This window comes from Trachypithecus francoisi, unplaced genomic scaffold (assembly GCF_009764315.1).
Source record: "Trachypithecus francoisi isolate TF-2019V2 unplaced genomic scaffold, Tfra_2.0 Contig01603, whole genome shotgun sequence".
NCBI classification, from domain to species: domain Eukaryota; kingdom Metazoa; phylum Chordata; class Mammalia; order Primates; family Cercopithecidae; genus Trachypithecus; species Trachypithecus francoisi.
Window position 1 is genome coordinate 2238468 of NW_022681445.1, and position 144179 is coordinate 2382646.

The window sequence follows — 144179 nt, forward strand, 5'->3', positions numbered from 1 at the left end:
CAGGTTTTGGGGATTAGGACATGGATATCTTTCCGGGGTCATTCTTCAGTCTAGAACAGGACTGAAAACAGATCAGTGGTTGCCAGGGGTAGGGGAGAAGGAAGAGTTGAGTACATGAGGGTGGTGGTGGATATACGATTCTACAGTTGTCAAAACCTATGGAATGGTACAACACCAAGAGTGAACATTACTGTATGCAAATTGAAAAAAGAATCAACCTGGTTTTCAGTGATTCCAGGATGAAATGCAGAGGATGACAAAAGAAATTAATTGTACCTGGAGAAAATTGTTAAGTGAAATAAACCAGGCACAGAAAGACAAATACTGCATGATCTCACTTCTATGTGGAATCTAAAAAAGTTGAAAAAATTGGCTGGGCGTGGTGGCTCACACCTGTAATCCCAGCACTTTGGGAGGCCAAGGTGGGCGGACCACCTGAGATTGGGAGATCGAGACCAGCCTGACCAACTTGGAGAAACCACATCTCTACTAAAAATACAAAATTAGCAGGCGTGGTGGCACATGCCTATAATCCTAGCTACTTGGGAGGCTGAGGCAGGAGAATCGCTTGAATCCGGGAGGTGGAGGTTGCTGTGAGCTGAGATGGCGCCATTGCACTCCAGCCTGGGCAACAAGAGCGAAACTCCATCTCAAGAAAAAAAAAAAAGGTTGAAAACATAAGAAATAAAGAAGCAGAGAGTAGAAAGGTGGTTACCAGAGGCTGGGGAAGGGGAGGGGTGCTGGTGTTGGGGAGATATTGATCAAAGGATAGAAAATTTCAGTTAGACAGGAGGAGTAAGTGCAAGAGAGCTATTGTACATCGTGCTGCATGTAGTTAATAACAATATATTGCATACTTGAAAGTTGCTAAGAGTATATTTTAGGTGTTCTCACCATGAAACATAATAAGTGTGAGAAGAAATGCATATGTTAATTAGCTTTAGTCATTTCACATAATGTATACATATTTCAAAACAACATTTTGTACAGGGTTAACGTACAATTTTTATTTGTCAATTAAAAAATAATAAAAATGTAATTTTATGAAAAATGTATGACATTACTGAAGATGGTGGGGAAGAAGTTGCTGATTAAGCAACGTTTGCAAAAAAGTGTTTTGACTAGATAGTGTAAGGCTAAAGACAAAAAAGACTGTACGTAGGCTGGGCAAGGTGGCTCACGCCTGTAATCCCAGCACTTTGGGAGGCTGAGGTGGGCGGATCACCTGAGGTCAGGAGTTCAAGACCAGCCTGGCCAACATGGTAAAACCCCATCTCTACTAAAAATATAAAAATTAGCCAGGTTTGGTGGCGAGCGCCTGTAATCCCAGCTACTAGAGAGACTCAGGGAGGAGAATCACTTGAACCTGGGAGATGGAGGTTGTGGTGAACTGAGACCCAGGCACTGTACTCCAGCCTAGATGACAGAGTGAAACTGTGTCAAAACAACAACAACAACAAAAAATAATAAAAACAACTGTATATAAACACTGTACTTTAGTTGGGAGCATCAAAGAGCAAAATCACAACAATGTAGTTTTAAGATCTTAGTTTGCTTTTTTGTGTGTGATTCTAGAATTGGGTAACATTTTATTCTGTAAAATAGAGTAAGTGTTCCAACGGACTGCACAGAGGAGGTTGATTTTATAGACAGAAAGGGCTAAAGAAAGCAGAAACAAAGAGCAAAAAGTGGACTGGTCATTTCAAAGTTACTTTCCTTGTAAAGTGGAAACAGGGAAAGAGAACAATAGACAAATAATTGATTGGTTAACATGAGGTTACTTCAGATTACTTTTTGTTATAAGGACTAAAGGCAAAGGGAACTTCATTATCATGCCGATGGAAACTGGCCTGCTTGGGAAATTGGGCTTTGTCTGTCTCCTGATTTCTCAGACGGCCAGCTAACAACTCAGTTTTAGTCTGATGATGTAGATTTTTTTTTTTTGAGACAGAGTCTCGCTCTGTCGCCCAGGCTGGAGTGCAGTGGCACGATCTTGGCTCACTGCAACCTCTGCCTCCAGGGTTCAAGCAATTCTCCTGCCTCAGCCTCTCTAGTAACTGGGATTACAGGCACGCACCACCACCACACCCAGCTAATTTTTGTAGTTTTAGTAGAGATGGGGTTTCACCATGTTGGCCAGGTTGGTCTTGAACTCCTGACCTCAGGTGATCCGCCTGCCTTGGCCTCCCAAAGTGCTGTGATTACAGGCGTGAGCCACCGCGCCCAGCCATGATGTAGATCTTTAGTATGAATGACTCCATTCTGGTGTATAGTCTGCTCTGTTGGGGCCTAGTGTAGGAGCTTAGTCCAAAACAATGGCCTGATATAATTTTTATGTAACAGGAGATGGATACAGAAATATAGATGTATACATATATATAGGTTAGTATACATAAATATATTTCCTAGCTTTGACTGTTGAGATGGGCTAGAAGCAGTGAGATCCCAGCAGCACTGAGCACACTTAGCACCCAGATCTTCGTTTCCAAATACCAGTCTCCAATAAAGGAAACCAGAGCTCCTTGAAGAAATGGCTGCCTCTAGGTCTAGGGCAGGAAAAATACAAGATGCGCATGGAACACGTGGTAGTACCAGGAAGAAAAGACAGGAATAGCCTGCACCTGGCCTCTCCAGGCCCTTTGTGGAGTCCCCTGCTTGGTGGATAGCCTGACTTTCATGCTCTTGCTATAGTGGGTCCCTTCCTTGTAATACAGTGTAGACTTGTAAGCTTTGTCATTTGGGGTCCTGTGAGTCTTCTTTAGCAAGTGAACTCTATTTAAGTGCCACTGTTAGTCCAGCTATACTGTATATTCAGTTTTCTTAAACATTGCACAGATACTAGGAAAAATAGGTATATTGTCTGCTGTATGTGTTTCTTTCCAGGAAGCTGTTGAGACTTATTATTAAGTGATTCTCTATCCTTAATATATTCACTTCATCCATTTCAATGCCATTTATTTATTTATGGAGTGTCAAATTCTATTAATGTAAGTATTTTCATCTTTGATTTCTCCTAATTTGCATTTGTTTTATATATGTCCCCTTCTCTTATTTTAATCTTTTTGTTGCATTTTGTGCTTATTTTAAATAACATAAAATTGAAATCTGAATTCAGTTTGGGGGTCTTAATTTTTAATAGAGGAGTAGAGTCCATTTATATTTATCATTGCTAATATATCACCTAGGCTGGAGTGCAGTGGCAGGATATCGGCTCCCTGCGAGTTCCGCCTCCCGGGTTCACGCCATTCTGAGTAGCTGGGACTTAGCCTCCTGAGTAGCTGGGACTACAGGCGCCCCCCACCATGCCTGGTTAATTTTTGTATTTTTAGTAGAGACAGGTTTCACCATGTTAGCCAGGATGGTCTCGATCTCCTGACCTCATGATCCACCCGCCTGAGCCTCCCAAAGTGGTGGGATTACAGGCGTGAGCCACCGCGCCTGGCCTCATCTGTTTTATTATACAGGCCATATTTTTCTTCTCTTGTTTTTATTTTTAAGACAGGGTCCTTTTCCGTAGCTGGAGTGCAGTGGGGTGATCTCGGATCACTGCAATTTCCATTTCCTGGACTCAAGTGATCCTCCCACCTCAGCCTCCTAAGCAGTTGGGACTACAGGCACACCTCACCACAGCCAGCTAATGTTTAAAATTTTTTGTAAAGACAGTGTCTCACTATATTGCCCAGGCTTGTCTCAAATTCCTGGGCTCAAGCAATCCTGCCTCGGCCTTTCAAAGTACTGGGATTACAGGTGTGAGCCACTGCACCTGCCATATTTTCCTATGCTATTTTTAATGTTTCCTTGTCATTGTTTTCTTTTGTGATTTTTCTTTTTTAAAAATTTTTTTATTGCGATGGAGTCTTGCTCTGTTGCCCCAGGTTGGAGTGCAGTGGCGCGATCTCAGCTCACTGCCAACGTCTGCTGCCTGGGTTGAAGCAATTCTTGTGCCTCAGACTCCTGAGCTGGGACTACAGGCGCGTGCCACTACACTGAACTAATTTTTTTTTGTATTTTTAGTAGATGTGGGGGTTTTTGCCATGTTGACCAGGCTGGTCTCGAACTCCTGACCTCAAGTGATTTGTCCTCTTCGGCCTCCCAAAGTGCTGGGACTACAGGCGTGAGCCACCGCGCCCAGCCTTATGGTTTTTCTATTGTTTTTTTTCTTCTCCCTTTTGAGTGTTTGCTTTTATCTTCTTCAGTTCCTTGGAAGGCATATACACTCCTTTTGATACTGGCAAATGCAACCTTTCAGTTTTCCAAAAGCATTCTGTGGGTATTGGGAAAGTAATGTATAAGGTGTTTTTTGTTTGTTTGTTTTTTGTTTTTTTGTGAGATGGAGTTCCACTCTTGTCACCCAGGCTGGAGTGCAATGGCACCATCTCAGCTCACTGCAGCCTCCACCTCCTGGGTTCAAGTGATTCTCCTGCCTCAGCCTCCCGAGTAGCTGGGATTACAGGCCAGCATGCTCGGTTAATTTTTGTATATTTAGTTGAGATGGGGTGTCTCCATGTTGGTCAGGCTGGTCTCGAACTCCCGATCTCAGGTGATCCTCCTGCCTTGGCCTCCCAAAGTGCTGCGATTATAGGCGTGAGCCACCGCGCCTGGCCTGTATAAGCTATTTTAATAGCAGGAAAGTTATCAATAATTGCTAGGTTCCCATCAAAAGGACTAAGGAGCCAACTTAAAGAAGTTCCTACTAGCCAAAATTAAAATAATTTGAGTATCAATAGAAATAATTGCAGTTGATTGAAACACATCAAATAAGTTTGAGCCCATGAATTTATAATATTACCAAACAAACTTATTTTTACCTTTAAAAAAACCTGATTGAGGTAGAGGACTTTCAAAATACTGGGATGAGGAGATCAGTAGATTATACTCCCAAATGGAACAAACTTTAATTGGTGAAAATTATTATTGTTTTTGTCTTTCTGTCTTCATATTTTTGGGGGGGAATAGGATCTTGCTCTGTTGCCCAGGACAGAGTACAGTGGCATGATCATGGTTCACTGCAGCCTCAACCTCCCAGGCTGGTCTTGAACTGCTCAAGTGGAGAAACTTATTCAAGAAAATCTACCTACTAAACCTGGGGAAGAACAATGGGAGTCTGTGGCATTTGAACCCCAAAATGCTTCCTGTCCTCCCACCTCAAGCTCAGTGTGTTAGAAGCTCTACTCTGGGAAAACACAGCCAAGAAGATGGGGCACCCTTTCTTCCCAGATCCCAGAGTAGGGCTATGGTTTTACTCCAGGAAGGGCAGGCCATCAGCATCTTTCATCACCACCAGTTCTGTGTCACAGAAGTTGTATTCCAGGCAACTGCAGGGCAGAGGATTGGAGCTCCCTCCTCCTTCCAGCCTCCACCTTAGAGCAGAAGTTCTACTGCATGGAGGCAGGCTGCAGTACTGTGCCCTGCTTACTCACAGGGTAGAGTTTCCACGCCAGGAGGAGGGAGATGAGAAGACCAGGGGCTACTGTCTTTGTCCAGTGCCCCTCTTGAAGAGCAAGTGTGTCACTCTGGGAAAAGCAGGCCACCATCTTCCTCCCCTCTTCCAGCTCAGGAGTAGTGGTACAGAGGTTCTGTCCAGCAGGAGAGGCAAACCAAAAGAACAGATTGCTGGCCGGGTGTGGTGGCTCACGCCAGTAATTCCAGCACTTCGGGAGGCCGAGGCGGGCAGATCATTTGAGGTCAGGAGTTCGAGACCAGCCTGGCCAACATGGGGAAACTCTGTCTCTACTAAAAATACAAAAATTAGCCAAGCATGTTGGTGGACGCCTGTAATCCCAGCTAGTCAGGAAGCTGAGGCAGGAGAATCACTTGAACTGGGAAGGTGGAGGTTGCAGTGAGCCAGGATCACGCCATTACACTCCAACCCGGGCAACAGAAGGAGATTCTGTCAAAAAAAAAAAAATCCATAAAACAGTCACCTAGAAATTAGAAGAGGCTAACAAGTGAGTATGAAGTAGACCAGCCAAAAGCTTAACAAGTTGATCAGGGAAATAGAGAGCCTAGAGTCAGTCATCCCTGGTGGTCATGGAGACTGTGTGCCCAAGGCTGTGGCCTCTGAGGAAAACACTAGCAGCTCCACATTGCACGGGAACCTAGACTTCACCAAACTAGTCCAATCAAGTCACTAAACAAATAACAAGCAAATACAATAGGTCCTGTAGGTAGGTAAGGGGGAATCAGTATCCAGAGTTGCTACCATAGTCTCTAAAATGTCGTTTTCGACAACAAAAAAAATTACAAGACATGCAAGAAAAAAGAAAGTGTGACCAATACATAAGGAAAAAGCAGGCAATAGAAATTGCTTTTGAGGGGTCAATGGGTTGAACTTAGCAAAACCTCAAAGCAGCTATTACAAATATATTCAAAAAACCAGGGGAAACCATGTTTAAAGGGTTAAAGGAGGCCAGGCAAAGTGGCTCATGCCTGTAATCCCAGCACTTTGGGAGGCCGAGGTGGGCAGATCACCTGAGGTCAGGAGTACAAGACCAGCCTGGCCAACATGGCGAAACCCCGTCTCTACTAAAAATATAAAAATTAGCCGGGTTTGGTGGTGCGGACCTGTAGTCCCAGCTACTCGGGAGGTTGAGGTAGGAGGATCACTTAAGCCTGGGAAGCAGACGTTGCAGTGAACCGAGATTGTGTGCTACTGCACTCCAGCCTGGGTGACAGAGTGAGACCCTGTCAAAAAAAAAAAAAAGTTAAAGGAGGCCAGACATAGTGGCTCACACCTGTAATCCCAGCACTTTGGTAGGCCGAGGCAGGCAGATCGCTTGAGCCCAGGAGTTTGAGACCAGCCTGGGCAAAACCCATAGTGAAACCCTGCCTCTACAAAAAAAAAAAAAAAAAAAAAGCAGCAAATTAGCAGGGTGTGGTGGCATGCACCTGCAGTCACAGTTAATCAGGGGGCTGAGGTGGGAGGACTGCTTGAGCCCAGGAGGTTGAGACTGCAGTGAGCTGTGACTGTGCCACTGCACTCCAGCCTGGGTGATAGAGTGAGACCCTGTCATAAATAAATAAATAAATAAATAATAATAATAATAATAATGCACTAAAGAAAAAAGCATCAAAATTAATTGGTGTTACCCTCTAGGACAGCTGTCCCTTAAAAAAAAGAAAAAAAGAATCAGTTGCACCTAAACCTGAAGAATCACTGTTTCTTGAAGTGATGGTTTAAACAGAGCTGCAAACAGCAAGCGAATCTCATTATCTTTGGTGGCTGTGGCCATGCTCCTTAAAGTGAACTTAGAGGCTTACCTCCCTGGTGGCCAGTGCCTGCTGGGACCAGAGGCTGTGGCCATCTGGTCCCCCAGTCAGCCCCAAGTCACGGCCTCCAGGCAATGGCTGTGCCTGACAGAATGTACCAGGTCACTGGACAGGTACTCAATAGGAGGTTTGCCAAATGCCTAGAGCCCAGGAAATGCGGTTACCCTGCCCCCTCCTCCTTTTTATAGACCTCGACATGGGTGCCCAGCACCACACCCTGGCCCACTGGAGGAGATTACAGCCAGCAAGTGCAGTTCCACGACTCCAATATCAAGTTCCTGCTGCTCCGCCGCATCCTGCGCCATCAGCACAAGCCATGCTTCACTACCAAGAGGCCCAACACCTTCTGCTAGTTGCAGGGCCCTCTCACCCCAGTGTGCCCCAAATACACTCGGGTATGCCAAGAAAGAAAAAAAGAAAGGAAGGAAGAAAGAGAGAGAGAAAGAGAGAGAGAGAGAAAGAGGCAGAGAAAGAAGAAAGGAAGAAAGGAAGGAAGGAAGGAAGAAAGAAAGAAAGAAAAAGAAAAAATTTGAAGATCTATAGAGATTATGCAATCTTAAGAACAGAGTAAGAAAAAGAATGAAGAAAAATTAACAGCTTCACAGAAATCTGGGACACCATTAACCACATACCAATATACATGTAATGGGAATACTAGAAAAAGAAAAGGAGAAAGGAGAAGAGAAAATATTTGAAGAAAGAATGAAAACCACAAAACATTGCTGAAATAAATTAAAGAAGGTTTAATAAAAGGAGACATCCCATATTCTGAGATCAGAGAAGTTTACAGCATAGCTCAGAAGATCAGACTGCCTAGATGCAATCCTAACTCTTAGGTAAGTTACCTAACTTCTGTGGGCTTTGGTTTTCTCATTTGTGAAATAAGGATAAGAAGTCCTGTATTATAGAGTTGTTCATGGAGTGAATGGCTCAATATACATATAAAGCACTTAGAACAGTGCCTGTCACATGGTGTGTGTTTAATGCTTTTTAGCGATCCTGAAATTGTGAAAGACAATTTGGCAGAGTGTATGAATCTTCAGTTACAATCTTTTTCTCCAGAAAGTCCAGCTGTTGCTCTGTTTTCTTCTGAAAGCTAATGTTGCAGAGAATTCTGAAACCAAACAGGCTTTGTTTCCTTAGAGCAGGGTGGGTAAGAGTCTGGGGTTGGACTGCCTTGGTTTGAGTCCTGGCTTTCCCATTTACTGGATGTGTGACCTTGGACAAGTTGATCTCTCCTGTAATGTGTGGCAACTCATAGACCCTCCCTTTCGTGGACCCTTTGCATTTGTTGGCCAAACCATCCTTCCTCCCTTTTAGTTGTTTGGGTTTTTTTCACTCCCACCTTTTGATTCAGGTGGGACTTGCAATCATAGTAGCTTCACCCCCTGACCAATGTCTCACTGAACTCTGTTGGCCACTGTGCTGGATCTAAGTGTTGAGCGTGTACCCTGAAGACAACAGGAGTCCTGCTATGGGCAAACCAGGAGGGAGACTCTTGCTCCCTTCTGCGGTTCCTGAGCTAGGATTACGTGAACCTGGAGCTGCCCGGGCCTCACCTGGAAGCCTGTCTGCAGTAGGAGAGGCTCAGGCTACCACACAGAACCAACCGGAGCTGAGCAGCTGGAGAGCAGAGGGACCCCGACAACATCGGTTGAGTTCCTGCATCCAGTCAACTTCCGGGCCAGCGCCGCCCCTTTATTGGGACGCTGTGTGGTTTAAATAAGAGAATTCGTGTAAAGCACCAAGTATGTGTCAGACACAAGGCAAGTCCTCAAGAAAAGATGATCTGTTTCCTCCTGTCATCATGATTGCAGGAGTTTTTTTTCCTTGTAGTTAAAAATTGTCGGACCAGGAGCAGTGGCTCATGCCTGTAATCCCAGCACTTTGGGAGGCCAAGGTAGGAGGATTACTTGAGGCCAGGACTGGCCAATATGGTGAAACCCCGTCTCTTACTAAAACTACAAAAATTAGCCAGCCGTGGTGGCATGTGCCTGTAGTCCCAGCTACTTGGGAGGCTGAGGCAGGAGAATTGCTTGAACCTGGGAGGCGGAGGTTGCAGGGAGCCGAGATGGCGCCAATGCACTCCAGCCTGGGCCACAGAGAAAGACTCTGCTCAAAAATAAAAAAGTAAAAAAAAATTGTTGCCAAATGTATGTACGTGTAGATAGCTGATTCTCCTGAAATGTGGTAAATTCCTTCAGTCTGCAGATACTGATCTTTCTTAAGTTTAGGAAAATTGTTTCCAAAGCTCTTTCATGATTGCATCTCTTGGCCAGGAACGGTAACTATCTGTGTGTTGGTGCCGCATTCTCTGTTCTCCATATCTGTCATCTCTCTCATAATTTTCTCTCTCCTCCCCTCCGAATGTGGGAAATCCTCAGGGCTTGGCCTTGGTGAAAGTATTAATTATGAGAGCCGTTGACTCCTTGTTCCACCCCAACCTTCCATCCAAGGGCCATCCAAGGGACAGGGGAGGAATCTGAAGCCACCACCTGCCTCAGCCCCTTCCCACAGGCCACCCGAGGGAATGGGTTTCTGCCTCATCCGGTCCCCCATTGTCTTTCTAGCAGTGGTGCTGGCAGGTGTGTGCGATATAGGACTTGGTGACACAGACTTTCTGCAAAGCCAGCGGGAAACGCAACAGCTCTGCAGGATCCCAGAGACCCCTGCTGTGCAGCCCAGCAGCTCCAAAGGCCGCACCTGAGATCCTGTTGGAAACGCAGACTCTCAGGCCCTGGCCTGGACCCCTGAACCAGAACGAGCATTCCACAACATCCGCGGGTGATTTGTGTGCACATCAAAGTTTCAGAAGCTCTGCTCCAGGGTGCAGGCTCAGTTTAACCTTTTTCATAAACCATTTTTGTCTACCCACAGTCATTCTTTACAGTGAAAATCCCCAACTCCTCACCAGACCAGGTCATGTAATACTGACTCTCTTTACTATTAATACCTACTTCATTTTTATGTGATATTTTCCCTCAATATAATGATTTTATTTTATTATTTTTTATTTTTTCAAACTCAGAAATTCTTAAGAACAATGTAATGTTATTACCATAAAGTGGGAGCTCTGTTGCCAGGGCCCTTTGAAGTTTTGTATGCACAATTCAGACTTCATTGAAACTTTACTTTTACTGTGTCCTTGGCTTGCCTCACCTTTTCAAGAATTACAAAACTTTCCACAGTTCTACCAGCTGCTTCTTCCTGTTTTGTTCTCAATTTGGGATGTTTATTTCTTTTGCTTGATGTCTGTATGCTAAAAGAAATAAATAAGCAGAACACATTGCGGTTCATTCAAGTACAGGGCACGATCCAAATTCGTTCCATATGATAGTCTCTGACTAGGAATTCTTACGTCCTATAATTGGTGAGTGTATTTTTGCATTAAGCTGTAATGTTGAATTATCACTTCTTTTAGCATATTTATTTAAATGTATGTTGGGGGTGAAAAGTCATTATGTCATTAAAAAAAGGAGTCTGTTCAAAAGGTGATATAATTTTCAAGAGCTGCTTTGGCAAATGTTGTTAACTAAAGGGTCATTATGTAAGGTAGTTGTATATTATATGTTATATATATTGTATAAACCCCAGTGCCATTACGAATATAGTTTGTAGAGTGGTGCCAGTCAGTGAACTCTGTTACCCATCTGTAATGAGATAAATACAGAAATTGAGAGTGTTTAGAAACTTTTATAACATATTTTTATGTCTGCTGCCTTTAACAGTAAAAATTTGGCTTTGTATTTTATACATCATTTTAAAATTCTATTTTTCTAGTGATTTATTCTTTTTTTTTGTTTGTTTTTTGAGATGGAGTCTTGCTCTGTCACCCAGGCTGGAGTGCAGGGGCCAGATCTCAGCTCACTGCAAGCTCCGCCTCCCGGGCCCACGCCATTCTCCTGCCTCAGCCTCCTGAGTTGCTGGGACCACAGGCGCCCGCCATCACGCCTGGCTAATTTTTTGTATTTTTAGTAGAGACGGGGTTTCACTGTGTTAGCCAGGATGGTCTCGATTTCCTGACCTTGTGATCCACCCGCCTCAGCCTCCCAAAGTGCTGGGATTACAGGCGTGAGCCACCGTGCCTGGCCGATTTATTCGTATTATATCTTACAGAAATATCAGTGTGCAACAGATTGGAAAATTTTTTTAAGTTGGTTTTTCACTGCAGATGGTTTGAACAGCGCTGATATAGAGCATACTCTCTGGCTTCAAGAAATCAAATTATAAGTAATAGAATGAAAGTATAACCTTCCCCTGCCCCTAGTAGGGGCATTTAAAAACATTTCTAAATAATGACTGGTTTAAAAAAAAGAAACTGAAAAGAAAATTACAAAATATTTAGAGCTGAATAGCAACAGAACAGAATCCATGAAAGGTTGTGTGGGCTGGGTGTGGTAGCTCATGCCTGTAATCCCAGCAGTTTGGAGGCCGAGGTGAGAGGATGACTTGAGCCGAGGAGGAGACTGCAGTGAGCCATGTCTGCGCCACTGCACTGTAGCCTGGACATCAGAGTTAGACCCGGTCTTAAAAAAAAAAAAAAAAAAAAACTTGGGTGATGAAAGGTGGTATTTAGACAGAAATTAATTAAATTAAATTAATATATGCATTAAGTTTTTAATGCATATATTACACACAAAAATTTACACTTAATGATCAGAATGTTCAGAAAAGGTAGAGAATCAGTACTCAGTACTTTTTTTTTTTTTTTGAGATGAGGTATCGCTCTGTTGCCCAGGCTGCAGTGCAGTGGCAGAATCTCAGCTCACTGCAGCCTCTGCCTCCCGGTTCAAGCAATTCTCCCACCTCAGCCTCCTGAGTAGCTGGAATTACAGGGGCGTGCCATCATGCCTGGCTGATTTTTGTATTTTTAGTAGAGATGGAATTTCACTGTGTTGGCCTGGCTGGTCTCGAACTCCCGACCTCAGGTGATCCACCCACCTCAGCCTCCCAAAGTGCTGGGATTACAGGCGTGAGCCACCACACCTGGCCAGGCTCAGTACTTTTATCAATGAGTCCCCAAAATATAGAAACTTAAATAAGATAGACCACTATTTTCTTCTCATAAGATAGTCTTGTGGTAGGTGGCAGGTCCAGGATTGGCAGGCATTTATGTCAAACTCAACATAAGCCTTTCATTTACATGTCAAAAGTAGCACTATCTGGTTGTCATCACCTTTCAGTAATCAGACAGTGGAAATGAGCTTAAGAGCGTGCACATACTTTTTTTTTTTTTTTAATGCAAGACCTGGGCTGGGTGAGATGGCTCCTGCCTGTAAACTCAGCACTTTGGGAGGCCGATGTGGAGTTCAAGAGGCCCAAGAGTTCAAGAGCAGCCTGGGCAACATAGTGAGACCCCGTCTCTACAAAAAAATAAAAAAATTAGCTGGGTATGGCAGCAAACCTGTGGTTCCAGCTACCTGGGAGGCTGAGGTGGGAAGATCACTTGAGCCCAGGAGGTACAGGCTGCAATGAGTCATGATTCATGGTGCCAATGCACTCCAGCCTGGATGACAAGAGGGAGACACTGTCTCAAAAAAAAAAAAAAAAAAGAAAGAAGAAAGAAAAGAAGGGGTCCTCCATTCCATTGGTCAGAAGTTGGTCATATGATGACAGGTAGTGGCAAAGGGGATTAAGAACTATAGAGTTTAGATAAGAAGTCCTGAGTCCAATTACAATTCCGTATCTCTGAAGGAAAAGGAAAAAGATATTGGGGGATGATGACCAAACTGCCATAAGCAACCATATTAGTAAACTCAAAGACAATTGAAGGAAGAAAACAGTAAGTATAAAAGCAGAATGTTATAAACAAGGAAAACAAGGTGATGAACAAAACTGAAAGTCAATTAATTTAAGAGAATTTAAAACAGGTTAATCACTTGGAAAACTGAGAAAAATAAGAGGCATAATAGACAATAGTACAAAGGAAAAAGGGCACACTATGATAGAAACAGTAAAGTTTCCAGAACTCATAGATTATTACGATCTCCTCTATAGAAATGCATTAGAAAACTCACAATGAAATAGACACTTTTCTTTTTTTTTTTTTTTTGTTGAGACGGAGTCTCGCTCTGTCGCCCAGGCTGGATGGAGTGCAGTGGCCGGATCTCAGCTCACTGCAAGCTCCGCCTCCAGGGTTTACGCCATTCTCCTGCCTCAGCCTCCCGAGAAGCTGGGACTACAGGCGCCCGCCACCTCGCCCGGCTAGTTTTTTGTATTTTTAGTAGAGACGGGGTTTCACTGTGTTCGCCAGGATGGTCTCGATCTCCTGACCTCGTGATCCGCCCGTCTCGGCCTCCCAAAGTGCTGGGATTACAGGCTTGAGCCACCGCGCCCGGCCGAAATAGACACTTTTCTAGAAAAATATACATTTTCTAAATGAATTCAAGAGGTAATAGAATTCAGACAGAGACCATTGATGAACTGATACAATAGTGAAGATACCTAGTCACCTAAAATAGTCACACACATAAAGAAAATACAACCAGGCCCAGAGAGTTTTATAGGAGAGTGTTGCTCAACCCACAAGAAAACAGAGAACTCTTAATTATTTAAATAACAATAATTAAAGAGAATGCTATCCAACTCATTTAAGAAGCTACATTCACCTTAATATGAAAACTGGAAAAAGGCCAGGTCCAGAGGCTCATACCTGTAATCCCAGCACTTTGGGAGTCCGAGGTGGGCGGATCGTTTGAGTCCACTGGTTCAAGACCAGCCTGGGCAACATGGCAAAACACATCGCTACAAAAAATACAAAAATGTGCCAGGTGTGGTGGTGCACTCCTGTAGTCCCAGCTACTCTGGAGGCTGAGGTGGGAGGATTGCTTGAGCCTGGGAAGCTCTGGGCTGCAGTGAACTGAGATTGTGCCACTACACTCCAGCCTGGGCTACAGAGCAAGACTCTGTCTCAAAAAACAACAACAAAAACCAAAAACCAAAAAACTGGAAAAAGATCTCACACGGAAAGAAAATTATAAGCTAATATTGAAATCAACCTAACAGTCCCATAGACAGTTTTTTTTTTTTTTTTGAGACGGAGTCTCACTTTGTTGCCTAGGCTGGAGTGCAGTGGTGCGATCTCGGCTCACTGCAAGCTCCGCCTCCTGGGTTCACGCCATTCTCCTGCCTCAGCCTCCCATGTAGCTGGGACTACAGGTGCCCGCCACCACGCCCGGCTAATTTTTTGTGTTTTTAGTAGAGACGGGGTTTCACCGTGTTAGCCAGGATGGTCTCGATCTCCTGAACTCTTGATCGCCCGTCTCGGCCTCCCAAAGTGCTGGGATTACAGGCATGAGCCACGGCGCCCAGCCCCCATAGACAGTGTTTTTGGTTGTTTGTTCTTTTGGGTTGGAGTCTCCCTCTGTCACTCAGCCTGGAGTGCAGTGGCACCATCTTGGCTCACTGCAACCTCTACCTCCTAGCTTCAAGCAATTCTCCTGCCTCATTCTCCCACGTAGTTGGGAATACAGGTGCCTGCCACCACGCCCTGCTAATTTTTGTATTTTTGGTAGAGACCGGGTTTCGACATGTTGGCCAGGCTGGTCTCCAACGTCTGATCTCAGGTGATCCGCCTGCCTTGGCCTCCCAAAGTGCTGGGATTACAGGCATGAGCCACTGCATCTGGCCAAAACAGGTTTTTTTTTTTTTTTTTTTTTTGATAAACATAGAAATTGACCCTTCTGGTCTTAAAACTTGAAACTCACCAGATCCAGACAAGGAGATACCAGGCCTCTCAAAAGGTATCAAATAACTGAACTCACCAGATCATTGCATCCAGACATTAAGACACCAGACCCCTCATTCATCATGATTGCTTCCTCTGTTTTCCCATACATAGTTACATTTCTTTCCTGCTATATAAACCCCTAATTTTAGTTGGTCAGGGAGATGGATTTGAGACTGATCTTCCATCTCCTTGGCTGCTGCATCTGATTAAAACCTTCTTCCCTGGCAATCATTGTTGTCTCAGTGATTTGTCTTTCTGTGCTGCGAGCAGCAGAACCTAGATGGAGCCCCTTGTGTTTTAGTAACAGATTTTGGTTCTCTGACCCAATATGCTTTGCTTGTGGCTTGGCTGTGATGGGCTGCCGGGAGGCTCAGAAGCCCTCCTAAGCAGCTGCCCACGCAATTTTGGCTGGAGATGAGTTTCCTTCTCTCTGGCCCCTCTGCAGCCAGCCTCAACAGTGTTCCTGATTGCCTCGGAAGAACAGCCTTTGAAATTTGACAACTGCATCCAGATAGTGCACTTTGTGGACCCAGAGCAGACAGCAGGATCTGCTCCTTTCAGTTTGGGAAATTTGTAAAGGAATTCCCATTTGTAGGTTGAACAAGCCTAACTGAGGCTGGACACGGTGGGTCATACCTGTAATCCCAGCACTTTGGGAGGCCGAGGCGGGCAGATCATTGGAGGTCAGGAGTTCGAGACCAGCCTGGCCAACATGGTGAAACCCTGTCTCTACTAAAAATGCAAAAATTAGCCAGGCGTGGTGGTGGGTGCCTGTAGTCCCAGCTGCTCGGGAGGCTGAGGCAGGAGAATCGCTTGAACCCAGGAGGTGGAGGTTGCAGTGAGCCGAGATGGCGCCATTGTACTCCAGCCTGGGTAACAGATGGAGACTCTGTCTCAAAAAAACAAACAAATAAAATTATTGGTAAAATAAAAATAGAAATGTCTTCAGAGTTGTCAGTATACACTTTTGTTTGGGTTTTATATTTGTCTCTGCTAGATATCTTGAGGTATCAGGGTTTGGCACAGAAGGTTATAAAACTGTAAACCCAGCCAAAACAAAATGATCTTTATGCACATTTTTAAATAAGTAAGACTAATTTAATATTATTGGTTTAATGAAAAAAACAGCAGAATATTCTGAGTTATTGGTGAAAATGCCCATGTAGTTACCTTTAAGGTTCTTAAAAGGTGAACACTTGATATTCACAGTTTGTAAAATAGATAACAAGGAAATGATTTATAAATAATCTAGATAAACTGCTAAAAACAAAATATCAATGAGTAAGTGCTATAGGTGAACTTTTTGTGTAACTTAAAATCTTAAAGTTATTTTTGCTGGTCATTGGATGTCTGGGTCATTTCCAGTTAAGAAAAGATTATGATGTGGGGAAACATGTTTCTAAAAATCATGGAATGGTTCTCATTTATAAAAAGCTAATATGTGATAGGTAGCTCAGGATTTCTTGCTTCCTAGGTTTTCGACATTTCAAGTTACTAAGGAAAAGAATTCTAGTTAAGATATAATTCTGTATGTAATATGTACCCAAGAAGATATGTTTTTATTGAGAGAAAGAATAATTTTATCTAATTCAGAAGTTATCTGAAGATTAATTCAAATTACAGACTTTAAAATGTTATTCAGGAAACAAGGTAGAAAGGAACCAGGAAGTAGAGAAGAGATGTGAAGAAAGTTATGAAGATGTATTTTTGGTAAGGAAGGTTTTAAAGAAAAGAAAATTTAGGACAAAAACAGAAAGTCGGCAGTGCGCAGTGGCTCACACATGTAATCCCAGCACTTTGGGAGGCTGAGGCAGGTGGATCAGGAGGTCAGGCTGAGGATCATCTGAGGTCAGGAGTTTGAGACCAACGTGGCCAATATGGAGAAACCCCATCTTTACTAAAAATACAAAAATTACCTGGGCGTGGTGGTGCGCACCTGTAATCCCAGCTACTCGGGAGGCTGACACATGAGGATCGCTTGAACCTGGGAACCAGAGGTTGCAGTGAGGTGTGATCCTGCCACTTCACTCCAGCCTGGGCAAAAGGTTGAAACTCCATCTCAAACTGACTAACTAAATAAATATAAAGACATTAATTTGGCTGGATGTTGTGGCTCATGCCTGTAATCCCAGCACTTTGGGAGGCCGAGGTGGGTGGATCTCTTTTGAGGCCAGGAGTTTGAGACCAGCCTGGGCAACATAGTGAGACCCTGTTTCATTTAAAAGAAGAAGTTCCCCAGGATTTTAATTGACTTTAAAATGTGCAACTAGAAAAACTACCTTAGGCCGGGCGTGGTGGCTCACGCCTATAACCCCAGCACTTTGAGAGGCCGAGGCGTGTGGATCACGAGGTCAGGAGATCGAGACCATCCTGGCTAACACGGTGAAACCCTGTCTCTACTAAAAATACAAAAAATTAGCCGGGCGTGGTGGCGGGTGCCTGTAGTCCCAGCTACTCGGGAGGCTGAGGCAGGAGAATGGCGTGAACCCGGGAGGCGGAGTTTGCAGTGAGCCGAGATCGTGCCACTGCATTCCAGCCTAGGCGACAGAGCAAGACTCCATCTCAAAAAAAAAAAAAAAAAAAAGAAAAACTACCTTAGACAAAGTAAGTTAAAAGACAAGCAGCAGACAAGGAAATGATATTTGTAACATACGTAATTAGCAAATAATTATATTCAGAATGTAGAAAGTATTTCTATAAATGAATAAGAACAATAGAAAAGCAGACAAAGGTTATTCCAAGGCAATTTTCAGATGAGGAAAACTATAGCTAATAAAGAGTCAGATACCTTGAACTTACTTGTTATCAAGGAAATGTCAATTAAATGATTTTACCATTTCTTACTTATTAGATTGTCAAAAAGGATGAGCACATCAAGAGTTATGAAGGAACAGGGAGTTTGGAATTCTCATATTCTGCTGGAGGGAATGTATATTAGGATAGTCATTTTGGAGAGTAATATTGAAAATGTGCCATATTCTGAAAATTTTACTTATTTATACTCCAAGAAAAACTTTTTTTTTTTTTTTTTTTTTGAGGCAGAGTCTCGCTCTGTCGCCTGGACTGGAGTACAGTGGCCGGATCTCAGCTCACTGCAACCTCCGCCTCTCGGGTTCCCGCCATTCTCCTGCCTCAGCCTCCTGAGTAGCTGGGACTACAGGCGCCCGCCACCTCGCCCGGCTAGTTTTTGTATTTTTAGTAGAGACGGGGTTTCACCGTGTTAGCCAGGATGGTCTCCATCTCCTGACCTCGTGATCCGCCCGTCTCGGCCTCCCAAAGTGCTGGGATTACAGGCTTGAGCCACCGCGCCCGGCCGAAAAACTCTTATACATGTGGGCAAAGAGCCATTTACGAGGATGTACTAACATTTCTTAAAGTACATCTCAAGGATGTACTAACATTTCTTTTTTTTTTTTTTTTGAGACGGAGTCTCGCTCTGCCACCCAGGCTGGAGTGCAGTGGCCGGATCTCAGCTCACTGCAAGCTCCGCCTCCCGGGTTCACGCCATTCTCCTGCCTCAGCCTCCCGAGTAGCTGGGACTACAGGCGCCCGCCTCGTCGCCCGGCTAGTTTTTTTTTGTATTTTTAAGTAGAGACAGGGTTTCACCGTATTAGCCAGGATGGTCTCGATCTCATGACCTCGTGATCCGCCCGTCTCGGCCTCCCAAAGTGCTGGGATTACAGGCTTGAGCCACCGCGCCCGGCCACTAACATTTCTTAAACTAACATTGGTGTGTGGATGACTTGTCTGTGTATCACCAGGACTCCTGGTTAAATTGGACCTATCCCATACCTACTGTATCAGTCAGGGTTCTCCAGAGAGAAACAGAGCCAATAAGATATGTACATAGATATATAAGAGGAGATTTATTATGAAAATTGTCTTATGTGATTATGGAGGCCAAGCAGTCTTATGATCTGCCTAATGCAAACTGGAGAACAAGGCAAACTGGTGGTGTAATTTGATCTGAGTCCAAAACCCTGAAAACCAGGAAATCCAATGTCCCAGGGCAGCTCAAGAACAGAATACATCTTTCCTCTGAATTTTTGTTCTATTTAGGGCCTCAACAGATTGGACGATGTTCACCTGCGTTGGTAACGGCAGATCTTTTTTTTTTTTTTTGAGATGGAGTCTCACTCTGTCACCCAGACTGGAGTACAGTGGTGCAATCTCAGCTCACTGCAACCTCTGCCTCCTGGGCTCAAGTGACCCTCCTGCCTCAGCCTCCCGAGTAGCTGGGGTTACAGGCACTCACCACCACGCCTAGCTAACTTTTTGTATTTTTAGAAGAGATAGGGTTTCACCATGTTGGCCAGGCTGGTCTTGAACCCCTGGCCTCAAGTGATCTGCTCTCCTCGGCCTCCCAAATTGCTGGGATTACAGGCGTGAGCCACTGCACCCGGCCTGACCTTCTTTACTTAGGCTACCGATTCAAATGTGAATCTTTTCTGGAAACACACTCGCAGACACACTTAGAAATAATGTTTTACCAGCTATCTGGGCATCCTGTAGCCCATTCAAGTGGACACATTAAAATTAACCATCACGTCGACTAGATCAGAATTTCCAGGAGTTGGGGCCTGGGAATCTGCATCTTTACCAAGGTGTTCCCTTGTAAATTTGAAAACTATTGCTGTTTTCTTAATCATAAGTGGTCTAGTTTTTGTATATTTCATTGCTTAATTCTGCTAAGTGTTTTGCAAATGAGTAGTGTTATATGGTTCACAGAAAAGCGTAAGAAAGGAGGCCACTAATATCTGTAATGCTTGCCCTACTCCAAAGATTCTTTGAAATTTGAAGGTAATTTTTTCTATGTGTATATATATTATGGGTATATATTATACATATTTTAAACTTGTTATGGAACATTTCAAATACATATACAAAGAGAATAATGCAACAAACCCCCATATGTCCATCATCCAACTATGTCCATCATCCAACTTCAATCTTGTTTCATGTATATTCCCTCACACACTTCACCCTGAACCCCCCATGTTATTTTCAGTGCTGTTTCTGATATCATATCGTATCATTTTATCTGTAAATATTTTGTTCATGTATCTCTAAGAGATAAGGACTAGTTTTTTTTTTTTTTCTCAAGACAGAGTCTAGCTCTGTCACACAGGCTGGATCCAGTGGTATGATCTCAGCTCACTGCAACCTCTGCCTCCTGGGTTCAAGCAACTTTCCTGCCTCAGCCTCCCAAGTAGCTGGGATTACAGGTGCGCACCACCACGCCTGGCTAATTTTTTGTATTTTTAGTAGAGATGGGGGTTTCACCATGTTGGCCAGGCTGGTCTTGAACTCCTGACCTCGTGATCTGCCCACCTCGGCCTTCCAAAGTGCTAGGATAACAGGCATGAGCCACTGTGCCTGACCGATAAGGACTAGTTTTTAGACATAATCACACCATCATTATATCTAAATGAATTAACAATACAATAATTTGTTTATATGAGCATATATCCAGTCAATATTGACAAAATCCAGTGTTCATATTTCTCCAATTGTCTCACATTTTTAGTTTTTTTTTTTTTTAATTTATTTTTTTGAGACAGGGTCTCATTCTGTCTCCCAGGCTGGAGTGCAGCGGCATGATCTCAGCTCACTGCAGCCTCAACCTCCTGGGCTCAAGCTATCCTCCCAACCTCTGCTTCTTGAGTAGCTGGGACTACAGGAGCCCCACTGTGCCTGGCTAATTATTTTGTATTTGTAGAGGTGGAGTTCCATCATGTTGTCCAGGCTGGTCTCGAGCTCCTGAGCTCACTGGCCTCCCAAAGTGCTAGGATTACAGCATGCGCCACCACACCTTACCTACAGTTTGTTTGAATCAAGATTGAAATGAGCCAGGTGCTGTGGCTTGTGCCTGTAATCCCCCCACTTAGGGAGGCTGAGGCAGGTGGATCACTTGAGTCCAGTTCAAGACCAGCCTGGGCAACATGGCAAAACCCTGTCTCTACGAAAAATACGAAAATTACCAGGCTGTGCTGGTGTGCACCTGCGGTTCCAGCTACTCAAGAGGCTGAGGTGGAAGGATCACTTGAGCTTGGGATGTTGAGGCTGCAGTGAGCTGTGATTGCGCTACTACACTCCAGCCTGGGCAACAGAGACCTTGCCACAAGAAAAAAAAATGAAATGAAGTTCATACACTGCCATTGATTAACACGTCTTTTAAGTCTTTTCTAATCTATTAATTTCCCCTCCTATTTTTTCTAATAATCTATTCGTTGAAGAAATTTATTTGTTAAATGTTGAATTTATTTTTCTTATTTGTTTTCTTATAACTTATTTGTTTATTCTTATCTTTCATTTGTCCTTTAGAGTTTCTCATCAACTGGATTTTGTTGACCGCATCCCTGTGGTTTCATTGATATGTTTCTCTGTTTCCTGTATTTCCTGTAAACTGGTAGTTAGAGCTAGAAGGTTAATCAAACTTAGGATCAAACTCAGGTTTGATTTTTTTTTTTTTTTTTGGTCTAGTAGCATTTTGTCCTTCCGTCTTGAGGCATATTTCTGGTTTTCTCTCTGCTTAGCAGCCACCGATGATCATTGCCAAGGTCCATTAATTCATTAGGTGTTGCAAAATGGGGATATTCTGATTTCATCAGGACTTCTTCATGTATTCGTTGTAATACTTCTTTTTTTTTTTTTTTTTTTTTGTTGAGACGGAGTCTCGCTCTATTGCCCGGGCTGGAGTGCAGTGGCCGGATCTCAGCTCACTACAAGCTCCGCCTCCCGGGTTTACGCCATTCTCCTGCCTCAGCCTCCCGAGTAGCTGGGACTACAGGCGCCCACCACCGCGCCCGGCTAGTTTTTTTTTTGTATTTTTTTAGTAGAGACGGGGTTTCACCGTGTTAGCCAGGATGGTCTCGATCTCCTGACCTCGTGATCCGCCCGTCTCGGCCTCCCAAAGTGCTGGGATTACAGGCTTGAGCCACCGCGCCCGGCCTAGTTGTAATACTTCTATTAAAAGGAAGGTCCCTTCATCAACTATTTGGTTACTCTGAGGAGTAGATCTTACAGGCTTCATCTCTTTGCCTTTACTGGTTTTCAAAATATTGAGTTGGTTCCCTAGCATTCTCCAAAAGTGATCATTTTAAAAAATTGAAATATGACTCTCATACTATCAAATTCGCTCTTTTAAAGCATACATACAATTCACTAATTTCTAGTACATTTACAACGTTGTGCAACCATCACCACTAGTTGATCATTTTTAAAGTCTCATAAATTCATTAATATATCCACTGTGTTTCAATCCATAGCAATTATTTTTTTGACATTCAAATTTTCTTAACGTTAGACAACTGGAGCCTCCTTAAAGTGGCTCCTGAAAACTTTAACACACTCCTAATAAGCTTAGATACTTTCTTCTTTTGCTTTCTGCTATAAGGAGATGTTCCTGGCTTATCTTATACTTTCCTGCTCCAGCCCTGGAATCAATCACTTCTCCTTTCCTTTGGTGGAAAACTGTAGAGGCCCCAACTTGGACACCAGGGGTGCTCATTGCTACTGCTCATTGTTTCTAGGTCTCTATATTGATTTTTTAAATCTCTTTAGTGGAGCTAGTTTATTTGCTGTGCCCTGTGATTTATAATCCATGAAGAATTTGACTATTATATTCAGGAATTAAACAATATCTTGTTCAACTAATGACTCATGTAAAAAGCACTGCTTGAAAATAACCTATTTGCCAGTCATTGTTTATTTTAAAATTATTCTCCTTGGGAGAGTGTGTGGCTTACAGGCTCAGATGAAAAATTATTAATTGTCATTAATTATGGCCAACTGAATTCCAACAGAAGATGCAACTTGCTCACGCTAAGTATAACCTAAGTATCAGGTATCAGATAAATGGTTAATTTTTATAGGGTATGCTTAGTTCAATAAAACTAGGGTCTTTCTGGGGGAAGATAAATATTTTTTAATGTTTGGGATACAAAAAAAAAAAAAAAACAGAATGACCACAAGTTTATTCAAGAAGGTGTACATATTCTCATAAGCCAATACTGTATTACTTCTTATTTGAATTGCCATCAGTCTCTGATGTGGAGTGAAAATCAACAGCTTCTTTTTTGAGTAATCTTTCTCCGGGAAAATGATTGAAAGGCCTTCTATCGTTTCTGGCTCAAGGACCTATAAACATGTCAGAGATTTTTAGTTAAGTTATTAAAACACTGTCAAAACCGTGAGTAAATGCTTTTAACTATCTGATGTACATTAACAGCTCTGAAGGAACAAATACATTTTAGCACGTAATCAAAATTCCTTTTACTGCTTTGAAACCGGCTATTTTGTATTCATAGCATTCTCTTTTGAAATGTTCTGCTCTCGACCTCCCTAGATAAAATTTCCTTTTATTATGTTTACTTGAGAAAATGAAAGTACTTAGGAATGTTTTTATTTTGCCTTACACAGCCTCCTTATTCGAGTTCCCCAAGGGCAAGCACATCTTTGTTACTTCCTGTGCCCAGAATTTTAAAGGTGCCTAATACGAAAACAATTATCAAAATTATCAAGGCAAGATAGGCTGCAGTAGGTCCTTTAAGTGCAAGATGTCTGGTGCTTAATTACCAAATGCTTTCAAGGATCTTAGGTGTCCTCAAGGTCCTATTGTGAGTACTTTCATAAAATGCATTTTGTATTTTATCACATCAAACAATTTCTGATCTCTGCTGTTTACACTTCCTTTTCATCTTCACTTTATCATGAGTATAATACTAACTAAGTGTACTTCTAGTGAAATGATTTTTATCATTGTTCTTTTACCAGTTTAACAATGTTCTTTACAGACTTCCATAAATGGGCTTAAAGTACAAATTACTTTTTTTTTTAAGCTTAAGAAAATAGAGTTGACCTTATCTGTATAGTCATCTATAAAATAACCGGACTTTATAAAGTTTGCTGGACTTTAATAAAGGTTTATCTAATCTAATAGAACTAGGCCATCCTTTCGTTTCCCACCCAAGTTAACAGTCTCTTCCTGTATGAAAAGTAATGACAAGGGCTTTTTGAAAGTATCAATCCCTAAACTACTTGTGATCTTTTAAACTGAGAAAACATCTTTTTCTTTTATGCTTGCCTTGGACACTGTTTTCTTAAGTGCTTTACACTGGTGGATGTATAAGTATTTGATGGTAATTATGGAAAAACTAACAATAATGGTGACATTAGGTTTTTCTGTCTTGAACATGCTGCTTACAGTTGCATGGATGATGAAGTGAGGCTCTATTCTTTTTTTTTTTTTTTTTTTTTTTTTATAGAGACGAGGTCTCACCATGTTACCCAGGCTAATCTTGAACTCCTGGGCTCAAGTGATCCTCCCACCTCAGCCTCCCAAAATGCTGTGATTACAGGAGTGAGCCAGGGAACTTGGCTTCCATTCTTGCCATACCGTAGCATCAAACTGAGGCCTTTGGAAAGTACTTAAACGCTGGTTATCAATGTTTTTAAATATTAATGTGGGTGGCCGGGCACAGTGGCTCACACCTGTAATCCCAGCACTTTGGGAGGCCGAGGCGGGTGAATTACCTGAGGTCAGGAGTTCAAGACCAGCCTGGCCAACATGGTGAAACCCTGTCTCTACTAAAAAAATGGAAAAATTAGCCAGGTGTGGTGGCACGTGCCTGTAATCCCAGCTACTCGGGAGGCTGAGTCAGGAGAATCGCTTGAACCCGGAAGGCGGAGGTTCGGTGAGCCAAGATGGCGCCACTGCACTCCAGCCTGGGAGTGCAAGAAGTATTAATGTGGGCACACAAAGTATTCTCCTTTTTTTGTTTTTGTTTTTTGATTGAAACAACATTGCTTAGTTTCACCTACCTTTCTGTAAAATTTCTGTGAAAGTCTCTATCACAACCTGATGTAATTTTTATAAACAATGAATACATGCTGTTACTATTTTTGAAAGGAAATTTAATCGCTTGGAAAAATTCAGACTAAAGCCCCGCGAGGAAAATTACCATCCAGTGCATGCTCAGAGATTTCTTCTTACTCTACTTTTGTTTTTCCTTTTTGAAAGCATTTGTGATTGAGAGATGTCTGAGGGAAGGGACAAATTGCATTCTGGGAGTTTTAAAGAGTTACGTCAGGCAACTAAAATACGTGGCCTCTGTATTTAGAGATTTCACACCAGTATACTATTTGCTTTATAATTTTTGTGTTTCTTATTGTTTACAAATGTCTTTAACATTTAGTGCTGTGTGGAAGGATAGCATGCCAGATTCCAGATTAATGTAAAGACTCCACTATTTAACTTTTCCCTAGTAACTTTAAAACAGTTTGGGTTCCAAGTTCAGCATGGAAAGATAGCATAAACATTTAAACTAAGTAAAGTGCAAAATGCACATTTTTGAAGTTGGTAAGTGCTGTTTAATCATTTTCCTCTTCTCTCCCGTCTTGAAACTTCAAAAGGCTTGTTTAAGCAGTTTGTTTTTTTAAAAAAAAAATCCATACCCAATTGGGCTCCTCTCTATTAAGGAATGTGGAAAATTCATGATTTATGAAACGATGACACCAGTCTTACATTTCACAGGCTCCCCAAGCTCTGAAACACGGGTACATAGGAAAATACAGAGAAAATTCCTGTTCTTTGCAACGTGCGAAACGTTTCAAAATGCAACTTTGCTCATCTCCCTCCCCCGTACAAACTAATAAAATCAGTTTGGCTCTCTGACTGCTTATTTTTAAAAAGTAGACGGCCTGGTAGGTGCTCTAGGGATAACCCTTCTCCCCCCACTCCACCCCCCTTCCCGCACACCCTTTTAGACTGGCAAGCCCATTTTCATTTTATTTCAAAGATTTTTTTTTTTTTTTTAAAGCGAAGGCAGGGGACGGCGGGGGTTGCTAAATTTATCTTCCTCCCCAGCCACGGGGATGAAGAAAACACATTTACTGCGGGCGGGGGTCTGAGGGCCTGCAAACAACTCGAGCTGAAGCCTCGGCCAGGACTGGCGCGAGAGGCGGTAGGTCTCCGGGGAGGCCCCCGGGGGGCGGCCGCGGCCCACAGGACACGGTGGGGGGCGGCCGGGCCGCCTGCCTCTCCGCGGGGTCCGCCGACCGCGGCCCCGCGCGGGCTTTACGGCCGAGGCGGCGGCAGCGGCGCGTGTGGCGGCGGCGGGCGGGAGCGCGGAGGAGGTGGAAAGAAGGGGGGCGCTGTCACTGAGACTCCGGCCGCCGGAGACCCCGCCGCAGCGAGGCCACTGGGCTCCCCGGTCGCGGGGCGGGAACGGCGCCGACCCGGGGCGCCAGAGGGACCCACCGGGCGGAGGAGGGGGCCTGTCTATCCTTCCGCATTTTCCTGGGTCTCTCTCCCGGGCGGTGACGTGACGTGCTGACGGCGGGCCCGTGCCGGGGAGCTGGGCCGCTTTTTGTCAGCTCCGAGCTCGGCCCCTCCTCCCTCCCTCCGCCCGCCCCACCAGCCGGAGCCCGGCCCAGTGCTCCAGAGAAAGGCCGGCCTGCAGCACCCGCCACCGTCGTCGGCCGCCTGCACGCCCGTCCGGTGAGTCCCGGGTGCCGCCGCGGCCGCGGGGCCTAGTGTGCGCACAGCGGCCTGGTCTTGGCCTGGTCGGCGGCCCGCAAGGCGCCCTCCCGCGCTAGGCCGGGCGGCGTGGCGTGCGGCGCCGAGCAGGCCCCGAGGAGGCCGCAGTTAGGCCCGGGGAGGAGCCCGGCTGCCCCGAGCGGCGGCGGAGGCGCGCTCCGTAAGCGGGCGGGGGTTGGGGGAGGGTCGCCCGGTTGTGCCGGAGGCGGCCGAGGGGCCCCGAGTCGGCTCCGCGGCCGACCCGGGGCACCGCGCTGGGGTGAGGCCTGGCGAGGAGGCGAAGGCTGCAGGCGTGAGGTGAAGGCCGCAGGCCGGCCGGGCCGATTTTCGCTATGTAAATATCGGTGAGGGGGGGAGGGACGGGGGACAAGATGGCGGCGGCTCGGCGCCTGCTGCAGGGGACGATAGAGGGGGTTGCCGGGAGGGGGAGCCGCCATCTTGGAGGCGGTGTCTGGAGAGAAAATTCCGCTACAGCCCGTGAGGGGGGGTGGGAGAGCGGGCGGCGGCAGCAGCGGCGCCGGTGACGGGCCCCGGAGGCCCAGCGCGTTGGCGTGTGCGCGCGGAGGGGCGTGCTCGCTCCCCGTGGCGGCCATTGCCCTTGCCGCCATGATGAGCGCTCGGGCTCCAGGCGCTCGGCGGCAGCGCCACCTTCCTGCCTTGCCTTCCGCAGCCCCGTGACTGGCTGCAGTTTCCGCTGCGTTTCAGCTGAGCTGCCGCAGGCGGCGACCGCCGCCTCCCGGGCGCCGGGATTATTTCGCCCTCAGCGCCCCCGGCCCTGCGCCTTTACCCCGCGCCTGTAGCCACCCGAGGGCAGTCGGGGCAGGTGGCAGTCCGGACACCTGAGCTTACAGGGCATGCGGGACCCCAGGAAATGTTATTTTTGCTTAAGCCAAATCTATGTGGCTGCTAAGGTGTTTTCGATGCGGTTGTTTTCCCAACAATCTTTACCGCCCCGAGTATCTGAATAAAGAAAAATAAAGATTGATGGGAAAGTTTTTGCCATTCTTTCGTTCTATAGGAAAAAAAATTACACAACACGAAAGCGGAGGAATAAAACTTTGAATCATTCGTACTCATTTATGTGGAAACAACTTTCTTGAAAAACGATTTAAGCAATTAGTGATCTGTTAGTGGTATTTTTTTGATTGAGAAATAAGAAGGGCAGACGTTTTTTATTTTCGTATGGTGGACAACTTAGTGTGGTGCATATTGTGCATTTGCCTGTCATGTTGTTTCGATTTTTCATTTGTGAAGTTTTAAGGCGGAGTTTCATCCCCTAACGTACTTTTTTTTATTGCACACTGTACAACTTTCTTGATAAACTGGGAGCCTACTGTTAGCGATGCACCGTGCTAGATGCTAAGAAACATTAAAAAGGTTCTTGTAATGCAGACGGTGGCTGCAAGAAGTCTTATGTTTAGAGGTAGGTGGGGCAAGGTGAAATGCAGTAAAGTGAGAGGTACAACTAATTACTGGGATTTCCGAGGGAAGCAAGATTCCCATTGGAGGATAAGGGAGGGACGGGTTCCTGAAGTATTAATAGGTGGCATTTTGAGAAGGTTACCGAGGGATGGGTAGGACTTGGTTAGGTAGAGGTGGAGGTGGAGAAAGGACGTTTCAAGGGTGAAGCTTCTTCAGTAAACAGTAAGTATTTACAGTTTGGCAAAAGTGGATGGTATTGGTAGGGGAGTGGTGGGAATTTCAGGCTGGAAAAGTTAGATTGCAGAAGAGCTTGCTTGCCAGGTGAAGGATCTTATACTCAGTGGGGGAGGCAGCAGGGGTGCCCTTAACTAGAAGAGTGTTGGCACACCTGAGCTGCACCTTGTTATTTACTTATTTATTTTTTATTTTGAGACAGGTTCTTGCTATATTGCCCCAGGCTGGTCTCGAACTCCTGGGCTCAAGCCGTTCTCCCGCCTCCCACTGCTGTCTGTTCCCTGAGCTGTGCTTTACGGTACTTAGTAGTTCCATTGGACTAGGAAAAGTTTCAGAGTTGAAAAATAATGAGAGTAGTAAGTTGATCAGTGTTTTTTTTTTTTTTTTTTTTATCAGAACGATTACAAGAATGTTCAGAAGTTAAGCAAATTTTGCTACTTTTGGAACGATGCGTCTCTGTTAAGACAGCTACTCCGTTTTTCTGTCGTGATTTCTCATCCGAAATAATCTTTTGCTAAGAGTTGTCAGAATTTCTATGGTACACAAATAGGGAGGGGTTTCTAACGTTTGATTTACCATAGTTGGAAAGTACAGGACTAGTGCTGTGGATTATTTGACGAAAATGAGAAATGAGTATTCCCGTGGTAATTTATTTTTTATTTTTTATTTTTGAGACCGAGTCTTGCTCAGGCTGGAGTGCAGTCGTGTGATCTTGGCTCATTGCAACCTCTGCCTCCCGGGTTCAAGTGATTCTCCTGCCTCAGCCTCCCGAGTAGCTGGGACTACAGGACCCTGCCACGAGACGGGGTTTCATGTTGGCCAGGCTGGTCTCGAACTCCTGACCTCAAGTGATCTGCCTGCCTTGACCTCCCAAAGTGCTGGGATTACAGGCATGAACCACTGTGCCCTGCCTGTTTCCTAGAATTTTATGATGGAAACCTTTAGGTGGCATAGATACCCATTTTCAGTTTTTCCATTTTTCTAGACTGTAACAGGTCATGAGCAGCAGTGCTCCATGAAAGGGCTGGAGGGAATGAGAGTCTCATGTTTATTATAAAGGGCTGTGGTTTAGAAAAGTTCGAGAAACAGTGCATTGCATAAAGCTGACTAGAAGTAAGTTGCGAAGACGGGCTGTGGTTGTAGAGGTGTTAAGGGTAAACGTAAACTTAGAAGAACCAGGTGCTTTTATATTTTGACAGCTGGGAAAGACATAGAAGAACTATTAAGAAGATAGAATTGTTTTGCTGCCCAGTACAGCAACAGTGGATGTTCAAGATTAAGATTAGAGTCAAGTTGTGTGATTAAGACAGGTAAGTGTGTAGTTTAGTTTCGATTAGAAATGGTTAAATATAAAATTATTTCTGCCTGAAAGGGTAGACCTTGAAACTTTGGAAAATTGACTGGTGGAACACCTTCGAATCCAACCAACCTGGATAAATAAGGTGTTAGTTTTTAATTTCTGTGTATTTTTCAGATAGATGCAGATTTCTTTTTTTAAGAAAACATGCTCACGAATGTGTTCCAGTTTTTTTTTCCCACATTGCTTTTTGTAAATGCTTACTCTCATTGCAAATGCTTCCTCTCACTTAACCCATCTAGACTGATACTGTCACTGATAATCTTCTTTGTGTTACTTGTTCTTGTGTACACTGGCAATTCCAGACTTTTTTTCACTCTTGAAACGACTCAACTGGTCCTTGAAATCTCTCACCTTCAGCAAAGATTACCCAATCTTTTACTTCACTGAGAGGGGTAGATGGCCATCTGATAAAGAGCCAAGTCTCCCGCCCTTCCCCTTCGTGCCTTTCCTCTGTCTTCACCTAGGCCTTCCTCCTTTTGCCGCAGGGGGGATTGCGGGAGGGATTGCTCTCTCACAGGCCCCACTGCTGCTCTGCGCCTGCTCTTCGCTGTGGCTGCCTCTTTAGGGACCGAGCTCTGTCTGTGATGCCGTCTCTTGCATCATTATCCTCTCTTTACAGATATTCCTAGGTTTGCTCATCTTACAAAAACCTCACCTGTCTTCACTTTCTTTTCATCCCACTTATTCTTAAATCCAGTATTTCCCAAATTGGGAAACTTGCACAGCATGTTAACAGGTGTATTATATAAAAGTGCTCTGTGTTTCAGAAACTCTGTGCCTTCTCTGTCTTCTATGGTGGGATTCCCCTTAATTTAGCATTTAATGTATTATATTTGAACTGTGTGTTTATGTTTTTCTCTTCTACACTGTGAATATAGAGACAAGTTCTCATTTATCTTTGTCTCCAAGCAGTACCTGGCATATGGACCATTATCTCTAAAAGCAATCATTTCAGTTATTGGGTGCAGAGAATTTTATGTAGTTGAATAGTTTTCAGCTGTTCAAAATCAGGTATCCAGTCAGTATGTTTTTTAACTAAGGGATATACATATTAAGGCATACTTATTAGGGCACCAGGTCAAGGAGTAACCCCCTCCCGCCACCCCTTATCTGATTGGAATATGGCCAGCCTATTCTTATTCCTGCCAAATTATTTTTCCAGACAACATTTTATAAAACCCAGGTATCTTGTAATTGTATTTTACTCAAAGGAAGTATACTCTAAGGAAATTGTGTGGCCTTAAGTACACAGCCATTAGGCATTTAAAAAATATGTTTAAAAAGTGTTATGGAATATTTTAAAATTACTGAAAATCAGAATCACCCAGATTTAAGAGATCTTAATATTTTGCTACATATTTGATTCATATCTTTTTGTTGTTTAAAGAAATAAAATCTCACAGATTCAAAGGGTCCCTCCGCATCCTCTGTCTTCTTTTCACCAGAAGTAACCACCTGTACCAATATGTATGTACCAAAACAATATCAGGTATTGCTTGTGTGTTGAACTTTACATAAACAGTATCATAACCATACCTTATATATTATTTTCACTTAACAGTGTGTTTTTGAGATTTATCCATGCAATGTGTTTATCTAGTCCAGCAGTTTTCAAAGTGTGCTCCAGGGATTCCTGGGGATCCCTAAGATTGTTTCAGGGGGTCCATGAAGTCCAAACTATTTTCATAATACTTTTTATTTGCCCTTTTCACCCACATTTTCGTGTATACTATAGGAATACTGTACAGAGGCTGCATGACATATGGTGTCATAATAGATGGAATGCAGAAACACTTATGGGAATCCAGCCGGCTTCTATTAAGCCAGACATGAAAGAGATTTGCAAAAATATAAAACAGTGCCACTCATTTTATTATTATTTTTTGTTTAGAAAAATAGTTATTTTAAAATAAATATGCAGCCGTAAAAAAGAACGAGATCCTGTCTTTTGCTGAAACATGGATGGAGCTGGAGGCTATTATCCTTAGCAAACTAACAGGAACAGAAAACCAAATACCGAATATTCTCACTTACAAGTGGGAGCTAACTGATGAATACAAAGAAGGAAACAACAGACACTGGGGGTCTGCTAGAGGGTGAAGGGAGGGAGGAGGGAGAGGATCAGAAGAGATAACTATTGGGTGCTGGGCTTAAATACCTGGGTGGTGAAAGAATCTACCACAAACACCCGTGACACGAGTTTACCTGTGGAACAAACCTGCACATGTGCTCCCCAACCGAAAATCAAAGTGACAAAAAATCTCTCAACAAAAGGGATAACAAGAATTTTAAAAAGTATTTTTATGGGTTAATAAGTGCTTTTAAAGGTCTCAGTTTTAATTTCTAGTATGATGAACATCTGTAGATACGACCCACATAAAAACTCTTTGTGGTCCTTAATTTTTGTTTTTTGTTTTGTTTTTTAAATTTTATTGTGCTCCTTAATTTTTAAGAATGCAAAGGAGTCCTGAGACCACGAAGTTTGAAAACTGCTAGTCTGGTTCATTCATTTTATTTGTATTTCAGTGTATAAATATACTGTGGTTTATTTATCTATTCTTGGAGGGACCGATAGGCTGTTTGCAGTTTCTGAATTTCAAACACTACTGCTATGAACATCCTTATACATGGTTTGTCTTTCTTGGGATTATATACATATAGTAGAAGTAGAATTGCTTCATTTAAGAAGTCTGTGCATTGTCAACTTTACTGGGAATTGCCAAAATGGCAAATTGTCTTCTATTTGACACTCCCGCCAGCTGTGTTTGATCCTGTTTCCCCAAATCACTGCCAAAGGATTAGATTTTGCAATTTTTTCCCAATCTGTTGGGTGTAAATGGCATCTCCTTGCTACTTGCATTTTGCATTTCTGAGATTACTAGTGAGGTTGACCTTTTTTTCCTCCATATATTTATTGGCCATCAGAGTATTTTATGAATTGCTTGTGCATATATACCTTTGGTCCATTTTTCTGTTGGATTGTTGCCTCCTCCTTATTGGTATATGGGTTTTATTTATTTATTTTTATTTTTTTGAGATGGAGTCTTGCTCTGTTGTCCAGGCTGGAGTGCAGTGGCACATGGTCTGGGCTCACTGTAGCCTCTGCTTCTCAGGTTCAAGCAATTGTCTTGCCTCAGCCTCCTGAGTAGCTGGGATAACAGACACCTGCCACCATGCCCCGTTAATTTTTGTGTTTTCAGTAGAGACAGGGTTTCACCATGTTGGCCAGGCTTGTCTCGAACTCCTGACCTCAAGTGATCGGCCCTCCTTGGCCTCCAAAAGTGCTGGGATTACAGGTGTGAGCCACTGTGGCCAGCTGGTTTATGGGTTTTATATTCTGGATACTAATTTGTGATTATATATACTGAAAATATCTTTTTCTGGTCTGTGGCTTGGCTTTTAACTCTGTGGAAAATTTTTTATGTAGGACTTCTTAATATGATGGTAGCCAGTTCTCAATTTTTTTCATTTATGGCTTGTGTTTTCTTAGGTCTTCAATAAATTCTTCCCTTACCCCAAGGTTGTAGTGATACTGTGCTTTTTCATATTTAGGTCATTAATTCACCGGAGTTTTTTCTCTATTATGTGACGTAGGAATCATGTCTTTTTCATGTGGATTTATCAAATAGTTCAGCATTTCTCCCCACTGATTTGTAATGCAACTCCTGAGGTATATCATATTCCCACATATGTATCTGTTTTTAGTTTCTCTCTTATGGTTTCATTGATCTGTTTGCCTATCTCAATATCTATATTATCCTGATTTAATAATAATGACTTTATAATTAAAACAATATATATTCTTTTCCTTCAGGATTATTTTAGCTATTTTCCTCCCTTTGCTTATTTTGGGGTTAGTTTCTCAATTTCTGTGAAAACTGTTGGATTTTTATATTTGCCTCAAATTTATAGAATAAATACATAGATTCATGTAGATAAATGCTAATAGAGCTGGGATTTGAATTCTGGGTATGTGCTACTACTTTTCATAAAGCTCTTGCACAACTTTTATTAGATATTTTTGTTAGATACTGTGTAATTTTTGTTGTCATTGTGAATAGGATTTTCTTTTAGTTATAATTTCTATTATTGCTGATGTATAAGGATCACTGTTGACTTATATGTATTGATCAAGTAACCTTGCTGAACTCTCATCATATTACATGGATTCTGAGGTACACTTTTCCTACCTACATCTTTACATATCTGAAATCAAAATAGATCTTTGATGGTGTCCTATAATCACTGTTATCTAGGCAGCAGTCATGATGTAGTTATCATTGCCTGCACATGCACAAACTTGGTCAGGGCTCTTCATTTTGTCATCACTTTAAATGAGTATGTGCATTGTTGTATTGTTATTTCATGCCAAATAATAAAACTGGAGGTGGAAGAAATTGCGAAGTGGGTGTCTTCCTTGAAAGAAAATCCCATAAATAATAATGGATCATTTTAAGAAGTGCTGCATCACCAACACTCTTATTGGCAGAGCACAATATTGTTAGCAACAGTTGAACAGTTTTAAGTGGAAAAGCAATCCATAGTAGGACCTTGAATGTGAAGTTGTAGGAATACCTTAACAGTTTATTTTGCTGCTTTTTTTTTTTTGGAGATGGAGTCTCGCTCTGTCGCCCAAGGTGGGGTGCAGTGGCACGATCTCGGCTCACTGCAACTTCCACCTCCCAGGTTCAAGCAATTCTCCTGCTTCAGCGTCCCAAGTAGTTGGGACTACAGGCGCACGCTGCCATGCCCAGCTAATTTTTTATATTTTACTCGAGAGGGTTTTACCGTGTTGCCCAGGCTGTTCTTGAAATCCTGAACTCAGGCAATCCGCCCGCCTCGGCCTCCCAAAGTGCTAGGATTACAGGCATGAGCCACTGCGCCTGGCCAATTTCTTTTGCTTCTTATGCACAAGATATGATAAAAGTCTGTCTAAATAAGTCTGAATAGTCTTGATAAATCTAGAATGAAAATCCTAGATAATAAGAAAATACTGTATCAGTTTAATTGGCAATGTTTTTTTCTTAGTCGTGTGTAAAATAAGGCTATAGCTTACAATTAGTATCTTCAGAGTCAGAGAAATGTAGTTGTAATAACAGTTCATGGCTGGGTGTGGTGGTTCACTCCTGTAATCCCAGCACTTTGGGAGGCCAAGGCAGGCAGACTTCGTCTCAAAACAAAACAAAAACAAACAGAAACACAGTTCATAATTCTTTTGTATTTTCTAAGTAGTTTTCATGTCTGTGAATAATACGGTTTTATTTCTTCTTTTCCATTCCTTCTTGCCTCCTATTTCTTCTGGTTTTACTGCATTGACTAATTCCTCTATTGAAGTGTTCAGTAGAAGCATTGATAATGAGCATCCTTCTCTAGTTTAATGGAGTGCTTCTAATGTTTTGTCATTAAATATGATATTGTAGTGGGCTTTTTTGAGAGGGGGTGCTGATGGTATTTTTATTTATTTATTTATTTTGAACTGGGGTCTTGTTCTGTCGTCCAGGCTGGAGTGCAGTGGTGTGATCTCCGCTCACTGCAATCTCCACCTACTGGGTTCGAGCCATTTTCCTGCCTCAGCCTCCCAGGTAGCTGGGACTACAGGCATGTGCCACCATGCCCGGCTAATTTCTTTTTTTTTTGTATTTTTGGTGGAGTTGGGGTTTCACCATCCTGGCCAGGCTGGATGATATTTTTTAGTTGCAGTTCTCTTTTACTTATAATTTTAGAGTTTCTACCGTGAGCAGGATTTTAATTTTGCTAATGCTTTTGCTACATCTGTTGGCGTGATGAAGTTCATTACTTTTCTGTTTTATTTTTAGTTTTTTTATTTTACATTTTGAGATGGGGTCTTGCTCTGTTGCCCAGGTGGGAGTGCATGGCTCACTGCAGTCTTGACCTTCTGGGCTCAAGCCATCCTCCCACCTCAGCCTCCCAAGTAGCTGGGACCATAGGCACGTGCCACCATGCTGGGCTGATTTTTAAAATTTTTTTGTAGAGACAGTCTTGCCATGTTGCACAGTCTTGAACTCCTGGTCTCAAGCAATTGTCCTGTCTGGGCCTCCAAAAAAGCTGGGATTATAGGCGTGAGCTACAGCGTGGGTCCTACATTTTCTATTTTAAACTGTTTTTGGATTCCTGGATATTTGCATATCTTTGTTATTGCCATGTACTTTTCCTTTTTTATGTAATCTTGTTTGGATAACAAAGTTATATTAACCTCACAAGATAAATTGGGGAGTATTTCTTTCTTTCTTTCTTTCTTTTTTAAACAGTTGCTATTTAATAGAGACAATCTGTTTCTTTTCTTTTTTTGGAGACAGAATCTCTGTCGCCCAGGCTGGAGTGCAGTGGCATGAGCTCGGCTTACTGCAATCTCCACCTCCCTGGTTCAAGTGATTCTCCTGCCTCAGCCTCCTGAGTAACTGGGATTACAGGTGCCCGCCACCATGCCCGGCTAATTTTTGCAGTTTTTAGTAGAGGCGGGTTTCACCATGTTGGCCAGGCTGGTCTCGAACTCCTGACCTCAGGTGATGGGCCTACCTTGACCTCCCAAAGTGCTGGGATTACAGACGTGAGCCACCTTGTCCGAGCAAGACGATCTGTTTCTTAAAAGTAAGAACTCATCTGTGAAATTATCTGTGCTTGGTGTCTTCTGAGTGTAAATCTGTGGTTTCTGATAATTGTTTCTTTCATGATGATAAGTCTTTTTTTTAGCTGTTCTTGAGGTTTTTTTGGTCATTTATACAAAATGAACAATTTTATAGAAAAATATTAAATTTCAGATGCGTTATTATAAAATACAGATTTCCCCGATGACTTTTGAAAACCTAATTTTGTTAGTTTGTTCCTTTTTTTCTGATCAGTATTGCCAGTAGCTGCCTTTATTATTAGACTTTTAACATAGTTATTTTTATTGATCCTTTCTATTTCTACTCCTGTGGTTAATATTTTCCTTCTGTTTTATTTGCATTCATTCGGACATTTAAAAATTTAGAGGCTTAGCGCATTCATATTTAATCTATTTTTATAATATATACACTAAAAACTATGAAATTTTCTCTAGACTATAATTGGACGCTATTTTAAAAAATTGAAATTTTTTTTTTTTTTTTTGAGAGTGGGGCTCGCGCTGTCACCCAGGGTGGGGTGCAGTGGTGTGCTCTCGGCTCACTGTAATCTCCGCCTCCCGAATTCAAGTGATTCTCTTGCCTCAGCCTCCTGAGTAGCTGGGATTACAGACGTGCACCAGCATACCCGGCTAATTTTTGTATTTTTAGTAGAGACAGGGTTTCACCGTGTTAGCCAGGCTGGTTTCAAACTCCTGACCTCAGGTTATCCACCCGCCTCGGCCTCACAAAGTGCTGGGATTACAGACGTGAGCCACTGAGCCCAGCCAAAATGTACATATTTATGGGGTAGAGTCATTATGTACATGTATACAATGTAATGGTCAAATCAGGGTAATTAGCATATCTGTCACTTCAGCATTTATCATTTCTCTGTGTTGGGAACTTTCAACATCCTTTCTTCTAGATATTTGAAAATACACAATGAATTACTTTTAACTATAATCACCCTACAGTGCTATAGAACACTAGAACTTATTCCCCCTATTTAGCTATAATGTTGTATCTGTTAATCAGCCTCTCCCTATCTCTGGATACTATGATTTTTGATATGAATTGGTTTTTATATTTAGTTCTAAATATATCGTGATCTCCATAATTTTCCTGTTGCCCATTAAAATTATTTAGAACTTTGTATTTACAGGATTTTCTTTTTGTATTACTGTTATCTCTGTGATATTTGTTTCTAATTTTATTGTATTATATTTGGGGAACATTGAGATGCAAAAATCAACTCTGTTTCTCTATACCAGCAGCAAACAATTTGAAAATCAAATTTGAAAACTAATGTAATTTATAGTAAAGTCAAAGAACATCTGATACCTTGAAATAAATCCAACAAAGTGTACCAAGGCCTTCAATAAAAACCTTACTAAAATAAATGAAAGAAGACCTAAATTAATGGAAAGAGATAACCATGTTCATTGGATTGGAAGTGTCAGTATTGTAAAGATGTCAGTTCTCTCTAAATTGATATATACAGAAGTTCAGTGCAATCGCAGTAAATATCTCAATAGGGCTGTTGCTGCTGCTGCTGCTGCTTTTTTTTCATTTGGATAGGCTGGTTCTCAAATTTATATGGAAAGGCACAGGGCCAAGAATGGCAACAGCAATCTTGAGAAAAAGTTGGAAGACTTACACTAACATATATCAACACTGATTATAAAGCTACAGTGATTAAATTAGTGGGCGCAAAGCCAGATTGACCAATGGCACAGGATAGAGTCCAAAAGTTGACCTACACATACAAGGTCAGTTGATTTAAAGATAGGTGTATTGGGATTTTGATTGAATGTAGAGGTTAATTAAGGGAGAATTGATACTTCTAATCTTACATATTCTTTTTTTTTTTTCTTTAAAGACAGTCTCCCTCTGTCGCCCAGGCTGGAATGTAGTGCAGTGGTGCAAATTTGGCTCACTGCAACCTCTGCCTTCTGTGTTCAAGTGATTTTTCTGCCTCAGCCTCCCGAGGCTTTTGTATTTTTAGTGGAGACGGAGTTTCACCATGTTGGCCAACGTGGTCTCAAATTCCTGACCTCAAGTGATCTACCTGCCTCAGCCTCCCAAAGTGCTGGGATTACAGGTGTGAGCCATTGCACCTGGCCCTAATGTAACATATTCAAAAGCAAGATTGCTTTCTGTATTTATTTGTCTTAAAAGAAAAGGAAAAAAAAAAGAAATCCCTAGCTAGGCGTGGTGGCGCATGCCTGTAGTTCTAGCTACTCGGAAGGCTGAGGCAGGAGAATCGCTTGAACCCGGGAGGTGGAGGTTGCAGTGAGCTGATATCGTGCCATTGCACTCCAGCCTGGGCAACAAGAGTGAAACTCTGTCTAAAAAAAAAAAAAAATTCCCACACAGTAGAGTTTTTAATTACTCTTATCAGTGGGATTTTTTCATTCTTAAGTGTTTACGTAAGAAAGCTTTTGTCTTCAAATATATTAATTTTGTACCAGCACAACTTATGAATTCATATTGATAATAGTTTTTCAGTTGAATCTCTTGGATTTCCTAGATATAACATATGCAAATAAGTTTAATTTCCTTCAAATAATATTTATGTCTTGTATTGTATTTCATCATCTTACCTAATTGTACTGGCTGGCATTTCTCACACAATCCTATAATAATAGTATTAATGGCCATTCTTGTCTTAATTTTGACTTTAGAGGGAATACTTCTAATGTTTTACCTTAGGTTTAATAGATGTCTTTTTGTTATCAAGTGATGACTGACATCATTCTCATATCCCAAAACATACATTCTGACATGAACTGGTTTAAGATTGCATATACTTAAGTATTTTTAAACAGCTTTATTGAGATAAAGCTATTATTAAATCTACCCTTTAAAACGTACATTTCAGTGGTTTTTTTAGTAGATGCAGAGTTCTGTGACTATTACCACTAATTAGAACATTTTTGTCACCCCAAAAAGAAACCCTATACCTATTGGTAATCACTCTCCTCTCCCCGCTGCCTTCATCCCCTAGCAACCATTAATCTACCTTCTGTCTGCATGGATTTGCTTGTTCTTGACGTTTCATATAAATGGAATCGTGTAACGTGGTCTTTCGTGTCTGGCTCCTTTCACTTAGCATATTGTTTTCAAGGTCATCCATGTTTTAGCATTTATCCTGTTTATTTAATTTTTTAACTGTTAAATATCTATCCCAATTTGACTCAAAAGTTTGCTTTAAATCAAAAGTAGACGTTCAGTTTCAACTTTTCAGCACGTATTGAGAATATCAGGCGGTTTATTTTTTGACCTATTAATTTGGGCCATTATTTGGCTCCATCCGTGAATTTTAGAGTACCCATACTGTGCCAAGGTCTGTGTCTGTGTGTGTGTGTGCGCGTGCGTGCATACATGTACATAGATGATAGATATGCTTTTTTTTTTATTTACGTGATGGATCACATTTGCAGATACTTGACTTGGGATTCATAATTAACCAAGTTTGTAGTTTGGTTAAGTTATTTTTGTTAGGTTTTTTTTTTTTTTTTTTTTGAGACAGAGTTTCGCTCTGTTGCCCAGGCTGGAGTGCAGTGGCGCGATCTCGGCTCACTGCAACCTCTGCCTCCCGGGTTGAAGCGATTCTCCTGCATCAGCCTCCTGAGTAGCTGGGACTACAGGCACCCGCCACTAAGCCGGGCTAATTTTTGTATTTTTAGTAGAGACGGGGTTTCACCATATTAGTCATGCTGCTCTTGAACTCCTGACCGCAGGTCATCCTCCTGCCTTGGCCTCCCAAAGTGCTGGGATTACAGGTGTGAGCCACCATGCCCAGCCTAGGTTTTGTTTTAAATGGTAAATTAGTTTTGTAAAAGGAGTTGAGAAAGCTTTCTTCCTCAATTCAGATAGTTTTCTTAAAAGGCAGGGTAGGGAGTTCATGCCTGTAATCCTAGCAGTTTAGGAAGCTGAGGTGAGAGGATCACTTGAGCTCAGGAGTTCGAGACCAGCCTGGGCAACATAGAGAGACTTCGTCTCTATTTAAAAAAAAAAGCTTGGGGAAAGACTGGAGCTTTTTGAAAGGGGTAACATTAGACAACTTTTCTCTTTTCTTTTTTTTTTTTTTTTTTTTTGAGACGGAGTCTCGCTCTGTCGCCCAGGCTGGAGTACAGTAGCCGGATCTCAGCTCACGGCAAGCTCCGCCTCCCGGGTTTACGCCATTCTCCTGCCTCAGCCTCCCGAGTAGCTGGGACTACAGGCGCCAGCCACCTCGCCCGGCTAGCTTTTTAAATATTTTTTAGTAGAGACGGGGTTTCACCGTGTTAGCCAGGATGGTCTCGAACTCCTGACCTCGTGATCCGCCCGTCTCGGCCTCCCAAAGTGCTGGGATTACAGGCTTGAGCCACCGCGCCCGGCCCTCTTTTCGTTTTTAAAAGATACGGGGGTCTTACCCTGTTGCCCTGACTGGAGTGGAGTGGGACAATCATAGCTCACTCTACCGTTGAACTCTTGGGCTCGGGTGATCCTCCCACCTCAGCGTCCTGAGTAGCTAGGACTACAGACATGTGCCACCATGGCTAGCTAATTTTTTTGTTTTTGAGACTGAGTCTCACTCTGTTGCCCAGGCTGGAGTGCAGTGATGTGATCTTGGCTCACTGCAACCTCTGCCTCCTGGATTCAAGTGATTCTCGTGCCTCAGCCTCCCAAGTAGCTGGGACTACAGGCGCGAGCAACCACGCCCAGCTAATTTTTGTATTTTTAGTAGAGATGGGGTTTCACCATGTTGGCCAGGCTGGTCTCGAACTCCTGACCTCAAGTGATTCACCCACCTCGGCCTCCCAAAGTGCTGGGATTACAGGCATTAGTCACCATGCCCAGCTGCCTAGCTAATTTTTAAAATTATTTTGTCAAGATGGAGTCTAGCTATTTTGTCCAGGTTGGTCTTGAACTCCTGGCTGCAAGTGATCTCCTGCCTTGGCTTCCCAAAGCACTGGGATTACAGGTGTGAGCCACTGTGCTCAGGCCCCTCCCCCCTTTTAAAAAATATTCATGATGATTGGATTTTCTTTTATTGAGTTAATGCTGGTAATTTACATTTCCCCTCAATGTGCTAGTGTAGAATTCTAGACCATTTTCATACAAGTCTTTTTTTTTTTTTTCTGTATCTATGTTTTTTTTTTTTCTTATCTCAAATTATATATGTTTGTGCTTTCTTCCAGTTTCTTCCCCTCTTTTAGATTATGAGCTTGTATTTTATTGTCTTCCCAACTCCCTGGAAAAAGCCTAGTTTGGAGATTTTTTTGGGGTAAAAATTAGCTGGCTCCCTAGCTTTGCTCCAGAGAATGGTCATGGAAGTAATGGTTGCTGATACTCAACCTGGAGCATGCCTATTGTTGGTCTTGTGAGAAGCAGGTGTATTTCAAACCTGCCCCCTCATTGCCCAGCTTGTTCTTTTCTTTTATTATTTTTTTAATGATTAAAGGATTAAATTCCATGTGCAAAACACATTGCTAATTGCATTGGCAAAAGATCAATGTAAAAATACCCCACAATTCTGGAACTGTCCATTTAAAATATTTGTTCTAGTTGTTGAAAGGCCTAGTGTTATATCTTGCCGGTGTTTAAGGTGTACAGAGAATACTGTAAGTGTTAACACTGAGTTTACAGAACCTCATAGGCCCAAAGTAATGTATTTAGGAAAAGCAATAATAGTAAGTATGCATTCATGTAGGTGAGATACAGTATGGTCAGTATGAGTCAAATTACAGTGTTGGCGAACAGTGACAAGAGAGTTGGCAAGACAATTATGTTAAGAAAGGTCATAGTTTAAGAATATTTAGGACTGGGCGCGGTGGCTCATACCTGTAATCCCAGCACTTTGGGAGGCTGAGGCAGGTGGATCACCTGAGGTCAGGAGTTCGAAACCATCCTGGCCAACATGGTGAAACCCTGTCTCTACTAAAAATACAAAAAATTAGCTAGGCATGGTGGCGCATGCCTGTAATCCCAGCTACTTTTGGGAGGCTGAGGTAGGAGAATTGCTTGAACCTGGGAGGCGGAGGTTGCAGTGAGCTGAGATTGTGCCATTGCACTCTAGCCTGGGCAACAAGAGTGAAACTCCGTCTCAAAAAGACAAAATTTAGAATGTTTTAAAAACTGTAAACCTGCAAGGCATGATTTTTACAACTAGTTACCAGAAAATGAAGGAAAGCACTTAATTAGCTTGAATAAAGTAACATGAAAGCGAGAATGCACTAATTTAAAAAAACCCCAAATCCTAATATGGTATCAGAAAGGTTTTCTTTTCTTTCTTTCATTTTTTTGAGACGGAGTCTCGCTCTGTCGCCAGGCTGGAGTGCAGTGGCACGATCTTGGCTCACTGCAACCTTTGCCTCCTGAGTTCAAGCAATTCCCCTACCTCAGCCTCCTGAGTAGCTGGGACTACAGTTGTGCACCACCATGCCTGGCTAATTTTTTGTATTTTAGTAGAGACAGGGTTTCACCATGTTGGCCAGGATGTTCTCGATCTCCTGACCTTGTGATCCGCCCACCTCAGCCTCCCAAAATGCTGGGATTATAGGCGTGAGCCACCGCGTCCGGCCAGAAAGATTTTCTAATACAAGGAGACATATTGCTCATTGAGAAGGGGTTTGATAAGAAAAGAACTTACTAAGTTAACAACTATGTTAATGACTAGTTCAGAGATAAATTAAATGCCCAATTTTGGGAAAAGTAGCAGGTGCAAGAAAAAGGAAGTGTGTAAGAAAACAGTTTCTGATACTTAAACTTTTCTTCATCATGTGCTGCATTTGACAGAAATTAATCTTTTAAAAATTTTACCTAGGATGGTTTTATTTCATTTATTCCATGTACAGCGTAGTCTAAATCCCCACTTGATACTGTGTCAAAATACTGTCTTCATCCTTCGATTACATTAAGTGTTTCTCACACTGCTCGAACTAAGTCTGCACCTAAAGGTAGAATACTTCAGTAGAGGAAACGTGAATAGAATTTCTTTTCAGAATTTCAGCAAAAACTAGTAAGCTACTTAAAGTTTTTCACTATGAAATAAACGAGTGATCCAAAGAGTTGAGTTGTTTTACTCATTCCATTATGATATATGGTAGAATGTTATGTAATGAACATGGATATTGCTAAATTATTGAATGCATTAAATGGCAATACTTTATTAAGGAGGTTCTACTGCTTTAAATATCTGAAAACTAGTTAGAAAGTGTGTGCATTTCCTCACATCAAGCTAAGTCTTAAAAGCATTTAAAACAGTGTAGTGTTTGTAGCTCATTGGTACAAGTAAGTTCAGAGAGTATTATGTCAACTCTTAATCTGAGCAGGAATAGGGGCTTTGAGAAAATCAGGCTTTAAGAAGGTTTGTCATTTTAGGGCCAGTTTTAATAGATTGTGAAAGTTTGGACTCTTAGATTTTAAACAAACAAAACCTTGAAATTACTGAGTGGCTCAACATGGTTTTATGGAAAAACTTATACAAAAACTTGGCCTTGAATATTTGAGCAAAGCCTACAAAAGTTCCAAATGGGACAGGGCAAGGAAGGATGGGGCTCTGTTTACAATAGTAGATATTTTCTTTTCCCCTTCTTGACATGGAGTAGGCAGGACTGTTTGAAAATAAAATATTCTTTTCTTAGAGAATGGAATTTGAATTACAGTTATTAGATTAATACTGATTTTATACATTTTCTCTTTCCTTTTAGAGTAGTTGATCTGTTAAGTGTTGATAGAGTTGTAACCTTCCACTACTATTGATTTTTTTTATTGTGTCTCATAGGTTCTTTGCTTTTTTATGTTTACATATTTCCATGCTGTTCTGTTTTATTTGGCACATAAAAATTCATAATGACTTCAAATTCAACATAGACTAGAGAACACACACATTTTTCTTCCTTTTTTTTTTTTTTTTTTGAGACGGAGTCTCGCTCTGTCGCCCAGGCTGGAGTGCAGTGGCCGGATCTCAGCTCACTGCAAGCTCCGCCTCCGGGGTTTACGCCATTCTCCCGCCTCAGCCTCCCCAGTAGCTGGGACTACAGGCGCCCGCCACCTCGCCCGGCTAGTTTTTTTGTATTTTTTTTAGTAGAGACGGGGTTTCACCATGTTAGCCAGGATGGTCTCGATCTCCTGACCTCGTGATCCACCCGTCTCGGCCTCCCAAAGTGCTGGGATTACAGGCTTGAGCCACCGCGCCCGGCCCCTTTTTTTTTTTTTGTGAGACAGAATCTCGCTCTGTCGCTCAGGCTGGAGTACAGTGGCGCATCTTGGCTCAATGCAAGCTCCACCTCACGGGTTCACGCCATTCTCCTGCCTCAGCCTCCCGAGTAGCTGGGACTGCAGGTGCCTGCCACCACGCCCGGCTAATTTTTTCTGTTTTTTTTAGTAGAGACAGGGTTTCACCGTGTTAGCCAGGGTGGTCTCGATCTCCTGACCTTGTGATCTGCCCGCCTTGGCCTCCCAAAGTGCTGGGATTACAGGCATGAGCCACCGTGCCCGGCCTATTTTTTCCTTCCTTCTAAAATCACATAAAGAATGTAAAAAGAAATCCAGAGAAACAAGAAAACCTCAGCGGTATGAATCAGAATATGATGAATTCTGGTTGAATAAAGCAATTGGAAATCAATTAATGGCAAAACCCAAGAGAGCTTAGTGAACGTGTGACCTTATTCAGAAAGTAGAAAACACCAGCCAAGAATTGGTATCCTGCAGTACCACCAACATCAAAAGCAGGGAGGCACTTGGAGATTGAACAAGCCATGAGTACAGCCAGATAATTGAAGCCATGGAAAACTAAACCATTTACCTATTAGTATAGGTGCCTGTAATGGTTTTCCTGCTGGAATAATGCCCAAAATTCAGCTCTCTGAATTGCTTGTTTGTCCATAGGAAATTCCAAAGTGAGTGCTGTATAGCAAGAAAGATAGGGGCAGTAGTTTAGGTAGCTTGCAGCTATCCTGAAGGATATTGACCCTCCAGTACCTGGAAGATGGGATACTCTTCCACCATTAAAGGAGAACCTGGCTGGTTACATGATTTCTTTCTCGCCTATGGACTCATTCTAGATAGGACTCCTGTGATCTGAATTTAAGTTTATTGTTGGGCAAACAGGAATTCTCACTTGGGCTGAACAAGTTCACCCCAGCAGTCAGAATATAACTCTAGTCTAGACCCTCATCTGCAAACAGGAATAGACAACCAGGAAGAGCCATGCTTTTCAGGAAAACCAGCAGTTTGAAAGAGAGGCACCAAATTCAACTAACTGAATAATGAAACACCAGAGGAGACAGTGTATATAGGGCACAGAATAAACTGTAAATCCACAGAGAGATTGGGAAGATACTGTGTCCACCCAAAAAGGAAAAGATTGCTATGGAAAATAAACTACTGGAATTAACATATGATCTTTTAAAAATTCAGTAGATGGAGTGAAGATCAAATTAGCTAGCTTAGAAGAAAGAATTCAGGGATTCTCTGAGAGTATAGCAGAAAGACAAAGATAAAAAATATGAGAGAAAAGTTAAAGCAATACAGAAGCTAGATTTAGTAGCCTTTAAAAGGCCTGTAATAAAAATACTACTAAGAACAAATAGAGAAAATGGAGGAAAGTTATAGAAACGAGAAACTTTCCTGAGTTCAAGAAGGGCTCAAGTCTTGATTGAAAGGCCCCACATGGTCTGCATGTGTGAAGAGGAGAACTTATTAGAGTGGTAGCAGTGAGAATAAAGAGGAAGTGATAAATTTAAGAGTTACTGGCTTTGAGATGAATTTAATTTAAAGGCTGATATAGTCAGAGAAGTGAAATATGACTCCAGATTTGAAAATGAGATATCTAGAGAAATGATAGCTAACACTGAACAACATGGGGGGAAAATGAGGAAAGAAATGTAGCTTAAGAGAGAAGATGTTAATTAGGCCTTAAATATAAGTTTTCACCAGTTCTGATTTCCCTCTAAGAAAAATTGTTATAGACACATTCGCCTTTGTTTGCCTTTCCTGCAGCTTAAGCATTCCTTCTACCATGTATAATAAAATTTGGTTCTCTGAGTGTGACTTAGTGAGAAGAATTAGAGTTGAGTCACAGAATTAACAGGCATTGAGGTTTTGGGAGACCAAAAGCAGAAAAGTGATTTTTATATGGATATTAGCTGCAGAAAGCAAAGTGAATAAATAAGAATCCTGTTAACTTGCCCAAGAGGGAGATCACAGAAGTGTCTAAGCATCAAAAGATATAAAACAAATAAATTATATCAGTGATCCCTAATTTAACATCGATAAAATGCCATTGCTATACCCGTTAACTTTTATTGCTTTATTATATAATTTATTTATAATTCCCTTCTTCTAGGATGATATTGCTTTATTTTAAAGAATGGAAGGAAATTTTTGTGAATTTCTTGGGTTCTCCGAGCCCATTATTTCCCTTAAAACTATACGTTTTTCTTTTCTTTTCTTTTTTTTTTTTTACTTTCTGCCCTCACAATGTGTTCCCAAAAACTACGTTTTTCCACTGTGAATTATTTCAGAAGCATTTTCAGGATCGTGATTCTTGTAACTGGGAAGGGAATATCTTACTGAATTTGAGGTGTTAGTAGAGTACCAGAAATACCTTGAGGGCGTTTGATAGTAAGACTAAATGTTAGTACTTGTTCACCCAAATTCTGAGATGCTTGGTTCTCTGAACCATCCTGCTTATTTGTCTTTAGGTTCCACTGATCTCTGGGTTTGGTTTGTACTACAGAGGCATGGATACCGTCAGTTACGTTATCACGTACCTTCTTCTACCCTTCCTTTGTCACATCTGAGAACTCCTGAGTAGGTTCTGTTCTGAGAACACAGTTTCATTCTGATTGTCAAACGGATTAGTATTCTAACTCCAGAGGGGTTACAAAGTTGAGGTATAGTCATCTCTGTTTAGAATGTTGAATTTTTGTAATGACAAAACAGGGAAAAGACCAGGCAAAACAGTAGTTTGTTGAATAATTACCGCTCACTTGAGATGAGTAGGCACCCCCATGTGGGCCAGAATATCTGTTAGGAAATGCACATGATATAAAAGGATGGGAAGAAAGCAAATCAGTCTGTTAAGGGTAGCTTGGGTTAATATTGTAGAGCCCCTGAGTATTGAGGAACTGCTGAAGTGTTCAGAGCAGGGAAGTGCTATGATCAAAGCAGTGCTTCAGGAGGTTAATCTGCCTACAGATTGCAGAAATGCCTCAATACTTGGCACCAGCCCTTACGTGTAATAATAGGGTTTCTAGTCATTTGTTGTGGGAGTGGCAGAAAGGAGTAAGGCCAGTCCAGAGGCTATTTTTATCCCCCAGGGATCAGGAAATACGAAGCTGAGTGGGAATGGTAACTAGGAATAAGAAAAAAAAAGGGGCCGGGCGCGGTGGCTCAAGCCTGTAATCCCAGCACTTTGGGAGGCCGAGACGGGCGGATCACGAGGTCAGGAGATCGAGACCATCCTGGCTAACACGGTGAAACCCCGTCTCTACTAAAAAAAATACAAAAAATGAGCGGGCGAGATGGCGGGCGCCTGTAGTCCCAGCTACTCGGGAGGCTGAGGCGAGAAATGGCGTAAACCCGGGAGGCGGAGCTTGCAGTGAGCTGAGATCCGGCCACTGCACTCCAGCCTGGGCGACAGAGCGAGACTCCGTCTCACCAAAAAAAAAAAAAAAAAAAAAGAATTCATCAAGCTGATGGGATTGGGTTTATGTAGGGAAATTTGTGCGGTGAGGGCCTTAAATACCTTAATGTATCTCCTTTATTGCCTTCTTAATTGGCTTGCTTTAATGTCATAGTGTTTCATAATGCTTAGAAGATTTTTTTTTTTTTTTTTTGAGACAGAGTTTTGCTCTGTCGCCCAGACTGGAGTGCAGTGGTGCAGTCTCGGCTCACTGCAACCTCCACCTCCCGGATTCAAGCAGTTCTCCCTGCCTCAACCTCCCGAGTAGCTGGGATTACAGGTACCCACCGCCACGCCCAGCTAATTTTTGTGTTTTTAGTAGTGATGGGGTTGCGCCATGTTGGCCAGGCTGGTCTCGAACTCCAGACCTCAGGTGATCGGCCCGCCTCAGCCTCCCAAAGTGCTGGGATTAGAGGTGTGAGCCACCACATCCGGCAATGCTTAGATTAATTTACGTTTATCATTTTTAAAGGGGGGAAAAGCTATTCTGTAGCCAGAGGTGGTTTTGCAGGAGTAGGGCAGTAATAACTTTTTCAGAGCATGTACACTTTGTTTTTCATTTGCTTTAACTTTTTTCTTTCTTCTTTTCTTTTTTTTTTTTTTTTTTTGAGAAGGAGTCTTGCTCTATTGCCCAGGCTGGAGTGCAGTGGCATGATCTTGGCTCATTGCAACCTCTGCCTCCCGGGTTCAAGCAATTCTTCTGCCTCAGCCTCCCAAGTAGCTGGGATTACAGGCATGCACCACCATACCCTGCTAATTTTTTTGTATTTTAGTAGAGGAGGGGTTTTGCCATGTTGGCCAGGCTGGTCTTGAACACCTGACCTCAGGTGATCTACCCACCTCGGCCTCCCACAGTGTTGGCATTACAGGCGTTAGCCACCGTGCCCAACCCATTTACTTTAATTTGAAACAGTTTGAATAAACAACATGAAATGTGCTATTTCTTAAAAATGAGTAGACTGTATCTCAGAGTTGATATGTTGAGAATCCCTTTTTTTTTTTTTTTTTGAGACGGAGTCTCGCTCTGTCGCTCAGGCTGGAGTGCAGTGGCCGGATCTCAGCTCGCTGCAAGCTCCGCCTCCCGGGTTCACGCCATTCTCCTGCCTCAGCCTCCTGAGTAGCTGGGACTACAGGCGCCCGCCACCTCGCCCGGCTAGTTTTTTGTATTTTTTAGTAGAGACGAGGTTTCACCGTGTTAACCAGGATGGTCTTGATCTCCTGACCTCGTGATCCGCCCGTCTTGGCCTCCCAAAGTGCTGGGATTACAGGCTTGAGCCACTGCACCTGGCCGAGAATCCCTTTTATGAATGTTAATTTTTCTCAATTAACATTTAATGGATATTTCCATTACTATTCCATGTTAATGGATTTTTTAAAGACTATATATATAATTTGGTATCTGTAATAAGACATATATAAATAATCATAATATGACAAACCAGTACAATAAGAGAAGAATAGAGTGCTGTAGAAATTTCAGAGGGAAAAATTATTTCCAGCTTTCTCTTTTTTTGTAGGGAAGGAGATTTAGGGGGAAAGATCAAAGCAGAGATAACGGGGGAAAGGTGTTGCAGGTAGAAGGAACCCTGAATCAAATATGAAGTTGGGGTTTTATGGGGATGTGGAGCATTTTTGTTTGGCTGAACTTTGTGTGGGTGGGGGCTGTGTGTTTGTGTACATGCTGACAGTGGTAGAGGGAAGTGATTGAAGGAAAGTTACAGGAGATGATGATGGGAAGGTAGTTTGGGGCCAGAAATTAGAAGATGACAGGTGTTTGAACTTACTTAGAGGGAGCAAGAAGCCATTAAACATTTTTGAAAAGAGGAATGATGTCACCTAGCTTTAGAAAATGACTTGTGTTTCTGTTATTTGAAATTTTAATAAGCATGTAGTACTTATCAGCCAAAAAAAAATGATAAAGGTGAAATTATTGGTTAGAGTTCTTTTTGTCATAAGTTTTTGGCTTAAGTAGAAAAGGGAGAATTAAGGCCATTGGAATGTGTTATAAAAATTCAAGGCAGGACTATAGCTGTACCTCAGATAGGTCTAGAACCAGGAACTAAAAAGCTGTCTCCCCTCCCTGCTTACTCTATTCTGTTACTCAAGGCACTCACAGGATTATTTTTATTTTTTATTCACTAGTCTAAGACAGAGTTGCAAAATGGCTTTCCTTAGCTCTTAAGTTCCAGCCACCAGGAGAGAGGGAGACAGAGAGAGAGAGATAGAGAGAGACACACACACACAGACAGACGGACACTGATTCTTGCTCATGGTTTTGGATTCTCAGGGATAGGACTTTGATTTTATTGTGCTTAAAGATGAACTTATTTTTTAACTGCTTTATAGCTAGTGCCAATCAGCTGTGGCCGGGAGAGTATAAATACACTGTGGGAATTTACTTTTCTAGATGAGAGGGTTAGTTAAGAGAGGTTAGGCAGAATCCCAAAGGTTGTTTACTACAGTTATGCACTTTGAATTTTTATCGTTGTTTAATCTGGTTGGAAGTTGTTAGACTAATTAAATATAGAGAATATGAAACTGTGCAAAAATTTCCCCCAATAAGCTACAGAATGTATTTTAAGTTGAACCGTAACAAAACTGGTTACCTTTGTGGGAACATGGGGTTGTTACAGACTGAGGACACAGGAGTGCTGGGGTCTTAAAAACGTTCTATATTTTGATCAAGGTAGTAATTACAAAGGTTTATGTATGTATCAGAATTCATCAAAATATGTGCACTTGATGGATGTAAGCAATACATTTATTGCTTCAACTTAGAAAGAAGTCCAGGCAAAGTTGACTTGTTTGATTTATCTGCCCTGCCTTGTCATATAGATGCCCATTTATCATTGTAAATCAATTAAGTTATATTTTACTTTAGATAGATATGTTTTTGATACACATTTATCTTTCACATAATTTGAGTGTCTCAGAAATGAAACTATCATGGTGGCGTTCAGTTCGTGATATGAAAAAACTAATGGCTTTGGTTTACTTTTTTCCCTGATTTAGGAGCTGTGACTGATGAGAATTAAAGGCCATGGATGAAGATGGGCTTGAATTACAACAAGAGCCAAACTCATTTTTTGATGCAACAGGTATAACTACTTGACTTGTTCCACTTCCCATCTACCAGATTTGGAGTTGGTTGTCATCAATGAATTGCTAGAACTCTCACATTGATCATTCACACTTAGGTTATCTTGTTATCCTGTCAAAATTCACAGATGTTACGGTGAGCACATTATTATTACCCTCCTCAAAGATGTGGCTCCCTCACAACCAACTCTCATATTCTTGTCAGTAACAGCAGCGATATCAAACCTTAGTTTTATCTTCACTTATGAAGATAATATCTTCCCCAGTTATTTCCCTAATTCCTGTTGTTTTTCCCTTTGAAAATATTTCTTGTTAGTTTTGTTTGGACCTTTGTTTAAAAAAAGAAAAAGAAAAAATATTCCTTGTTTACATCTGCTCTTCTTCATCCTAGTGCCTACCACAGAGACAGGCTCTATCGTCTCATTCTTAGTCTGGAATAACTTTTGCATTGTTTTCTTTACCCTTAGTCTCTCTTATCTAGCCTGCTGATCAGAGTACTCACTGTAAAATAACATGTGGATCCTGTCATTTCTCTGTTCTCCAATACCCAGCAGATAAAGAAGGTCCCCCACATTGACCCTGTCCTATTTTTATAACCATCTCTCTCACAAGTTCCCAAAAAGAGACTTCAGCTTCAGGAAGATGGAGTCTTCACTCCCCATAGTGTACAAGGAAAAATTATACTCAGGAAGTTCTAAAAATAGGAAAAAAACAGTATTAGAAAAAATGTATTTCAGATTACCTGTGTTTATAATTATATAACGTTGTAAAGTGGTTACACTTGTGTTTTGGGTTTTTTTTGTTTTCAGATAGGGTCTCGTTCTGTCACCCAGGCTGGAGTACAGTGGCGCCATCTGGGTCCACTGCAACCTCCGCCTCCCAGGCTCAAGTGATCTGCTCAGCTTCCAGAGTAACTGGGGCTACAGGTGTGTGTCACAATGCCTGGCTAATTTTTGTATTCCTTTTTTTTGGGGGGTAGAGACTGGGTTTTGCCATGTTGCCCAGGCTGGTCTTGAACTCATGGGCTCATGCGATCTGCCTGCCTCAGCCCTCTATAAGTATTGGGATTACAGGCGTGAGCCACTGCGCCTGGCCTATACTTGGTTTTATAAGATAAAAGGGATTTGAGGCCAGACGTGGTGGCTCGTGCATGTAATCCCAGCACTTTGGGAGGCCGAGGCGGGCAGATCATGAGGTCAAGAGATCGAGACCAACCTGGCCAACATCTCTACTAAAAATGCAAAAAAAATTTGGGTGTGGTGGTGCATGCCTGTAATCCCAGCTACTTGAGAGGCTGAGGCATGAGAATCGGTTGAATCTGGGAGGCGGAAGTTGGAGTGAGCTGAGATTGCGCCACTGCACTCCAGTCTGGGTGATAGAGTGAGACTCTGTCTCGAAAGAGAAAAAAACAAAACAAAACAAATATAAAAGGGTTTTATATCACACCAGGTAGCTACCTTTACTGTAAATAAAATGCTAGTAAGTTTTCCATTGGACTGTAAATGATCAGATTGTAGTATATTAAAGAAATAGCAATGAACTTTATCAGGAAATTAAATGTCAGTGATTTTAAATTTTAAATTTTTTTTTTTTTTTTGAGATGGAGTCTTACTCTGTCGCCAGGCTGGAGTGCAGTGGCATGATCTCTGCTCACTGCATCCTCTGCCTCCCGAGTTCAAGTGATTCTCCTGCCTCAGCCTCCCGAGTAGCTGGGACTACAGGTGTGTGCCACCATGCCCAGCTAATTTTTTTGTATTTTTAGTAGCATGGGGTTTCACCATGTTGGCCAGGATGGTCTCGATCTCTTGACCTCGTGATCTGCCCGCCTCGGCCTCCCAAAGTGCTGGGATTACAGGCGTGAGCTACCGCGCCCGACCCTAAAATTTTCTTTTTATTATTATTTTATTTTTCTTTTAGAGACGTGGTCTCACCCTGTTGCCTGGGCTAGCTAGAGTACGGTGGCATGATTATAGCTCATTGTAACTTCAGACTCCTGTGCTCAAGGGATCCTCCTACCTCAGCCTTCAGAGTCGCTTGGACTACAGGTGTGCGCCATCAAGTCCAGCTAATTTTAGTTTTTATGGAGATGGGGGTCTTGCTCTGTTCCCCAGGCTGGTCTCGAACTCCTGGGCTCAAGTGATCCTCCCACCTTGGTCTCCCATAGTGCTGGGATTACAAGTGTGAGCCACTATGCTCGGTCAAATTTTAAAATTTTCTTTAAATCTCTAAATCTAGTGGGGATGTGTGCGTGTTTCTTAACAACTTGGGATAATCTTTTAACTCGTTTGGTAATTTCAATTTGATAATGATAAACGTAAAGTTTATAATTCTTTCTTCCTTGGAACATGAAATATAAGTGATGTACTTGAAAGAGACTAAACTCTTTGGAGAAAAATGTGCAGTGTTTGTTCACTTAATCTTGCCACAGGCAAACCTAGGTCATGGGCTAAGTGGTAGATTGAAGGGCTATTGCATTTTAGTCTTGATTGATAACACTTAATGGTATTTGTTTATCTTTGAGCAAGTCACTTAATCTGTCAGGGCCTCCGTTTTCATATGTCATAATAATAATGAAACCTCTCATTACAGTTTTCAGAACACTTCCCATACATTCCCATTTGATCATCACCACAGTCCTGTGAGGTATGCATGGCAGATACTACTGTCCTCATTTTACTGATGAGGAAACTGAAACTCAGAGGTTAAATGACTTGCCCAAGGTCACAAAACTAATAAGTGTCCTACCCTGCTCTACTCTGTGATTTAGATTTTGTTTTTTGTGGGTTTTTTTTTTTTTTGGTTTTGTTTTTGAGATGGAGAATTGCTCTGCTGCCCAGGCTAGAGTACATTGGCCATGATCTCTGCTCACTGCAACCTCCACCTCCCTGGTTCAGGTGATTCTCCTATCTCAGCCTTCCAAGTAGCTGGGATTACTGGTGCAGACCACCATGCCCGGCTCCTTTTTTGTATTTTTAGTAGAGATGGGGTTTCGCCATGTTGACCAGGCTGGTCTTGAACTCCCGACCTCAAGTGATCCGCCTGCCTCGGCCTCCCAAAGTGCTGGGAGTACAGGCATGAGCCACCGTGCCCGGCTGATTTACATTTTATAACCAGTGTTCTTGCCACTAGATGCTTTCATCTTTATGTATGCAAAATGGAAATTAGTGTTCTATTACTTAATGATAATATTGTGGACATTGAAAACAAGTATAAAGCATTTTGTAGAAGTTCTGTAGAAATTAAAGTGAGCATACTCTTTTTTTTGTTTTTCGAGATGGAGTTTTGCTCTTGTTGCTTAGGCTGGAGTGCAATGTTGCAATCTTTGCTCACCACAACCTCTGCCTCCCGGGTTCAAACGATTCTCCTACCTCAGCCTCCCGAGTAGCTGGGATTACAGACGTGCCACCGTGTCCGGCTAATTTTGTATTTTTAGTAGAGATGGGATTTCTCCATGTTGGTCAGGCTGGTCTCGAACTCCTGACCTCAGGTGATTCTCCTGCCTTGGCCTCCCAGAGTGCTGGGATTACAGGTGTGAGCCACCTCGCCCGGCCTAAAGTGAACACATTCTTTTTATTATTTCTAGATGTAATTAAAATAGATATTAGTTGGCTTCCTACAATTTTTAATATTCTTTGGCCTTTGAATTTTTTTTTTTGAGACAGAGTCTTACTCTGTTTGTTGCCCAGGCTGGAGTGCAGTGGTGTAATCTCGGCTCACTGCAACCTCCGCCTCCTGGGTTCAAGTGATTCTCCTGCCTCAGCCTCCCGAGTACCTGGGGTTACAGGCATGCACCACCACGCCTGGTTAATTTTTGTATTTTTAGTAGAGACGGGGTTTCACCATGTTGGCCAGGCTGGTCTCGAGCCCTTGACCTCAGGTAATCCGCCCGCCTTGGCCTCCCTAAGTGCTGGATTACAAGGCGTGAGCCACTGCGCCAGGCCTGATTATTTTTGATTGTTGATTAAGCTGTGTATTCCTCTGAGGGCCTGGCCAGTGACACATAGTCAGTCATTGAGTTAGGCACCTGGTTGGACTCAGCCTGGTCGGAGTCAACCAGAGGCACTAATTTACTCAATAGCTATTTAGGTAAGACTTTTTTTTTAAAACTTTCTTTGCTTTTCTCTGGAACAGAAGCCAATATATTTTATTTATTGATTGATTAATTAATTGTTGAGACGGAGTTTTGCTCTGTTGCCCAGGCTGGAGTGCAGTGGCGCAATCTGGGCTCACTGCAACCTCTGCCTCTTGGGTTCAAGTGATTCTCCTGCCTCGGCTTCCCTATTAGGTGGGACCACAGGCATGTGCCACCATACCCAGCTAATTTTTTGTATTTTTAGTAGAGACAGGGTTTCACCCGTGTTAGCCAGGATGGTCTCGATCTCCTGACCTTGTGATCCGCCCACCTTGGCCTCTCAAAGTGCTGGGATTACAGGTGTGAGCCACCATGCCCAGCCTTCTTTTATCTTATATTTTTGATAAGGATATTTGATTTCTATTTCCATTTGTGACATTCAGAATGATATTTTCTGAGCACCATACACTTTGCAAACTGTGTGATCTTGGTTAAGTCATTTAATCTCACTGGGCTTCAATTGATTGAATCCTCTACCTTCATTCCTTAACTGCAAAATGGACTAGAGTAGGGGGACTATGTTCTGAGGAACTGCCTTGGGAGTTGGGGTCTAGGGGGACGGGAGGAGGCTGGATGGAGGCAGTGTGTCCTGGTGAAGTTGGGGCAGCTCCCGCTGGAACTACTCTTACCCTCCACCACTCCAGTGCAGCTGCACTTGTATTTATCCTATCTGTCTCCAGAGCCTCCTCAACCCAGTTGTCTTTCCTCCTCAACTGTGGCCTTTTGTCCCTGTTTTAATTTATCCTCTGATCCTTGTATGTCCTAGATTCAGAGGATGATTTCTAAATTTCTATAGCCATAGATGGAGTGTATTGGTGGTATATTGCACCAGAACAAAAAGGGACGCGTGTAAAGGGAAAAAGGAAAAAAAAAAAAAAGAAGTAAACACATGGGAGAGATGGAAAGAAAAACAAATATGAGTTGAGGAGAGGGAGATGGAGCAAAAAGGTGAAACACATATGATGAAGGAAAATAGTATGTTTGTCACCTGAAGTTGCATTACTTATTTAATTTTTTTTTTTTTTTTTTTTTAAGAGATGGAGTCTTGCTCTGTCACCCAGGCTGTAGTGCAGTGGCGCCATCTTGGCTCACTGCAAGCTCTGCCTCCCGAGTAGCTGGGACTACAGGCGCCGGCCACCACGCCCGGCTAATTTTTTGTATTTTTAGTAGAGACGGGGTTTCACCTTGTTAGCCAGGATGGTCTCGATCTCCTGACCTCGTGATCCACCCGCCTCGGCCTCCCAAAGTGCTGGGATTACAGGCGTGAGCCACCGTGCCCGGCCTTTTTTTTTTTTTTTTTAAAAACAGAGTCTTGCTCTGTCACCGGGGTGGAGTGCAGCAGCACCACCTTGGCTCACTGCAACGTCCGCCTCCCGGGTTCAAGCAGTTCTGCTTCAGCCTCCCAGAAAGTTGGGATAATAGGCTTGTGCCACCACACCCGGCTAATTTTTGTAGTTTTAGTAGAGATAGGGTTTCGCGGTGTTACCCAGGCTGGTCTCAAACTCTTGGCTTCAAGTGATCCCCCCACCTTGGCTTCCCAAAGTGGTGTGGAATACAGGCGTGAGCCATTGCACCTGGCTGTATATGGATTTTATTAGTGTGCCTCGAATTTTACTTTCATGTATATATTTCTTCTGTGACTGCCTCGATTGCTTTGTTCTCCTAATTTTTAAAAATCTATTGATTTGATTACAAAAGTTCTTGGGTTAAAAACATCTGATTCAAAAATAGATTCCCTCTTTATTTCTTTAATCTATCTTAATGTTTAAGAAAACTGAGGAGCTAGTCTGTTTTCCCAGTAGAAATTAAATAACATTTACATTAATTGTAGTCATGCATACTTACCTGAAATTTGTCATTTTAATTTTTTTTTAAGGAGCTGATGGTACACACATGGATGGTGATCAAATTGTTGTGGAAGTACAAGAAACTGTTTTTGTTTCAGATGTTGTGGATTCAGACATAACTGTGCATAACTTTGTTCCTGATGACCCAGATTCGGTTGTAATCCAAGATGTTATTGAGGACGTTGTTATAGAAGATGTTCAGTGCCCAGATATCATGGAAGAAGCAGATGTATCTGAAACGGTCATCATTCCTGAGCAAGTGCTGGACTCAGATGTAACTGAAGAAGTTTCTTTAGCACATTGCACAGTCCCAGATGATGTTTTAGCTTCTGACATTACTTCAGCCTCAATGTCTATGCCCGAACACGTCTTGACGGGTGATTCTATACATGTGTCTGACGTTGGACATGTTGGACATGTTGAACATGTGGTTCATGATAGTGTAGTGGAAGCAGAAATTGTCACTGATCCTCTGACTACCGACGTAGTTTCAGAAGAAGTATTGGTAGCAGACTGTGCCTCTGAAGCAGTCATAGATGCCAATGGGATCCCTGTGGACCAGCAGGATGATGACAAAGGCAACTGTGAGGACTACCTTATGATTTCCTGTAAGTCTTGGGGTACAGTAATTGTCAAAGGTGTTTTTGAAGGCTGCCTCTCCTAATTTACATCAGGGGAGAAATTTTCCTGACTTAAATGTCTGTAAAATTAAAGTAAATCTCATAGACCTACCTGCATTGTTGTTTCCATTTGCAGGCTACAAGATAACTGAAAATTAAGAAAAGTGAGGCTGGGCGTGGTGGCTCACGCCTGTAATCCCAGCACTTTGGGAGGCCGAGGCAGGTGGATCACCTGAGGTCGGACAGAGTTCGAGACCAGCCTGGCCAACCAATATAGTGAAGCCCCGTCTCTACTAAAAATACAAAAATTAACCAGGTGTGGTGGTGGGCATCTGTAATCCCAGCTACTCGGGAGGCTGAGGCAGGAGAATCGCTTGAACTGGGGAGCTGGAGGTTGCAGTTAGCCAAGATTGTGCCACTGCACTCCAGCCTGGGTGACAGAGCAAGACGACTCCTCAAAAAAAAACCAAAAAAAAACTGAAAGGAATAGAACTGAACTTTGAATCATGAAGGATGTGATTAGGCTGTTACCAGCCTTTATTAGAATTAGGAACACTCTTGAAACCTAAAAGGAGTAGGGAAGAGAAAGTCTAACCAAGCTACTTACAATCTTTTTTTTTTTTTTTTGCGGGGTGGGGGAGAGTCTTGTTTGCTCTGTCGCCCAGGCTGGAGTGCAGTGGCACGATCTCAGCTCACTGTAACCTCTTCCTCTCGAGTTCAAGTGATTCTCGTGCCTTACCTCTCTAGTAGCTGGGATTGTAGGCACGCACCACCACGCCTGGCTAATGTTTTGTATTTTTAGTAGAGATGGGGTTTTGCCGTGTTGCCCAGTCTGATCTCGAACTCTTGAGCTCAGGCAGTCCGCCTGCCTTGGCCTTCCAAAGTGGGAGGATTACAGGTGTGAGATACCATGCTGCTACTTATTTTCTTGAATATGGATACACAGTACTGTTAATACGTATGTACTAATATAATATGTAAAATGCTACATAACAGATAACATGAAAAAGAGTTCTGGTATAGTATGAATATGATTCCAAAACGTATCAAGTATGATGTATTCATATTAGGTTATTGGAGAGAAGTAAAGTATTTTGAAACACACCTTTACGTGTTTATCTTAGCTTCTGGAAGGACAGCTGTTATATTCTTACAACATACTTCTTGGTACCGATTTTGGAGATAAAATTCTAGATTGGCTAGGCCACGGTTCTGACCCAGTATGGAAATTCTTATGCCTTAAGGAACTAAACTTAAAATATAAAGGATTCATAGGCTTTTTATAAATTTACAAGAATGTTTGCTTTGCTCGAATACCTGTTTTAATACAGGAATTTAATATTAATATATTGGAGTCCACCAGCATTTTAGGAAACTTCTTGAGATTTTGAAACTCCTTTGAAAACTTCTTGAGATTTTGAAAATCAAAGAATTATTTGTGGAAAGGGGAACAAAATGCCTTTATTCAACGCGTTTATTGGACTCTTAATGTGTGAGACATTGTTGTAGGTAGTGTGGATACAGATATGTGCTAAAGAAATACATACATAAAACTATTATCCCTGGAGAGCTTTTGATCATCTGTGGCAGAGAAAGTTTGTAGTGTGATGCAGAGGTGTGACTAAACTGCTGTGGAGATGGGATGGAGTAGCTGACCTTTAAAATCAAGGATGAATTCTAGTTTTACAGGATGAAGGGCACGGGTGGCAGAAAGACATTTCAGGCATATAGTATAGTGTGTTAAAAAAGAAAAAAAGGTTCTGGCCTTTGCTGATAATGGTGGGAACTTTAGGATACACTTATATATCTTTGTGTATGTTCTGTTTTATTCCTTAGAATAAATTTGTAGAAATAGAATTGATAGATGAAAGGGTATACACATTTACAAGTTTGGTTATGCTTGAAGTCTTGTTAAATTCCATTGGTATTTTGCCTTAATATTCCCTTCACCAAATTTATGAGAATGTTCATTTCCTTACACTCGAACCAACACAGAGTATTATTTTTCTTTCTAGTTTTTGCCAGTCTGATAGGGAAAAATACAGTATCCTGTTTCAGTTTTGAATTTATTTTAGGATGATAATCTTTGTATGTGGAATAAGACTAAGGGAGAGATTAGTGGCAGTGAGCTGATGAAATGGTTCATATATAAGATGATATGAAGTACATTAATAATAGTAAAGGGGAGAGTTAGCTGCATTCAAAAGAGATTAGGAAGAAAAATGGATGAGATTTGATGATAGATAAAAAAGGCTAGGGGTTTGAGGAAGATAATTCAAGGATGACCCTAAGTGTTCCACGTTGGGAGATTGGATGCCTGGTCATACCATTACCTGAAAGGAGGAGTAGGTTTGGTGGGGGAAGGTGGGGACGGGAAATATTTGGGATCTGTTACAGTTTGAGTTGCTTGCTGGTGGATGTTTTCTGTAGCCAGTTGAAAATATGACTTCAGTGCTTTTGAGAGAGTTTGTTGCTAGAGGAAGAAATTTAGGACAACAGAATATAGGCAGTATCGTATATGGAAATTGATGGTAGTCCCCAGAGCATGCTTGTCGAGTAAGAGTGTCAAGTATAGCTCCGTTAGGTATTTAAGAAGTAGGCAGAGAAGAGTCCTTGAAAAACCAGGAGGTTTTGGGAGGAGAAGGAGGAGAAAAAGTGTTTCCAACACTGTTGAGGATAGAGTTTCTATAAGTATCAGCCACTGAGGAGAAAGCAGGCTTTTTGATTTGGCATTTAGGTCATTGGTATCTAAATTAGAGTAGGTTCAGTAAGGCATGGGCTAGTGGAGAGGAGATGGAAGAGATGAGCTGTGATGGATTAAGAAGTTAGTGGAAGTGGAGTTACGTGAAGCGGTTTGGAAAAATTGCCATTTTGGTCAGCAAAGGGACTGAAGAGGTGGGAGTATAGCTTTTGATGGTTGCCTGGATGGCGAAAGTAAGTTGAACATGTTTATAGACTTAAGGGAAAAAAAAAAAAAATCAGGAACAGAGAGAGCCTGAAGATAAAGGAAGGGCTAGTGGATCAGGTTCCAGAGAAAGGGGAAGGGACTAGGGTCCAGGGCTGCAGGAGGTGGCTGTTAGGTGAGTCCTGGAGAGAGAAAGTGGGTCCCCTTCTCTGAGACAGGAAGGCAGTTAAGGATGGAGGCCCCTTTCCAGGGACAGAAGGTAAAAGGAGTGCTTGAATGTTGGGAGCTATTTTGTCTGTGTAGCAGGTTCATCTGCACATATGAAAGGACTGCAGAGGTTGGGTGGAAAGCTGAAGGATAATGGCAAAGGGTTGAAAAGCTTTAGTCTTTTGGGGATGGGCCAGTGTAGGAAGCCAAGAATTTATGAGATAGATTACTGAACTTCATTGAGGGGCCAGCTGAGGTTAGGGGTCTATTTTATTTTTAAATGGAGTTTCGCTGTGTTGTCCAGGTTGGAGTGCAGTGGCGCCATCTTGGCTTACTGCAACCTCCACCTCCCGGGTTCAAGCGATTCTCGTGCCTTGTCCTCCCGAGTAGCTGGGATAACAGGCACTTGCCACCAAGCCCAGCTAATGTTTGTATTTTTTAGTAGAGACGGGTTTTCACCATGTTGCCCAGGCTGGTCTTGAACTCCTGACCACAGGTGATCCACCCGCCTCGGCCTCCCAGAGTGCTGGGATTATGGGTGTGAGCTACCACGCCCAGCCATAAATGCTATTTTAAAATGCAGATTGAGCATCCTTTATCCAAAAATCCAATATCTGAAATGCTCCAGAATCCAGAACTTTCTAAGTATAGACATGACACCTCAAGTGGAAAATTCCACACCTGACACTTGCTTTCTGAAGGTTCAATGCGTATAAACTTTATTTCAGCACAAAATTGTTAAAAAATATTCTATAAAATTACCTTCAGGCTATGTGTATAAGGTGTATATGAAACACGGATTAATTTTTTTTTTTTTTTTTTGAGACAATCTTGTTCTGTCTCCCAGGCTGGAGTGCAGTGGCTCCACCTCGGCTCACTGCAACCTCCACCCCCTGGGTTCAAGCGATTCTGCTGCCTCAGCCTCCCGAGTATCTGCGATTATAGGCACGCGCCACCACGCCTAGCTAATTTTTTTTGTATTTTTAGTAGAGACGGGGTTTCACCATGTTGGTCAGGCTAGTCTCAAACTCCTGACCTCAAGTGATCCATCTGCCTCGGCCTCCCAAAGTGCTGGGATTACAGGTGTGAGCCATCGCGCCCGGCCAAAACACAGATAGATTTCATGTTTAGACTTGGGTCCCATCCCTAAGATAATCTCATTACGTATATGCAAATATTGCAAAATCCACAGAAGTCTGAAACAGTTCTGGTCCAAGTCTTTTGGATAAGGGTTACTCAACCCTTACAACTGCCAGATTTTCTGTTACAAGACTGGGCAAACCAGGACCAAGGCTAGAGAAAGCAGAGAGTTGAGTTCATCCCAGTTTGTGAGGGGAAGAGGGCCTGGTGAAATACTGAAGAGGAGAAAGCACTCTCACTTCTCCTTGACTTCTCTCTGTACTTTCTGCCTTTTCTGTCTTCCTCAGCTTTTTTGCTAAGGAATAAAATGCATGGTATTGTTTTGCCCTTTAACTGCACACTATCTCTTGCCTTTACTTTCTCCTCTTTTAGGAAGTTCAGCCCTCCAAGGAAGTCATTGAAAAAAACCTGGAGTTGCTTTAGTAACAGTTGACTCAGCATATCAGGTTCTTGTATTAGAGATTCTGTATACAAGAGGAGATGTATAGATTCTGTATACAGAATCTGTAATACAAGACATGTAAAATTTTATAAACTTGTAAAATTTTCATTAAAAATCTTATTTGTAGTCATCTTTAGGCCCTGGGTTTCTTCTAATTTATATAGATTTTAATGTTCCCGAAAAAGTAAATATGGATGAACATAAATGGCTGTTGTTAGTGTATTTTAATATGTTTTATGTATGAGTATATATTTTAGTCATATAATTTTTCCTTTTAAAATAAAACATATCCAAACTCAAATAATGCGGATATACATGTAAACAAATATATACACACATGAGCATTTGCATGCACACATGTGATATTCCCGTATTTCACTATAATGAAATGGTTGTTTTTTAAGTTGGGTTTAGAGATGGTGGCCTTTAGTAGTATCTTTTGTCTTCTCTATTACTGTTTTTTTTGAGATGAAGTCTCGCTCCCTTACCCAGGCTGGAGTGCAGTGGTGCCATCGCGGCTCACTACCACCTCTGCCTCCGGGGCTCAAGCAATCTTTCCGCCTCAGCCTCCCGAGTAGCTGGGATGACAGGCATGCGCCACCACACCCGCCTAATTTTTGTATTTTTTGTAGAGAGGGGGTTTTGTCACGTTGTCCAGGCTGGTCTTAAACCTGGTCTTGAACCAGCCTGGGCTCAAGCAGTTCGCCCACTTCAGCCTCCCTAAATTCTGCAATTCAGGTGTGAGCCACCTTGCCCGGCCTATATAGGTACTTTTGCACTCTTACTTCCCTCTACTTCATCATCCCCTTTCCTTTCAAAGTAATGATCATATTTTAAAATTTAATTTACTACTGGCTTTGGGATCAAACCAGTTGAACACTTTAGAATTAATTAATATTTCTCTTGGCTGTGCCTCCCAGCAAAGATACTTAATGATGAATTTTATTTTAATTAATTAATTATTTTTGAGACAGAATCTTGCTCTGTCGCCCAGGCTGGAGTGCAGTGGCACGATCTTGGTTCACTGCAGCCTCCACCTCCTGGGTTCAAGCAATTCTCCTGCCTCCGCCTCCTGAGTAGCTGTGATTACAGGTGCGTGCCACCACGCCTGGCTAATTTTTGTATTTTTAGTAGGGACAAGGTTTCGTCATGTTGGCCAGGCTGGTCTCAAACTCTGGCCTCAAGCAATCTGCCTGCCTTGGCCTCCCAAAGTGCTGGGATTACAGGCTTGAGCCACCGCGCCCGGCCGCATCTGGCCTTAATGATGCATTTTAACTTAAAACCTATATTGAGGTCGGGCACAATGGCTTATGCCTGTAATCGCAACACTTTGGGAAGCCTAGATGGGAGGGTCGCTTGAGCCCAGGAGTTCAGAGGTTACAGTGACCCTTGATTGCGCCACTGTATTCCAGCCCGGGCGACAGAAAGAGACCCTGTTTCTTAAATAAAAAAAAAAAAAAAAAAAAAAAAAACCCCTCCCAAAGCCCCCCTAAAACACCTATATTGATTTCAGAAGTTAAGGATTAACAAAGGTTTTGTCATAAGTATATAGAGGAAGTATGGGCTAATTTAATCCATGATAGAGAATGTGGAGATACCATTATTGGTAGTCAACTTTAATGCTTTTTCGTATTGTGATGAGAGATGGTAGTATCTCTGAATTCTTATATTTATTAAACTCTTTATCTTTAGGCCAGAAATGTGGCCAGATGTCCAAGTACTCTCTTTTCTTTAAAAGTTTCAGTAAGTTACTGGATCTGAGTGTCTAATAAACAGCTTTTATAATGTCTTTAGTATCCATCTTGGCAGGTTTCTTCCCTCTGCAGGTCTCATTTAAAATGATGATGGGCCAGGTAAGGTGGCTCACACCTGTAATCCCAGCATTTTGGGAGGCTGAGGTGGGAGGATCTCTTGAGGGTAAGGAGTTCGAGACCAGCCTGGGCAACATGGTGAGACCCCCATCTCTACCCCCACTCCTCCCCCCTCCCCCGAAAAAAAGATTAGCTGGTATGGTGGCGTGTGCCTATAGTCCCAGCTGCTCAGGAGGCAGAGGCAGGAGGATCCCTTGAGCACAGGAGTTTGAGGTTGCAGTGAGCTATAATCATACCATTGCACTTCAACCTGGGTGACAGAGCGAGACCCCATCTTTAAAAAACCAAAAACCAAAAAACCACACAAAACAACAATAAATGATGATGAAGCAGTCCTCATTCTTTATAATATGGTTGTGTATATAGACACAGATGTTCATTGTCACAGTATATAACTACCTTTGAGGTCAGGATGACTGACTACTTTAGTCTTTGCAATCTAGATTTTATGATTGGCTTCTAAGTTAATTATATGTTTCTTGAGGACAGGAACTATTTACTGCATCTTTGCTGCTTATCACACCATGTGTGTATTAGATATGAAATAAATATTTGTTGAATAAATGAATATATGAATGTTATAGCTGAAAGTCTGTACATCATGCCTCATCCAAGGCATTAACGGTAACATTTCTTCCTTACGCGTAGCTATTGTCTCTTGATAACAGTAAAAATAGGTAATAGTAAATCTTCAATAAATAATATCTATGTGCCGGAATTGAAAATATAGTTTTTGAGATGAGATCTCACCGTGTTGCCCAGGCATACATACATGCCTGGCATACATACATACATATATGCCTGTAGATGTACAGTGGCTTTCTGCAGGCCTGATCATAGTGCACTGCAGCCTCGAATAATAGCTTCTCCAAGGTCACACCCAGCAGCATTAGGGTGAGCTTTGAAACCAGTTATGTTTTATTCCAAAGTGTCCACTCTTAATTCTCTTATTACCCCCGCTTCCTCTCTCTGTCTCTCTCTCTCTCTCTGTGTATGTATGTTTGTATGTATATGTGTATAACTTAATACTACACAGCAGTAGAGTTCATGATAAATAGTGCTTATTGGTAGATGGGGAGGCAAATAGAATTCCAAAGATAACTACAATTTACAATATTAATGAATACCAAATTTCAACAGTGTTAAAAAATAATTTGTTGGGAGGGGTTAAGCATTTTCTTATTTAACTCATTCTAGCAGAAGCCCAGACAGCTTCCAAACCCCATCCTGTTGTTTTTCTAACTGAAAAGTGTTAATTTTTTTCAAATTTGTGTTTACATGAGAAAAAGGAATCTCATATAAGCTATTATTTTTACTCTTGCCAGTGTTGATTTTTCTTTTGCCTTCATTCATTCAGAAAACATTTATTGATTAGCGATAATGAGCTGCAAACCTCACTAGGGGTTGGAGATGAACAGCAAAGTCTCTGGCTTTTTAAGAGTTCACAGACTTGGAGGGAAGAGAAACAGAAACAGGCAATTACAGTTGAGGGTAGGAAGGTATATAAATAGATATACAAAGTACTTTAGAAGCACTAAGAAAATGGGGCCGGGCGTGGTGACTCACACTGGTAATCCCAGTACTTCGGGAGGCTGAGGCAGGCGGATCACGAAGTCAGGAGTTCGAGACCAGCCTGACCAACATGGTGAAACCCCGTCTCTACTAAAAATACAAACATTAGCCGGGCATGGTGGCACGCGCCTGTAATCCCAGCTACTTAGGAGGCTGAGGCAGGAGAATCGCTTGAATCCGGGAGGCAGATGTGGCAGTGAACTGAGATCACGCGCCACTGCACCCCGGTGACAAAGCGAGACTGTCTCAAAAAAAATAAATAAAGGAAAATTTTAAATAAAGGAAAATTTTTGGTACGCTTGAGGGAGATGAATGCTATAAAAGCATTATAAACTGAGTTCTATGGAAGCTCACTTGAAGATATTGACCAAGTTTATTTCATCTCCTATTCATTTTCCTCCCTCCTGTATTTGAAGCAAATTCCACATAACATTTTTTTCATAAGTATTTCAGTATTTACTTCTCAAAGACAAGGATTAAAAAAAAAAAAACGTTTTCAAAGCTTTAAAAAATAATTTGACATGAACTCAATCTGAAGGGCATATAAAATAAAATGTTCATTAGGTGGCTGAGGAGGGAAGAAAGGCAGAGAGATGTGAGAGATCATTGAGGGTTCACAGACCTATTCTTTGGGTGCTAATAATGTCTGGTGAGGAGTGTGGGGGAAGTGGTGAGAAGAAAGAAGATTGGCAAATAGGGCCCAAAACACAAAGGCTCTTGAACATAGACGCCTGCTTTACTTTTTGGACGTGGGAAGCTGTTAAAGGGTTTTAGACAGATTAATAATAACATGTTTAGATTTATAGTTTAGATAATGGCATGTTCAGGGCAGGCGCAAGTTAAGAGTGAATTCAGAAACCAAAAGTACATATCAGAAGGTTATTGTGGTAGTTCAGGTAAGAAAAAGTTGATAATAGTTCGAAATAAGTTTGTGTTTTGTTTTTTTGAGATGGAGTCTCGCTCTGTCCCCCAGGCTGGAGTGCAGCAGTGTGATCTCGGCTCACTGCAACCTCCACCTTCTGGGTTCAAGCGATTCTCCTGCTTCAGCCTCCTGAGTAGCTGGGACTACAGGCGTGTGCCACCATGCCCGACTAAGTTTTTGTATTTTTAGTAGAGGCGGGGTTTCACTGTGTTAACCAGGATGGTCTCGATCTCCTGATCTCGTGATCCGCCTGCTTTGGCCTTCCAAATTGCTGGGATTACAGGCATGAGCCACCGCGCCTGGCCTGAAATAAGGTTTTATCAGTAGAATTCAGCAGAAACTGATTCATGACATACTTAGGAAGTAGAATTTGGATTAAATTTAGGGTTGAGGAAGAGGGGAGGGTTTGCAGCTCACTTCTTGGTTTCTGGCTTATGCAGCTATGGCAAACCTGTTACTAGAAGAGGAGCAGATAGACATGCTAAAGATTTATTTACAGGGTTGCTGCATACAACTACAATGTAAAGGGACTCCTGCAAATATGTAATGAGGTGGCCCTGGTTTGCCTGGCCATCTAGTTTAGGTATTTTGGCCAATCATTCTAATATTAGCTCCTAATTAAGCATGACTTTGGTCATAGTAGACATCCAATAAAACGTGGTTCAGGGAGCGAATAAATACATAAAGTCCAAACCCGTGTGTTTAATGTATAAACCCTGTGGGTCAACACAATCTGATAGTTTATTGATTGATTCTAGGGACTGTTAGCACAGAAGAGATAGTTAAATATTTACTCTTTCGTTCCATGGGCTAATTATTGGCTAGGTATGTATTTTACCATTATTTTTATGTATGTACCCTGCCAGTTTTTTTAACCAGGGAGCAAATAAATACATAAAGTCCAAACCCCTATCTTTAACGTATAAACTCTGAGGGTCAACACAATCAAATAGTTTATTGATTGATTCTAGGGACTATTAGCACAGAAGAGTTAGTAAAATATTTACTCCTTTGTTCCATGGGTTAATTATTGGCTAGGTATGTATTTTACCATTATTTTTATGTATGTACCCTGCCAGTTTTTTAAACCAGGGAGCAAATAAATACATAAAGTCCAAACCCCTATCTTTAACGTATAAACTCTGAGGGTCAACACAATCAAATAGTTTATTGATTGATTCTAGGGACTATTAGCACAGAAGAGTTAGTAAAATATTTACTCCTTTGTTCCATGGGTTAATTATTGGCTAGGTATATGTATTTTATTATTTTTATGTATGTACCCTACCACTTTTTAAAAAACCATTTGATAAAACACAGGAAAAAGTTTGGAATTTGAAAAATATATCTCTACATGGGAGTATTTCTGAGAAGTGTTATTTACTGAACTAAGGATATTTTGGAGAAAGTGTATTGAACATTCTTAAATTTTATTTCATTTTTAAAATTAATTGTTTTAGTTGCCCAATAAAAATGGTATGTATTTATGGTGTACAACATGATGTTTTGAAATACGTATGTGTTGTGGAATGGCTGAGTAGAGCTAATTAACGTACATTACCTCACATTTTTACTTTTTTGTGGTGAGAACACTTAAAATCTATTCTCAGTGATTTTCAAGTATACAGTGCATTGTTATTAACTATAATCACCTCAAGCATCTTTTTAAAACTTTTTCGGATAAAATTCAGAAAGAGGTTATTTTAATCCATCTAAAATGTGTCTTTACTGTAGACACTGAAATTTATTTAGAAATCAACACTACAATTAATGACTTAAGAGTTTTCAGTATTATGTTCAATCTAGGTGTTGGCTAGCTTTATAACAAGAATAAAGCACTCAAATAGGCAAAGATGTTTTAGTTGCTCCCTTCCCCTGCCAAAAACAAGGTTGGGAAAAGGTCTCTATTTTGAAAGCATTACAAGCAATTGGAGCTTCAGACTGGCCTTTTGGTTAATATTTACTGTTTATCTTCTGAAACGTAGACAAAAATGTCACCTTGCCCTTTGAACAGATATATGATTACTTTGTGAGGTAATGGGTCTGGGGAGGGAAAAGAAAAGGAGGGAGGGAGAGAGAGAACATACCTCTCCATGCCTATCTTAGAGAAGCAACATCTGGTGTATAGAAACTCAGCTTGCGGCTGAGTCAGACAGCCTTGGATTTGGATACCAGCTCTGCTACTCATTAGCTGAATGAATTCGGGCAAGTTAACTAACCTTTTTGTATTAGCTTCCTTATTGTGAAATGCCAGTAATACTGCTTGACTTCCAGGGTGGTTGTGAGAATGAGAGATCCTGTCAGTCACTGCTAGCCATTGCTGTCGTTATCCAGAGGCTTTCAGTCAGTGGCATCCATTGGGCTACCAAGGCTCAATGTTGCTTAGCTTCATTATGACGTTTCTGTTGTCCCTTCAGGGAATTCTTCTTGGGTAAGGGCAGGTACAGGGTGGGATTGTAACAGTTATTCCTTTCTCTTCCCCCTGAATGTATAAAGAAATCAGTTATTGTTTTACTAGTTTTAGACCTCTTCAACTATTTTTCATTACTTATGTCTCTGACACCATGCTACAGATCACTCGAACTTAGGACAGGGACCTGACTGGTACTGTTCCTTTAATTCCTGGTCTACAGAATGAGGCTAATTTCACTAAACCTTTGAAGCACTCCAGGAAAGTTTCAAGAATTCAAGGAGATCAGATCGTACCCAATTCTTTCAAGTCTCTTATAGGCTATATAATAAAAATAAGGTGGAATTTTAACCCCACAAAGAGGGTTCCTGAGGAGGAAGTTAAGAGAGGAAGATCTAAGAGTGAAATTTAAATGTATTTATCTACTAAAGCATTTGCCTTCTTGACAGAATACTTCCTGCAAGTTACTCAGTCTTTTAGGTGCTCTGTTTTCACATATGTCAAGTAGAGACAAAACATCTAAGTTTGGGGTTGTTGTCATTGATTTCATAATAAAATACAGGGAAACTACCAGAGTACCTGGGACATAATAGTTGCTCAGATATCCTTTTAGGAGGAAATACCCATCTTTGATATCTTCATTGGATTTTTTTTTTTTTTGAAATGGAGTCTTGCTCTGTCCCCCCAGGCTGGAGTGCAGTGGTGCGATCTTGACTCACTGCAACCTCCATCTCCTGGGTTCAAGCGATTCTCCTACCTCAGCCTCCGGAGTAGCTGGGATTACAAGTGTGCGCCACCACACTCAGCTAATTTTTGTTATTTTTAGTAGAGATGGGGTTTTGCCATGTTGGCCAGGCTGGTCTCAAACTCCTAATCTCAGGTGATTCTCCTGTCTTGACCTCCCAAAGTGCTGGGATTACAGGCGTGAGCCACTGAGCCCGGCTTTCATTGAGTATTAAGTAGCCATCCACACAGGGACCCTGAGGATGTTGAATACCACCAAGTCTATCCTACAGTTTCTCTTTTGATTGGATTTTGGGGTTCGAGTTTAAAAAACATTCTGGTAATTAGGTAGTAAGACTATTAGACTTGTCATAGTAAGTTAGAATAGGCTTATTGTTCACAGAACCTAATTTTATCTTAGCAATAGTGAAGTGTATGGTAAGGAAAGGCCTGGTTTCCTTCCTTGACATCAGTCCCAAGATCACAGGTGTGAATCTTGTTAAAACTTTAGAAAAGATTTGTGTATTCATACTGCCCCTTGAGGTAACTTACTTAGGAAGTAAAATCCTCTTTATTTTTCTCTCAAATTAGCCTGTTTAAAGATTTATTAGGTGTCTGGGAGGCTGGGATTTAGTGAATGAATTTGTGTCTACCTTGTGAGTATTGGCCATAGGTTTATCGACTTCAAGTTTAATTAGAGTTTGAGACTGATTGCGTCCTCATGGCATAGATTTTCCCTCTTGTCTGTGCCTCCTAGATAATTTCAGTTGTTCTCAAGATGAGCACAAGGTCTTTTCAATCTTTATTGAAATGTGGCAGTCAGAGTTGCAGTGTTAAGATTTTGAGGCCTGGCACAATGGCTCACACCTGTAATCCCAGCGTTTTTGGAGGCTGAGGCGGGAGGATCACTTGAGCCCAGGAATTCAAACTAGACTTGACAACATCGGGAGACCCCATCTCTAGAAACAATTAAAAAAATAAAACACCGGGTATGGTGGCGCTTGCCTAGGAGGCTGAGGTGGAAGGATTGCTTGAGCCCAAGTCAGGCCACAGTGAGCCATGATTGCGTGCTGCATTCCAGCCTGGGTGACAGAGCGAGACCTTGTCTCAAAAAAAAAAAAAAAAAAAAAAAAAACCCAAAAAGATTGTATTTGAGCTTATTTTAATGACTGTTAATGACTTCTCTTTTCTGGATTTAAGAGATCATTTCTTATCTTTCAAGCATTATGCTTAGTGAAAGCAGCCAGGCGAAAAAGACCACATGTTGTATGATTCCATCTATGTGAAATGTCTAGAAGAGGCAGATCCATAGAGAAAGTAGATGAGTGGTTTCCAGGAGATTGGGGGAAGAATGAGTTGGGCCTGACTGCTAATGGGTATGGTGTTTCTTTATGGGGAATTAGAAGGGTGGTGATGGTTGCACCACAGTGAATGTACTAAAAATCACTTAATTGTACACTTTAAAATGGAGAATTTTGTTATGTAAACTGTATCTCAATAATGATAAAAGCCAAATGGGCCAAGCAACAATCCCCTAGAGCCTTTATTATTAGCTTTTCTGTTTACTAAAGGCCCCAATTAGCCTTTCCTCTTTAAGCAATTACTTTTTTCAATAAAATATCTTCCAGTATCATGAGGGATGTTAAAAAAGGAGAGGTGATAGTTGTGGAATTGTGCCAAAAGCTTTTAATTTAGTTTTTGAAATTAGTTTTTAATTATAAAATACACATAAAATTTACCATCTTAACAATTTTTTAAGTATACAGTTCAGTGGCATTAAGTGCATTCACACTGCTAAGCAACCATCAGTATCATCCATCCCCAGAACTCTTCATCTTGCAAAACAAACTCCATACCCATTAAACACTAACTCCCTGATCCCCTCCTCCCAGCCCCTGGCAGCCACCTTCCTACTTTCTGTCTCTTAGGAATTCGACTACCCTGGCTACCTCTTATAAGTGGGATCATACAGTATTTTTCCTTTTGTGGCTGGCTGACTTATTCACCTAGCATGATTTTTCAAGATTTATTCATGTTGTAGCTTGTGTCAGAATTTCCTTCCTTTTTAAGGCTAAATAGGATTCTGTTGTATGGATAGACCATATTGGGTTTATTCATTGAAAAACTATTTAAAGCAGTAATCCTTTGCTTTACCTACCCTTTGTTCTTCCTGGCTCATCCCCCCAAAGGCAACTGTAGCAGGTCCTGGAATAACATGTTATTCCTTATAATGTTGATGAGAAAGAAAATCGACTTTCTGCTGGGGACACTGTCCCTGTGGCGTTTGCACATTCTCCTCATGTCCGTGTGGGTTTCCTCCCACATCCCAAAGCTGTGCACATTAGGTTAATTGGCATGTCTACACTGTCCCAATGTGACTGAGCATGCCCTGTGATGGTTCCTGCCTGGTACCCTGAGCTGCTGGAGAGGCTTCTACACCCACGACCCTGATCTAGAATCATTGGGCAAATTATCATCTTGTTTTTACTAATCTTTCTTAAATATATGTATAGCCCACATTTATTTCCACGTTTAATGCTAGAAGTGTTTTAGACTATACATAGAAGTTTGGTGATGTTTTTGTGACCAGAAATATGCCATAGGAACTTAACTCTTATTCATATCAATTAGCCTACTGTAATTTTTTTTTTTTTTTTGAGGCAATGTCTTACTCTGCCACCCAGGCTGGAGTGCAGTGGCGCTATCTCGACTTACTGCAACCTCCGCCTCCCTAGTGCAAGCAGTTCTCGTGCCACAGTCCCCCAAGTAGCTGGGACTACACATGTGCACCACCCTGCCCAGCTAATTTTTGTATTTTTAGTAGAGACGGGGTTTCACCATGTTGACCAGGCTGATCTCGAACTCCTGACGTCAAGTGATCCTCCCGCATTGGCCTCCCAAAGGGCTAGGATTACAGGCGTGAGCCACTGCGCCTGGCCAAAAAATTGCTTTTGTTACACTACGTTGTTTGGCTGAAAGTCACAATTTCTGAGAACCTACCAATGACATTACATGAGGACTTATACTTTCTCTTTCAGCTATTTCTAATGGTACTTATCTATATGATTTTAAATAATATACTTTCTTGACTTTTTTTTTTGAGACAGAGTTTCGCTCTGTCATCTAGGCTGGAGTGCAGTGGCGTGATCTCGGCTCACTGAACCTCCACCTTCCAGGTTCAAGCGATTCTCCCTGCCTCAGCCTCCTGAGTACCTGGGATTATAGGCGTCTGCCACCTTGTCTGGCTAATTTTTGTAGTTTTAGTAGAGACGATGTTTCACGATGTTTCGCCGTGTTGGCCAGGCTGGTCTCTTGTGATCTGCCCACCTTGGCCTCCCAAAGTGGTGAGATTACAGGCGTGAGCCACCACGCCCGGCCACTTTCTTGATTTTTATTACTTCCGTTTCATATGTTCTTTCTTCATGTCCTGCTGTGATAGCTGACAATTTTGCTCACTTTTGTTCTCACATCCCTTTCCCATGACTTTTCATGATAGATGTGTTTCAATTTTTGGTTCTTTTACCTTTCAAAATTTAAGTAATACATTAACATCTTTATTTCTTGTTCCATCAAATGTGGACAGTATCTTTTGACTCCTGCTTTTTAAGATGAGGATATCAGTGCCTTTGCCTCCACTTTAAGCTGTTCAGCCTACCTTCCAATCTGTGTTTACTTTGTATTGTTGAGGCTGATCCATCTTAAGTTCTCTTTTATTTTTATTTTTTTGAGATGGAGTTTCATTCTTGTTACCCAGGTTGGAGTGCAATGGCGTGATCTCGGCTCACCACAACCTCTGCCTCCTGGGTTCAGGCAATTCTCCTGCCTCAGCCTCCCGAGTAGCTGGGCTTACAGGAATGCGCCAACACTCCTGGCTAATTTTTCTATTTTTAGTAGAGACGGGGTTTCTCCATATTGGTCTCCATGAGGCTGGTCTTGAACTCCTCACCTCAGGTGATCCGCCTGCCTTGGCCTCCCAAAGTGCTGGGATTACAGGCATGAGCCACCACGCCCAGCCAATCCATGTATGTTCTATAACCATTAGTCAGCCTTCCAATAAAGTAGAAAATCAGTACACAGTGCTTACATTATTTTGATTGTGAAAATATCATTCGCAGCATAACCATTGATCACTTTGATTACATTTTTGCATACAGCTTTTTTCCCCTAGAAATTTCTATTGTCCCCTTTCCCCTTTGTATTCCTTTTTCTCTTTTCTTTTCTTTTTTTTTTTTTGAGACAGGATCTTGCTCTGTCGCCCAGGCTAGAGTGCAGTGGTGTGGTCATGGCTCACTGCTGCAACCTTGGACTCCTGGGCTCAAACAGTCCTCCTGTCTCAGCCTCCTGTGGAGCTGGGACTGCAGGCACGTGCTACCACATCCAGATAATTTATTTGTAGAGATGGGGTCTCACTGTGTTGTCCAGGCTGGTCTCAAACTTCTCGCTTAAGTGATCCTCCCACCTTGGCCTTCCAAAGTGTTGGGATTACAGGTGTGAGCCACCATGTTTGGCTGTAGGTTTTTTGTTGTTTGTTTGTTTATGCATTGTATTTTCATGCATGGGAGCCCTTTGAATTTGGAGATTTCCTCTAATAGTAGCCACTAGCCACATATTTGGCTAAAGTTGTTAAAATGAATTAAACATACAGTTCCTACATTGTACCAGTCACATTTCAAGTACTCAGTAGCTACATGTGGCTAGTGCAGAACATTTCCTTCATCAAAGAAAGTTCTGTTGGTTAGCACTGGTCTGCAGGCTCAGTGAAATTGCAAACAATATATCTTTTTAAAAACTTGAGACAGGCCAGGTGTGGTGACTCGTATCTGTAATCCCAGGACTGTAGGAAATGGAAGTGGAAGGATTGCTTAAGGCCAGGAGTTTGAGGCCAGCCTGGGCAACACAGTGAGATCCCATCTCTACCAAAACAAAAAAAATTATTTATTATATATTACAAGGCAATAGGGACAGTTAGAGTATAAACTGACAAAATCCAGAAAGAAGCTGAAGAGAAAAAAATATGATCAAGGTAAAAGCCATCATAGAAGCAACAATAAGACAAAATGTGTCTTAGCATATAGCCAAGGACAGAGGGATTGGGCTTTAGGAAATCACAAAATGAAATGTTAAGAAAATAAAATTGTGAAAATGCTTATGGAGAAGAAGGATAGATATGGAGAAAGATAAAGGACACAAACAGACATAAGTGAAATTCCGGAAGAGAACTACTGATGAACTAGAAAAATATTTATAATGGAAGATTTTTTTCCTGAAATAAAGATTAGAATCTTTTTTGTTCCAAGAAATTGTCAAAATGGTAAAACAACCAAATCATAATCATACTGTTATTAGTGAACTTTAAGGATCAAGAATTATAGGGACATCCACACAGAAATGCTCAGTGCTAGGAGACAGTGAAACAATGTCTGCAAAGTTCTGAGGAAATTGTAACCTAAGAGTTTTATATTCAGCCAATTCATTCTTCAAGTAAAGGCCATGGACCAACATTTCAAGTATGCAGAAATTCAGGGACTGTAGCACCCATTGGCCTTTCTTGGATGGGGGAACTATTTGGTATTGAATCTAGCAGATTAAAGGATCGATCAATAGAAAGAACCCTAGAATGGAGAAACTGATTTTAAAGAAACTAGAAATGAGCATTGAATTCATTTAATATAAAACTAGCTATAAAATATTTGGGGGAGTGGAGAAGTCGAAATGTTAACTTCCATATCTTTCACAGTAAAGTGACAGTAGATGCTGGGTCTAAAACTTATTTGTGTATTATAGGCAAAATATGGATGCTTTTATAATATTTTTTCTTACTTTATTTTTTGAAGCGGGGTCTTGCTTTGTAGCCCAGGCTGGAGTGCAGTGGCATGATCATGACTCACTGCAGCCTTGACCTCCTGGGCTGAAGTGATCCTCCTACCTCAGCTTCCCAAGCAGCTGGGACCACAGCCCCATACCACCATGCCCGGCTAATTTAAAAATTTTTTAGAGATGGTCTCACTATGTTGCCCAGGCCAAAGCAGTCCTCCCACCTTGGCCTCCCAAAGTGTTGTGATTATAGGCATGAGCCACTGCACCTGCCTTTGTTATTTTTAGAGGGTTAAGAACTAATATCTTAATGACCAAACTTTTACTTGAAGATTAGCATTCATATATTTAACAAATGAATGTTGTGTACTTACTCTATACGCTGGGCAGTATTGTAGGCACTTGGGATATACATTAGTGAACAAAACACAGGAAAGTTTCTTTCCCTCATAGACATTACATTCTAGCAGAGGTACACAGACATAGGTGAGTGGTGCAGCATATTATAAGGTGATCCGTACTTGGGGAGGTAAAAAGAGGTATAAGGAGGATTTGGGTTACAAGTATGGTCAGGGTTTTGCTGAGAAGGTAACATCTGAGCAGACACTTTTGAGACATCTGGTTAGACATCATAGAGGAGATACACGTACAAATCTGAGTTATGGAGACAGGTCTAGAGTGGAGATGTAAATTTGGGAGTTGTTGGTATGTAAATGAAATTTAAGTCATGAGACAGAGTGTGATAACCAAAGGAGTGATTGTAGACAAACTTAAGACTAAGGACTAAGCCCTGGGGTTTGCAGCATTAGGTGGTAAAAGGAGGCTCCAGCAAGAGTGAGGAGGCATGGTCAGTGAGGTGAGAGGAAACCTAGAGGTTGGGTCATGGGAGCCAAGTGAGGAAAGTGAATCACAGAGAGTGCGTATCTGTCAGATGCTGACGCTGCAAGTCATATGAGGGCCGAGAATTGGTCATAAGTGACCTTGATGGACAGTTTTGGTGAAGTGGGCATTCTTTGTGGGCAAAGAATGACCTGATTGAAATGAACTTTTCTTTTTCTTTTCTTTTTTTTGGAGGCAGGGTCTCACTGTCGCCCAGGCCAAACTGCAGTGGTGCAATCACAGCTCACTGCAGCCTCGACCTCCTAGGTTGAGGTGATCCTCCCACCTCAGCCTCCTGGGTAGCTGGGACTACAGGCGCACACTACCATGCCTGGCTAATTTTTTAATCTTTTGTAGAGATGAGGGTCTCGCTGTGTTGCCCAGGCTGGTCTCTAACTACTGGGCTTAAGCAATTCTCCTGCCTTGGCCTCCCAAAGAGCTGGGATTATAGGTGTGCACCACTGCACCCAACCTTGAAGTGACTTTAAAGGATATGAAATGAGGCAAATTTGAGAAATGGAGGTGATGGAGAAATGGGATCAAGAGTTTTTGCTTGGCCGGGCACGATGGCTCACGCCTGTAATCCCAGCATTTTGGGAGGCCGAGGTGGGTGGATCATCTGAAGTAAGGAGTTCAACACCTGCCTGACCAACATGGTGAAACCCCGTTTCTATTAAAAATACAAAATTAGCCAGATGTGGTGGCGCATGCCTATAATCCCAGCTACTTGGGAGGCTGAGGCAGGAGAATCGCTTGAACCCAGGAGGTGGCAGTTGCAGTGAGCTGAGACACACCATTGCACTCCAGCCTCAGCAACAAGAGCAAAACTCCATCTCAAAAAGAAAAAAAAGGAGGTTTTGCTCATTTTAAGCAGGAGACAGAGAATGGCTTGTTTGTATCCTGATGAGAATGATCCAGTAGAGGATGCAGGGAAAGAGGGGGGAGTGGTGCTCAAGCAGTGAAGAAGGGGCTTCAAAAAGAGGGGATGGGCATTAGGTAGGAACACAAATGGTTTGTGGGAACAGGCTGAAGATAGCGTATGTGGGCTTAGTTGCTGGTAGGTGGATTAGATGCGGTAATGAATCTTCTCTTCTGGTTGATTTCTAGGTGAAGTAAGAAGTAAGGTCAGCCACTGAGAGGATGGGGAGGTGGTGTTAGAGATTTGAGGGGTGAGGAGAATAGGGAAAAGAGGAGAGGACAGAAAGCAGAAAGGGCTCACTTCAGGTTCAGGGTTATGAATTTAAAGTGAAACCATCCGCTGGGTGTGTTTGTGTTTTTGTGTGTTTCCAGCCATATTTAGCTACATAGGTGCTGGCGCAGAGGCAAAGAGGCAAATTGTAAAGTGTGTGATTGTGCCAAGCCTGTGTGATGAAACAAAAGAAGGGGTAGGGTAAGGGAATTGAGATCGTGGGCGAGGGAGTGGGATTGACTTTGGAGTTAAAATTGTTTTGAGTTTAAATTCTCATGTTGTAACTTTTGTTTAAAAAGAGCATGTTACAACATCTCATTTTCACAAAAAATTCTCTGTTCTTTCTTCCATCCTTTTATTTGTAGTATGCGTGGAGAAATGTCTAATGATCTGTAAATTCTGTTGATGGTTCCCAGTGGCAGGATTTTGAGCACATTTTCATTTCTTTCAGAAGATGAAGATAAAGGTCTGAGTTCTAAAGACAGGCACCTCACTTTCTCTTCCACCTCTCACTTAGTAGCTTACTGACTTTGGGCAAATCACATGCCATTTCAGAGCCTGTATTTCTTTATCTGGAAAAGATGAGAATCAAATGTAATTAAAAAAAATGTAGAAATGCTAAGGAAATTGCAAAATGCCATGCAAATGGTAGTTATTATTAGAAGTAGTCTTAATTTCCAGAAATTATGCTCTTCTATTTTGGAGAGGCCTTATTCTAAAGCTCTAGTTCTTCATTACTACATTAGGAGAAGGCACTTATGCAGGAATCATAGGTAGGATGACTCAGTTTTATCGAAGCCTTCTTTGTCTGTTTTTAGAAATTCATTTTTAATAATGGTAGCTTTAAAATCATAGTGAAATTTTGAGTACTTAACAGGACCATCAAAGTGTCTTTTTAAAAGATAAATCATTCCTGTAACATTTCATATTCAGAATAATTTTATAGATTTAGTGGGATAAATGTTCAAGGTGAAAATCTGAAGGTGAATTATACTTATGTAGTAGAATAGCTTTGCTACCAGGTAAGCTCATATATTTGGAATGTGTTTTCCCACACATTTGTGAAAGCAAACAAAGGTCTTTTACTCCAAGTTACAGGTAAAACCATGACATTTTGCAAGCTCTAAATGATTGGATTTTCTAGTCATCAAAGGTTTAACCTGAAGGGTACAGACAAACTGACATGCAAAAACAACAAGCCTGGCACTGTTATTTGTAAACATAGGGACATGGATTTTCCAGTACTTGCTGGAATCAGTTTTGACAAGCCTTGTCAAAAGAGGCCAGCTTTATCAACAACATCAAACTGTTTTGAGTTGAATTATCCGAAGATATTACAAATTTCCTCCTAGTTTGGTGATAACTTTATCCCTCCATTGCTACCTCGGTTTGAAATTCCAAACCACCTTTAAGAAAATAACCTTGGCCCAGTTAGCCAGGTATGTCATAAAAATAGCTTTGAAAAAGGGTAAGTACATATCAGTCCAGAAGTAAGAACATTAATGCTGACTCTTCTCCCTACAAACCATTTTTATAAAGCATAATCAAGATACTTTAATTTAGATAGTTATGTCCAGTGTTTAGAGAACCTGTAGTTGTTTTTTAACTGCAAAGACTTTAACCAGTTGGACTATTTGAACCTTCATATCATTAAGCTTGTCCTGGATCACTCATTTTCTCTAGTTTCTCAAGCTCTTAACCCAGTCTATTGTTTTCTCACTGATTACCCAAGTTCTTGCCTCCTGTTTCATACCTATGATTGAAGCCACCAGCCATAAACTACAACTTTCTGCATTATCACCTTCCCTGCTTCCCTAAACACAGCATAGCTACATTATCATTCAAGTCTCAGAAGGATAGCGTGTTTCTCCTTCTATTTAAGGAAAATTCCTTCATCTTTGCCCCTAGTTTCATTTATCCCATTTCCTCTGAGATTTGGATCCCCAAATTTCATCATATCCTCTGGCTTCAGTCTCTCACTTTCTATTGTTTTCTCCCACAGACCGAGCATGCTTGAGTATTTTTATCTACTAATACTAAATGGAAAAGTCCTTGACTCTGCAACCCATTCTAGTTATTGTCCTTCTGTGTGCCTTTTTCAAACTAGACTCGAAGAAATTCACATGTTCCATTGACTCCTCAGCCCACTCTAGTCTGACCCCTTACAGCCTTCACTCCACTGATTTTAACCAAGAACATTAGCGACCTCTCGCTACTACAGTGGACATTCCTTCTCCACGTTCCTTCTTGTGTGGTGCTGCATCATTGCCATGGGCCTTACTTACTAGGCTTCCTGCATCTTTTAACTCCCTAGCTTCCTTCATGCCCTTCTACCACCCTCTCCAGCTTTCACTTCTCTGGTTTCTTTATGAACTATTCTTGCCCCTCCCTTTCAACTATGGCATTCCCCGGGACTCTGTCCTCACACTGCAAATTCTCACTGCATGATGACAAAGCTTAGTTAACACAGTTGAGGCTCCCAAACTGTGTCAGCCTTCCACTTTCAGACTTGAATATTAAGCAGCTGGCTGCACATCTCATTCATTCAGTGAATTGTTGATTCATCAATATTCTGATCATCTACCATCACCAGACTGGGTCTTAAAAGACTGAGTAATGAAAATACAGGTTCTGCTGTGTCAATGGGAAAGACGGGGAGAAAAACCAGACAGTGGCCACACAGTGAATCATGTATTCCGAGAGAAGCAAGCAAAGGTGCCGTGAGCACAAAACAATAGCGACAATCACTGTTCTGAGGGCTTTTCAGGACGTTATCCTTGGACCTTAAGTTAATCAAACATGCAGGAAGAGAGATTCTTTTCCCCAGTCACTCAGTCACCTAAATTTTAAAAACCCAGTTATCCTTGGCTTGTCATGTTGGGTTTTCAGTCAGACACCAAGTTCTACTCATTTCAGTCCCAAGATAGGCCTCAAGTCCAGCCCACTCCGCCAGTTGTACTACCTCCATCCTGATTCAAGGCCTCACCATCTGTCACCTGCATTACTGCAGTAGACGGAAGTCAGCTCCGTGCTTTGATCTCGTTGGATCTACCTTTCCAAGGCCAGCAGAAATGGGCACCTGACTTAGTCACTGCTCTGTGTGAAAGTCTCTCAGTCCTGCAGCAGATGTTCTCCAGCCTCTCATCAGAGTCTGAGAGGCAGGGCGCCCCTAAATCTGTCTCTATATAGCAGGTCCGAGTGCTGCAGATTCTGATTCTGTAGAGCTGCTGGACTGGATGCTTTGTTTTTAAATTCCATAAGAGATTTTGACACCTGACCAGACTGAGAAACCCTTGGCCTGCAAGGATAAAGTCTGAGCCCCTCTGCCTGTGCACAAGGCCCTTTGTGACCTGGCTTCTGCTTCGCAGTCGGCTGCATTTCCTGCCACGTCCTTTGCCACACTTTACCCTCACATTCCAGCAATATTGAACCATGCATTCTCTTACCATCACACCATTTTGTGTCTCCCTTCATTTGTCCCTTTACGTAAGTGCCTTTCTCTTTACCCGAGTGAGGTATCTTTCCTTTGTTCCCATGGCAGAGATCAGTGCACAATGATGTTTGCCAGTCATTTCTGACTCTCATCCTCTCATTTTTCTGTATCAATTTATTAAAGATTGCATTAGAGGGTTCAACATTGTCATCTTACAATGTACATAAACAAGCTTTTGCTTTTTTCTCATAAATGACCTTCATTTCAGTTTATGTAAGAAAAAGTATAATTTATCAACAAGTGCATTTTTTAAGTGACTTGTTTGGTTTTGAAACTGAAGATATATTAGAATGTAGTTTGGTGATTAATGATGTCAAAAATAGACCAAAACAACAACTGCTTTCAGTGACCCAGAGTTTGGGATTCTTGAACTTTGCATTTGAAACAAGCTGATTAAATTTTATAATTTTTATGTTTGTAAATGACAAAGGTTTGGGGCTGCCATTTTCAAGCTTTTCTTTGCACGTAATTTGGGATGTGGATGGTATTGATTCTCAATAAGTCAGAAGTTAAGTCGATAAATTGTCACTGTGTTTTTGTTTTTTAATGTTGGCTTTTAAGATATTAGATTCATCTTGATGTTCTGTGTAAGAATTTTGATTAGGTAAACACAGTTTTTGGAGCTGATGGAGATTGCGACAACTTTGCAGAAGTATCATTTCAAAGATATCAGACTCTGAGTTCTGTCTTGGTATAACGGGTGTAAATTACACAAGGGATGGCTGTGAATGTTAAAAGTTACAGTGGTCAGAATCACCACCACCTAGACTTGGTTGCAATACTAATTATGCCTGCCTGAGTCATGAGCACATTCATTTGTTTTCCATGAAAAGAAAGCATGTTTAGATAGTTACACTATTTTTTGATTTTTCAAAAATCACAGTTGCCTCTACCAATTTAAACCCCATGCTCCAAATTCCAGAAGTTGACGAGCCCTGACTGGGACCAGCGTAGCTTGAGATGTGAATTGTGTGACTCCAGATAAGTTACTCAACCTCTCTAAACTTAAGTTTGCTCTCCTGTAAAATGTAGAGAATATTGTACCATCTGCCTCACAGGGTTGTTGTATTAAGTAGTACTTAACCATAATCACTTAGTAAATGGTAGCTGCATTATTAATTACTACATTTAAAAATACCCACCTGTTTACTTGTCCACTTTGCTACAAGACTGTAAATTCTGGAACCCTTGACTTTTTCATATTTGCATCTCCAATACCTGCCTAGAGTCTAATGTAGTTGTGATTCACTGTTTGCTGAACTGAATAAAGCAATGTCCATCCAAAAGGAAAACAGATATATCTAGCACAGGAACACCAGAAAGGGAACTAAAAGGACAAAGGGGAAATGAAAAGGCTAGTTGCAGGTATTACAAACAAGCTCAATGAGCCTTCTTTTCTGGGCCTCGGTCCTGCTCCCCTCTAGTTGGTCTTCCACTATGCCAGATAGGCCAACTGGGCCTAGAGCAGAGAGAACATTCCTTCAGAGTTTCACTAATGGACTCAACATTGAAAAACCCTACTTTGTGATAAATTAAATTGTATTGGGTGGTAACTTTTCATTAGTCTTTGCTACACTTTTTGTTGAGCTAGAGATAGCAGTCAGTGCCCATAAGTGACATGTAATGTAAGGCTACATTATATGGGGATTATGCTTTTGGTTGGTATTTATTCAAATCCAGAGTCTGTTATTTGAAGACACCATGTTTTGCAGCTTTATTTTCCAGGTCCTGTGAATAACAGGACACTTACTTTCTTGGCTACTTGGTAAAGTTTTAAAAAATGTGATGTTTGACTGGGCATGGTGGCTCATGCCTATAATCCCAGCACTTTGGGAGGCCGGGGTGGGTGGATCACTTGAGGTCAGGAATTTGAGACCAGCCTGACCAACATGGGAAACCCCATCTCTACTAAAAATACAAAAATTAGCTGGGTGTGGTGGCTGGCGTCTGTAATCCCAGCTTCTTGGGAGGCTGAGGCAGGAGAATCGCTTGAAGCCAGGAGGCAGAATGAACCAAGATTGTGCCACTGCACTCCAGCCTGGATGAGAGAGACTCTGTTTCAAAATTAATTAATTAAATAAATAAATAAATAATAGACTCTGTTTCAAAATAAATAAATAATAAATAAATAAATAATATAAATAAATGTGATGTTTATTGTATATCCCCCGAGTCTCTACTATTGGAAATCATATGTATCTTTTTTTTTTCTCTTTTTATCCCCCGTGTCTCTCTTTCATTTGTTCGTTTTTTTAACACATACAGGCTATTATACCTTCATTAATGAGAGCAATGGGTGTATGAGAATATGTTTAAATTCACGTATTGCTGCATTTGCCACCAAGGACCTAAACTCACTATTGTCATAAACTAAAGTTGTGTGTGTACGTTATGCGTATGTACATTTAAGCACATTGAAGCTGAATTTCCGTTGACCATCTCATTGCGGTGTACCTTTCTGGCAATCATGTTTTGATTATTTTCAAATGTGTTGTTCTATTGGAGATAGATCATATCGAATGATACTCAAGAATAGTGACCATGAAGTACTGCTTATAAAATATTTATATGAAGACTATTTCTTGATTTTACTTCTAGGACATTCTTCTAAGTTTGTTGTTGTTGTTGTTGTTGTTGTTGTTTTGAGACAGGGTCTCACTCTGTAACCCAGGCTGGAGTGCAGTGGCATTATCTTGGCTCACTGTAACCTTGACCTCCCAGGCTTATGTGATCCTCCCACCTCAGCCTCCTGAGTAGCTGGGACTACAGGCGCGTGCCACCATGCCCAGCTAATTTTTTTTGTGTGTGTGTATGTATATATACACACATATGTATATATATATGCACACACACACATATATATATTCTGAGTATCATTTGATATGATCTATCTCCAATAGAATAATATATTTGAAAATAACCAAAACATGATTTCCAGAAAGGTACACCGCAATGAGATGGTCAACAGAAATTCAACTTCAATCTGCTTAAATGTAAATACGCATAACGTAGACACACAACTTTAGTTTATGACAATAGTGAGTTTAGGTCCTTGGTGGCAAATGCAGCAATACGTGAATTTAAACATATTCTCATACACCCATTGCTCTCTTTAAAGAAGGTATAATAGCCTGTATGTGTTAAAAAAAAAAAAAATATATTATATATATACATACACATATATTTTTTTTGGTAGAGATGGGGGTCTTGCCATAGTGCCCAGCCTGGTCTCAAACTCCTGGCCTCAAGTGATCCACCCACCTTGGCCTCCCAAAGTGCTGGGATTACAGGCATGAGCCACTGCACCTGGCCGGTTCTTTGAAGGTTTTAGTATTAGAAGAATATCTTTAATATAGGAGTGCTTTTACCTTATGGCTAACAAAGGCTATAAGTATATTGTTTTGTATTACAGTTTTCTAGGCTACCAGGAGTTTTCTCTATGTATGGTATTTTTTGCTTTAATATCTTCTGTTTTTAGAAGTCTTTAGAAATATATTTACTGAATCTTTTACTTGTCTAGGTAAAATCCAATTTTATGTGAATCAAGTTAGAGATTATATTTGTAAAAGAACTTTTGCCGGGGGCAGTGGCTCACGCCTGTAACCCAGCATTTTGGGAGGCCGAGGCGGGCGGATTAGGAAATCAAGATCATCCTGGCTAACACGGTGAAATCCCGTCTCTACTAAAAATATAAAAAATTAGCCAGGCGTGGTGGTGGGCTCATGTAGTCCCAGCTACTGAGTAGGCTGAGGCAGGAGAATAGCTTGAACCCGGGAGGCGGAGGTTGCAGTGAGCCGAGATCCCACCACTGCACTCCAGCCTGGGTGACAGAGTGAGACTCTGTCTCAAAAAAAAAAAAAAAAATTTTTTTTTTTTTTGCAAATAGTAACATTTTATTTAAATATCTATTATTATTTGTGATTTATTTCCTTTTTAGTGGATGATGCTGGCAAAATAGAACACACGACGGTTCTTCCGGAATGACCATGGACACAGAGTCGGAAATTGATCCTTGTAAAGTGGATGGCACTTGCCCTGAAGTCATCAAGGTGTACATTTTTAAAGCTGACCCTGGAGAAGATGACTTAGGTAAGAAGTGTTTAGACATTGTACATCCTCATCCAAATGTTTCAGCCTGATTACTTTTGGGTTATTTAGATTGAGAACATTTGGAATCTCTTCTGAAGTAACTTTTGTATAAGAATTCCAATGTCGTAATAGCAAAGTTTGTAAAAAGTATTAAGAAATGTAAAAAGAAATAGATGGAAATGAAGTTTTCAAATACATTATTGAAACTGTCTTCTTCTCGATAGGTGGAACTGTAGACATTGTGGAGAGTGAGCCTGAGAATGATCATGGAGTTGAACTGCTTGATCAGAACAGCAGTATTCGTGTTCCCAGGGAAAAGATGGTTTATATGACTGTCATGACTCTCAGCCAGAAGATGAAGATTTAAGTAAGTAGGTGGCCTTTTTGTGGGAGAAAATTTTATGTTTCTGGAGCTTTTCAGTGACCAGCGTTTGAAATAAGTAGCATTATTTTAGAGATGATTATGCTACTACATTCCAAGGGAAACATCAGTGACTCTTTTATGTATGCTTATAATGTTGCTTTAAAACCAAGTTATGGTGAAAGCAAGAAGCGAATGATTCATTCAACAAATATTATTGAGTGCTTACTACGTGAAAGCTATGTTCTAGGTATGTAATATTGGACCTTCTTTCCATTTTGTCTATTAACTGAATTCAAATAAAAACATGTTTCCTGTAATCTCTGTAAACCTGGTCACAGAAGTTTTTGTAACTTTCTACTTAGATGTTGCTGAAATCGCTGACGAAGTTTATATGGAAGTGATTGTAGGAGAGGAGGACGCTGCTGCAGCAGCGGCAGCTGCCGCTGTGCATGAGCAGCAAATGGACGACAATGAAATCAAAACTTTCATGCCGATCGCATGGGCAGCAGCTTATGGTAAGTTGCCCAGCACCTCTTAGCATTGAAGAAGTTGGTTCTTGAACATGAATCCATGATTGAAAAATGGTTTCTGTAGTCTTAGGTTTCAGAAGTCTGAAATACCAGTGTCCTGTAAGGATTATTTGAATTGAATTAGAGTATAAAGTCTACATTTTGTCTTTATTTTTAACAGGAATTTCCTTCATGTGTATATTATGTAGAAGGAAGTACTGCAAGAAGTACACAGGCTTCAAGCTGAAAGTTTTCATCTTGATTATATTTGGCCCATGACTTTTTCATTTTGGGAGACAAAGGAGTCCATGGGGCAAAAATGCTGACATGCGTTTTTTAGCTTTGGAAGCTAGGCGTTTCCTACGGTCTCACGATAATAAATGTGCTCATAAAACCCATGACCTAGAATGGGGAATTTCTGTCATTCATGAGTATCATGGCTTACTTTTCGTTGTTGTAGTTAATAAAGAATTCCTAATCTTTAAAATTTATAATACTGTATAATTTTGTTTTTTAATACACATTGTTAGGTAATAATTCTGATGGAATTGAAAACCGGAATGGCACTGCAAGTGCCCTCTTGCACATAGATGAGTCTGCTGGCCTCGGCAGACTGGCTAAACAAAAACCAAAGAAAAGGAGAAGACCTGATTCCAGGCAGTACCAAACAGGTGAGGGCGCACGAGTTCCATGGCGCAGCGTGCTCTCAGAGGAAGCTCTAGTATGTATCCACAGGGGTGTCACAATGGCATTTTAGCTGCTAGACCATATGTAGCTTTGTCTATTGAACTTGAAAATATAATTTTCAGAATTCAGTGATATTCATGAATGATTTACCTTAGATAAAAAGAAACAGTACATGACTGAGAAACATGGATGAGAAAAATTCAAAACTTGGATGATTTTTATGTGTACATGGAATGAAATCCCTCAAATATGTTATAAGCATTAACTTTGTAAATAAATATAGAGAATCTATGTCAGCATAAAGCAGGCATAATTTACAGAGCAGCAGGATAAGTACTTTAGTTCATACGACATTCCTATTCTTGTATGATGATTTGTGTATTAAAAATTTTATGGGTTTAAATTTTGCTGTAAGTTAATGTAAGTTATGTTTTTTGGAATAAACAGTGGAAATTTTTGTCATCAAAGTTTATTTTTATGAATAATATTCCACCAGTTTATTTATTTTTTTTGAGGCAGAATCTTGCTCTCTCGCCCAGGCTGGAGTGCAGTGGCGTGATCTCAACTCACACTGCAACCTCTGCCTCCTGGGTACAAGTGATTCTCCTGCCTCAGCCTTCCAAGTGGCTGGAATTACAGATGTGTGCCACCATGCCCCACTCATTTTCATATTTTTAATAGAGACGGGTTTTCAGCATGTTATGTTGGTCAGGCTGGTCTTGAACTCCTGAGTTCAGGGGATCTGCCTGCCTCGACCTCCCAAAGTGCTGGGATTACAGGCATGAGCCACCATGCCCAGCCAGTTTTCCACCAATTTCTGAATTGCTGTAGGTTTAATCACTAATTGATAAAAGTTACGTATTCATTAATTTTATTAAACTAGAGGGAGTGAAGGTGGTACAGTCCTCATGAGTGAAGTTTCCAGACCATTTTCTCTATGCCTAGGTTGCTATATCTCTTGTGTTGAAAAACAGTAAAAGGAATGTTAAGTAGCAAATAGTCCAATTTAGGAGTCCTTGGCCAACAGTGGTCAGAACCCACACTTTACATTCGCAAAGAAACTGGAACAGAACTTGGTTTGAGCACTCATACTCCTTTCTTTTCCTTTCTTAGCAATAATTATTGGCCCTGATGGACATCCTTTGACTGTCTATCCTTGCATGATTTGTGGGAAGAAGTTTAAGTCGAGAGGTTTTTTGAAAAGGCACATGAAAAACCATCCTGAACACCTTGCCAAGAAGAAATACCGCTGTACTGACTGTGATTACACTACCAACAAGAAGATAAGTTTACACAACCACCTGGAGAGCCACAAGCTGACCAGCAAGGCAGAGAAGGCCATAGAATGCGATGAGTGTGGGAAGCATTTCTCTCATGCAGGGGCTTTGTTTACTCACAAAATGGTGCATAAGGAAAAAGGAGCCAACAAAATGCACAAGTGTAAATTCTGTGAATACGAGACAGCTGAACAAGGGTTACTGAATCGCCACCTCTTGGCGGTCCACAGCAAGAACTTTCCTCATATTTGCGTGGAGTGTGGTAAGGGTTTTCGTCACCCCTCAGAGCTCAAAAAGCACATGAGAATCCATACTGGGGAGAAGCCGTACCAGTGCCAGTACTGCGAATATAGGTCTGCAGACTCTTCTAACTTGAAAACACATGTCAAAACTAAGCATAGTAAAGAGATGCCATTCAAGTGTGACATTTGTCTTCTGACTTTCTCGGATACCAAAGAGGTGCAGCAACATGCTCTTATCCACCAAGAAAGCAAAACACACCAGTGTTTGCATTGCGACCACAAGAGTTCGAACTCAAGTGATTTGAAACGACACATAATTTCAGTTCACACGAAAGACTACCCCCATAAGTGTGACATGTGTGATAAAGGCTTTCATAGGCCTTCAGAACTCAAGAAACACGTGGCTGCCCACAAGGGCAAAAAAATGCACCAGTGTAGACATTGTGACTTTAAGATTGCAGATCCGTTTGTTCTAAGTCGCCATATTCTCTCAGTTCACACAAAGGATCTTCCATTTAGGTGCAAGAGATGTAGAAAGGGATTTAGGCAACAGAATGAGCTTAAAAAGCATATGAAGACACACAGTGGCAGGAAAGTGTATCAGTGTGAGTACTGTGAGTATAGCACTACAGATGCCTCAGGCTTTAAACGGCACGTTATTTCCATTCACACGAAAGACTATCCTCACCGGTGTGAGTACTGCAAGAAAGGCTTCCGAAGACCTTCAGAAAAGAACCAGCACATAATGAGACATCATAAAGAAGTTGGCCTGCCCTAACAATACTTCTACAGACGTTTGTAGAGATATTGGCCTTGAAGCAGAAAATTCATTTTAAAGCCAATCAGTCTCGTTCATATACAATACTGTATATTGATTTATGCTGTGTACAAATAGAATTATTGCTTCTAGTTGACTTTTTTTAATATACATTTTGTTCAGTAGTGTGTTCTGAATTCTATTCAGTTTGTTTAATAAATGGGGAAAACTGGCAACATGCTAGTTACTTTTAATAAAGTAATCCCTGATTCTATACCGAATTTTTATATCTTAGAATTTTATATTTATTTAAATATTTACCTTGCTTACCTTGATGGTACTCTTCTAAGACCATTAACTTAAGGTAACTTTATATTGGTAACTCTGAAAGTATTCATGTGACTCATTTTCCTTCCCCATACATTTCTCACAATAAAATTGTCAGAGACATCTACTAATATAAATGGGAGATTTTACAGTCAGGTCTAATTATCATAACATGGAAGTCATTTACTTCATATTTTCAGACCACTTGACAGTGAAAGTTTCCGTTTGAGCTTTTGCGTGCCTGGCTTTGCTTAAGAGCAGTGGCTGGGTTCGTGTTTACTTTTCAAATATATTACTTTGGTTTTCTTTGGATTATTTACATCTTTTGTCAGCATAGCAAACTTTTAGAAAACCTTATTGAAAAATTATGCTTGATCATGTTGTATTTTGATTATTCTGTCTGTGTGGCTTCGTCTTGGAATGGTTTGTGCTACAAATGACATTTACTGAGGACTGCATTTTGGAATCTCCTAGAGGTAACTCATGGCTTATAGGATCTTTTGCAACTTTATGTATGTAAATGTACCCCGAATTATATATATACACATATATATCATGTACCTGTGTGTATTGCTTATTTTATATATTTATACACACAACCCCAAGTTACAGTAGTTGTTTAAAATCTATAATGAAAAGTATTAAATTTACAGTAACATGAAAGATCCAGGGATGCATGAGAGCATTTTGTAAGTCATGCTCTTCAGAGAGATTACTCAGGTGAAGAATTAGAAGGAAAATAAGGACACTAGTATTTTTAAAGAGTAAAGATATTTTCTTTTAAATATCTTTGGTAATTGAAAAATAGAGGTTAAGATGTTTCTAGGTAGAATGGTTTCATACAGTTTCAGCTCCATGTCTTTATATTTTTCTGAAAAGCAAATGAGTATCCAGACATGACTCCCACAGTTCTCTTTGAGAAGCCCGAGAGGGAACTCTGTCTTACCTAGTGAGGGGATGGAAAAGCAGCGATGGCTCTGTGGGCCAGAGAACCAGGTGCTAATTATGACTTCACACTCGGCAAGTGCAGGCCGATCTGTTATTTCTCAGACAGTTACAGTCAGCAAACTTAAAAACTTAACACTCAAGTTGGCTTTGATTAAAAGGTCAAGATGTGTTTTAAGTAGATAAGGAAAGTCTGAGGCCTTATGTGGAACATCACTAAGTCTTCCAAAGGTTTTTTTGTTGTTTTTTTTTTTAAGACGGAGTCTTGCTCTGTTGCCCAGGCTGGACTGCAGTGGCACGATCTTGGCTCACTGCAACCTCTGCTTCCTGGGGTCAAGCAGTTATCTGCCTCAGCCTCTCGAGTAGCTGGGATTACAGGCGCCCGCCACCACGCCTGGCTAATTTTTTGTATTTTGTATTTTTAGTAAAGATGGGGTTTCACCATCTTGGCCAGGCTGGTCTTGGACCCTGACCTCGTGATCCACCTGCCTCAGCCTTCCAAAGTGCTGGGATTACAGGCGTGAGCCACCACACTTAAGACACCACATAGGTCTGAATCAGTGTCATACAGTCATAAAACAAACTCGGTTAATTAGAACTTGGTTGTGTTAAGACGAATCTTGGAGAACAGAAAACAGTTTTTGGGGTCCCTTCAGTTGGCTATTGGTCCATATGCATCTAGCACATTGTAGGATATTTAGAAATCGTCTTCCTACCCGATAGCTGCCTTGCCACCTCATTATGGTGCTCCGTCCCCTGTGTGCTTAGGTTTTTACCTTTCATCTTTCTCTTTGCCATTGATGTTTGTATTCAAGAGTTATATTTTTAGGGTTAGAAATAAAAATATTTGGTGTTTGGCAAACCTGAAGTGCTAGACTGATTTAGTCTAGTTTTAAATCAAGTGCTTTAGGCAGGTGTGAACTCTAGCCCAAATGCCAGTCAAAGTCAAGGCAGGGTTTTCCTAGCCTATCGTATAGGAAATTCCTGTACCTTCTTGGCCCCTATAATGTGTGTGTGTTTTTTTTTAAAGTAACTTACAATTTTGTGATCCATGATTCATTGCCCTGCGATTCTTGAAAGCTCTGTCTGTTTTTTTGTGAGAACCTTTAAAATCTCCCTTAATTTTTATTTTCCCAGAAATAATGTAAAAACACTTAAATGAAAGTGAAATGTATTAATTTTAAATCCTATAAAATTAATACAGAAAATATAATGATTGGGTCTTTTTTTTAAATAAACTGAAAGATAAAGAACACAACACTTCACACATTTTATATTTCTCTTACATACTCTGGAATCATACACAGTTCTTTTCTTTTAAAGCACAATATTAAAACCTTTAAAAGGTATTTAAGGGTTTGGTCAAGTGAATATGATAAAACATTTGTCTGTATAAAGAGAAAATGAAAGTGTAGTCACTGTTATGTACTGACATTAGTTACAACCTAGTTTTAATTCTTAAAACAATTTTGATTAGCAAAGCTAAAAAAAATGGATGTTTCAGTTAAATGTTTTAAAGAGGTACAGATTTTTACAAGGACATAATATAAGTTATTGTTCTGTAGAAATATCCTATTAAATATTGTATGTCCCTCCCTCTGTACACTTTGTAAAGAAAGTAAAATACATAAAAAGAAAATCATATAGGGATGTGTGACATTATTGTAATTGTGTACTTGAGAATAACGTGCAAAAATAAAAATCAGAATATTTTCCTGTTATTGAATGTTTAGTCTATTTGATACCAGTACTAAGTTAATGCTTTTTCTTAAGGAAAAAAAAAAATGTACAGTTTTTGTAAACCTAATAAACATCAAAAGCAGTGGGTTATTTTCATCCCCCCATTTCTTAATTCCTTTTTCACAGCAGTGGAATGCAAAGTGCTTGATTGCTTTGAATTTTGTGACTGGATGCAAATACTGGTAACATTTCAGTTCTGTGAATTTGCAAGTAATATTTCAGAGAAGTTAAGAGGTAATTGGTGAGTCCTTTGATGAGCATGTCCTTGGAATTCAGTTTTTCTTTTATCTTCATAAAGGATTTGTTTTATTAACATCTCCAGATCCCCTGAGATAAATTACCCATGCATAAAGTGGTTTTTGAGAGCACTTAAAGTTCAGTGTTAATTTACAGCATATTTAATCAGTGGGTACTGTTACCACCTCCACAGCAGAAATCGTGCCCTCGAGTTACCACTTGGTGCCCAGTTTAGAGGACTCTAGTAGACGCTAACATACTAGAGAATGGTCATTGCCACAGTTAAAAATCGGCAGTTAAGTAAATGTCAGGAGTCAAAAGAGAGAGAGAGTTGTGCCATCTTTGATTTTATAGACAAGATTCTGCAGTTCTTCCAACTGTATGAACAAACAAATGTTTGCCTAATAGTTGAAACAATAAATCAAAATTTTAAGTAAATGACGAAGGGAACGTGGTGAATGTCACTGTCCAGAGCCGTAAATCAGACAAAACCATAGCATGCTGAAAAACTTTTGTAACGGAACACCTAAAAAATGACACCTAACCTGTCTGTGATCCAACAAGTCAGATAACGTGCTGCTGTATTCTGTGGGATTCCCAGTATTAACAATTTCATTTCCCACAAATTCTAGCATTCATGTAAGGAAAAACATGGCCAATCAGTATCTTAAAGGGACAGTCTTTCAGAGCAGTGGTTTTCAAAGTGTGGCCGGGCAGCATTGGCAGCGTCTTAATCTCCTGGGACTTTGTTAAAGATACAAATTCTCAGCCCCACCCTAGTCCTACTGAATTGGGAAACTGGCGTGGGACCCAGCGATCTTTGTTTTAACATGTTCTCCAAGTGATTCTGATGCCTCTTCAAACTTGGGAAACACTTTGAGAGCACTTGAGGAACCTAAAAGATGACTGGTTCAACATTTTGTGTGGTAGATAAGAAAATCACAAAAAATCAGAAATGAACAGTGAGAGAAAAATACGACCCAGACGGTTGATACTTTCCGTTTGTTGTTTTAAAAGTGTAAGCCTGCCAAGTCAACAAGTATACCTTTAGCGCACATGTAAATAGCCTGCACTTCCTAAATCTTGTGTGGCCTCCCATAGTTACATTCCTCAAAGGTAAATTGAGTTCAGAGGAAGATTCAGCATTTAAAAGAGAAGGGCTGAAAAAGAGTGTGTGTGTGTGGGTGTGTGTGTGTGTTTAACTGGCCCAGGGTTACTTAAGTAAATCATAATAAACCATTTTGCCACATTCTGTAACTGTTTAGTTAAGGTCAAATTAAGTTTACCCTATGGATTTTGTTTCATCTTTGGTTTCGTGTATATATTGTTTGCCTTTTTCATAAAAATCTTGGATTTGTTATATATTGTTCCTGTTATTTTTGACATCTTTGCTATTGTAAATAAATTACTATTTTGTTTTAAGTTACCCTAGTGGAGTGTTGGCTATAGACAAGGTACACACTCGAAATGAGATTTAAATCACACAGTTAATGAATTCCCAACTTGCTGGAGGTGATTCGACTCCCTTCAGTAGTTCAACACTAATAATAGCACCAAGGAACATATCACTGGTGCATATAGGCGTAGCATCTGTACCAACTTGGATTTCAAAATCATGTTCTGACCTCTGATGGAAATACTCAGTCCATCACGTTTGAGGTCAAAATCAAGAATTACTTTCCTTTACTTGGTTTTTCCTATTCAGTTGGTCTCCCCTGTTACTTGTATTGCTGGTATTGGTGGACACAAAGGATCTGGCATTACAGTGACCTGTTGAGACTGTAAAGCCACTAGGAGACTTGGCTACTGAAAACTTGCTCAGGACTTCTCCATGTCATTTGGCTATGCGAACTACCACAGAAGTATCTAAACACATCGACTAAAATTATAGAATAGTTAACTAGACCTATATTATTTTGCTTTCTAAGAGGCCAGTTTCTGCTTTTAAATGCAGAACCCATTTCCTTTTGTCTGAGATTATTTGAAGTAAGAGAGGTATTGCAAAGCCATCTGTTGGGGTTTTGAAGGTTCTAGTCACCTGTCCTCCCCTCCTGAGTTCCAACCACATTGAAAATAGACCAGAAACCACCAATTAGGTGTGTGATTTATTCTAGTAAGGCTGGACTGGGAGACCTGGAGGCTGAGATGAGCTTGTTTCCAATCTATTTCCCTCCAATGTAGGCCTTGACTGATGTAGCCAGTCATTTGAAGGTGTGGGGCCTACCTTCCACTCCTTTGTGAGCTATCAAGAGACTAGTTCTCTCATCAGAGAAAGGGAGCATCTACTCCAGCCCTCCCAGGCTAGGACACAGGAAAAGGGGGAGAAGAGTTTCCTTATGTCATCCTAATAAAGGTTAGTCCAATTCTGGATTGCCCTCTGGCACTGGCACACTAGCCACATGTGAGGTTTTCCCCAGTAGCCTTGCATGTTTATGTCCACTTTTACTGATTTTTACTGTTCCCCCTTGAAGTGGTGGCTGTGGCAGACTTCCTAAAGTTCCTTTCTCTCTCAAGGCAGTATGCTTTGGTTGTTCTTCAGAAAATTAATTTTTAAAGGGCAAATGTACTTACTATACAAAGATGGAAATCTTGCAAGTTATTTTTATTGCATGCTTTTGTAACAAAAATTGGGAAAATCATAATCCACAAGGCCACCACCTTTATTAAAGGGATTGCTTGTCTTTGTTCTCTTCTAATCTTAGTCCATACACATAAATCTTTGATCTGTCTTGTAACCACAATATCAATTCTATTCTGGGTTCAGGGATTTTCTTTTCAAACATCAAATGTAATTCATGTGTCTACACCAGTATATGGGAGAGTTTGTTCCCCTCAGCCTTTCAAACAGTGAGTGTTACAGCTAATCTCACAGGTTAAAAAAATAAAGACTATGTCACCACTGTTTCAATTTGCTTTGACGTGACTCCTAGTGGAGTTTTTTTAATACTTTTATATATAATATATATAATAGCACTTTAAGTTGTCGCTCTCATAAATTAACTGTTCAAATCCTGTGCCCCATTTTCTCTTTGGAGTTCTTTGTACATTAAGCCTATTAACTTTCTAATACATTTGCTGCACATTTTTGTAGTCCATGATTTATCTTGTTATTGCTTATGTAATCTTTTCATATATAAAAATCTTTAATATTCGTGTAATCAAATTTTTTTTTTTCCCTTTGTGATTCCTGGTGTTTCTTGTTCTGCTTAAAAAGGTATTTTCTACTGCAAGGTTCTACAAATATATGCCTAGATTTTCTTCCTATATTTTTATTGTTTTGATTGGATTTTTATGTAATTAAAATTTAGTTTAGCAGATCCAACGGTGATTTTAAAAACTATTTTGAAAAAAAAAAAACCTGGGCAAGGTGGCATGCACCTGTTGTCCCAGCTACTCTGGAGACTGAAGTGGGAAGATAGCTTGAGCCCAAGAATTCAAGGCTATGGTGAACTACGATCGTGCCACTGCACTCCAGCCTAGGTGACAGAGTGAGACCCCATCTCAAAAAAATTTTTTAAAAATATATTGTTTGGTAGGGCATCTAGTTTCTGTTTTCTCTTGGATAGAGAGCTACCTATTCCAGTACTGTTTGTTAAGTAAGTCACCCTTTACCCTCATGAGCTGAAATTACACTTTATGTGGTCATCATATATATCCTTGGATTTATTTCTGAAGTCTATTTTGTTTTACTGATCTGTTTGTCATTCTTGTGCCAATGCCATATTGTTTTTCTCACAGTACCCTGGGGACCAGAAGGCAAGTCCCTCTTTAGTTCTTTTTTGTAGTTTTCTTGACCCTTATTCCATAGGAACATGAAAATCATTTTACCCAGTTTCCCTTAAAAGCCTCACTGGGAGAAAACCAAACACCGCATGTTCTCACTCATAGGTGGGAACTGAACAATGAGATCACTTGGACTCGGGAAGGGGAACATCACACACTGGGGCCTATCATGGGGAGGGGGGAGGAGGGAGGGATTGCATTGGGGAGTTATACATGATATAAACGTCATGCACATGTACCCTAGAACTTAAAGTATAATAAAAAATAAATAAATAAATAAAATAAAAAAAAAAAAAAAAAAGCCTCACTGGGATTTTTAATTCAGAACACATGCATTTTTTTGTTTGTTTGTTTTTGAGACGGAGTCTCACTCTGTTGCCCAGGCTTGAGTGCAGTGGCGAGATCTCGGCTCACTGCAACCTCCACCTCCTGGACTCAGACGATTCTCCTGCCTCAGCCTCCCGAGTAGCTGGGATTACAGGCATGCTCCACCACGCCCAGCTGATTTTTGTATTTTTAGTAGAGACGGGGTTTCACCATGGTGGCCAGGGTGGTCTTGAACTCTTGACCTCAGGTATCTGCCCACTTCGGCCTCCCAAAGTGCTGGGATTACAGGCGTGAGCCACCGCCCCCGGCCAAGACTAATACTAATTAGTTTGCATATTAATTTAACTCTAGCTCTAAAAAATAAACTTGGAAACTTTTCTACAATCTCCAATAGTTTAAAAACTAGAAGCAAGGGCCGGGCGCGGTGGTTCAAGCCTGTAATCCCAGCACTTTGGGAGGCCGAGACGGGCGGATCACGAGGTCAGGAGATCGAGACCATCCTGGCTAACACGGTGAAACCCCGTCTCTACTAAAAATACAAAAAACTAGCCGGGCGAGGTGGCGGCACCTGTATTCCCAGCTACTCGGGAGGCTGAGGCAGGAGCATGGCGTGAACCCGGGAGGCGGAGCTTGCAGTGAGCTGAGATCTGGCCACTGCACTCCAGCCTGGGCGACAGAGCGAGACTCCGTCTCAATAAACAAACAAACAAACAAACAAATAAATAAATAAATACTAGAAGCATTATTAATCCCTGAAGATCAGATAGAACTCAGTTGTGAAAGCATTTGGGTCTGATGCCTCTTTATAAATGGTAGGTCTTGGGGCCAGGCGGCTGTGGCGCACACCTGTAATCCCAGCACTTGGAGGGTGGATCACTTGAGGTCAGGAGTTGGAGACTAGCCTGGCCGACATGGTGAAATGCTGCCTCTACTAAAAATACAAAAATTAGCTGGGCGTGGTGGTGCGCCCGTGGTCCCGGCTACTTTCTACTTTCTGAGAGGCTGAGGCAGGAGAATTGTTTGAACCTGGGAACCTGGGCCGCATTGCAGTGAGCCAAGATCATGCCATTGCACTCCAGCCTGGGCAACAAGAGCAAAACTTCGACTCAATCAATCAATAAAATAAAATGGGAGGCCTTGACTTTTCTGATCTCGTCTACATTAATTAGCCTATCAGCTTTTCTTCTTAAGATCTGGTATTTTTGAAAATCATCCATTTTCTCTAGATCAATACTTCTCATGTATTAATGTGCATATGCATCATCTGGGGGATACTGTGAAAATGCTCATTCTGATTCAGTGAGTCTAGAGTGGGGCTTGTGACTGTGCACTTCCTGCAAGCTCCCTGGTGATACTGATGCTGTGGTCCATGGACCACGCAGTCCAAGCCCTCTAAGAATTCAGTGGTTCTCAATTTCGGTCATAAAATCAAACGGGGCAGCCTTTGAACTTCCCAGAGCCAGGTGGGAATGGGTCTCAGACAGTAATTTTTCAAGTTCCTCAGGTGATTACAATGTGTAGCCAAGATTTGAACCACTGTTCTAGATTTGCAGTTTATTGCCATAGATATACAATATTTTATTATTTAACAGTCTCATTTTATTCTCTTGCATTTCTGGTTGCATCTCCTTTCTCATCTTAAATGTTATATGTTTTGTTTGCTGTCATATTTCTTTTCTCTTTTTTTTTTTTTTTTTGAGATGGAGTCTTGCTTTGTCGCCCAGGCTGGAGTGCAGTGGTGTGATCTCAGCTCACTGCAACCTCTGCCTCCCAGCTTCAAGCGATTCTCCTGCCTCAGCCTGCAGAGTAGCTGGGATTACAGGCACATGCCAACATGCCTGGCTAATTTTTGTGTTTTTAGTAGAGATGATGTTTCACCATGTTGGCCGGGCTGGTCTCGAACTCCTGACCTCAGGTGATCCACCTGCCTCAGCCTCCTAAAGTGCTGGGATTACAGGTGTGAGCCGCTGTGCCTGGCTCATATTTCTTTAAGTGGCTTTCAGAGGTTTTGCTATTTCATAGGTAGTGTCAAAGAAACTGCTGTTTTATTCTTTATATTTTTTGGTTTTCTACTTAATTTTGTCTTTCATTGTTATACTTTTTTTTTTTTTTTTAGACAATGTCTCACTCTGTTGCCAAGGCTAGAGTGCAGTGGTGTGATCACAGCTCACTGCAGCCTTGAGCTGCTGGGCTCAAGTGATTCTCCCACCTTAGCCTCCTGAGTAGCTGGGACCACAGGCACGCACCAGCATGCCCAGCTAACTTTTATATTTTTTTGGTAGAGACAGGGTCTTATCATGTTGCCCAGGCTGGTCTCAAACTCCTGAACTCAAGCGATCCACCTGCATCCCCCTCCCAAAGTGTTAGGATTACAGGTGTGAGCCACCGTGCCTGGCTTATTTTCTTTTCCTATTTTCTTCTGGTATATTTTACTGTCTAATCAAAATGTCTGATGTCTCATATTTCATTAATTTTCATTTATTTTAAAGGAAATCCTTGAAACTTGTGTATTTCCTTTGGTATACAACTTTAGCTATAGGCCACTGTATATGAGTTGTCCTTTTTTGTATTCTAGATAGTTTTACATCTGTTTTGATTCCCTATTTACAGTAGAGTTTAACTTTCAAGTAGTAAACATTCTTATTAATCCCTGTAGCCTTGATCTCTAGTTTTGTTGGTTTGAGTTCAAAGTATGGCCTGTATAACCTCTACATTTTTTTTTTTTTTTTGAATTTTTGAAGTTTTCCTTTTAGGCAAGACATAATTTTTTGGAAAATACAACACAGATATAGTGTAACATGTATCTTTACATTTATAGGTATAAGCTTATAGATAAAACTGAGCTTGTTTATTCAGATCCTTTATATCCCATATCCTTGCTATTTTTTGACTACTTGAGTTTTTTTATTTTTATTTTTTTGAGACAGGTTCTCGCTATGTTGCCCAGGCTGGTCTCAAACTCCTGGGCTCAAGCGAGCCTCCCACCTAAACCTCCCAAAGTTCTGGGATTACAGGCATGGGTCACCGTGCCTGGCGACTATTTGATTTTTAATTTTTGAAAAAATATCAAAATATCCCACTATAAGGGAGTTTTATGGAATTTCCCTGTACTTAAAGTTTTGCTTTATGTATTTGGTTTCGATTGATTTTTGTTTCATAGATGTTTGACAGATCTTATTTATGACTGTATGTTTTACAGGATATTTTTGTCCTCTTTAATGTATTTGGTCTTGAATTCTACTTTGATATGTTTTCTATTTCAATCCTTTCTTATCTCTTATATTAAAAAATCTCATGTTATAATTAGACATAAGTGTACACTGCAGAATTTTTGGCTACAGCTGTTTCTTGTCCATTTCATCTTTCCCCATTTGACATCTCTGTGCTGAATAAATTTTCGTTTGGTTGATGTACACTTCGTTTGTTACTTCATATTTGGTATGTGGTTGTATATTCTAAAACCTTGACTACCCCAAAACATCTATTTTTGCCTTGACAAATGATCTTAGTAGGTATAAACTTTTGTTCACAGTCTCTTTTCTTTCACAGTTTATAGATGTTTCATTGTTTTCCAACTTCAGTGTTATGAGAACTCCGATGCCTCCTCTTTTGTTTCCTGAAGTTCATATGAATTTTCCTTTGTCTTTAGAACTCAGAAAGGTCACTAGGATCTATCTAGAGGTGTGTGCATGCGCGTGTTTGTGTGTACTTCTAATCACATCTGGGATTTGTTATTTGCTGATTTCTTTCTTTCTGTTAAGTCTCTCTTCAGCTAAAGAAGTTTTCTTACATCTTGTGTGTAATTATTACTTCTCCTACTGGCATTTTGCTTCTTTGGAATTTCTATTTTTCACATATAATGTCTCTTGGATTTGTCTTGTCATCATAAAATGGCACCAAGAAGAAAGAATCCCTTTAATCCCGTGCCCCAGCGTGTGATCATTATTGTACCAAAAAATTTAAATGTTTGAAACGGATGTCTCTTGAAGAGAGAAGCAAGGTATGTCCCCAGTGGTGGGATTGCTGAAGAAAAAAAGAAAAAAAGAAGCAAGAGAGTGATAGTGTGTAAATGTGCAGCCTGTCCTGATGGAGTAACAGTGCTCCTGATTTATTTCTCCCTAGTAGAAGGAACTTCAGCCAGAAATTTCCTTTCACAGAATAACAGCATTCTGAGTACCTTCTTTGCCTCAACTTTAAATAAAGAAGCATGTGAAAAAGTCTTAATGCTAGGTACACAGTGCTGGATTAGAGTTCTCCATCTCTTCCTTTCCCTGTACGTTACATATTTTGTTAAATGAGCAAGAATGAAAGCATTATTGTAGCAGACATCACCACTGTCCCTGAATGTCATTGCTGATCTTATTCAAATTTAACGTGCGTGAACAAATGTGAACCTGAGAGAGCCAATCATTCAAGATGGATCCCCAGTGGCTAACTGGGCCTACATTTAAAATAGATGTGAACCAACTGGTATAGGAAAAAAAAAATGGAAAAAAATTATAAAAATAAAACAGAGACAAGCAGCCATTTGCTGACTAGAGGTCACCCATATTCTTTGAATTACCCCTAAATCCACACCTCTGTTCAACTTTGGGACTCCAGAACTCACCTGAATCAACGAATCAGAGCCTACCTGCCTGCCTCTATCAGGACTCAGCTGTATCAACCAATCAGAAGTCAGCTTCACTGACGAATCACAACTAAGTTTCAGTCCTTTATTTGTATGAACAGACTAGATTGGGAACTTGGTCAAGAACTTTTGCTATGAGAACCTAACCCTCTTTTTGTTCTCTGGAAAGCACCTTTGTTTTACAGGGAAACCTTCCTCTCCTTAGTTTGCAAACCATTCACTGAAATAAAGTATCTTTCCTCCAAATTCCTTTCCAGAGAACTTTTGTTCACATGTGCAATGCCAAGCTTTGTTTCAAAATGGACCAATTTACACTCTTCACAGTAAAATTGGAAAATATTGAGTTTTGGTGAGGATGTGCAGCAATGAGAACATTGTAATATTGGCACACTTTTAAGTTTTGCCAATTTTGTGCATGTAAAAGAATATTACATTGAGATTTTACATTGAGATTTTAATGAACATATCCCTAATTATGAATACTATTGAGCATCTTTTCACATATTTATTGGTTATTCACGTTTCCTCTTTTGTGACAAGCCTATGTAAGATTTTTGGCCTATTTTCTATGAATGGCCCATTTCTATTGGATCGCTTACCTTTTTCTTGTTGATCCATAAACATCCATCTATCTATCTATCAATCAATCAATCAATCATCTATTTTAAAAGACAAGGTCTCACTATGTTGCACAGGCTGATCTCGAACTCCTGGGCTCAATCAAAGAGCTGGGATCACATGTGTGAGCTACCATGCCTGGCCCCTTTATATAGTCTTGATATTAGTCCTTTGCCAGTTATATGTAATTTTATTTAGTTAGTTTTTGAGACAGGGCCTTGCTCTGTCACCCAGGCTGGATGGAGTGTGGTGGCGCAATCTCGGCTCACTGCAACATCTACCTTCTGGGCTCAACCACCTCTCCCACCTCAGCCTTCCGAGTAACTGGGAACACAGGTGCATGCCACTACGCCTGGCTAAGTTTTGTATTTTTTTCTTTTTTGGTAGAGATGGGGTTTCACCATGTTGCCCCGGCTGGTCTCAAACTCCTGGGCTCAAGTGATCCTCTTGCCTTGGCCTCCCAAAGTGCTGTACAGGTATGAGCCACCATATCTGGCCATATATGTAATTTTAAAATCCCTATAAATATCTTCCCTTGGTCTGTGGCTTGCCATTTTACTGTATTATGTCTTTTGATTAACATAAGTTCATCATTATAACATGGTAAAATTGATATCTTTTCCTTATGACTATATTTTGTGTGTCTTAAGAAATTCTTCCTAATAGTAATGAAGTTATTCTCTGATATCAGTTTTTTAAAGCTCTGCAGTTTGACTTTTCATACTTATGTCTTTAATCCACATCGAATCAGTTTTAGGATATAGTGTGACTTAAGTATTCACTTTAACTTTTTTCAACTTCAACTTCATCCAGTTCAACTCTTTATTGAAAAAAATGAATACTTGCCCACTAATTTGCAGAGCCAGCTCTGTGATATGTAAAATATTCTTATGTATGTGAATCTGCTTCTAGGATCTCTGTTTTGTTCCATTTGTCATTTGTCTTTCTCTGTAACTGTGCCCCATAACTTTTTTTGGGAGGCGGGGGAGGACGTAGTCTCACTCTGTCCCCCAGGCTGGAGTGCAGTGGTGTAATCTCAGCTCACTGCAACCTCCACGTCCCAGGTTCAAGTGATTCTCCTTCCTCAGCCTCCCGAGTAGCTGGGACTACAGGCATGCACCGCCAGGCCCAGCTAAGTTTTGTGTTTTTAGTAGAGATGGGGTTTTATCATGTTGGCCAGGCTGGTCTTGAACTCCCGGCCTCCCGGCCTGCTTCAGCCTCCCAAAGTGCTGGGATTACAGGCATGAGTTAGTGCACCTGGCCCCATCATGGCTTTTTAAAACAATCTTTACTGGGATATAATTCACACACCATAAAATCCAACCATTTAAGGCATACAATTCAAATTTTAGTATATTCACAGAAGTGTCCAACCATCAACATGATCTAAGTTTAGAATATGTCATCACTCTCAAAAAAACGTTCATACCCAGTGCCAGGTGCGGTGGCTCATATCTGTAATCCCAGCACTTTGGGATGCCGAGGTGGGCAAATCACCTGAGGTCAGGAGTTGGAGACCAGCCTGCCCAACATGGCGAAACCCCGTCTCTACTAAAAATACAAAAAATTAGCCAGGTGTGGTGGCAGGCATCTGTAATCCCAGCTACTCAGGAGGCTGAGGCAGGAGAATTGCTTGAACCCAGGAGGTGGAGGTTGCAGTGAGCCGAGATCATGCCACTGCACTCCAGCCTGGGTGAGAAGAGGAAAACTCCGTCTCAAAATAAAAAATTTAAAAAAAAAAAGAAATTTCATACCCATAAGCAGTCACTTCCCACTCCACACTTCCTCCCAGCCTCTGGCATCCACTAGTTTACCTTTAGTCTCTATAGGTTTGCTATGCTGGTCACTTCATATAAATGGAATCATACAATATATGCTGTTTTTGACTGGCTTTTTCACTTAGCACAATATTTTCAAGTGTCATCCATGTTGTAGCATGTCTCAGTGCTTTGTTCCTTTTAATGGCTAAATAATATTCCACTGTATGGATATACCACATTTTGTTTATCCATTCTTCCATCAGTTGATGGACATTTGAGTTGTCCCACCTTTTGGCTATTATGAACAGTGCTGCTCTAAGTATTTGTGTACAAGTTTTTGTGTATACATGTTTTCACTTCTCTTGGCCATGAACCTAGAGGTGAAGTTGCTGACTCATCTGGTACCTTGACTTTTAACACTTTTAGCAATTGCCAGACTGTTTTCCAAAACAGTTGCATGATTTTACATTCCCATCAGCAGTGTATGAGGGTGGAAAGATCACTTGAGCCTGGGAAATCAAGTCTGCAGTAAGCCGTGATTGCACCACTGCACCCCAGCGTGGGTGACAGAGTGAGACCCTGTCTCAAAAAAAGAAAAAAAAAGGACAAATATTTGTTAGGCCTTCACATTGTATCCTGTATGTCTTCTGCACTTTTAAAAACATATTTTCTGGTCTGGCGTGGTGGCCCATGCCTGTAATCCAAGCACTTTGGGAGGCCGAGGCGGGCAGATCACGAGGTCAGGAGATTGAGACCATCCTGGCTAACACGGTGAAATCCCGTCTCTACTAAAAATACAAAAAAATTAGCCAGGCGTGGTGGCGGGCGCCTGTAGTCCCAGCTACATGGGAGGCTGAGGCAGGAGAATGGCGTGAACCCGGGAGGCAGGGCTTGCAGTGAGCCAAGATCATGCCACTGCACTCCAGCCTGGGCGACAGAGCGAGACTCTGTCCCAAAAGAAAACAAACAAACAAACAAAAACATATTTTCCATGTTTTAGGTCTCTCCATGCTTCATTCTGGATAGTTTCTTTTGACCTACTTTCTAGTTCAGTAATTTCATTATGGGGTACATATAATCTCTTAACTCTGCTACTCCTTTTTTTTCCCTTCTCAGTCTTGTTTCTTGCACTCAGAAGCATTATTTTGAGATTCATCTCTATTGCTGCATATATCAATAGTTTATTCCTTTTAATTGCTGAGTATCATTCCATTGTATAGATACAGTATAATCTTCCCATTCACCTCTTGATAGCCATTTGGATTGTTCACAGTTTTGGGCTATTACACATAAAACTGCCATGAACATTTATATATTTGTGTGGACATATGTTTTCAATTCTTTGAGAGTAGGTGGAATGACTGGTTTGTGTGGTAGGTATATATTTAACATTTTAGACATAGCTAAACTTTCCTACATAGTTGTACCATTTTACAATCCCACCAGCAGTGTTAAGAGTTGCAGTTGCTCTACATCCTCACCAGCACTTTTTATGATCAGTCTTTTAAAAATTTTAGCCATTTTAGGGTGTGTGTTGTGATATCTGATTCTGTTTCTATTTTACTTTTAAATAATAAAGAGTAAAATTGACTTATTTGGCGTACAGGTCTGTATTTAGAAGATAACACATAGTAAAATTGATGCTTGTTTTGGTGTAAAGTTCTATGAGTTTTAACAAATGTATAGATTTATATAACCTCTACCACAAACTGGATACAGAATTCCATCATCCCCAAAATCTCTCTTAGGCTGTCTCTTAGTAATTATACCCTCATCCCACGTCTAAGCCCTGGCAAACAGTCATCTGTTCTTCATCACAATCATTTTCCCTTTCCCAGAATGTCACATCAATGAAACCATGCAGTATATAATCTTTGAGGGTGGCTTCTTTCATTCAGCGTAGTGTCATTAAGATTCATTCATGTTGCATATATCAATAGTCTGTTCCTTCTTATTGTTCAGTAGTAGTCCATTATAAGGCTATACCACAACTGTTTATTCGTTCACCCATTGAAAGGCATTTGGTCACGTAAAAAGCTTCTGCACAGCAAAGGAAACAATCAGCAAAGTGAAGAGACAACCCACAGAATGGGAGAAAATATTTGCAAACTACCCATGTGACAAGGGATTAATAGCCACAGTATATAAGCAGCTCAAACAACTCTATAGGAAAAAGTCTAATAATCCTATCAAAAATGGGCAAAAGATTTGAATAGACATTTCTCAAAAGAAGACATACAAATGGCAGACAGGCATATGAAAAGGTGCTCAATATCACTGATCATCAGAGAAATGCAAATAAAAACTATGATGAGATGTTATCTCACCCCAGTTAAAATGGCTTATATTCGGCCGGATGCGGTGGCTCACGCCTGAAATCCCAGAACTTTGGGATGCTGAGGTGGGTGGATCACCTGAGGTCAGGAGTTCGAAACGAGCCTGACCAACATGGAGAAACTCTGTCTCTACTAAAAATACAAAATTAGCCGGGCATAGTGGCAGGCGCCTGTAATCCCCACTACTCGGGAGGCTGAGGCAGGAGAATCACTTGAACCCAGAGGCGGAGGTTGTGATGAGCTGAGATCACGCCATTGCACTCCAGCCTGGGCAACAAGAGTGAAACTCCATCTTAAAAAAAAAAAAAAAAAAGCTTATATTCAAAAGACAGGCAAAATAACACATGCTGGTGAGGACACGGAGAAAAGGGAACCCTCATACACTGTTGGTGGGAATGTAAATTAGTACAACCACCATGGAGAACAGTTTGGAAGTTCCTCAAAAGACCAAAAATAGAGATCCAGCAATGGATCTCTACCATATGATCCAGCAGTCCCACCGCTGGGTATATACCCAAAAGAAAGGAAATCTGTACATCAAAGAGATATCTGCACTCCAATGTTTGTTGCAGCACTGTTCAGAACAGCTAAGATTTGGAAGCAACCTAAGTGTCCATCAACAGATGAATGAAGAAAGTGTGGTACATATACACAATGGAGTACTATTCAGCCACAAAAAAGAAATGAAATCATTTGCAGCAACATGGGTGGAACTGGAGATCACAATGTTAAGTGAAATAATCCAGGCACAGAAAGACAAACATTGCATGTTCTTACTTATTGGTAAGATCTAAAAATCAAAACAATTGAACTCATGGACATAGAGAACAGAAGAATGGTTACCAGAGGCTGGGAATGGGAAGTGAGGGGATTGGGAGGAAGGTGGGATGGTTAATAGGTACGAAAAATAGATAGTTAGAAGGAATGCATAAGACATACAATTTGATTGCATAACAGGGTGACTATAGTTAACAATAACTTAATGGTACATTTTGAAATAACTAAAAGAGTGTAATTGGGTTGTCTGTAACTTAAAGGATAAAGTATTGAGGGGATGGATGCCCCATTCTTCATGATGTGCTTATTTCACATTGCATGCCTGTATCAAGACATCTCATGTACCCCACAAATACATACACCTACAGTGTACCCACAAAAATTAAAAATTAAAACATTTTTTAAAAAAGTAAAAAAAGGCATTTGGGTTTCCATTTTTTTGCAATTATCATTTGAGCTGCTATAAACATTCATGTAAAGGTTTTTGTGCACACAAGTTTTCATTTATGCAGGGTAAATACATGGAAGTGGGATGGCTGGGTAGTGTGGTAAGTGTATGTTCAACTTTTTAAGAAACTGTCGGGCCGGGTGTGGTGGCTCAAGCCTGTAATCCCAGCACTTTGGGAGGCCAAGACGGGCAGATCATGAGGTCAGGAGATCGAGACCATCCTGGCTAACCCCATGAAACCCCGTCTCTGCTAAAAAATACAAAAAACTAGCCAGGCGAGGTGGCAGGCGCCTGTAGTCCCAGCTACTCGGGAGGCTGAGGCAGAAGAATGGCGTAAACCCGGGAGGCGGAGCTTGCAGTGAGCTGAGATCCGGCCACTGCACTCCAGCCTGGGCGACAGAGCGAGACTCCGTCTCAAAACACACACACACACACACACACACACACACACACACACACACACAGAAACTGTCAAAATATTTCCTAGAGCAGCTGTACCATACTGTATTCTCATCAGAAATACATGAGAGTTCCAGTGGTTCTGCATCCTTGTCAGCAGTTGGCATTGTCAGTTTTCTTTTCTAGCCTTTTTTTTTTTTTTGGAAAGAGGGTCTCACTCTGTTGCCCAGGCTGGAGTGCAGTGGCATGATTCAGCTCACCACACTCTCCGCCTCCTGGGTTCAAGTGATCCTCCCTGCCTCAGCCTCCCGAGTAGCTGGGTCTACAGGCATGTGCCACCATGCTTGGCTAATTTTTTTGTATTTCTTTTAGAGACAGGGTTTCACCATATTGCCCAGGCTGGTCTCCAACTCCTGAGTTCAGATGATCCACCTGCCTCGACCTCCCAAAGTGCTGGGATTACAGGCATGAGCCACTGTGCCTGGCCTTTTTTAGCCATTTTAATGTGCATTTCCCTAATGACTAGTAATGCTGGGCATCTTTTCATATGCTCACTTACTATCACATATCATTTTGGTTTAATACATTTTGCCCATTTTCAATAGGCTTGTTGGATTTTTACTGTTATGAGTTTCTTTATTATCTGGATACAAATCCTTTGTTGGGTATATGATTTGCAAATATTCTAGTTTGTATCTTGTAAAAGTTTTGGCTATTATTAATCTGCTATTAATTCTAGCCAGTATATTTCATCTTGGACATTGTAATTCTCATCTCTTGAAGTTTGATTTGGGTCTTTAAAAGAAATCTTCCATGTCTTAACTTTTTGAACATATGAAATACTGTTATAACTCTTAATGTTCCTGTCTACTAATTCTAACATCCGTTCATTTGGGGGTTGTTTTTGATTTATTCCCTACCCACGCCCCTATTTTGGGTTGTATTTTTCTTCTTTCCATCCCTAGTAATTTTTTTTTTTTGAGACAAGGTCTTGCTCTGTCACCCAGGCTGGAGTGCAGTGGTGCGATCGTAGCTCACTGCAATGCGCATACCTGGCCTGTGCCTAATAATTTTGGATTGGATACTAGACATTATGAATTTTACCTTGTTGAATGTTTGATAATTTTTATTCCCATAAACATTCTTGAGCTTTATTCTGGGACACAGTTAAGTTACTTGGAAACAGTTTGATCCTTTCAAGTCTTGCTTTTAAAATCTGTTAGGCAGGGGCAGGACCAGGATCCTTTAGTCTAGGATTAATTATCCCCACAACTGACCCAAGACTCTTCTGCGTACTCTACCAAATTCCCTGTGCATTTTGAGGTTTTCCAGTCTCGTTAGTGGCAACAGTCCATTTCTACTTGGCCCTGTGTAAATTCTCAGCACCATTCCCTCTAATCTCAATTGGTTCATTCCCTGGCCTTGGGTAGTTTCCAAACATGCTTACACTGATTAGTACTCTGTTGAATACTCAAGGGGAACCCTCTGCAGATTATCTGGAGTTTTCTGTCTTTGCAGCTTCCTCCTCTCTGGTACTTGTTCCTGCAGATTCTAGCTGCTTTGTCATCCCAGACTTTCAGTCTGTCTCCTCAACTCAGGCTGTTTGTTAGGCTATGCTTGGGTTCTCCTTCCCCACACCGTGACCTAGAAACTCTTTCAAGGCAGTAATGAGGGGCAATTTTAGGGTTTACCTTGTTTGTTTCCAAGCTCTCTCCATGACTGTTATTGTTGCTTTAATGTTCAGTGTCTTGTAACCTATTGTTTCATTTCCCCGCCCCGCCCCCCCCATCTTTTTGGTTGTTTTGGATGGGAGGATAAAGGTAATCCTTTTAGTTGATCTTGGCCAGAATCCTCCTAAAAGTTTTTCACTGAATGTTTGATATTGCATATGCAAAATTATAGACATAATTTGATTCCCTGTATTTTTTTCTTTTTGAGACAGAGTGTTGCTCTGTCACCCAGGTTGGAGTTCAGTGGTGCAATCTCTGCTCACTGCAACCTCTGCCTCCCATGTTCAAGCAATTATCAGATTATCTCCTACCTCAGCCTCAGGAGCAGCTGGGACTACAGGCACATGCCACCTTGCCTGGCTAATTTTTTTGGGGTTTTTTTTTTTTTTGGTATTTTTAGTAGACATGGGGTTTCACCATGTTGGCCAGGCTGGTCTCGAACTCCTGACCTCAGGTGATCTGCCTGTCTTGGCCTCCCAAAGTGCTGGGATTACAGGTGTGAGCTACCACGCCCTGCCTACAGTGTTATTTTCTTGTAGAATAGTTTTAATTTAGCTTCTGGCTGTCAGTTGAAAGTGGGCCAGTTCTCCTTAATCTACTCAGGGATTGAGCCGATTTGAATCTGGGAATACGTGTTTTTGAGGGCTTCTTCACTTCTGATTCACCAGTTTTCCAAATATTTGGCCCTTCAGATATTCCAGCTGAAAGCATGGAGTGTTTATGAGGGTCTCTTCCTTGGTGGACTCTGAAGTCTAATTTCCTCCCTATCCCTTTGAGACTGTTGGAAGCACTGCACAGCTCCTCGGTATATATGAGTCATCGCTTTCTGCTCAGCTTTTCAGCTGCGTGTGTGTGTGTGTGTGTGTGTGTGTGTGTGTGTGTTTTAAATCAGTAGATGTCTCAAGGGAAAAGCAGCACTGAATGTTGGTTTCATCTTTGTGTGTTTCTCATCTATTTTCTATCTTCGCTCTCATGTCCTCATTGCACTCTTAAGCATCTTATCTAGTTTTTCTGATTGTACTTAGTGAGAGAGTTGGTATGCAAAAAGTTAGTCTACTTCTGCCTGAAATAGAAAACCTACCTTTCATTTTTTTTGTTGTTGGTTATTTTACTTCATCAAAGTGTTTGGAATTGGCATTCTATTCTACAGTCATAATTTACAGAGTTGTTTAGTGGTAGTTCTAAATGTATATGGTTACACTGTTCACCACCAGCCATTTCACCATTGCAGTGCTGTTTTTGAGCTGTTTATTTTGATTCAGGATTTAGTTGGTTGGATTTTATTCACAAAATTTTTTCTCTGGGATCCTCCTTCCCCTGTTCCAACTGACTTGATTGCTCTCCAGGTTGATTTGTGCAGCTGCTATCCTTGAATTACTTATTATTTTCCTAGTTATATTTACTATTTCTTTAACATTATATATTTCTCTTTCTAGGCTTACATAGTCACATGCTGGAACACATCCTCTAAATTCCTGAAAAGGGTTTAAGAAGATAAATTTTAAGTCCTTGCATGTCTGAATACGTATTTCTTCCGTTCTCACTCTTGACAGTTGCAGCTATATTAGTGCATTTCTTACTACATTTAGAGGTACTGATGAGAATTCTAAGCATAATCTTATTCTGTTTATTTTGAAGCAGTATGTCTTTTCTCTCTGGTAACTTTACAAATTTTATTCTTTATTCTTGGTGTCCTGATATTTCCCCATGACAGGTCCAGATATATTTTTAAAAATTGATCTTCCTTGCATTTGAGCGACTCTTTAAATATGAAAACTGGTGTCTTGTTTTTACCTCTGGAGAATTTTCATCTTGTTTAAAAAATGATTTTCTCCCCTCTCTTCAGCTCCTCTGGAACTTGCATTAGATCAATGTTGATACTTCTGGATCTTTGTTTTCTAAGTTTTCTTGGACATTTTTGAACATTTTGGTCTCTTTTGTTCCCCTTTTGCACTATGTGTGTGGTTTTTTTTTTTTTTCTTTTTTGAGGTGGAGTTTTGCTTTTATTGCCCAGGCTAAGAGTGTGATGGCGTGATCTTGGCTCACTGCAACCTCCGCCTCCCAGGTTTGAGTGATTCTCCTGCCTCAGCCTCCCAAGTAGCTGGGATTACAGGCATGTGCCACTATGCCTGGCTAATTTTATATATTTAGTAGAGATGGGGTTTCACTATGTTGGTCAGTCTGGTCTTGAACCCCATAACCTCAGGTGATCCACCCATCTCAGCCTCCCAAAGTTCTGCAATGACAGGCATGAGCCACCGTGCTCAGCCTGCACTGTGTTTTTAAAAATCACTCAGAAAAACTTGTTCTCCAGCTAGCGTTTTTTGGTAGTCAATTTTTAATTTTCTAATCTTTCACTGGTTTCTTCACAGCCAGTTCTTGTTTTATGAATGTGATCGCCTCTTTAATCTTTCTCCAGATATTAATTATAATGGATTTGAAGTCATCTTCTGTTTTCCATATATACCCCTAATAATTTTAATGTAAATCAGGACCTTATGTAATCCATTTATTGCAAGGCATCCATCCAAAGAAATCTAGGTCAGCAGCTAAAATTCATGACAAGTAATTTGCAGCATTTTGTTTCTTGAGAAGAGCCAAAGAGGAAATGTATTTTTAATGCCTAACATCTTAAATATTTCTTCTTTCCAAATATACCCTACACCTCTGGCAGTAGAGCTCTGAAAATCTCTCCCACTAGCACTTTTCAGCCCTACCCAAGTCCCCTCTAATATCTAGTGCATACAGCTTCTATTTTTTCCTTTTTGCCCATCTTTTTCCAACTTGGAATCTTTTTTTTTTTTGAGACGGAGTCTCGCTCTGTCGCCCAGGCTGGAGTGCAGTGGCCGGATCTCAGCTCACTGCAAGCTCCACCTCCCGGGTTCCCGCCATTCTCCTGCCTCAGCCTCCCGAGTGGCTGGGACTACAGGCGCCCGCCACCTCGTCCGGCTAGTTTTTTGTATTTTTTAGTAGAGACGGGGTTTCACCGTGTTAGCCAGGATGGTCTCGATCTCCTGACCTCGTGATTCGCCCGTCTCGGCCTCCCAAAGTGCTGGGATTAACTTGGAATCTTTAGGTTCTTTTTATTTATTTATTTTTTTGAGACGGGGTCTGGCTCTGTCACCAGGCTGGAGTGCAGTGGCATGATCATGGCTCACTGCAACCTCTGCCTCCTGGGCTCAAGCGATCCTCCCACCTCAGCCTCCTGGGTCGCTGGGAATACAGGTGTGCACGACCACACCGTTTTTTTTTTTTTTTTTTTTTTTTTTTGTAGAGACAGGGTTTTGCCATGTTGCCTAGGCTGGTCTCGAACTCCTGGGCTCAAGCGATGCACCTGCCTCAGCCTCCCAACCAAAGTGCTGGTATTACAGGCATGAGCCACCGCATCTAGCCTTATTTCCTTTTTAAAAAATTTCTCGTTGTGGATTCTCCACAACAAAGGAAACCTAGGAGCTGTAACATGAAGAATTTTCCTTCCTTAGAAACTGAAGATAGTGAGGGAAGATTGTGAATTTTTGTCCCTGTTAGGCTTTTCCCAAGGAAGTATTTGAAAGTCTCTCTAAACGGAATCCTGGTATTTGATGGTAAGCACCCAGAGACGAGTTTTCTTCCAGTTCAATCTGTATCCTTGTCCTTTTGGGGTGAGTTTAATTACTTATTTTTTTTGAAATCCTGGAGGTCCTGCCAGATCGAGCTTGACTGAATTCATCATGATTCCTTCTCACAAACTTCAGAGCCAGGGAGTGGCAGACCCACCACAGTTTCTGCCCTACGTAATATGAAAATGAGGATATGCTCACCAAGCGATTATCTTCGTGTTTGTAGACTGCTGCTGCATGACCTTCTTTCTTTGTGGCTTGAAGCAAACCCAGGACACATAGAACCTCCCAATGTTTGGAGCTGGCCTTTAGGTTTCATTTTGCATGTGTCTGGGTTTCCAAAATGCCAGGGTATGAGTAGCCAAAAACTCAGTGCTGCCCAACTTTTTTTTTTTTTTTTTTGAGACGGAGTCTTGTTCTGTCGCCCAGACTGGAGTGCAGTGGCATGATCTCAGCTCACTGCAACCTCCGCCTCCCGGGTTCAAGCAATTCTCCTGCCTCAGCCTCCTGAGTAGCTGGGATTACAGGCATGTGCCACCACGCCTGGCTAATTTTTGTATTTTTAGTAGAGGTGGGGTTTCACCATGTTGGCCAGGCTGGTCTCAAATTCCTGACCTCGTGATCTGGCTGCCTCGGCCTCCCAAAGTGCTGGGATTACAGGTGTGAGCCACCGTACCCGACCTGTGCTACCCCACTTCTAACTCATTCTGTTCAGCTGAAAGTAAATTAGTGGGTGCAGTCTTGTAACTGAACTTTTGGGAGGGAGGCCCTATTCAGGTTTCAGACCTTGCTCATGCAAACCACTAGGATCTTGCTCATCCTGGGTACATCTTGTATTTGGAATCACTTCTCTCACACAGATCTCTACCAGAATCCTCCATCTGAGCTTTATCATGTGATATGGTTTGGCTGTGTCCCCACCCAAATCTCATCTTGATTTGTAGCTCCCATAATTCCCACATGTTGTGGGAGGGACATAATTGGAGATAATTGAATCATGGGGGCAGTTTCCCCCGCACTGTTCTCGTGGTAGTGAATAAGTCTCCCGAGATCTGATGGTTTTGCAAGGGGAAACTCCTTTTGCTTGGCTCTTATTTCTCTCACCTGCTGCCATGTAAGATGCGCCTTTCACCTTCTGCCATGATTGTGGAACTGTGAGTCCATCAAACCTCTTTTTCTTTATAAACTACCCAGTCTTGGGTATGTCTTTATCAGCAGTAGAAAACAGACTAATACATCATGTAAGCTTGCTTTTGGAGAACAAATACGGTAACCTTTTCCTCTCCCTCAGATCAGCTGAGAATTCTGAAGATCATGATGAAGTCCAAGATAACTGAATACATCTTGAGTATAAATTAGGATCACAGGCCCTTCATCTACATCAGAGGTTCTCAGCTCTAGCTGCATGCTAGACTCACCTGGGATCCTTTCAAAGTTCCTCTTTGCAGGACTCAGGCCAGGCCAACTGAAGGTGAATCTCTTGAGGGGAAGGCAGGCCTCAGTATCAAAAGCTCCCCAGGTGACTCTGTGCAGCTGAGGTTGAGCGCTGCTGCTCCTGGTGCCTCTGGTCCTTCTAGCCTTGCTGGCTTCTTCCCCAGTAGATGCCTGCTGTGGTCATTCTTCTAATCTGAATAGGGGTGCCCTTTCTCCTTTCTCACCAACCTGTGCTGATAAATTGGGCCTATGAATTTCAGCAGTCGTCCATTCTGCTATTCTCTCTGGGGGTATAAGGCAGCCCTCAAAAACCAAAACCAATTTTGGTGACCTAAGGTTCATGAACAACTCTCACATGGGAGTCACTTAATTGATATGCACTTCTTGGGGCTTCCGCCCGTTTACCATTTCATTGGCACCTCTAATCACAGATCAAGCCTTCCAATCTGGTACCTTAAGAGGTACTTCTTACTAATTTGTTTCTGGTAAGCCTATGTTGTCACAAGCCTCACAGAGGCTGCTAAGTCCCAGGGAGCTGATGGCACTAGTGGAGCCCAGTAGGACCCTGAGTGAGTGCAGGCATGTTGGTCATGGATCGCCTGTCCCCATCCAGAAGCAACTTCAATTTCTTAAGAAACTGGTCATCTTGCCAAATGCAGTGGCTCACGACTGTAGTCCCAGCACTTTGGGAGGCCAAGGCAGGTGGATCACTTGAGATCAGGATTTTGAGACCAGCCTGGGCAACATAGCGAAACCCCGTCTTTACTAAAAATACAAAAATTAGCCAGGTGTGGTGGTGTGCACCTGTGGTCCACCTAATTGGGAGGCTGAGGTGGGAGGATCACTTGACCCCAGAAAGTCAAGGCTGCAGTGAGCGTGGATCATGCCACTGCATTCCAGCCTGGGTGACAGAATGATACTCTGTCTCAAAAAATATAAATAAGGGGTGAGGTGCGGTGACTCACACCTGTAATCCCAGCATTTTGGGAGGCTGAGGTGGGTGGATCACGAGGTCAGAAGATCGAGATCATCCTGGCTAACATGGTGAAACCCCGTCTCTACTAAAAATACAAAAATTAGCCTGGCGTGGTGGCGGGCGCTTGTAGCTGGGATTACAGGCGTGAGCCACCGCACCCGGCCAAGATTAGGTTTAAAAAAGATAATGGATTTTCTCAATTGGTAGATTTACATAATATCACATACGTTTGGTTTTCTCTCTGGTATAGACAATTCAAACAGCATATTCTCCCCAGATGTACCACTCTGATACCAGACTTCACAACGTCTCTCTCTCGGGCTATCTGGGGTTAATGTCAGAATTATCATGGCTTGAGCTGGGCAGCTCCTGTTTATTGACATCATTGTTAGTGAAACATGGTGAAAATGTTTTCTGGTGCAGGTTAGCATGAAAGGTTTTTTTTTTTTTTTTTTTTTTTTTTAAATAAGGCAGGATCTCACTGTGTTGCCCAGGCTACAGTGCAGTGGTGAGATCACAGCTAACCACAGCCTTGTTGACCTCCCGGGTTCAAGCAATCTGCCTGCCTCAGCCTCCCGAGTGGCTGGGACTACAGGTGTGCACCACTATGCCTGGCTAATTTTTTATTATTTTGTTTGTAGAGGTGGAGTTTCACCATATTGCCCAGGCTGGTCTCGAACTCCTGGGCTCAAGTGATCTTCCTTCCTCAGCCTCTCAAAAGTGTTGGGATTACAGGAGTGAGCCACGACACCCAACCAGCATGCAACTTTTAATCTGAAGTCCATCCAAGTATCAGACCTTAAATCCCAAAGATGGTTTACAGCACTCCAAATGTAACCCAGGCCCTATGCCCCTTGCTTTGTTGGAGAAGGGACAGGACAGTCAATAACTATCCCCTGGCATGACCTTTTCCTGTCTTTGTCTTCTACTTGGGAAAATGCAAAGTTTTCTGGGTGATTACCCTCAGCCAAGGAAACACACAAAGTTGGTTCTTTCCTTCATCTTCTGTGCCATATGGAGTCTAAAGATCTTGGAAAGTTGGCCCTCATGCATTCAACTCATCTTAGGTACCTGTGTCCAGTCCTTCAGCCATTTGAGAGTGGCCTCCTTGAACCATTTCCTTTCCATCTTTGTCCCTTTCCCCATATTCCTTAGTCTTTTTATCTTTTATCCTCTTTCATCTTCCTGTCTCCTCTTCTGTCATGGACTGTCGGTTACATTGTACCCCATCCACTTTCCCTCTTGGATAGGGGTGAGGGGGAGAAACCTTTAGGGTCCTGAAGGTGGAAGTCGACAGTGGAAGAGTTCATTGTGATGCCGTGACTTGTGGGTGAAATAGTTATAAAGCAATCAGACATTTCTGTGAAGGAGAACTTCCTGTTGGTGTATATTTTGAAGTTAATTATGCTGAAAGAGTTCATGTCTCCTTCTCAACATTTGATTAGATTTTTTTGAGATGGGGTCTCACTATGTTGCCCAGGCTATTTTGAACTCCTGGCCTCAAGTGATCCTCCCATCTTGGCCTCCCAAAATGCTGGGATTACGGGTGTGATCAGTTAACGTTTTTAAAAAGCCCTCTTATCACCTCTATCTTGAGATGTGGCGGGTTCCTCAAGGTGGAGTGGAAAGAAAAAAAACACACAAAACTGTCTCTCCATAAGCTGTTTCTTGTGTTGGTTCAGCTTGGTGCCTGTCTTTCATGTCAATGGATTTCTTTGGGTATTCTGTGGTTTTTGTCTGTGCGCTGGTGTTGCTGTGTGAGAACTTCTGCTTGTGTGGCTACGGATGCTGGCGCTGATGGCGAAGCTTGTTTTGAGGAATATGGGGTTGAGTGAAGTGGGGAATGGTGGCCCTGGGGGCAGTTTTAGGCAAAGAGTAAGCACAAGCCTTATAGAAAATGGGAGGGGGAGAAGGGACGGGGACGGGAGAGAGAGAGAGAGAGAGAGGGGGAGAGGGGGAGAGGGGGAGGGGGAGGGGGGGGAGAGAGAGAGAGAGAGAGAGAGAGAGAGGAGAGAGAGAGAGAGAGAGGAGAGAGAGAGAGAGAATTCCACACGTAGTCTTCAAATTAACCACCCGGAAGATTGTCCCATGACCCCCACACACTCCATCTATTGCTCCCCAATTTTTCCAGTCTCTCTCGTCAGTTTCCTCTTGGGTTTGTTCTCACCTTATATTTTTCCTTCAAGAGTTCCTCTAGTGGTATTATACATAAATAATTTTAAAATGTTTTTTTTCCTGTGATTTCAGTCATTTGGAAGGGATTTAGGTGCATGTGATCCATTTGAAATTTGTATCTAAATGCCAGGAAGCTACCTTGGAAGGGAGCAAGCTCCACACCGTGACATGTTTAAGTAGAAGAAAGATGGAGAATATTTAAGTATGTGACAGGGAATTATTCTACACTGATGAATTTCAAAAAATGTTCATTGGGACCTGTAAGAAGAAATACGTTTTACATAGATGTTCATTCATGACACACATGTGTAACTGAGACAAGAGTTTCATTAAACAATATTTACCCTATGTGTAAGGCATTGTGATTTTTTTTTTTTTTTTGAGATAGAATCCCACTCTGTTGCCCAGGCTGGAGTGCAGTGGTACAATCTCGGCTCACTACAGCCTCTGCCTCCTGGGTTCAAGCGATTCTCTTGCCTCAGCCTCCTAAGTAGCTAGGACTACAGGTGCCTGCCACTATGCCCAGTTAATTTTTTTATTTTTAATAGAGACGGTTTCACTATGTTGGCCAAGCTGGTCTTGAACTCCTGACCTCAGGTGATATGCCCGCCTCGGACTCACAAAGTGCTGGGATTACAGTCGTGAGCCACCGCACCCGGTCTGATTTTGTTTTTGAGTCAGGGTCTCCTCTCTCGCCCAGGCTGGAGTGCAGTTGCGTAATTATAGCTCACTGCAGCCTCTGCCTCCCAGGCACAAGTGATCCTCCTACCTCTGCCACCTCAGCCTCCTGAGTAGCTGGAACTACAGGTGTACACCATCATGTCTTTCTAATTTTTGTATTTTTTTGTAGAGACAGGGTTTCCCCATGTTGCCCAGGCTGGTCTCGAACTCTTGAGCTCAAGTGACCCACCCACCTTGGCCTCTCTAAATTCTGGGATTACAGGCATGAGCCACTGTGCCTGGCCACATTGTGATTTTTCTATTGTATTTCATGAAGACATTCATTATCTAAATATGGCACTAACAGCACAAGAAACAAAAGAAAAAATAGATAAATTGAACTTCATCGAAATTAAAAGCTTGCATGTTTCAGAGGACACTATCAAGAAAGTGAAAAGATGACCCGTGAAATGGGGGAAAGTATTTGCAAATCATACATATGATGAGAGTTTAATATCCAAAAAATATAAAGAGCTCCTACAACTCAAGAACAAGCAAACGACCCAATTTTTAAATGGGCAAAGGACTTAAATAGACATTTCTCCAAAGAAGACTTACACATGGACCAAAAGCACATGAAAAGATGCTCAACATCATTATAGTCACTAGGTAAATGCAAATTAGATGAGATGCTACTTCATACCCACCAGGATGGTTATTATAAAAAAACAGAAAATAACAAGTGTTATGGGGATGTGGAGAAATTGGAACCTTTGTATATTGCTGGTAGGAATGTAAAACGGTGTAGCTGCTATGGAAAACAGTATGGTGGTTTTTAAAAAGTTAAACATAGAATTACCATATGATCTGGCCAGGCGCAGTGGCTCACACCTGTAATCCCAGCACTTTGGGAGGCCAAGGTGGGTGGATCATTTGAGGTCAGGAGTTTGAGACCAGCCTGACCAACATGGTGAAATCCTGCCTCTACTAAAAATACAAAAATTAGCCGAGCGTGGCGGCACATGCCTGTAGTCCCAGCTACTCGGGAGGCTGAGGCAGAAGAATCGCTTGAACCCAGGAGGTGGATGTTGCAGTGAGCTGAGATCATGCCACTGCACTCCAGTCTAGGCGACAGAGCAAGACTGTCTCAAAAAAAAAAAGAAAAAAAAAAATTACCATATGATCCAATATTTCCACTCTGAGGTATATACCCCAAAGAATTGAAAACAGGAACTAAAGTTCTGATACACGTTACAACATGAACCTTGAAAATGCTGTGTTAAATGAAACATACCAGATGTAAAAGGACAAATAATATATTATCCACTTATATGAAACATCTGGAATAGGCAAATTCGTAGAGACAGTGAGAAGGATAGAGGTTACCAGGGGCTGGGGAAAGAAAGAATGGGAAGCTATTGCCTATGGTACAGTTTTTGCTTGGGATGATGAAAAAGCTCTGGAAATAGTGGTATCTATTTAAACAACTTTTTTTTTTTTTTTTTTTTTTTTGAGATGAAGTCTTACTCTGTTGCCCAGGCTGGAGTACAATGGCGCTATCTCGGCTCACTGCAACATCTGCCTCCCAGGTTCAAGCAATTCTCCCATCTCAGACTCCTGAGTAGCTGGGATTACAGGCGCCCTCCATTGTGCCTGGCTAATTTTTGTAGAGACGGGGGTTTCACCATGTTGGCCAGGCTGGTCTTGAACTCTTGACCTCAGGTGATCTGCCCGCCTTGGCTTCCCAAAGTGCTGGGATTACAGGCGTGAGCCACCGCGCCTGATCTAAACAACATTTTAAATGTACATAATGCTACAGAATTGTACACTTAAGGCGATTACAGTGATATATTTTAGGTTATGTGCATTTTACCATTTACCAAGAAAAATTGTGATATAAATTTACTTATCAAAATCCTCCAAGTTATTTTGATCCACGAATAAGTCACATACGATAGGTAGAAAAGCACTGCTAGATGATCTTTAATATTTCTAACAACCTAGATATTTTAACCATATGAAGAAAGGTTTAAAAGTTATGAATCGGTGCATCGTGAATGGCACAGCCATGTTTTGTGGAAGTATATTTTGTTAGGCACAAATGATCACATGTTGAATTGATCAGTTGTGATGCTAACTTAAGGGACCCTTAGTGAAACATCCTGGCTTCCATGCAAAAACTTTACATGTCCTTATGATATAATTTGCCACCATACGTGTCAAAATCCGCAAGAAAATGTAAAAAAGAAAATCATATAAATCACTTAGAATGGTAACAGAACAGAAATTAATCATTAACTTTTAAAAGAATAATTGCATAATATGCAAAAATTCCCTATTAACAAGAATATTTGATTGACTGCTGAAATCTTTACCCAGAGTCTGTTGTGTTAGGTGCCATTCTCAAGGGGATGGGGACCCTTGTTCACAGCGATGGGTGCCACCTACTGGATATACTAATATTTTCTCTGACAACAACAGAAATTCTCTTGAAGGACTCTTTTGGAGTATTCCCTCCCTTCCCCTCCCCCTATCCCACTAGCCCCATGTTAACACAGCTGGAACGGAACACAGAATTCCCATGAGGCTATGACAGGCAGCTTCTGACCTGGATCCCGAGTGCGGGCTCATTAGTGACTTGCTTCTAATGAACAGAATAGGACAAAAACGATGGGATGTCCCATCTGAGATTAGGTTACAAAACACTGTGACTTTTTTTTTTTTTTTTTGAGACACAGTCGTGCTCTGTCGCCCAGTCTGGAGTGCAGTGGCATGGTCACAGCTCACTGCAACCTCGACCTCCCGGGCTCAAGTCATCCTCCCTAACAGCTGGGACCATAGGCCCATGCCACCGCTCCCAGTTCATTTTTGTATTTTTTTTTTGTAAAGACAGGGTTTTGCCACGTTGGCCAGGCTGGTCTTGAACTCCGGGCCTCAAGTGATCCACCCATCTCGGCTTTCCAAAGTGCTGGGATTACAGGCGTGAGCCACCGTGCCTGGCCAAGACTGTGGCTTCTATCTGTCTCTGATGCCTCTTGTATGCTTGTTCTGAGGAAGCCAGCTACCATGCTGTCAACCACCCCATGCAGAGGTTCACATGGCCGGGAACTGACAGCAGCTTCTGGCCAACAACCAGCAAGAAACTGACTTCCTCAGAGGAACCGAGGCCCTTAGTCCAACAGCTTGTGAGAAACGGAATCTGGCCAAAAACCACGTGAGTGAATTTGCAAACAGATCCTTCCCTTGTGAACCTTCAGATGAGCCAGCAGCCCCAGTGAACATTCTGATTGCAGCCCTGGGAGAGACCCTGATTCCTGCAGCATAGAAACTGTGAGAAAAGAAATGTGTCGTTTTGAGCCATTACGTTTTAGGAAAATTTGTTATGTAGCAGTAGGTAACTAATTCATGGGCCCAAACTCATTCTGATGGATTTTCAAAAGCTTTAGAAGTTTCCTGTTTGATTTGGCTTCATAAGCCTCAGTAAAAACTTTCTACTGTGCTTGCCTGTTTAGCCTGTTAGACCTTGTGTTCCCAGGGGAATACTTCTGGAAGCTTCTGGGGCCACTCAGTCTGTAGTCCTGCAAAGGGGATGTCACAAAAGGTAAATCTTAATCATATACCATGTGAGTGAGTGTTTGAAGCTTAGGTACACGTTCCAGAGTAACATGTATTAGTTTTTATCATTAATTTTCTGTTGCAAGGATATAACATGAATACATTCTCCTTATGAAAATAAGTATGTTATAAATAGAGTCCTCTTTGACAATAACTTGATCTAGGTCCCTCTCCTCCCACCCTCAGTTATGAGTTTGGAGTAAGTCTTTCCAGACATAAAAAAAAAAAATTACATAAACACACGTGTTTGTTTTTGCAACAATGATACTCTCCTTCCATATCATTCACTTTTTTCATTCCTCGCGTTTTTCCACTCAACCATCTCATTCAGTTTTGAAATCTCTGTTGATACATGTGGATCTAGTTAATTCTTAGCTATAAAAAATGAAAACTTATTTTCCCACTGATGGCTTCTAGGTTGTTTCCAGATTTTAATTTTTCTACACGATGCTACAGTGAACACCGCCTGCTTGTCCATGTCAGAGTGTCCTTTTCTAGGGAAGACACTGAAGAGAGGAAATGTTGGGGAGAGGAAGTCACGTGAACATTTTTAAGTCTTAGAGACACTCCCAAATTGCTCACCAAAATGACCGTGCCAATTTATACTTCCTGCAGTAATGAAATTGCCTGTTTGCCCCAATCTTTGCCAAAATGTCATATTTTTCCAGTCTGGCAGGTGAAAATGATTTCTTGTTGCTTTAGTTTGCATTCCCCTTCTTATTAGTGAGGTTGACAATCTTTTCATATATTAATTGGCAGGTCCTCCCCCTTTTTACAGAGCTCTTATGAGAGGGGTTGTGTGTGTCTGTGTGGGGGCAGGGGGATGTGGAATTGATTTTAGCCTTGGTGCCAACTACCTGGGGGAGTTGCATACCAGTTCTGAGAACATGAGCTGCCATTGCTGATGGCACTGGGGGAAGACTGTGAGAAACTGAGATCACATACAGCCTCTTCCTCTGGGGTGAGGAGGAGCCACTGCTTTCAGCAAGGTCACTAATCTAGAGAGAGCCACTGGGGCTATGCAGTCCACAAAGTGCTTGCTCACACCACTGTGACAACAGGGTTAGGACATTGGCTGGACTGATGGCCTCCAATCTGCAAAATCAAAATAGGTTGCCGTTGCACCATGGGGGCAGGACAGAGGATGGCTGGAACTCAGGGGGCGTCCCTAGGTAACAGTTAACGGAATACCACTGAATACCCAAACAGGCAGGACTAACAAGGGCATAGACCCTCAGGAAGTAAAGCTTAGGACACCTCACACCAGTAAGGGAAGAGGAATTTGGATTGCATGAGGGAGGACAGGAGCCTCATAGCTACTTGCAAACATAAAGACTGTTGCTGATCCTCGAATTTTCTTCCTTGCCAAATATATATGTTTATATGTTTTAAAGAATTTCTCATCTCTTTGGCTCCTTTTTCCTCAGTATGGATAAACTTGCTATTTAGACCATAGGTTACAGAATTGTGATGAGATTAGAAGAGGCACAGGTCTGATCCAAAGATCTGTATCTTGGAGTTGGGTGCAGAAATGGAGGAGACTTTGGTGTGTCTCTCTTTGGGAAATTTGAGTCCATTTTATGTTGTAAGGGGAAAAAAATCACACTATTTTAGGCAACAGAATTTTGGAAAGTATATCTATGGGAAGCTACGTCCAAAGGGATGGACTGTTTTGTGGGGGAAGGCGGTACCACCCACATCCATTCATCCTTCCTGACAGCAGCCTGATTACCTCTGGCCAGTTCCCTAGGCGTGCACCATCTTGGTGGAATGATAAATCGAGGATCTAGCAGAACTCCAACTACAGAAATGAAGAGGCCCTGAAGGCAACATCTTCCAGATTCTTCCTGTAATCTCATCAACAGAGCCAAGGTGCCAGCATGTTGCCGAAAGTATGTGAGGGTGACTCACTCCTCCGGAACTTTTAATCCTTTAATCCTAAATGGAGTGAAGCAAGTCTATTCATTCCAGAGGCAGTGCTGGGAAAGATTGTCAAACCATGGAGACTTTCTGGAACTCCCTGTTTTGTTCCATTGGATGAATCTACTACAATTTATTTTTCTCTATCGACATCTGGGGCTATGTCGAATACTGCTGCTAGGAACATTCTTACACTTCTCTTTTGGTGCACATGCTCACACATTTTTCTTGGCCATGTACCCAGAAGTAAAACTGATGGGCTGTAGTTTTAAGAGAGATTGCAACATGCATTTTTGATTCGTTAAAGTCTAATGTTAACTGGCATTTTTGCCTACTTCCCAGACAATGCAAGGACTCTAGAACACTTCATTTATACCCTCTCCTGACCTTTATGCCATTATAGCAGTGTATATTAAGCCTCCCAAGACATTATTTTCTTTTTTTGAGACAGAGTCTCGCTCTGCTGCCCAGGCTGGACTACAGTGGCCGGATCTCAGCTCACTGCAAGCTCCGCCTCCCGGGTTCCCGCCATTCTCCTGCCTCAGCCTCCCGAGTAGCTGGGACTACAAGCGCCCGCCACCTCGCCTGGCTAGTTTTTTTTGGATTTTTTAGTAGAGACGGGTTTCACCGTGTTCACCAGGATGGTCTCGATCTCCTGACCTCGTGATCTGCCTGTCTCGGCCTCCCAAAGTGCTGGGATTACAGGCTTGAGCCACCGCGCCCGGCCCATTATTTTCCTTTTTTGAGACGGAGTCTCGCTCTGTCGCCCAGGCTGGAGTGCAGTGGCGCCATCTCAGCTCACTGCAAGCTCCGCCTCCTGGGTTCACGCCATTCTCCTGCCTCAGCCTCCCCAGTAGCTGGGACTACAGGCACCCACCACCACGCCCGGCTAATTTTTTGTATTTTTAGTAGAGATGAGGTTTCGCCATGTTAGCCAAGATGGTCTCGATCTCCTGACTTGTGATCCGCCTGCCTCGGCCTCCCAAAGTGCTAGGATTACAGGTGTGAGCCACTGCGCCTGGCCGACATTATTTTTATTGTATTATACTGTATTAATTTAGAACAGCCCACGTATTTACGGTTTCAGTTTCTCTTCCTTCCTTCCTGCAAATACAGACTTTCATCTGGGATCACCTTCTTTCTGCCTGAAGGATACCTTTTAGTATTTCCTTTAAGGAATTTTGTCAGCCTTTTGTCTGAAAATATTTTTATCTCACCTTCAATTTTGAAGGTTATTTCCAACGAATATATAATTTGGGATAGGCAGTTGTTTTCCCTCAACACTTTGAAGATCTCATTTTATTTTCTTCAAACTTGTTCTGTTGGGAAACTAGCTGTCCTATTGCTCCTTTGAAGGTAATTGTGTGTGTGTGTGTGTGTGTGTGTGTGTGTGTGTGTGTGTATGTGTCTTCAGATTTTTTTCTTCATTTTTAGCAGTTTGACTATGATGTACCTAGCTGTGGCTTTATTTGTATTTATCCTGCTTTAGATTAATATTGATTCTTAAATATATGGCTCATATGTTTCATTTGTTTTAGAAAATTGTCAGCCATATCTCCAAAATATTGCCTTTGTTCCAATTTATCTCTTCTTTCCCGCTGGAACTCCAATTACCCTTTGTTAGATCTAGTCATTGTAACCTATGTTTCTTACACTGTTTTCTTTTTTTCCTTCTGTACTTTGTCATGGATTTTTTTTTCCTCTTCATCTATCTTCCAGTTCATCAAATATTTCGTTAGCTGTGTATAATATACTGTTAAACCCATCGATCAAGTTAATTTCAGTTACTGTATTTTTTTGTTCTCAATTTCCATTTGGTTCTTTTCACAGTTTCTAATTTTTTTGCCAAAAACTTTTTTTTTTGAGGTGGAGTTTCCCTCTGTTGCCCAGGCTGAAGTGCAATGGCGTGATATCAGCTCATTGCGACCACTGCCTCCCAGGCTCAAGTGATTCTCCTGCCTCAGCCTCCTGAGTAGCTGGGACTACGTGCGTTCGCCACCACGCCTAATTTTTGTGTTTTTCATAGAGAGGAGGTTTCACCATGTTGGCCAGGCTGGTCTTGAACTCCTGACCTCAAGTGATTCACCTGCCTTGGAGTTGCAAAGATAGTACAGAAAGTTCAAGCTGCAAAGATAGTACAGAGAGTTCCCATATATCCTGCCTTCAGTCTTGCCTATTGTTAACATCTGACATTATGGTACATTTGTTGCAACTAATAATCCAATACTGATATTATTAAATTCTTGACTTATTCATATTTCATTAGCTTCCCTCAACGTCTTTTCTCTGTTCCAGGATCCCTCCCAGATATGTTATGTACAGTCATCACTTCTTAGCCTCCTCTGGACTGCAAGAGTTCCTCACACTTCACCTATTTTTGGTGACCTTGACTGTTTTGAGGAGTACTGGTCATGTATTTTGCAGACTATTCCTCAAATTAAGCTTGTCTGATATTTTTCTCATGGTTAGACTAAGGTTACAGGTTTTTAGGAAGGAGGCCATAGAGGTGATGGGCCCTCATCACATCAAGGACACATGCTATCAATGTGACTTGTCACAGATTACATTAACCTTGATCACCTGGCCAAGATGGTGCTTATGAGGTTTCTCCGCTGTTATTTTCCACCCGTCTTTTAATACTGTCCTCACTGGAAGTAAAACTCTAAGCACAACCTGTACTTAAGGTGTGGGGAGTTAAGTTTTACCTCCCTGGTGAGTCTGTGTATCCATAAATCATGTAGAATTCTTCTATATAGGAGACTGTCCATTCTGCATTTCATTTATTAATTTTTTCAACTGTTTATATTACTGTTGAGTCATGGATTTTTTTGACACAGTGTCACCCAGGCTGGAGTGCAGTGGCACCATCTCAGCTCACTGCAACCTCCACCTCCCGGGTTCAAGCGATTCTCCTGCCCCAGCCTCCTGGATAGCTGAGATTACAGTCATGCGCCACCACGCCTGGCTAATTTTTTATATTTTTAGTAGAGACGGGGTTTCACCATGTTGGTCAGGCTGGTCTCAAACTCCTAATCTCAGGTGATCTGCCTGCCTTGGCCTCCCAAAGTGCTGGGATTATAGGCATGAGCCACTGCATCCGGCTGGATATTTCTTTTATACTTCAGGTTATAATTCAGCACTACATTTTTCATTTTATTTCCCCTGTCCAAATTGTTCCAGCTTTGGCCATTGCTAGCTCCCCTCAGGTGCCTCCTGTGTCCGTTTGACACAGCCCCATCATTTTGTTGTTTGAGTACTTCCTTATTTCTGGCCCTTCAAGATGCTCCAGGCTCATTTTGTATTTTTCCTGCTCCAGTCCTAGAATCAACAATTTCTCCAAGGAACCCTGGGTTCCTTCTTTTTTTTTTTTTTTTTGAGATGGAGTCTCACTCTGTCACCCAGGCTGGAGTGCTGTGGTGCAATCTTGGCTCACTGCAACCTCTGCCTCCCCGGTTCAAGCGATTTTCCTGCCTCAGCCTCCCGAGTAGCTGAGACTACAGGTGCACGCTACCACGCCCAGCTAATTTTTGTATTTTTAGTAGAGACAGGGTTTCACTATGTTGGCCAGGATGGTCTCAATCTCTTGACCTTGCGATCCGCCTGTCCTGACCTCCCAAAGTGCTGGGATTACAGGCACGAGCCACCACGCCAAGCCCCTGGTTCCTTTCATTGGAGAATATGGTATTAGAAACCAAGAAGGGTCACTGTTTAGATATTTCTTCTTGCAGATATTTTAAATCACGTCTTTTATTCTTTAAATAAAGTAAGCATTTAAAAAATTGGTCTCAGCCGGGCGCGGTGGCTCATGCCTGTAATCCCACACTTTGGGAGGCTGAGGCAGATGGATTGATCACCTGAGGTCAGGAGCTCGAGACCAGCCTGGCCAACATGGTGAAGCCCCGTCTCGACTAAAAATACAAAAGTCATTGGGGCGTGTTGGCGCGCACTCCTGTAATCCCAGCTACTCGGGAGGCTGAGGTGGGAGAATCACTTGAACCCGGGAGGTGGAGGTTGCCGTGAGCCAAGACTGTGCCACTGCACTCCAGCCTGGGCAAGAGAGTGAGACTCCATCTTTAAAAAAAAAAAAAAGTTAGTCTCTGAAGTTTTGGTATGTCTGTTTCTGCAGTCAGTTGTTTCAACTGGCTCCCACTCCTGGTGCCTTGTTCTCCTGTTTGGTTATTATTAATTTTTTTAAAATAGAGACAAGGTCTTGCTCTGTCACCCAGACTGGAGTGCAGTGGCATGATCGTAGCTCATGGTAGCCTCCAACTCCTGGGCTCAAGCAATCCTCCTGCCTCAGTCTCCCGAGTATCTGGGACTACAGTTATGCACCACCACCTGCCCGGCTAATTTTATGTTTTGTAGAGACGAGGTCTTGTTATGTTGCCCAAGCTGGTCTCCAACTCCTGGGGCTCAAAAGAGCCTCCTGCCTCAGCGTCCCAAAGCACTTACAGGTATGAGCCAATATTTTTTACTTTATACTGGTCGCTGTACTTGAAAAATTATTTTGGAGATTCACTGAAGCCCAAGATGAAGCGGCTTTTCTCAAAAAGATTTGACATTTACTTTTTCTTCTTGGATTACTCCTCATCTGTGACCATTTTAGATGAGGATACAATTGTAATTTCTCTGAACTACCCAGACACTGACCTTGTGCTGCAAATTCACACAAAAGTCAGCTTCATGGGCACAAGATTTTCTTCCTTTTCCTTTTCTTCCTGCTCCAAATATCCCAAGTCAGCGCAATCCCAGCTTAGCCTGTAAAAGGCCTCCTGTTATTTTCTCTACCTTGGACAGGCCCTGGCATTGTTTTATGTCCAAATTTTCTCATTAATCCACTAAAATTGAAGCACAAGTGTTTCTTATTAGCATAGCACCTTGGGGTAAGCATGGTTTTGTGCTTTAAAATTATCTTTCTATAGGCTTCTGCTTTTTTCTTGGAGCTTAGCCTGGAATTTACTTACTTTTCCATTAGCTTTTAATGCTCTTAAGATTTAAAATTTTAAGCCAAGTGCAGTGGCACGCACCTGTATTCCCGCCTACTCAGAAGCCTGAGGCAGGAGGATTGCTTGAGGCTAGGGAGTTCGAGACCAGCTCAGGCAACACAGTGAGACCTCCATCTCTTAAAAAAAAAAAAGCAAAAAGATTTACAATTTTATAAAGTCCTTAAAACGGCATGACAAGAAAAAAAAATAAAATTTTATATCACGTTTGTTTTCAATGGGATGGTTAGTATAAATAGTACAGCCCATCTTTCCCAGAAATAGCTTTTAAAATCTAGGGACACTGTCTTTCTTGGCTCTGTAAAATTCTCAGACATAATCACCTTAAATATTACTACCTCCTGATTCTAGTTTCTCTCTCTGGAACTTTTATTAAATATGTTTTGGGGCTTTTCAATCTATCCCCCAGCTCTGAACTACTTTTTCATATTTTTCATCTCTTTATCACTGACTCTGAATGACTTCCTCAGCTCAGCCTTCTAAATCACAAACTCACTCTTTGTGTCCATTCTCTTGTTTATCTCATTATGCTGGGCACTTGTTACTTCGTTCCCAGATTCATTCCCCATCCTACTCTGCCCCATGCTGTGTTGCAAGGAACTATATACCCCATGGTCTTTTCTGTTTAAGTTTGGCCCGTGGGAAGTATTGGCAGATGACTTGAGGGAGAGATAAGAGTGAAACTAGGGTATTTCTCTCCCTCTGTCTCTGCTTTAAGCAATGTCTCTGGAAGAGACTGTGTCTCCATCTCCTGCTAGATAGCTGCACCTTCCATGGTCTCAGATCCTGCTGTGGTTTTAGTCCTGATCAGATAGCTCTAAATGCTTGATTCTGGTAACACACCCTCCTTCTGCTGCCCCTTTAGCCACAGGGGAGGTAGCAGCTTTTTTTTTTTTTTTTCCTGTTTTGAATCTCTGGGATGCCTCACCATCCCCTCTTGGCTTCTAAGTTCCTCTGGCACCTGTGTAATAAATTCCTTCTATAAACATGCCTCTGTTCAAAGTATTTAGAGAGATTTTTCTTTTTGTAACTGGACCCTGACTGACATGCCATCTAAAAATTAGTTCGGTGGCTTTAAAAAGGTTTCCAAGAGTTTCATCTATTATTATTATTATTATTATTTGAGACAGAGTCTTGCTCTGTTGACCAGGCTGGAGTGCAGTGGTGCAATCTCGGATTACTGCAACTCCTGCCTTCCGAGTTCAGGCAATTCTCCTGCTTCAGCCTCCCGAGTAGCTGGGACTACAGGCGTCCGCCACCATGCCCAGCTTTTTATTTTTTTTAATTTTTAGTAGAGATGGGGTTTTAACATGTTTGTCAGGCTGGTCTTGAACTCCTGGCCTCAAGTGATCTGCCCACCTCAGCCTCCCAAAGTGCTGGGATTATAGGCGTGAGCCACCGCGCCTGGCTGAGTTTCATCAATTCTTGATTCATAGCCACCTGTTTTTGTTTTGTTGATTTCTTTTTGTTGTTGTTGTTTTTTTTTGAGATGGAGTTTTGCTCTTGTTGCCCAGGCTAGAGTGCAATGGCATGATCTTGGCTCACCGCAACCTCTGCCTCTCAGGTTCAAGCGATTCTTCTGCCTCAGCCTCCCGAGTAGCTGGGATTGCAGGCAGGTGCCACCATGCCCGGCTAATTTTGTATTTTTTTTTTTTTTTTTTTTTTGAGACGGAGTCTCGCTCTGTCACCCAGGCTGGAGTGCAGTGGCGCGATCTCGGCTCACTGCAAGCTCCGCCTCCCGGGTTTACGCCATTCTCCTGCCTCAGCCTCCCGAGTAGCTGGGACTACAGGCGCCCGCCATCTCGCCCGGCTAATTTTTTGTATTTTTTTAGTAGAGACGGGGTTTCACCGTGTTAGCCAGGATGGTCTCGATCTCCTGACCTCGTGATCCACCCGTCTCGGCCTCCCAAAGTGCTGGGATTACAGGCTTGAGCCACCGCGCCCGGCCTGTATTTTTTTTTTTAGTAGAGATGGGTTTTCTCCATGTTGGCCAGGCTGGTCTCAAACTCCTGACCTCAGGTGATCTGCCCACCTTGGCCTCCCAAAGTGCTGGGATTACAGGCGTGAGCCACCATGCCCGGCCTGTTTGTTGACTTTAGCTGCACTCATTTTTAAATCCTTTCCAGATTGCTGTATTACTTCTATTTTCTTTTATGTGAATCTTCTTATATGTTGGGTTTAATTGTAGCCTTTGTAATTTTTGTTTTTGTTTTTGTTTTTTTTTTTGAGTGCTCATCTTACATGGAGGCTTTCTTTCTTTCCCACTCTCCCTGGAAAATGCTTTTACGATTGCTTCAGCCCAGTGTCCTGAGAACAAAGTTCAATGGCTCTGGGTTCTTGCCCTGTGAGTATATCATAATTCCAAACCAGGAGCTCGCATGAAATGTATTCCTGGTGGCTGCTGTGTAAATATCTCTGCTTTTCCACTCTATCACAGGCAGGAACTTTGTTTCTAGTTGCACTCTCAAGCAGCTAGGTAAGAATTTTTCAAACATAGCTGGTTGAGCAGAAGCTCAGTGCATTACTTTTCCTGTGAATAGGGATACAGTAGTTCCTTATTCCTTGGAGTTCAAATTCCAGACTTCGCTGTTTGTGTCAGGTCCTGGGTGCTATGGGCCAGTGCGTTAAGCTCCCACTTATTGCAGTGAGTTTCCACTAAGTTTCCAGTACATGAATTTTATTTTATTTTATTTTGAGACAGAGTCTCGCTCTGTCGCCCAGGCTGGAGTGCAGTGGTGTGATCTCGGCTCACTGCAAGCTCCGCCTCCCGGGGTCACGCCATTCTCCTGCCTCAGCCTCCTGAGTAGCTGGGACTACAGGCGCCCGCCACAACGCCCAGCTAATTTTTTGTATTTTTAGTAGAGACGGGTTTTCACCGTGTTAGCCAGGACGGTCTCTATCTCCTGACCTCGTGATCCACCTGCCTCGGCCTCCCAAAGTGCTGGGATTACAGGCGTGAGCCATGGCGCCCGGCCCAGTCCATGAATTTTAAAAATCATGTCCTTGAGTATTTTATGAAACACACCACCATTTCTTACATTTTTGAAACACAGTGAGGAAAGCATATGCTCCCCCCGAATTGACACAGAACAGTGGGACACAGTACAGAACCACTGTTTTGTCTAAAGTCTTGCTACTCGAAGTGTGGTCTGTGGGTTCGCTTTAAATGCAAAATCTCAAGTCCACCTGGGACTTGCTGAATCAGAAACTGCTCGTTAACAAAATTCTGCAGATGATTTGCATACATATTAAAGTTTGAGGAGCACTAGTTTAAGGGTTAGTTCCAGTATAACCAACCTGAACAAAATCAGACCTTTAGAAAGCTTTTATTTCCAGCTGGGCGTGGTGGCTGACACCTATAATTGCAGCACTTTGGGAGGCCAAGGCAGGTGGATCACTTGAAGCCAGGAGTTCAAGACTAGCCAGGGCAACATGGCAAAACCCTGTCTCTACTAAAAATACAAAAATTAGCTGGGCATGGTGGCATATGCCTGTGATCCCAGCTACTCAGGAGGCTGAGGCGAAAGGATCACTTGAACCCAGGTGGTTGCAGTGAGCTGAGTTCACACCACTGCACTCCAGCCTGGGTGACAGAGTGAGACTCCATGTAACAAAAAAAAAAAAAAAGGTTTTAATTCCCTTCCTCCCTCTCCTATCTCTTCCATGTTGATATATCTTGAATTTTAATTACAATTTGGTATTAAAGACTATGAATTTTACAAGCAATAATAATTTAGACCTACCACATGTTATTAATTTCTTTGTTGTCTATTGCTTCTTGCATCCTACTATTTCTTTTGGTTTCATTTTTTAATGTATTTTTTTGAGAAAGAGTCTCACTCTGTCATCCAGCCTGGAGTGCAGTGGTGTGATCTCGGCTCATTGTAGCCTCAACCTCTTGGGCTCAAGTGATCCTCCCACCTCAGCCTCCTGAGCAACTGGGATCACAGGCATGTGCCACCACTCCTGGCTGTTTATTTTTGTATTTTTTGTAGAAATGGGATCTCACTATGTTGCCCAAGCTGGTCTTGAACTCCTGAGATCAAGCGATCCTCCCTCTTTGGCCTCCTAAAGTATAGGAATTACAGGTGCGAGGCACTGTGCCCAGCCTGGTTTCATTTTTCTCTTACTGAAGTGCTCTTGGAGCATCTGTTACAATCAAATGTCTGAATCCTTATAATCTGAGGATGTTTTTATTTTGCCCTCATTCTTGAAGGACAATATTAATAGATATAGAATTTGAAGTTCAAAGATATTTTCCCTGGCAGAGTGTGGTGACTCATACCTGTAATCTCACCACTTTGGGAGGTTGAGGCAGGTGGATCACCTGAGGTCAGGAGTTCGAGACCGGCCTGGCCAACATGGTGAAACCCTGTCTCTACCAAAAATACAAAAAATTAGCTGGGCATGGTGGCGGGTGCCTGTAATCCCAGCTACTTGGGAGACTGAGGCAGGAGAATCACTTGAATCCGGGAGGCGGAGCTTGCAGTGAGCCGAGATTGTGCCACTGCACTCCAGCCTGGGCAACAAGAACAAAACTCCATCTCAAAAACAGACAAAGAAAGAAAACAACAAACAACAAAAAGCAAAGATATTTTCCCTCAGCACTTAGCAACTATGACTCTATTATCTTCCTGCATTCCTAAAAAAGCAAAAGCAAAAAAAATCTTTTTACTCTGAAACATTTTAATCTTACAGAAAAGTAGAAGGAATAACACGATGAGACCCCAGATATCCCTCCCTTGACTTCAGCAATGATCAATATATTTGCATCTATTTTGCTGATGGGAAATCTCATGTTAATCTCGTTCTCATCTTTGGGGGGGGTCTTTTTGTTCTGGTAACTTTTAGGTAGGTAGCTCTTCATCCTTCTTGTTCTGAAAATTTACCACAGTGCCTACGTTTTTTTAAAAATCCTGATTAGTATTCAGAGAGGTCTCTCTCAATCTAAGGACTTGTGTTTTGGTGCAGTTCCAGGAATTTGTTGACTATTATTTTTTGAATATTGCTTCAATTATCTCCTTCTGGAAATTCTTTCAGAGGAATTTGTAACTACTGAATCTTTTCTCCATGTGTCTTTACAATTTTCTTCATTCTTTTCATCCCTTTATCTCTGTGCTCTGTTCTGGGAAAATTTCTCAATATAGCCTTCAGCTTCCTGGCTTATCTTTCAGCTGTGTATAATCTGCTATTCACTGATACATTTTTTGGTTGCTAAGCTTTTAATATTTTATGGTTACAATGTTTGATTGTGTACTTCTCTCCTCTAGGAAAATTCTCCTGGGTGCATCCCTAGTGGAAATGGTTATCTAGAGGGCCTAACTGGCAGAGGGGTGGGCCACACAGGAACACACTGGCTGCAGTGTGAGCCCAGACCTCCCAGCAGTGAGGGTCGCCATCTTCCTGAGGTGAAGGGTGAAGGTCTTAGTTTAACTGATAGAATCTACTAACTACTTTTAAACAGCAAAGGAATTTTATTTCTACTTTTTTTTTTGACAGAGTTTCACTTTTGTTGCCCAGGCTGGAGTGTAATGGCACAATCTTGGCTCACCACAACCTCTGCCTCCCGGGTTCAAGTGATTCTCCTGCCTCAGCCTCCTAAGTAGCTGGGACTACAGGCATGTGCCACCACACCCAGCTAATTTTTGTAGTTTTAGTAGAGATGGGGTTTCTCCATGTTGGTCAGGCTGGTCTTGAACTCCTGACCTCAGGTGATCTGCCTGCCTTGGCCTCCCAAAGTGCTGGGATTACAGGCATGAGCCACCGTGCCCGGCCTATTTCTACTTTTTATTGAGGAATGGAATAAAGTACTTAAAGAGCATTAATACATTATACACCTTAACTTTTACATGTGTATACACTTGCATAATCACCACCTGGATCAAAATATAGATGATCCTCAGCCTTCCAGAAGTTCTTTGTGCCTCTTCACAGTATGAACCCCCTCTTCCCACTACAAGTAACCATTTCCTCTGATTTCTATCATCATCGATTAGTTTTCCTGTTTTTGAACATTATATACATGGAATTACACCATATGTATGTGTCTGACTTCCTTTGCTGAACATACAGTTACGAGATTCATCCTTGTCGTGTATATAAGTTGTCCTTTTGTATTGCAGTGTAATGTTCTATTGGATGAATAGATCACAGTTTACATATTCATTCTCCTATTTATAGACATTTGGTTCTTTTCCAGTTTTTAGTTATGCTGAATAAAACTTCTAGGAACATTCTCATTCACGTCTTTTGGTATACATATGCATTTATTTCTCTTGGGTGCAAACCTAGGAAAGAGATTGTTGGGCCATAGACCAGGCATGTATTTAGCTTTAGTAGATACAGTTAAATAATGTTTCCAAAGTGGTTGTATCAATTTATATTCCCATCAGCAGTGTATGACAGTTCCACTTGCTCCACATCCTTGCCAATACCTACTATTATGAGCCTTTTAATTTTTAGCCATTCTAGGGATTTGTAGAGGTATCTCATGGTTTAATTTGCATTTGCCTGATGAGTAGTGATACTGATCACTGGAACAGATGAGATTTTCCTAAAGAAAGTCTCAACAATGTCTCCCATCCCACATGACCTTACAATGTAACTTTGGCATTCTTCCTATGGAGAGGTGGCATCTGTGTTCCCTCCCCTTGAATCTTGTGACTATGGTGGAAATGGTAACATGTGATTGCTGAGGCTAGGTCTTAAGAAGTATTACCTAGTTTTTTGAGACACCCCTTTGGAGCCCAGAGCTTCCATACAAGTAGTGAAACTAACCTGACGTCACTATGCTATGACGAAGCCCAGACAAGCTCATACAAAGAGATCATGGGGAGAGCCCTTGAGGCTACCTGAGAAGAAAAAGATTTCCAGCCAGCCCCCCGCTGCTCCAGTCCCCCACTGCTCCAGTTCTAACTACCATTTGACTACAACTGCATGAATCCCACTAAGCCAGACCCTCCCAGCTAATACAGTCCTCAATACTTGAATGTTGCTTTAAGCCAATCTCCCTCAATTGGGGGAGATTTTGCGCGGCTCCCCCCTACCCCCCACCCAGGGATGTGTGGTAATGCCTGAAGATATTGCCACAACTTGGGGGTGGGTGCATGGTGGTACTTGCTTCCAGTAAGTGGAGACCAGGGGTGCTGCTAAACATCCTTCAGGACACAGGACAGCCTCCAGGACAAAGACTTACCTGGTCCCAAATGCCAACTGTGCTGAGATTGAGAAACCCTACTTAAACTACATAATCCACTAAGTTTTAGGTTGATTTGTAATGTAACAAAAGTACTAGAACAATCACGCTGGCAGAGAGGGAGTTTATTTGTATTTATTTTTGAGACAGAGTTTTGCTCTTGTCAACCAGGCTGGAGTGTAATGGCACGATCTCGGCTCACTGCAACCTCCGCCTCCTGGGTTCAAGTGATTCTCCTGCCTCAGCCTCCCAAGTAGCTGAGATTACAGGCACCTGCCACCACACCCAGCTAATTTTTGTATTTTTAGTAGAGAAGGGGTTCCACCATGGTGGCCAGGCTGGTCTCGAATTCCTGACCTCAGGTGATGCACCCAACTTGGCCTCCCAAAGTGCTGGGATTACAGGCATGAGCCACCGCGCCTGGCCCAAAAGGGAGTTTATTAAAGAAGATTAGTTCACTGGCTGGGCGTGTTACTCAGCCAGGAGTACTGCTCAAACTGCATCACTGCATCACTGGGTGTCCAGTGAAGACCACTGGATGTGAACCCACAGCTTGCACCTGTGATACTGAGAAACGGATTCCAGAACCTCTGGATTCTGGACGCCGATGCCACCCTCACCAGAAATTAGGTTCCATGTGTTTCCTGCTTCTTCACATTGCTCACTTTGGAATCAGTCCAATTTTGAGATGGCTGATGGATGAGCCTGGGTCGTGTGTGAACTCTCTGCAAAGGAAGCTGAGAAAGCAAGTTCTCTGGCTTCTACCAGGGAGGCAGGACTAATGAAGCTTCCAAAGATGCTGGGAAGCCATGAACCTTGGCAAGATTCCTTGGCACTATGTTGTGATAAGGTTGTTGCAAACACTTTTGGGCTATTTTTTTTTTAACTTATTTAAAATAATACTGTCTGTTATTATACCTCTTGGGCTAGAGATTTTACTTTAGAGATTATAATCCCAAAGAAATTACCACTCAGCTATAGTAACATGGTACTTATTACCTTATTGATAGTAACTACTGAAAACCAGAAATAGCTCAAGCATATAAAACCATGAAACAACAGACTAATTTGTGATGTAACAAATGTCTAAGATTTCCATGGATGGTATGAATTCCAAATATTAGGTCACATTGTCTTCATCTGTTTATGCTTGGCCAGACCATGCATCCAGTTTACTTTGAAATGTGTGGTCACTGTGACTACATAATTTTATCCTGATGGAATATTATAACAAAAATACTAACTCTATGTTTTACTAGGTGAATACATGGAAAGTGGGTACAAAATGTTTTATGAAAGAAGAGTCTAAATACACTCATTACAACCATGGAAAATTAGTGTTTGCATAATGCAAAGGGTTTGCTTTTGGTTTGTTAGTTATTTAATATTGAAAAAGGAAATCCCTTTTGTTTTTCCTAATGTTTGTATTAACCTCAGAGCTTCTGAAGAGTTTGCCCAATAGGTGGCAGTACTGGATAAGAGCAGATAGAAACTGCTGCAGGCTGCCTTCAAGTGCTGTTTCTCAAACTTTGGTGTACATACCAATGATCTTGTTAAAACACAGCTTGTTGGGCCTCACTGCACTCGGAGTTTCTGAGTTACTAGATGTCTTAGTCCCGTAGTGCTGCTATAACAAACTACCCGAGACTCAGTTATTATAACAAAATACCCGAGACTGAGTTATTGATAAAGAACAGAAATGATGCCTCACAGTTCTGGAGGCTGGAAAGTCCAAGATCAAGGACGTCCAAGATCACTGATATGTTTAGTGTCTGGTGAGGGCCTGCTCCATGGATGGTGTCTTCTCCCAGCGCCACCCTCACATAGTAGAGGGCAGAGGGGCAAAAAAAGGCCTAAGCCAGTTCCCTGCAGCCCTTTTATATGGCACAGATCCATTCATGACAGCAAAACCCTCGTGGCTTAACGCCTCTGAAAGGCCCCATCTCTTAATACCGCCACCATGAGGATTCCCTTTCAACATGAATTTTGGAGGGGATGCCTTCAAACCATAGCAGCAGGTTGGGTTGGGGCCTGAGAATGTGCATTCTAACAATTTCCCAGGTGAAACTGATGCTGCTGGTTGGGGATCACACTTGAGAACCACAGCCTTCTCGCACAGGGAGCTTCTTAAAGTGCAGAAGATCATTCTTCTCTCCTTCCTCATAGCATCCCCACGCCGCCCACCCCACTGCCATGTGTTAATGGAGAAGCTTGGCCACTTTTCCCCTTGAAATACTTGATTTCTTGGTTCCCATAATATCCCACTCACCTCTTTTGCCTTTCATTTTTTTACTATTTTATTTTTAAAGAGATGGGGTCTGGCTATGTTGCCCAGGCTGGAGTACAATGGCTATTCACAGGCAAAATCATCACAGCACACTCTGTGTTAATGGGGAAACTGGGCCAGCCACTTGGAGGTGGGGGCCCTGCAAACAAATGTTTCTTCCTGGCCTACTTGACCTTCTACATCCCATCTTCCATTTGAAGGGAGTAAATGGGCACGATGGAGGGAATGCCCTTTATCTATCGCTTCCTGGAGGCACTGACAGACCTCACAATGGGGTCTAACTCAGGACCCCATTACTGGTATCTCTGGTCCCCTACCTGGTAAGTCCTTTGTCCACTTTGGGACACTTCCTGTCTTGCTGCGGGCATCCTGGCATTCTTTGCACTCCCCTTTTCCCTCCCTTCTGCGAACACTGATCTTACAGTGAACTTCAGACTTTGCTTCAACTCCCTCCTGGGTTTGGTATGTCGTGTGTTCTAACTACTGAAGAGCTTGCTTCCGACGTGTAGAAATCCAAGCAAAATTTAGCACTGGATATTTTAACTCTCTCCTCAAACTTTCAACCTCTCCTCCTCTCTTTTCACTCTCTCAGCTGAGCTTGACTTTGCTTCCTACTTCACTAAGGAAATGGAAATTATTAGAAGAGCATGTGCACAAGTTCCCAGCACAGCAGCTACCCTTCCCCCTGCATCTGGACCCGTGATACTCCACTTCCTCTCCAATAAGATGAATGACTTATGTTCCTGGCCAACTGCAGCCACTCCACTGCGTGCTAGATTCTATCCCCTCTCAAGAACAGGCTGTGGCAATTCTCCCTGCTCTACCACATCACCAGCTTTCTCCTATTTACTGCATCATTCCCATCAGCATACACATGTGCTACTATTGCTTCACTATTAATTAGTAAGAGTTGCTTCTGGGCTGATGCCTGTAATCCCAGTGACTCAGGAGGCTGAAATAAGAAGACTGCTTGAGGCCAGGAGCTGGAGACCACCAGCCTGAGCAACATAGTGACATCCTGTCTCTAGAAAAAAAGAAAAATGTACCTGGGTATAGTGGTGTGTGAGCCTGTAGTCCTAGCTGCTCGGGAGGCTGAGGTGGGAAGATTGCCTGAGCCCAGGAGTTCAAGGCTGCAGTGAGTTATGATTGTGCCACTGCACTCCAGCCTGTCTGTGCTCTGCTCAATACTCCAGCCTTAAAAAAAAAAAAAAAAAAAAAAAAAAGCCTGGGCATGGTGGCTCACACCTGTAATCCCAGCACTTTGGGAGGCTGAGGCAGGCAGATCACGAGGTCAGGAGTTTGAGGCCGGCCTGACCAACATGGTGAAACCCCGTCTCCACTAACAATACAAAAATTAGCCGGTGTGGTGGCAAGCGCCTGTAATCTCAGCTACTCAGGAGGCTGAGGCAGGAGAATCGCTTGAACCCAGGAGGCAAAGGTTGCAGTGAGCCGAGAGACTCCATCTCAAAAATAAATAAATAAATAAATAATAAAAATAAAAAGTTGCTTCTGTTTATTGTCTCTAATTTTTCTGCTTCTATTCTCCCATGAACCCACCCAATCAGGCCTCATCTCTCTACCAAACTGCAACTGCCCTAGTCACAAAAGCTCTCCAACATTTGCCAAGTCCAGTGGTCACTTCTCAGTCTTTAGGGGCAGCGTTTGACATGTTGATCACTTTCCCCTTGAAATACTTTACTCCTTGGCTCCCACAATACCCCCACTCACTTCTTTTGACTTCTTTTATTATTTTAAAGAGATAGGGTCTCACTATGTTGCCCAGGCTGGAGTACAATGGCTATTCACAGGCTCAAGCATCACAGCACACTATAGCCTCAACCTCCTGGCTCAACCTCCTGGCTCAGCCTCCCAAGTAGCTGGGACTCCAGGTGCGCATCACCATGCCCAGCTGTCTCCTCTCTCTTTTTGAGAAAGGGTCTCTCTCTGTTGCCCAGGCTAGAACGCAGTGGCACCATCATAGCTCACTGCAACCCTGACCTGGGCTCAAGCAATCCTCCCACCTCAGCCTCCAGAGTAGCTTGGACTACAGGTGTGCACCACCATGTCTGGATAATATTTTTTTCTTTGAGACAGAGTCTTGCTCTGTCACCCAGGCTGGAGTGCAGTGGCGTCATCTTGGCTCACTGCAACCTCTGCCTCCCAGGTTCAAGCCATTCTCCTGCCTCAGCCTCTAAAGTAGCTGGGATTACAGGTGCCCGCCACCTCGCCTGGCTAATTTTTGTATTGTTAGTAGAGACAGGGTTTCACCCTGTTGGCCAGGCTGGTCTTGAACTCCTGACCTCCGGTGATCTGCCCACCTCAGCCTCTCAAAGTGCTGGGATTACAGGCATGAGCCACTGCGCCTGGCCTAGCCTGGCTAATTTTTAAATTTTTCGTAGAGACGGGGTCTTGTTCTATTTCCCAGGCTGATCTCACTCCTAGGCTCAAGCAATCCTCCCACCTCAGCTTCCCAAATCGCTGGAGTGACAGGTGTGAGCTACCGTGCCCGAGCTGGCTTTTTTTTTTTTTTTTTGAGATGGAGTCCCACTTGGTTTCTCTTTTGAGCACTCTTTCTTGTCCCATTTGCGGGTCCTCTTCATTTTCCCAACTTTCAAGTGTTGAGGTGCCCCAAAGTTTAATCCTTAAACGTCTTTTCTATGTACTGTCACTTTCTATGTGGTCTCCTTTAGGGTTTCAGGACTTTAAAGCCATCTATATGTCGATAGCTCCCCAGTTTGTATCTCAAGCCTGAACCTGTCTCCCTCCTGATCTGTACATCCGTCTGCTAGACATCTCCATCTGCTATGTGTTAGGCACCCCACTTGCCTGTCCCCAGCAGAGTTTTGGATGTGTACCCTGCCCTCTACTTCAAGCTACTCCTGCAAACTTCCTCACCTCACCTCAGATGCCGTGGCTCAGGACACAAACCTTAGTGTCATCCTCAATTCCTTTCTTTCTCCCATAACCCATATCCAGCCTGTCAGCAAATCTTCTTGGCTATATTTCCAAACGATCGACAGAATTCAGCCATTTCCCTTGACCTTTCCCTCCGTCTCTGACTGCTACCAAGATCTAAGCCACCACCAGTTCTCACCTGGGCTATTGAAATAGCCTCCCAACCTGTTTCTTGCTTCTGTCCTTGCCACCTGCACTCTGTTCTCACCACAGCTGCCAACAATCTTGTTAAAATATAAGTCAAATAGTGTTATTCCTTTGTTCAATCCATCTGCTCCATTTTCTCAGAGTAACACTCGAGTTGTTCTTAAGACCTGCAAGGTCCAACATGCTCTGCGTACTGGACTTCAAATCTCCCATTGCTCTCACCCTTGGTCACTGTATTAGTCAGGGTTCTCTAGAGGGACAGAACTAATAGGATAGATGTATCTATGAAAGGGAGTTTATTAGGGAGTATTGACTTACACAATCACAAGGCAAAGTCCCATGACAGTCTGCTAGTTGAGGAGCAAGGAAGCCAGTCTGAGTCCCAAAACCTCAAAAGTAGGGAAGCTGACAGTGCAGCCTTCAGTCTGTGGCCAAAGGCCCAAGAGCCCCAGCAAACCACTGGTCTAAGAGTCCACTAAGTACAAGAGTCCAAAAGCTGAAGAACTTGGAGTCCGATGTTTGAGGGCAGGAAGCATCCAGCATGGGAGAAAGATGAAGGCCAGAAGACTCAGCCAGTCTGCTCTTCCATCTTCTCCCACCTGCTTTTTTCTAGCCACACTGGCAGCTGATTAGATGGTGCCCACTCAGATTGAGGGCGGGTCTGCTTTTCCAGTCCACTGACTCAGATGTTCATCTCCTTTGGCAACACCCTCACAGACACACCCAGGAACCACACTTTGCATCCTTCAATCCAATCAAATTGACACTATTAACCATCACAGTCACTCTATTCCAGCAGCGTGTCCAGCACATGTCTACCTCAAGGCCTTTGGACTTGCTTCTCATGCTACCTAGATTTTTTTTCCCAGATGTTTATTTGCATGATTCACTTCCTCACTTTCTGCATTTTTTTTTTTTTTTTTTTGTCAAAGCCACCTCCTCTGTAGACTTGGAGCAAAGTGGATTACACACCATCATATGGGGGGCCTCAATCAGCTGAAGGCCTTGGGGAAAAAAATGAGCACAGTCCCCCCAGGAAGAAGGAATTCTACTTCCAGTCTGCCTTTAGACTCCAGCTGAAACATCAACTCTGCCCTGGATCTCCAGTCTTCTGGCCTGCCCTGCAGACTTCAATCTCTCTTTCTCCCCACCACCTCATTTTTTCATCCTATTGGTATTTTCTGTTTCTCTGGAGAACCATGACTAATACAGATTTTGGTTCCCTGGCCAACTTATGTAGAATATAAACATCCATCCCCTGAGGCCAGCACGGAGGCTCATGCCTGTAATCCCAACACTGTGGGAGGCTGAGGTGGCAGATCATTTGAGGTCAGAAGTTCGAGACCAGCCTGGCCAACATGCTGAAAACCCACCTCTACTAAAAATATAAAAATTAGCCGGGTGTGGTGGCGGGCACCTATAGTCACAGCTACTCAGGAAGCTGAGGCAGGAGAATTGCTTGAACCTGGAGGCAGAGGTTGCAGTGAGCAGAGATCGTGCTGCTGCACTCCAGCCTGGGTGACACAGCGAGATTCTGTCTGGAAAAAAAAATCCATCCCCTGACATTTCATATCCCTTTTCCTGTTTTCTTAGCATATATCACTATCTAAAATACTATATATCTTACTCATTTATTGTCTGTATATTACCAGAATATCACTTATATAGGAAATTTATCCATTTAAAGATTCTAGAGGCTCAGAAGTATATAATGAAACTAGCAGTTACGTTACCATATGTCTAATGTGTAGTAGGTGCTATTTTGCTATTTTTTAAACAAATAAATGAATAACTAAATGTATGAATGCTTGGTTGCTTGACTGGATGAGTGGATGAATAATGGCGACATGGCCCCGAAAATGCCCCCCACTCAAGCCTACAGAGGTTTGAATCAGGCATGAGAAAATACCCAATACCACTGTTGGACTGAGGCGACTTGCTGATGAAGCATGACATGACTTATTGTGACTCTAACAGCGTGACTGAGTCACAGAATGTGCCCTTTTAATGTATTATTTTATTATTTATTTATTTTTTGAGACAGGGTGTCAGCCTGTTGCTCAGGCTGGAGTGCGGTGGCACAGTCACAGCTCCCTGTGGCACTGACCTCCCTGGCTCAAGGAGTCCTTCGTCTCAGCCTCCTGAGTAGCTGAGACTACAGGTATGTGCCACCACACCCAGCTAATTTAAAAATTTTTTAAGTAGAGATGAGGTCCTGCTATGTTGCCCAGGCTGGGAATGTGCATTTTTTGTTTGTTTGGTTTTTTTTTTTTTTGAGACAGAGTCTTCCTCTGTTGCCCAGGCTGGAGTGCAGTGGCGTGATCTCGGCTCACTGCAACATCCGCCTCCCGGGTTCAAGTGATTCTCCTGCCTCAGCCTCCTGAATGACTGGGATTACAGGCATGAGGGTAATTTTTGTATTTTTAGTAGATACGGGGTTTCACCATATTGGCCAGGTTGGTCTCGAACACCCGACCTCAGATGATCCACCTGCGTCAGCCTCCCAAAGTGTTGGGATTACAGGCATGAGCCATTGCGCCCGGCAAAATACGCCCTTTTAAAGGCCCATTCTGAAGAGGGAGGAGTTGGCTACAGAATAGGATATTGCCAATGAGGCAATTAGCAAATATTGTTGAGCACCTGCTGTATGCTTGAGACAAAAGAAAAAGCATTTATTTGAAGAATTTTACTGGCCCCTTCCTATGAAGTAGGCACCATTGAGAACCAAAGGTGACTGAAACAAGGGCCCTTGACCTCAAAGAGCTGCCACTCTAGACAGGAAGACAAATTCTACATCAACAATCCAGATACGTAACGGTGCAAGATGGTAGTGGTAATGGAGACATCCCAATGAACTAAATGTAGCATCCACTTCTATGACAAGTGTGGGATGTGGGGGTGGCAGGGGCTGGTCAGGGTGCAAGCCATCCAGGCAGGGGGCACCCCATGTGCAGACGTGGGGCTGGACCTACCTGACTCAGGAGCAGCTGGACAGCCCAGCTGTGTGGAGGGAGGTTTTCTTCTTCTTTTTTGGAGACAGGGTCTTGCTGTGTTGCCCAGGCTGGAGTGCAGTGGTGCAATCACGCCTCAATGCAGCCTCCACCTCCTGGGCTCAAGCAATCCTCCCACCT

At 42.0% G+C, this 144179-nt stretch overlaps 1 protein-coding gene and 1 non-coding gene across 2 annotated transcripts; both read left to right on the top strand.

Annotated features, from left to right (window-relative positions):
- Positions 1-7132: 7132 nt before the first annotated feature.
- Positions 7133-7265, top strand: LOC117074351. Its single transcript, XR_004433562.1, has one exon. It is a non-coding gene; the product is annotated as a small nucleolar RNA SNORA68 (small nucleolar RNA).
- An 18752-nt stretch (positions 7266-26017) lies between these two features.
- On the top strand, positions 26018-93700 carry ZFX (zinc finger protein X-linked). The gene is given in 11 exon segments (XM_033195579.1): positions 26018-26498; positions 50848-50933; positions 51744-51860; positions 56943-57521; positions 85038-85060; positions 85063-85189; positions 85414-85524; positions 85527-85556; positions 85916-86068; positions 86593-86733; positions 87863-93700. Coding segments are annotated over 10 exon segments (2523 nt in total). The 5' UTR covers positions 26018-26498; positions 50848-50875; the 3' UTR covers positions 89047-93700.
- Positions 93701-144179: the final 50479 nt, after the last annotated feature.